The 141,857-nt window shown below is 43.9% G+C and overlaps 7 protein-coding genes across 11 annotated transcripts; all 7 read left to right on the top strand.

Moving 5' to 3' along the window:
* Window positions 1-5,658: 5,658 nt before the first annotated feature.
* Window positions 5,659-27,439, top strand: LOC143823114 (glutathione S-transferase 3-like). The gene is made up of 7 exons (XM_077309068.1): window positions 5,659-5,780; window positions 17,324-17,430; window positions 19,003-19,054; window positions 23,288-23,420; window positions 24,326-24,467; window positions 25,372-25,503; window positions 26,585-27,439. Exons 2-7 carry the CDS (start codon window positions 17,344-17,346, stop codon window positions 26,726-26,728), a joined length of 690 nt encoding a protein of 229 aa, XP_077165183.1. The 5' UTR covers window positions 5,659-5,780; window positions 17,324-17,343; the 3' UTR covers window positions 26,729-27,439.
* Window positions 27,440-36,417: 8,978 nt separating this feature from the next.
* LOC143823190 (glutathione S-transferase A4-like) lies at window positions 36,418-48,578 on the top strand. Of its 2 annotated transcripts, none has more exons than XM_077309240.1 (7): window positions 36,418-36,532; window positions 37,567-37,674; window positions 39,961-40,012; window positions 44,241-44,373; window positions 46,213-46,354; window positions 46,782-46,913; window positions 48,252-48,578. In XM_077309240.1, the coding sequence occupies exons 2-7, from the start codon at window positions 37,588-37,590 to the stop codon at window positions 48,375-48,377; spliced, it is 672 nt and encodes a 223-aa protein (XP_077165355.1). In that variant the 5' UTR covers window positions 36,418-36,532; window positions 37,567-37,587; the 3' UTR covers window positions 48,378-48,578. The 2 variants fall into 2 exon arrangements, with proteins under 2 accessions (XP_077165355.1, XP_077165364.1); XM_077309249.1 differs by lacking the exon at window positions 36,418-36,532 and adding an exon at window positions 37,048-37,193.
* A 3,512-nt stretch (window positions 48,579-52,090) lies between these two features.
* On the top strand, window positions 52,091-77,404 carry LOC143823121 (glutathione S-transferase A4-like). Of its 2 annotated transcripts, none has more exons than XM_077309081.1 (7): window positions 52,091-52,241; window positions 61,471-61,577; window positions 62,136-62,187; window positions 69,518-69,650; window positions 72,496-72,637; window positions 74,354-74,485; window positions 77,077-77,404. In XM_077309081.1, exons 1-7 carry the CDS (start codon window positions 52,205-52,207, stop codon window positions 77,200-77,202), a joined length of 729 nt encoding a protein of 242 aa, XP_077165196.1. In that variant the 5' UTR covers window positions 52,091-52,204; the 3' UTR covers window positions 77,203-77,404. The 2 variants fall into 2 exon arrangements, with proteins under 2 accessions (XP_077165196.1, XP_077165206.1); XM_077309091.1 differs by lacking the exon at window positions 52,091-52,241 and adding an exon at window positions 52,305-52,449.
* Window positions 77,405-81,434: 4,030 nt separating this feature from the next.
* LOC143823147 (glutathione S-transferase-like) lies at window positions 81,435-93,634 on the top strand. Its single transcript, XM_077309136.1, has 7 exons — window positions 81,435-81,579; window positions 82,256-82,362; window positions 84,721-84,772; window positions 89,938-90,070; window positions 90,876-91,017; window positions 91,681-91,812; window positions 93,334-93,634. Exons 2-7 carry the CDS (start codon window positions 82,276-82,278, stop codon window positions 93,451-93,453), a joined length of 666 nt encoding a protein of 221 aa, XP_077165251.1. The 5' UTR covers window positions 81,435-81,579; window positions 82,256-82,275; the 3' UTR covers window positions 93,454-93,634.
* Window positions 93,635-102,185: 8,551 nt separating this feature from the next.
* On the top strand, window positions 102,186-110,628 carry GSTA1 (glutathione S-transferase alpha 1). Of its 2 annotated transcripts, none has more exons than XM_077309103.1 (7): window positions 102,186-102,341; window positions 103,100-103,206; window positions 104,510-104,561; window positions 106,568-106,700; window positions 107,687-107,828; window positions 108,488-108,619; window positions 110,304-110,628. In XM_077309103.1, exons 2-7 carry the CDS (start codon window positions 103,120-103,122, stop codon window positions 110,421-110,423), a joined length of 666 nt encoding a protein of 221 aa, XP_077165218.1. In that variant the 5' UTR covers window positions 102,186-102,341; window positions 103,100-103,119; the 3' UTR covers window positions 110,424-110,628. The 2 variants fall into 2 exon arrangements, with proteins under 2 accessions (XP_077165218.1, XP_077165228.1); XM_077309113.1 differs by having other exon boundaries at window positions 102,203-102,341; window positions 103,082-103,206.
* Window positions 110,629-117,001: 6,373 nt separating this feature from the next.
* Window positions 117,002-124,517, top strand: LOC143823138 (glutathione S-transferase-like). Its single transcript, XM_077309125.1, has 7 exons — window positions 117,002-117,153; window positions 117,565-117,671; window positions 118,337-118,388; window positions 119,626-119,758; window positions 121,184-121,325; window positions 122,089-122,220; window positions 124,195-124,517. The coding sequence occupies exons 2-7, from the start codon at window positions 117,585-117,587 to the stop codon at window positions 124,312-124,314; spliced, it is 666 nt and encodes a 221-aa protein (XP_077165240.1). The 5' UTR covers window positions 117,002-117,153; window positions 117,565-117,584; the 3' UTR covers window positions 124,315-124,517.
* A 4,712-nt stretch (window positions 124,518-129,229) lies between these two features.
* Window positions 129,230-141,348, top strand: LOC143823156 (glutathione S-transferase-like). 2 transcript variants are annotated; one of them, XM_077309145.1, is made up of 7 exons: window positions 129,230-129,395; window positions 133,540-133,646; window positions 134,368-134,419; window positions 135,591-135,723; window positions 138,538-138,679; window positions 139,335-139,466; window positions 141,017-141,348. In XM_077309145.1, exons 2-7 carry the CDS (start codon window positions 133,560-133,562, stop codon window positions 141,134-141,136), a joined length of 666 nt encoding a protein of 221 aa, XP_077165260.1. In that variant the 5' UTR covers window positions 129,230-129,395; window positions 133,540-133,559; the 3' UTR covers window positions 141,137-141,348. The 2 variants fall into 2 exon arrangements, with proteins under 2 accessions (XP_077165260.1, XP_077165270.1); XM_077309155.1 differs by lacking the exon at window positions 129,230-129,395 and adding an exon at window positions 131,507-131,653.
* The last annotated feature ends 509 nt before the right edge of the window (window positions 141,349-141,857 follow it).

A 141,857-nucleotide genomic window follows, 5' to 3' on the forward strand; every position in this document is an offset into this window, starting at 1 on the left:
GCATGGAGATGAAGAAGAAGAGTTGTTTTTTATATGACGCTTTTCTCTACCAGATGGAGTCCCACAGTAGCTTACAATCGCCTTCCCTTTCCTCTCCCCACAACAGACAACCTGTGAGGGACGTGGGGTTGAGAGAGCCCTGATATTACTGCTCAGTCAAAACCACACCATCAGGGTTGTGATGAGCCCAAGAACACCCAGCTTGCCAGATTAGAAGCTGCCGCTCTTAACCACCAAGTTGGCTCTGAGGGCAAAGTTAAGCACCTTTGAAATTAATGGGGCTTTAAAAATGGGTAGCACTCACAATGAGTTCCCATTAAAGAGCTAGTTCACTGAACCCCTCGTGCAGTGGCCAAGTTGTATAGGGGAGAGGGTTTTCACCATCTACATTTTAATACTTGGCATATTCTGGGTGATTAATGGAACAGATTGCTTTGCATTCAATCGTGCTTCCAGGAAGGGTACATATAACCCATTGCTACCTGAGGACAGGCAGCAAATAAATAAGCTCAAAGTAGTTGATAATAAATCTTGGAGAAACAAGAAGGTTTCTGTTGGGAGCAGTTCTTCCTTTCCCTGGGTTTGATAGCATGGAGATAGACAGCTCTGCCTGCCTGCCAAATCCCACTGCGGAGGGAAGGTGTGGGAGTCCATGAGTAGTTTGAGGAACAAATTGGTTTTGGGATGTTAGCGTTATGGAGTGGAAGTAAAAGGGTGACTCCAGAAGAACAATGACCCTAGGTGCTGATGCCAAGTGAGACTGAGCCAGTTAAAGCATGGTACCCATCCTTTATGAAGACATTATCTCAGGGCTGCCCTATGCCTGAGGTGTCCAGCTCCCTTGATAGGAGGGGAAGATCTGACATAAAATATCACTTTGCCGGTTCAAGCTGATGGGCATCATAACATGTAATGCCGCATATGAGAGAGATATAGAATAGTACAGACACACTGGGAAACCGATATCTTTTATTCTTATTTCATGCAAGTCCCGACGCGTTTCGCCTATAGCTTTTTCAAGCTGAAATGCCACAAGCTAAGTTTAGCTATTGTATGACCTTATACTGTCAAGAGATTTCTTAATAAGTTGAAGTTGGTCCTTAAATATAAAAAACGTCCCTTGAAAAAGCTGTAGGTGAAACACGTCGGGACTTGTGTGAAATAAGAATTAAAGAATTACTGAAACTGAAGAGAGACGACTCTATATAAGTCCAATTTGGATATTTTTTTATTGCCATATTGGTTTCCCAGTGCATCTGTACTATTCTATATTTGTCTCTTCACTGGGACCCACCCCTCCCAGTTCATTCATTTTTGCTTCTGCATATGAGAGAGAGCCACTTTGTAAAGGACACAGGCAAACCCAATTCATAATATTATTTTTTTTACTCAAAATATAAACATGCTTAAAACATTAACACTTATAGTATTTCCTTGATGTGTCTCCTTGGTGCCCACCTTCCCACGCCTCCTGTTATACATTAGCACTGGGACAGTAAACAGAGACATAAATGCATGGCCTCTGTCCTCCAGCAATAGAGGCCATGACCAGTTGATCATGGGCTAGATAAGAGCCTGGAGGGGTTTACAGGCCATATATTGAACATCCTGCCTCATGCCAACTTGTGTGTGATTGTGGGATTTATTTCCCAGGGCATACGCTCAGGACTGGGCTGTTTACATCATTTTACATTTTTGCCCCCTTAATGATGAGCTGAGAGCATTTGATCAATAAATGATTATTGGCCCTACTGTCACAATGTACAGGTTCAAGTTTGGTATTAAACTTTTAGTTCATCAGCTGCAGGAGAGCAAAAGCTGATATTTATAAAACACCTCATTTTATGCTTGGTTCTAGAAAAGTCCCTACAACAATTTACTATCAGAAAAGACTTAATTAAAAGTATAATGGGAGGGGAATGTAGTAATAATTGAAACACACCTTTTTTTAGGAGCTCGCAAACAAAGTTTTAGTGTCTTTTGAAACAAGAAAGAATGGTAACTTTTGACAGGGGAAGGGTTCGTAGTTTGGTTTCCCTCTACAAAACTAAAAAATATCCTCACCGTGTCCTAAGTGAAAATGAACACAATACTTTGCTTATTTAAAATCACTCTGCTCACTTAAGATCAGTCCATCTTCCTTCAAGTAGTTTAGCCCCTGTCGTGCTGTCCCAGCAACCCTGCGGGGTAGGAGGGTCAATATTCAGGAGAGCACCCAGTGCCTGCTAATTGCAGAGCGTCTTACAAGAATTGCCCAAACAGGTGAATGAAAAAGGCAGACTGTTTGGGGCCTTAAATTGTGGATTCAACCACAGTTTGTTCGTTCATTCCTTAGATTTTTATGGCGGGGTACAATATACCCCCCCCCCATAAAACATGATCCCCATCCCATAACAAAATAAGACATAGATAAAAGAGGATAAAACAAGATTGGCAGTATAATCCATCCCCCCATCCCTGCTGCCATCCACCCCCCAGGGTGGGATATGATGGATGTTATTGCACAACCTGAGGAGGGCCCTCTGTTGTTCCTGGCTCTGACCTCAACCAAAGTCCTGGCAGAAGAGCTCCATTTTGCAGGCCCTGCGGAATTCTGATAGCTCCGTTAGGGTCCTCAGCTCTCCTGGAAGCTCATTCCACCAGGTATGTCTTTTTTTTTTTAAATATATTTTTATTTTTCATTTATAAAGAAAACAGAGTTTTCACTCTCTGCGAACAGGACATGCATGGATCTTTAACATCTGTTTTCTTTCTGACTGGTAGAGGAAAAACAGATTACAATAACTTGCTTAGTATCTGAAAAAGAAATATCTAATGGCAATAAAATTATTTTTTATTTTTTAAGAAAAAATTAAATCCTCTACTAGTCAGAAAGAAAACAGATGTTAAAGATCCATGCCTGTCCTGTTCGCAGAGAGCTTGCTTAAATACTGTTGCTGTCCTGAAATTTAAACAGCCTGGCCGCATGCTGGAGTGCTAGCCTGTTGTGTGTTCACGTCTGCTCGCTCCTCCCTGGATCCTCAAAAGCCCTGTTTTCCACTCCTGACCAGACTCAGGCTGGCTGTGTCGCCATCTCTTAGCTCTGGAGGGAGGGAAACATTTACTAGGAGCCAAATTTCAATGCTCCCTTTCAACGATGAGCAGAAAAAGCAGCTTTCCTCAGAACCTGCCCTATAGAAAGCAGAGAGAGCTTTAAGAAAATAAATGTGAAAAAGAAGAAAATGTCCTGGAAATAAAAACGGTTCAGCTGGAATGGACCAGAACAGGCATTAAACAAACAAGAGTATCACAAAAAAAAAAAAAAACCTGGGGTAAATTACAGGCACTTGAGAGTGATATTTTAGAAATGAAAAGGCAGAAATCTCGCACATTTCTTAACCCTTACCAGGCCAAAAAAGCCTGCAGGACACACAGAACAGGCAGGAACAGGCATTAAACAAAGAGTACCACAAAAAACAAATTACAGACACTTTGAGAACAATATTCTAGAAATGAAAAGGTGGAACTCCCCCCCCCCTTATTAACTCTTTCCAGGCCAAAATGCCTATGGAACATCTTGGAACAGCTTGGAATGGGCATTAAAAACATAACGGTACCTCAGGACAGTCAGGAAATGCCTCTGCCATGGGAATGAGTAAGTAATGTGAGGTTTGCAATTTGCAATCTGAAAACGGAGGAGTGCAATCTTTCCAAGCTATCACAACAAAGCAAAATTGAGACCAATGGCATGGAAGACGGAGAAAGGGTAGACAGGGCACAGAAGCACCCTGAGGCCATGAAGACATGTGGAGAGGGTGAGACGCTGTTTCCCAGTAGCAACTTCTCAGTAGAAGAGTTGGTTTTCTTATTTGTTTATTATTTTTATACCACCCTTCCATACGGCCCTGGACGGTTTACATACAACATCATGGGCTAATTACATGGAACCCTGCAACAAATATAACAATCATAACATAACATGCGAACCAGAACAGTATTGTAACAGGAACAGTAACTCTGACACAGCTTTGGAATGGTCAGATTCTTTGTTCATGGGAGGGGGTATCTGGGGGAGGGGCGTAGTGGGTGTTTGGGGGCTGGTCAGCCTCAAGCAAATGCTTTTCACTGCCCAAAGGAGTCTGTCTTATAATAGTCTTCCTTCCTAACCCCACAACAGACACCCTGTGAGGTAGGTGAGGCTGAGAGAGCTCTGAGAGAAACTGCTCTGTGAGAACAGTTTCTAACAGGCCTGTGACTAGCTCAAAATCATCCAGCATGTGGAGGAGCAGGGAATCAAATCCAACTCACTGCATTAGAAGCCACTGCTTTTAACCACTACACCAAGCTGTGCACATCGCCATTGCTTTAAAGAGATGTAGCTAGAGACAGAAAGAAGAAGCTGTTGCAGGTGGATGGTGTAAGTCTTTTTGACTTGCTCATTGACTGTGAGGGGATTCTTTTCCTTTCAGTTTTGACCTTCTGGCTAATGGCTTCTCAAAAGAATCCAGAGGGAGACACTCAATTTCCTACATAAAGTGGTGATTGTGTGGTCAATAAGGTTTGCGATTTGAGAAGGGAGGAATGTTTTTGTCTTCTGTGCTCTCTCTTTCTGTGTGTGTGTAGAGGGGAGTCCTACACAGCCCCCCCCCCCAAGCAGCTTTCCTCCAGGGGAACTGGTAAGGGTTAATAAAGGTGTGGGATTTCTACGTTTTCATTTCTGAAATGTTGTCCTTGAGTGTCTGCAATGCAGTCCTCTTGTTTGTTCAACGCCCGTTCTGGGCCGCTCCACTTCTTACCCCATCCCTCCTGGAACTCTGTGCGGCCTTCTGCTATGCACGGCTGCTCTCTCAGTGCTCCCCTTTTCCTCTACATTTCAAAGTCTGGCCTGCTTTCTAAGTACTGACCTTTCTTCTGCCTTGGAAAAACAAGCATTTTGTGCCTGTAATGCAGTCATTTCAAACTTTTAAAAAGCTCTGGTCTGTCCCTCTCCTCCTTGCCCCAGTTGTTGAGCTATGAACTCACTTGACCTAGAAGTGGCTTTAGGAGCCCACAGCCTTCCGCCTGGGGTGTTACTGTGCCAAGCACGAGCCAAGGCAGCTGGAGAGGCAAAAAGAAGGGCATACTGCCACGTGCAGCGCCTCACTTGGATGTGTCTGGAGTCTTGGAAGCTTGACTACCCTACGTTCTCCTACAAATGGACCTTGAGCTTGTTTGGAGGTTCTAGCAGGGGAGCGCAGCTATCGTATACCCTTGACCGAAGAACGGTACACTCCTTCTATCTGGGATGGTCGTCCTCTTCCACCGAGCGCGCAGCTTCGGGAGGGACGCACATGGAGCGGTGAGGGAGGTAGGGGACACCCGCCTAGCCAGCCAGATCAGCCGAATCAACCCTGGCGATCAATGGGGTGACAGATGTCGCAGCCAGATCGCCCTCACATCCAAAGGAAAAGGGTGCCAGTACTTGTATATAAAGCCCTTGACTGGCACAGCAACTAAGTTATGGTGATTTTCTCAACAGGGCTCAAGTCAACCCTTTGGACAGCAAGCGGAAATATCCCACCTGGTGAAACACCGACACGCGAGACATTTGCCAGCGAGCTCCTGAAGCCCCCGGCTCCAGCCTGCTTCCCAAAAGGCCTTGCGCTTGCATGCAGATCTCTCTGGTATTAGTGGCTCCTTCCCGCCTGCTTCCCCACGCCTCCTTCGCTCGGCTGCTTTTTAAAAGGAGGCCGGGCGCTGCTGCCGCCGCTCACTCGCTGCTGCGGTGCATTGCTCAGCTGGCGCTGTCGGTGGCGGCTCAGGTGGGTGCTGGGCAGGGGCGGCGTGCTAGGCGAAGGCGCCGAGCAGCCCCGCTTTCTACGCGCCTTTCTCAGTTTGGGGGGGAGGAAAGGGGGGCTTCCGTCGCCAGGGCTTCTTCCGTCGCGCTGCGCCCGGAGGCGCTCTGGCCAAGGGGGGCGCTTAGTTGCGCGCCGGGTGGGTGGAGCGCGGGCGCCTGGCTGTTCCATGCCTGGTGCCGAGAGGAACTTTGCGCCCGTGGAAGCGCAGAGCCCTGCCTTGGAGCTGCTCGGGCACTTTTGCGCCTCTGCGGATCCAGGTGGTCCCCTTCCCTTGCCACGGGTGGCCTAGCCCCAAGCTGGCCTGGCGAGCGGGGTCCTTGCCTGCCTGCCTGGAGCCCCGAGGGGGCGCGTAGCAGCAGGGAGGCAGCCGCGGTGGGGCCAAAATCGCCCCGCTGCGGGATCCAGCCCGCGGGTTTCTTAGGCGTCTCCCGGCCGCGGCAGGTCCCTTTCTTGCGCTGTCAGGGAGGATTCGGCCGAGAAGATCCCGGTGGACCTCGCTTTCGAAAAGTAGGACTCCCGGAGCTTGGGCAGAGTGCCCTTCCCTGCCATCCGCTGCCTGCTCTGGGAGATCTCTCCAGGCTTGAGTTGGCAGCAGCCTTCCTCAGACAGTAGGAGAAACCATGGAGGGTTTCCTGCAACAGAAGCCGAATTTGGTCCAAGAGATGACTTTGTGCAGCGTTTTGTTTCAATAGCTGCATCCCTGTCAAGTTTTTTCCAAGACCCAACACCAGGGAAAGTTGTTGGGGATTAAACTAATCTGCTTGAGGAATGGATCTGGGTAACAGAGGAAAGTCTGTTAGATCAGCACACTGCGCTGAGCTCTTGTTGCTCCTGTGATTTGCTTGGACAAGCCTCTGACCCACATAGGTTGAGGGGGAAAGTATTGCTGGCTTCAGGGCTGGCTTCCAGTTGTCCACAAGCCCATTGGGTCAGATCTCAGCCACCTCGTCCACAGCTTTTCTGCTCTGCTGCTGAGAGTTCAGCCGTCTTTTGTTCTCTTCTGCTCTCTGTAGTCTATTGACTAGCCTTTGGTTTATCCTTCGTCCAACAGATTTTCCATACCATATAGCCCAGCTTTTATTTGGTAAGGGGGCAATGAAAGCATAACAAGCTAGGTTATTTTAATTGCCATGTTTATTGGCCTCAGGCTAAGCTGAGGTCTGCTGTGGAGGGTCACCTAAGGCAGTGAAAGTAACTTTGGACCTTTTTGCAGAGAAACACACAGCAAGATTTTCAAATACCCAGGAGAAGAACGGGAATGTATGCTGGCAGAGAATTCTGCCCGGCCCACAACTCAAGAAGACTGGAATGTTACCCCAGTCTTCAAAAAAGGGAGGAGAAATGACCATCTGAAAGACAACTTGTTGATCCAGGGAAGTCAGCATGGACTTGTCTCTAGCAGGTTCTGCCAGCCCAAAATCTGTAGATGTTGCTTACCTAGATTTCGGGAAGGCTTTTGATAAGGTTCCCCATGATGTTCTGGTGGGTAAACTGATGGACGGTAGACTGGATTTTTGGATAGTTAGGTGGATAGGGAGCTGGATAGAAAACCACACCCAAGGAGTGGTTGTGAATGGAGTTTCAGCAGATTGAGGGAGGTGAACAGTGGGGGGCCACAGGGCTTGGTACTGGGTCTGGTACTTTTCAACTTTTTTTTACCAGTAATCTGGATGAGGGGGTGGAGTGATTCCTCATTAAATGTGTGGATCTCACCAAATCGGGAGAAGTTGCCGACACCCTAGTAGAAGGAGTTCAACAAGATCTGAACACACTTGAAAAGTGGGCAAATGAGAACAAGATACAATTCAATAAGAAATACAGAGTTCTACATCTGGGTCACAAAAGATAACTCTCCAAGACAGAGGTCCTGTGGCTGGGCAGAAAGGTGGCAGGACAGGAAGTGCGGTTGTCCACCATAGCTGGGGTACAGCTTGACATCTTGTCCTTGGCAAGGAACTAGGGTGTGATTCTGGATGCCTCTCTGTCCATGGAGGTCCGAGTCATGGGAGTAGCCCACCCAGCTTTCTTCCATCCGCACCAGGTGAGGCGACTAGCACCCTACCTGCCCACAGACTGCTTGGCTACTGTGATCCATGCAACCATCACCTCTATGCTGGCCTGCCCTTGTCCTTGACTCACAAACTCCAGCTGGAGGACTCGTAGCTAGCCAGTGCGGAGGCAGCGGCATTGGTTGCCCGGATCAAGTTCAAGGTTTTGGTTTTGATCTTCAAGGCTATCTGAGGGACCGCTTGCCTGCTTATGCCCCCCCTCCCCCGCAGAGCACTTCGCTCTGTGGGTGTGAATCTCTTGGAGGTCCCTGGCCCTAAGGAAGCATTCCTGGCTTCGATCAGGGCCAGGGCCTTCTTGGTCCTGGCCCCAACCTGGTGGCATGATCTCCCAGGAGAGCTGAGAGCCCTGACAGAGCTATCATAGTTCTGCAGGGCATGCAGAACGGATCTCTTCCACCAGATCTTTGGTTGAGGCCTGTGCTAATGCTAGGAATATCATGGCCCTTCCTCAGACTCAGTTGTATTACATCTACCCTGCCCCCTTTCACCTCTAAGGAGTTCTGCTTGAGGGAGGAATTTCTAGGCCGCCAATCTTTTGTGGTTGTAGGGGACTGTGTATAATGGGTTCTATGTGGGGATTTTATGGGGGGCGGGGTTATGTTGTAAGCCACTGCGTGAATTCAAAAAGTGACAGGATATAAGCCTAATAAATAACAACAATAATAATGGGAGATGCACTTCTGGATAGCAGAGTGTGTGAACAAGAATTTGGGGTTCCAGTGCACTCTAAGCTAAATATGAGTAGATGGTGCGATGCATCGGTAAAGAAGGCAAATGCAGTCTTGGGTTGTATCAATAGAGGCATCACATCAATATCGCAAGATGTCATAGTCCCACTCTATACCACATTGGTCAGTATTGGGTGCGGTTCTGGAGGTCTCACTTTAAAATGGACACGGAGAAAATTGAGAGGGTGCAGAGGAAGGCAACAAGGATTATCGGGGGTCTGGGGACAGTCCTATGAGGAAAGGCAGGGGGACTTGGTAATGTTTAGCCAGGAGAAGAGGAGGTTGAGCAGGGACATGATTTCTGTCTTTAAGGATTCGGTTGCCACTTAGAGGAGGGCAGAGAAAGGTTCCTGTGTGCAGCAGAAGGTAGGACCTGCAGTAATGGGTTTAAACTATGTGTAGAACGATAAAGGCTAGATATCAGGACAGAATTCACAATCAATAGTTCAGCAGTGGAATCGACTGCCTATGGAAGTAGTGAACTCCCTTTCACTGGCAATCTTTAAGCAGCAGCTAGGCAGAAACTTATCCTGGATGCATTTGGCTGATCCTGCGTTGAGCAGGGGGTTGGACTAGATGGCCTGTTTGGCTCCTTCCAACTCTATGATTCTATAACAGTGCAAATACATTGCAGGACCAGAACCAGCTAGAACAGATTAATGCAAATTGGGGGGGGGGGATCTTTAAAACTGTATGTATCTGTATATTGACTCTGAGGACAATTAGTATTATTAAAATGCGTTAGTCCTGAACTTGTTGGCATTAGTGATGTACACACTGAGAAGCTTTGTGTGTGCCCAATAGATAAGATATTCTTTTATGGTTTTTAAACACTTTGAGCTCCGATAATAACTTCTTTATATACTGTTTTATCTCTTTGTGGTTTGTGCCTTACAAGACTTTGTGGCACAGATTTTCTGAGTCTGAAGAAGTGAGCGATGAATCACGAAAGCTCATCCCCTACTACAAATGTCCTTAGTCTTCAACGTGCTAGTGGACTTTACTCTTTTCTGCTCCTACAGACAAAAACAGCTACTCATCTTGATCTCTTTTCAACAGAAAGAGACTTCCTCCTATAAAGAGTGGCTTTTCTCCACCACAGGAAGTCTTTCTCCATTGGAGAAAGTCTTCCTTCCTTGAAGGAAAACTTAACAGAAGAGAGTCATAGGACTGAGTGACTGGAGTCCTAGGATCCAGCCCCTGCCTTCCCTGGAGATATTAATATGGCACATTGGATGTTTCATTCGAGATGCCTCTAGATTTAATCCACTTTTTCTTCCTTTCAGCAATGGTTCCTCATCTTTACTTTTTCTTCAGTTAAGCAGGGGCTTTTCGTCTTCCAGATAGTGATCAGAGACAAGCATCAAGGCTCTAGAAAGATAGATCTCTCCGGAACGCCCATCTCTTGCTCTGGGAGCGTGGCCAGTTGCTCTAGCTCAGGGGTAGTCAAACTGTGGCCCTCCAGATGTCCATGGACTACAATTCCCATGAGCCCCTGCCAGCGTTCGTTGGCAGGGGCTCATGGGAGTTGTAGTCCATGGACATCTGGAGGGCCGCAGTTTGACTACCCCTGATCTAGGACAGTAGAACTTGGTAATACTTGGGTGTCTCATAATCCATCCACTTCTACCTTCTGTAACTTAGCAGATTCCACATCTGGCACCTTCTAAATAAAAGGGGAGGAGAATTAGACCTATGCCCCCACAGCATAGCAACACACATTTAACAATGACATATTGCTGCTAACAGCTGGGAATCTTGGCATCCCTAGGTCTTTAGGACAATTTCTTCCTAACTAATGCTCCCATGCGTTGCTTGGCTGGAGTGTTGTGCCTGTTTTAACCATTGATGTCAGCAGCCGGATTTGGGAAATCAGTTGTAAGAAATGTAAAAATTGCTGAGTGCCGCAAAGTTATTTAAGACCATGTACATTTCAGTTGATCGTGGCCCTTTTGACATATCAAATACATGGTGAGTGAGCACTGGGCAGGGTGAAAATAAGATTGTGGCTGCAAGCTCTCTCCATGATGCATGCCCATTCAGGGGACGGTAAATGGAGTGTGTACATGTATAATATGAACATCCATAGAAGATTCCATATGCACAATGCAAGGTTCAAATACAAAGCATATTATCATACAGTTTGTGTATGAATACACAGACACTTGAAGTTCGCATTTCCTTACTTGGCCTTTTTCTTTTTTCTTTTTGCATGATATGATCCTCTCCTGAAACAAAAAAAGTATATTTTAGAAGAATACTGTATCTATGCTATTCCCACTTGGAACGCTGAATGTATTTCTTTATAAAATCAATGGGATTTGTGAGTTCCAAATTGTCTGGGTCAAGTATGTTTAAACTTTGAGGAGATTCACGCTAAGATCTGCTTCAAAGGTTAACTACTCAGTTAGTGCAGCGTTGCTTTCCCAGTACTGCAGAAGGATGCCCAGGAGCCTGATTGCTGACAAGTTTTGGTGCTAAACGCAGGGGCGGGGGGCAGTTTGTGATGGATTGACGCAATAGTTTTAAACTATACAGGGTGCCTCTCACTACCGTCTCTGCCTCGGTTTCCCAGATTTCTTTTATTCCCTTATTTCTTATTATTTCTTATTATTGCCTTACTACAATTACCAGTGTAGGGGACAAGACCGATTAATCCTGTTCTCCAGATGTCACCCCTCACTCCATCTTGGGTTGCTTTTCCACCTGTATGTGTAGGGCCCCTCTCTGTCCACTGGTAGGGTATGGGATGGGAGGGTAGGGTTGCTAGATCCAGGTAGGGAAACTCCTGGAGATATAGGGATGGAGCCTGGGGAGGACAGGGACCTGACCGGGGTACAATGCCGCAGAGTCCATTCTCCAGAGCAGCCACTTTCTCCAGGGAAACTGATTCCTGTACTCTGGACGTGAAATGAAATTCCAGGGGATCCCCAGCCCCCAGCTAGAGGTTGGCATCCACAGTGTGTGTGTGTGGTGGTGGTAGAGGGATTACTTTCTCTGAACTATAATTTTGTTTTGGCCTTGCTTTCTTGCAAGTTTATCTTCTTATTGCCAAGAAAAACCTCAGCCCTTCTGGTAATGCACAATCCATGCCTATCAGGGGACGTTTTGTTGCTGTTGACTTCCTGTTCTAATCAGAAGACTGCGATGTTGAGATAGCTCTCTTGACAGAATTCCCCAGCTAACCCATCTTGCGCACGAGCTCCTTATCCATCCCCTCTCCTCACCCCCACCCCACTCCTCCCCATTGAGAGCTGGTTGTAGGAGCCTGAACAGAGAGGGCCTATGCCAGGTGGCTGGGAAGTGTTTGTCCACATTCCTGGATCCTCTGTGGGCACTTGAACTCGAATGTCTGAGGGGCTTTGTTTGCTGCTCCTGAACTAACAAGCAGGCTTTCTCTCCAACCGGGCATCTGCCTTCCAAGGTTTTTCAGACGTTGTTTTCTCTTGGCTTATTAACTGAAGTCCCTCCACTGCCACACCGGGAACTGAGAGCTGTTGTTTTTGAGCCAGTCTGCAATTTCCTCCAGATTTATTTGTGTGAAGACTAAAGAAACTCACAATACAGTCCTAAGCACAGCTAAAAAGGTAAAGGTATCCCCTGTGCAAGCACCGGGTCATGTCTGACCCTTGGGGTGACGCCCTCTAGCATTTTCATGGCAGACTCAATACGGGGTGGTTTGCCAGTGCCTTCCCCAGTCATTACCGTTTACCCCCCATCAAGCTGGGTACTCATTTTACCAACCTCGGAAGGATGGAAGGCTGAGTCAACCTTGAGCCGGCTGCTGGGATTGAACTCCCGGCCTCATTCCATTTGAAGCCAAGGATATAACTGTTTGGGATTGCTCCGTAACAATGTGACGCCTTCCCCACTTCCAAGGAGATAATTCATTTGGCTTGAATGAACCCCTACTGATGTCTGCCTTGTTTCTTGATTACAGAATGGAATCCACGTCTATCCTGATCTTCTGTAATCCTATTCGGCAAGAAGAACTTTAAAACTTTTGCAATATGCAGATGATCACGTTCCGATGGCAGTGGAGTTTAGGGTTACCGTTTATCAATCCAAAGATTAAAATTTGCTAGGTGTTCTGAATTGATATCCCGTGTGTCAAAAACCAGTGAGTTGAAATACCACTCCCCACCCCCGTTCCATGGTAGGTTGAAGCAGTATTATACCTTAGGCATGTGTGTTTAGATATTAAATAATCAAAACCCAAGTGGGCCCTGTATGTCCCTAGCATAGTTGTTACAACCAATCCTGTTTGAAAAAGATTGACAGCAGTTGGTAATATTCAGAAATCTGTTTCCCATTATTGCAGCTCCTCAATTAAAGTGCAAGGACAGAAGGATTCAGGGCAGCTTACAGCGTATACAATAAAATTCACAACCACAAATGTAAAATAATTAATTCCTGTTATTAAAACTGTATGTTGCGAATTAAAGCTCACAGTTTCAGTGGGGGTTCATTATTTTAGGACTTTGCAGCCCTTCCCAAAGTGGGAAGAGGGGAAGAATAAAGTGCTAAATGAATGTTCCCACAGCAATTAGATGTTATTTTGCTTTTCCATTATTATCTGTGTGTGTAGGGAGGCCTGTTACTTTAATGTTCTGTGGGCCTCAACCAGAAGTCTGGTGGAACAACTCAATCTTGCCGGCCCCGTGGAACTATTTAAAGTCCCGAAGGCCCCTGATTTCATTCAGGTGAGTGTTCTACCAGGCCAGAACCAGGGCCCCTGGGGCCAGGGACCATCAATAGATTTTGCTAGCTGGAGCATAGAAGGGCACAGAAGAGAAGATGGTCCTGTAGATACGAAAGTTCCAGGTCTTTTAGGGCTTTGAAGGTAAGCTGTACACCACACAAATTGAACTGATGTACAAGTTTTCCAGTCAGCAAAGATACATTCAAATCTCCCTACTAAATATGATGGTGCTGATATTGGCAGCTCAGTTTCTGGCTTTGCTGTTCTCTGGTGCTGCTATCCCTGTAAGGAAACAGGGTGAGCATTTTGCTGGTTCACCCTTGACACTTAGGCAGTGCTGAAGATTGGAGTGGGGCTCTCCCTTCTAGCTGCTGCTTGGTGGGTAACCTGGACAGTATTTTGGTGCACCCTTGTGACTAGGATTGTGGGTCTCCAGGCAGAGGGAGTGGACCCCCTGTTTGAAGCCATTCCCCTTACTTCAGGACCATCTGGAAGCAGGGGGAGTTCTCTCCAAAAACCAGGCAAGAAGTGGGAAATAAATGTGACATGCTTATGTCACCTGGAAGTGTCATAGACATGTCAGTGATATTGGGAGAGGAGGGGGCGACGCTCTGGTTTTTGGGCAAAACTCTATGGTAATAAGCTATTTCTACCATAGAGGTTTTGCCAGCACATCGTTTCCCAATGTGCCTGGGTCACTTTCGGGTGACATAGGCACGTTGTGTTTATCCGGCTTCTTCCCTCCCTGCTCCTGGCAAATTCACCCCCATCCCGGTGGGTCCATTGGACTTGGCAACCCTACATGTGTCCAGAACTTGAGATGCAAGCTGGAGGAAGGGAAACAGGGAAAGGCTACACCTGCTCCCCTCAAAGGTAGTTTCCACACTTCATGCATACTTCAGTTAGTAATGTGCAAAGTAGCTATATGTGAATTTGCCTTTCTGCTGAAGTTAGAGGAATGAACTCGCATGTTCCAGAAAGCTGGTTCTGCAAGCTGCACTCTTTGACCTGTGAGCTACGCTAGGTTAGTTCAGAAGGCAGAAGGAAGATCTAACTGGTTTTCCCAGATCCTAGTCCACCCTCTAACCACAGTCTCTGCTGTATTCCTGGTCCAGAGAGGAGTCCATGCAGGACATAACGTTCATGTGTATTATTGGCACAACAGTGTTTTATTTGGTCTTTGTGTAGGATTTCTGTGCCTTTTGATATTTGTTTTCTCTGGTTGCCAAGCGCCTCTCTGGACTTTCTCTGCAAGGGCCTATTTCAGCTTCTTATAAATCAAGGACCTTTTCTTCCCTCTGCCTGGCAGAGAGAATCCCTCCGTGGAGGAGCACAGTCTCTGAAAATGCCATCGCTGTTGGAGTGAAGGGGAAGTCACCGCCATAAAGGTGCACCCCCGCCATGACTAGGGAAACAAATCAGTTTCAATGACTTTTAATAACAAATTTAATGAAGCTGAATGGAGGTTTTCCCAAAGGAAATGATTAGTTCAGTGTTTGCACACCCCTCTGTGTTTTTGGAGAGGGGACAGAGGGCAGTTGTAGAGCTGTAGAAGAAAGCTTCAGGGTCAGTCTCCAAGACCCTCACTGTTTAAAAAAAGGAATCTTAAGTAACTGTTCTGGAAGAGATCTTTTTCTCCCAAAGCCCTAAGAATGAGCAGCTGTCTGTCACTGTTCACAATTGAACAAAGCTCGAGTCCAATGGCACCTTTAAGGCCAATAAGGTTTTATTTTGGGTGTAAGCTTTTTTGTGCATGTGCACTTCTTCAGATACATTGAAACAGCAGTCTTTAAGCCGCGACTGGACAGATACTTTTCAGGGATGCTTTAGGCTGATCCTGGCTTGAGCAGGGGGTTGGGCTAGATGGGCCTATATGGGCCCTTCCAATTCTGTTATTCTAACCACTGCATAAAGGTAGAGAGTGGGGAAGGTGTTGCCACAAAGGGATAATTAGAGCCAAGATGCAGAAGTAATTGAACCATAAATATACTTAAGACTGGATGAAGGCAACTGGTAAGACCTGTGGAGCAATTTAACATATAGCATAATGAGTTAACAGAGGTAAGAACTGAGTGATTTTAGCATGTGTTGTGAGATAAGAAGCTGATATCTCTGTTAAGCCTGAGGTGTTCCTTTGACTTGAATGTTGTGATAACTTCTGACTATTCTAGTCTATTTCTGAAACACTTTTTGCAATAAAACAGGTAATTCGAGGTCCCCCTTTGAATGTCTTGACAGGTTGAAGTCTTCTTTAGATGTATGTCCATTTATCCTTCGGTGTAGGGTCTGACCTGTTTGCATTCACAGTGCCATGGTAGATGGACTAATAACTCAGTTCAGTGTACAGCAATTTCATAAAATCAGGGTTTTAAAAATTTGAACGAGACTGCTCTTTTCGGGGGAGAAAGCCGGGTCCTGTTCTTTTGCATCCATGTGCTAGTTTCAAGCAATTGAGTTTTTCTCATGAATGACTGTCTACACATAAAGATGGTACTGATCAGTTTTCTAGGCCTGCTGCATATTCTCGTGGCTGGTGAAGCCAGTCAGTGGGGAATAGGGATGCCAGCCTCCAGGTGGGACATGGGGATCCCCCAGAATTAGAGCTCATCTCCTGACATCTCTGCCATAGTGAGGGACTGTCAGATTTCTAATATAAGCTGGGATAACTGGGGCAGGAACAATGGCAAAGAACTGGGCACAGCATATTCCCCGAACTCATCTGATTGAGCTGGCATAATCTAGGTCAGGGGTAGTCAAACTGCGGCCCCCCAGATGTCCATGGATTACAATTCCCAGGAGCCCCTGCCAGCAAACGCTGGCAGGGGGCTCATGGGAATTGTAGTTCATGGACATCTGGAGGGCCGCAGCTTGACTACCCCTGATCTAGGTCTTTAATGCATTTCTTAATAACTGAGTTTTCAGTTTCCCCAAGTGTTAATAAATCCTCCTTTGCTAGGCCAAAGCTAAGCAGTTTCTTCTCTAATGCTTGCATCCAGTGTGAGTAAAGCTGGTCTTGTTTGAGCCCATGAAGCGGTCAATAGTTGAAAAGATAATCTATGTTTGCATGCTTGCAGCCGTGCTTTGCCTTCGAGAGCGCCCTTCCCTGATCTTTGTCGTCTGCAGAGGAGCTGTAATTCCCAGGGATCCCCAGGTCTTACCTGGAGGCTGGCAACCCTAGAGAGGGGCATAAAATGCCGGTTCTGAAGGGAAAGAGTGCTTTGACCAGTCATGTTTGTCCTCCCACAGTGGATGGAGCGGCTCATGTAAAAGCAGCTGTCGTAGGAAATGACTACAGTAGTCCTTGTTAGGTGCAACATGGAAAGGAAATAGCTGTGAAATATTTGTCCAAGAAGCATTCTGTTGACCTGCAGCTCTGCTAGGTACCTAATTGGCCTTCAGCCTTTCCAGCTCTAGGACCCAATGAGCCTTAAGCGGGTGACAGGAAGGAGCATGGCAGCACAGTCATGTGACAGGAAAGGGAGCATGTCAGACTCTTCTGCTGTGGAATGACCTTGCCTAGCTGCCCTACTACTCATCTCCACAGGGGTGAAAAGAAAGGCTCCTTTTACACCTCTACAAGGTGCATACCCTTTCACCAGACAGCCAAAAGACATCTCTGTAGGAACTTGTGAACTGGCAGGTGGGGCTCCATATCGTACCTAAGAATTGGACCTGGGTTGGTAGGTGACCCGGGTTGGATCTAAAGGTTCAGTTCTGCTACCAGTGGAACCTCTGGCTAATGCATGCAGCCTGTCTTACTGGGATTGGATGCAATATTTCTTTTTCCTAGGGGGTAGAAGATTCCTTGTTCCACCACGGAAGGCTCCCTGCTCTCTAGGAAGAGAAACTTGGGATGCAACCTCAGAGTAAAACCTTCCCAGCAATCCATTGTGGGGTTTGAGGTGCCCCATCAATCTTGGATAGTAACAGCTGGCAAATGTTTAAGTGATCCACCTGAAAGTTATAATAAAATAGATTGCATCTATCTATCTATCTATCTTTTGCCAGGAAACGAAGATCTTGACATCATGACAGGAAAACCGAAGCTGTACTATTTTGATGGACGGGGCAAGATGGAACCGATAAGATGGCTGCTGGCAGCGGCTGGTGTGGAGGTTGGTTTCCTCATCTGCTCACCCAAAAAAACATGGGGGAGGCGGTTGTGTTTCTTGTTTTTGCTCTTTTCAAGGAAAGAATGTCATCCAAAGCCTGAGTGAATCCGGCACAGCCGAAAACTGGGGGTGGGGAAAGATGCAGTCTGTGGGAATGGTCCCGGAACTTTGTGTTGATCCAGTAAAACTGTAAGTTATGTTTTAAAAAACAGAAAGGGAGTTGGCTCAAATGCTGAATTCTTTATACCTTTTTGCCTCAAGCCTATCAGAACTACTTCATGAAGAGGTTTTCCCAAACAGCTTTGGTAACCTTCTGCCAAATGACACGAAAACAAGTTTCCTGTCCTACCTCAGTCTTATCAGTTCAAAAGAAATTTCAGGCCATGATTTGATATGGCATGTATAAGCCTTGTGTCCATGCCCTCTTCCTCTTGGAATCCAAGGCATACTCTTCCTGGAGAGATTTGTTAGGCTGTTTTACTAATGTGCCAGACATTACTCTTGACTGATTTTTGTGTGTGTGGGAGAGAGCCAGTGTGGTGTAGCGGTTGGAGCGCTGAACCAAATTCAAATCCCCACATCTGCTGTGGGAGCTTGCTGGGTAACCTTGGCCTTGGCACACAGTCTTAGCCTAACTACTTCACAGGATTGTTGAGAGAGTAAATTGGAGGAATGGAGAGCAATGGAAACCACTTTAGGTCCCCATTGGGGAAGAGAGAAGGAGATAAGAGCTAGGGTACTTTTGTACACTACTTTTTACTACTCAGGAGTCTCAAAGTGGCTTCAAATTGCCTACCCTTCCCCTCCCCACAACACGCACCCTGTTCTGTCAGCCCCACCTACCTGACAGGACTGCTCTGGGAGAACAGCTTCTAACAGGATAGTGACTAGCCCAAGGTCACCCAGCTGGCTGCACGTGGAGGAGCGGGGAATCAAACCCAACTGGCCAGGAGGGAATCCGCCACTCTTAAGCATTACACCAAGCTGATGCATGAATTGGGGATTTCTAACATAGCTTCCATGTACTGTCTTGATCACCAAGAATTTCTGTACACTTCAGACAGACAGCAGCCTGAACATCAGAAACATTTTTTAGTAAACAAACCTATTGACTCTTTGCTTTCGAGTAATGATTTTTCAGAACTTTTCAGGGGACTTATTTTTCAAAGATCTGGATCAGGATTTTTTTTTTCAAAACTATGATCCGAAAATCTTACCATTCACTAATTAGTCATGGGCTTTGAAGAAAGGGGTATGTGAGTTTTCAGTGCAAATCAAGTTGTTTTCCTTTTCCACTCCTAGCCTTGTGCAGTTGTTCTGTATGACTCAGTTTAAAAATCCTTCAGTGGCAACATGTGGAGAGAGAGGAACAAAGTCTCCTGGGAAGTGGAGACAGCATTTCACTAGGTGGGGAAATTGGGATTGCATCAGCCCCTGATAAGAAATTGTACAGTGTAACACTGTCTGCTTACATTTGCTGTTGGAAAACGATAAGCATGAGGTCATTATCCTTGGATCCCACTCAACTATGACCATAGGTTCTGAAACAAGCCCTCCAATGTTTCTCTCTTGTAGTTTGAAGAGGAGTTTCTGGAGACACGAGAACAATATGAGAAGCTTCTGCAAGGTAAATCTCGGTGAGAGAAAGGCTGATGTTAGCCCAGGTTGTGCCCCCTCTGATTGTGGGAGGAGTAGGGAAAGCAGGGTAGCTAAGCTGCAGAAGGGCAATCAAGGGTTTGCTGAGCTTTGCTTTTGAAGCAGTTCCGCCAGCCGTTTGGTTGAGGCCAGGCTAGGAAGGTCGGGTCCCTCCCTATATAGGCCCAAGTGCCAGTCAGCCAGGCGGGAGTTAACCCCGAGATGGTGGTGTCAGGGTGTGGGAGGGAGTGGGGGATTCTTCTTCTAGATAATTCTTTTCTGCCAGCTGTATAGGATTGACATCTTGTATGTGGTTCTTCTGTAGTTTTATTACTTTACTGTCAACCACCATGGACCGGCAGGGCCTGGGAGTGGCGGTCAATAAATACAACAATAAATAACTAAATAAATAAAGGAGAGCTGTAATGTACTCTTCTGCAGCTCTGGGGCATCATTACAAGCCACATACCATGGTCCATTACCCCTGCAGCAAGAGGCATCCTTGACTGTGTGGATGGGTGTGGACAGCCACTGTTTGGTGTCTGACCCATCTGGGTTGCCATCTGACAGATGCCAAAACAGTCACTGCTGTGGGAAAGGGCCTATTCTGACTCCCATTTCCTTTCACTGTTGTTTGGCCTTTTCCTCGTTGACTTTTCTTCCCTGCCGCATGCCTGTGTCATCATAGATTTGTAATTGTTTTATTTGTATTTTATGGCTTTTTAAAAATGTATTTTATGGGTTTAAAAATGGTTTTGAGGGTGCACTGCCTCAGGATCCTAAGTGGAGCAGAAAGGTAGCTTCAAAATGTTTGGGATAATAAGCAGGATTTGTGCTGCGATGCGACTGCCTTCCGTATGGCTGCCTGTGCTCTGTTTCGCAATGCATTTGTTAGCTGGCTGCCTTGGCCCCCTGTCCCTTCCCTTTTCGAACTGGGGGCAGCTCCTGTTCCTATCAGGCTTGCAGTGGCCACTTCCAGTCAATGCCAGCCTCTCACCTGTGGCTCACCTGTCATTTGCAGCCACTGGCAAGTGCAGCGTAATCTGGTGAGCTGGGTTCGATTCTGCACTCCCCCACATGCAGCCTACTGGGTGACCTTGGGCTCCCCACAGCACTGATAAAACCGTTCTGACCGAGCAGTGATATCAGGGCTCTCTCAGCCTCACCCACCCCACAGGGTGTCTGTTGTGGGGAGAGGGAAGGGAAAGTAAGCTGCTTTGAGACTCCTTCAGGCAAGAAAAGTGGCATAAAAGAGCCAACTCTCCTCCTCCTCTTCCTCCAGTTCAGAAGGGAGGGCACCAGCCTCTTTCTTGCTGCTGAGCTGCTTTTGAAATGGGGTCCAGTGAGAGGAGTGTGTTCTCATCACTCGGGGGCCTTTGCCAGTTGCCGTCCTGGAAGAATCCCTGGCTTCAGCCCAAGTGCCTTTTGTGGTGCCAGAGACTTGGGATGGGTTTTAATAGAACTAATTAGGGTTGACCGCATGGGAAATGAGCAGCTGTTTGATTTGTATCCTTTCTGGGCACCCTTGGTTCTAAGACCCAGCAGTGCTCATCCTTGAGAGGCCAGCTTGCCGTATCAGTTGGTCTTGGATTTATGTTAGGGGAGTGCCTATCTCCATGCTGAGTGATTAGTGGTTTGGTTTTGGCAAAGAGAGAGGGATGCTCTTTCATTCTGTCCTTTTCAGATAACCCCAGCTTGAATGCTGCCAGCAAGTGGTCTACCGTCATTTGAGGCAAAGCGACCCTGGCCCGCATTGCCATTGCCCTTATTCATCCTAGGCTGCTCATAAAACCATGATAGTACGTGTTATGCCTCCTCCTTCAAAATGCCACTCCAGCAACTGAGGACTTGGTTGATGCTGCTCAGCCCAAGGATGTCCCGTCCTCAACCCCCATTGGGCCACTTGGCAATGGCCTGTCATCCTTAGATGCTTTGGGTCACTTGCCAGCTGGCTCCAACATAACCACCAACCCATATCAAACTCTGCCACCCATCAAACCCAGCCCTAGGGAAGCATGCCTCGCCTCGACCAGGGCCAGGGCCTTTTCTGTCCTGGCCCCCACCTGGTGGAATGAGCTCCCGGGAGAGCTGCAGGCCCTGCGGGACCCTTCAACGTTCCGCAGGGCCTGCAAGACGGAGCTCTTCCACCAGGTTTACGGTTGAGGCTGGGGCTGCTGGGGTACATTGACTGCTCTCCCCCGGGCTTCTTCTTGAACATCGTTGACCTCCTCCTCCACCCCCCCCTTTTTTTAGGAAGGGGGGTAGGAAGGGGATTTTATTATCGTGCCGCCATGCTGTGATGTTTTTAAGTCTTTTAATGGGAGTTTTAATGGGGTTTTTAAGACACTGTAACCTGCCACGAGCCATTTGGGAGTGGCGGGAAATAAATCAAAATAATAATAATAATAATAATAATAATAATAATAATAATAATAATAATAATAATAATAATAATAGTTATAATGTAAGAAAAGCCATGTTGGGTCAGGCCAATGGCCCATCCAGTCCAGCACTCTGTGTCACACCCTGAGCGAAGTGCCATCAGAAGGTTCACCTGTGGGACATCACCAGATCTCCAGAAGCCATCCCCCTGTTATCCCCAAAGCACCAAGAATACAGAGCATTACTGCTTCAAACAGTGTCCCACCTATACTTTGAGGCAAATAGCCACTGATGGGCTTTTGCTCCATATGTTTATCCAATCCCCTCTTGAAGCTGTCTAGGCTTGTAGCCGCCATCACTTCCTGCAGCAGTCTTTGGATGAAGAAGTTAGGCCCTGTTATTTCTTGCCTGACAGCTCTATTGTTAAGATATGTTTAGTATCTCAGCCTGTCTGATCGTGCTAGAAATCTGATGAACCTAGAGTGTGAGTAGTGTCAAGCCATATGTCAGGAATTCTTGACCTTAATTCCCTACCCTGAGTAGTCAGAACAATCCAGCCTTCAATAATAAGGTGGTGGTGGTGGGGAACTGCTTCTTGAGTATAACATGAGATTCACAATAATAAAAGAGCGAGACTGATCTTCTTTTAAAAAGAGAAATAATTACATTTGAGAATACAATGTCCTTTAGAAAGATCAGGGGATGTTTGACACAACTTTCAATTTTAGGATAGAAAAGTCTCATGATAGAATGCATTATACATTTGTTGTTTCTTTGATGCTGTCTTCTCAAATCTGGTTTGCATGTGATAACATTCCAGAAGTACAACTTGAGAAGCCAGAGCAGATCTTTTTTTAAAAAAATTATTTCTTTGTAGGATGTGTATATGCAAATCATACTTTATCCCTTGTTCCTCCCAAGCACTGGTACAGCTAAAAAACCGGCAAGCACTGTGGTTTCAGAGGGCTAGAGATTCTGGAGGCACCATGTTATGGAAGAGGAATAGTGTGTGTGCTTTTATATGGTGTCAGCCATTTATAATGGGTATTAAGGGGGCATGGATTTTATACATGCTTGTGTTAAATGCATCTTCCATGCAACATGCTCCATGAAAGACACACTTTGTACTATGTGGAAATCCAAGGGCCCGTCTTGTCAGTTATGACAAGTGTTCCAATCTAATCCTGAGTGAGCAATTCAAGGGAGCTAAGAGTTCTCTTGAACTGTTTCCAGTTGTCTGAAAACACCTGTTAGATTTCCCTGTAAAAAAATCCCTCTGTGTGCATCTTATCTAAAAGATACCTTTGCTTTGTGTTGTGTGAACTTGTATAGAGTAAGAGATCCTGTGATCTTTTGGAGTACCATTTCCTTATATCTGTCTCCAAAAAATTCTTCTCAACCCACATCAAATAATAATAGTCCCTCTGGCAGACTTCCTGATAGGTTTTGGCTACTGTGTGACACAAAAGTATTGGACTGGATGGGCCCTTGGCCTGAGTGATGGTCTTAATAAGTCAGCATCTTGGTTTCCAGTTCCAGGATAGAACTGGGGAGGGATTGGAATGTTAACTCCACCCTGAGTCAAGCTGTGGCCCAGTGGCCCACTCAAACTACAGTGGCATGACAGTGTGTATAGGCTTGCCAGTGGGTGACCCTACAGTGAGGCCCAAGGCCAAGCAGATCCCCCAGTGCTGCTGGTATCCTAGGCTTAGTCTTGCTAGTGGTCTTCCAGGGTACTGGCCCACCAAGGCGTTTCATGGTCATTTAAAGGGCCACCTGTCCCATGGTAGTAATGCATACCTAGACAGAATGTTTGACTTCTGTTCTCTCTCCTCCTAAAAAGATGGGGACCTCCTGTTCCAGCAAGTGCCCATGGTGGAAATCGATGGGATGAAGATGGTGCAGACTCGAGCCATCCTCCGCTACATTGCAGCCAAGCATAATCTCTATGGAAAGGACCTGAAGGAGCAAGCCCTGTACCGTAACAGCTTACATTTAGCTAGCTTTAAGATTAGGGACCTGTTGGTGGCACCTGTTCCTTGTGCCTGCAAGTCTCCTTTCCAGATGGGAACCTCCCTTGGCTCCACATTAAATGTCAGCACCCTGTGGTACTGGGCACGGCTTGCTGCTGGGAACGTGGCATGGTGGGCAGGCTCACAAGAGGGAGGGGTATGGATGTGTGGTGGTGGTGGTCACAGTCAGAAGTCCTGAGTCCTGACAGCAGTCCCATCTCAGATCATGCAGGAGCCAGCAAAGCACAGTTAGAAGCTTTCTGCTTCCAGCCACTCACTTGATATCTTCCAAAAGAAAATTGCCAGTGTTGGCCCTTGAACATCAACTTTTGTTTCTCATAAACATCAAGGAGAACCCACATTGAGTTTAGAAGTCATAGCCTTGTTCCGAAAGGGATGCAAGGTTTCCTGCACAAGTTAAGAGTTCTGCCGGTGGATGGGAAAGGAAAGGACAGCTTACAGAATTGTCTCAACTACGCTGATGCCCACAGAGGCTAGTTGCATATAGCAATTGAACATTAGGAAACTGTAGTTATCCTGGGTTTGTCTGCATTGCTGTGCCAAGTAGATAAACATAAAACCTTGCTGTGCCAAGTCTGCTGTTCTAATAAAATGTGCCTTTTGATAAGGAACATTCTGAAATTTGATAAGGAACATTCTGCATGACAGTCACATTTCTGATTTGTCATCTCTTCTCCCTCTTCCCCAGACTCTAAAATGTTTTCTCTTCCCAAATACTTATAAAGGAAATCAGCCAGTGCCTACAAGATGCTTGTTCTGTAATTTAAAAGGGTTTCCATGGCTGCATCAATCCTTAGCTGGCTATTTTCTTCATCAGCTGTTAATGACCTGTGTGTATGTCTCTTCAGGATTGACATGTATGTGGAAGGAACAACCGATCTGATGGGTCTCATTTTGATATACCCTTTTCTGTCACCTGAGGATAAGAAGAAACAACTTGCCACCTTCACTGAGAAAGCAACTAAAAGATATTTTCCAGTTTATGAAAAGGTACACGTCAGTAACTTGTTAATTCAGGTTTTAAAGACTTGGGTTATAAGTTACTTGAAAGTTTAAGGTTATGTCTTAACTAAGTTAAGTATTTAAAATGTTAGCATGTAAAGACGATGTATGCACTAATGTGTGAAAATTGTGTGCATGGGAAAATGGGATTAGCCAGGGTTCCCTGCTATGTGCACATGTTTAAAGATGTATCAAGTGAACCCTTAGTTCCAATTGAGTTTAACATTGAAGATGTGGGTTGAAATCCTCACCTGACACAAAGCAGACAAGTGAGTTTCTCCCCCCCCCCATCAACTTAACCCATCTCACAGATTTTGTGAAGACAAAATGGAGGAGGGGGGGCTACGTGAAATAGTACAAGCCATTCTACCACATGGTTCCCACTTCATTTTGCTATGCCTGGGCCTATTTTCTGAATTCTCCGGGTTTTCCACCCTCTCCAGCATGCATTCCTGTTTCCAAATAATTATTGGCAATGATTCGACTTCTTCACTGCTTGCTTCTGCACAAATTGAGCAGGTATCTTAGTTCTTTAAACAATAGGCTTGCCAGCTCTGGTTTGTGAAATCCATGGGGCCTCTGGGGGTGGAGCTGGGAGTGGGTGTGATTTGGGGCAGGGAGGGACCTCAGTGGAGTATAACACTACAGAGTCTGCTGCCTGAAGCAGCCATTTTCTCCAGGGAAACTGATCTCTGTTGCCTAGAGATGAGCTATCATTCCAGGGGATCCCCAGGTCCCACCTGGAGGCTGGCATCCCTATTAAACAGGATCCCAAAACTATACATAGATGTTGGATGAAAAAGCAGTTTTTCTTTGGGAGTTATGAAGGCCTTGAAATACCAGTTGAAGTACCTTCTTTTTTTGAAATAACACTAACATTGGCATATTGCAGGTGCTGAATGATCATGGGCAGGATTTTCTGGTGGGCAACCAGTTAAGCTGGGCAGACATACACCTCCTTGAAGCCATTCTAATGGTAGAGGAAAAGGCCTCTGACGTTCTCCCAGAGTTCCCCCAGTTGCAGGTATGGAAAAAGAGTAACTGGGCCAGCCATGCTGTTGCTTCTTTTGGGGAGTCCCAAATAAATGGTTTTCTGAGGGGAAAGTACTCTAGAACAGTGGTCCCCAACCTTTTTATCATCGGGGACCACTCAACGCCTTTTACTGAGGCCTGGGGGGGGGGGGTAGTTTACTCCTCTACTCTCAACCACTGCCCTAGCGCTCTCTGATCGCTATGGTAATGTTTAAACATCCCTTCAAAATAAGATACAGACACGCCACAACAATGAAGTGTGTTGTAAAGGGCTGGGGGGGATGAAGTAAATGGCGGGGGGGGGGGAGAAGGCGTCCTTCGGGGCCCACCTCCAATTAGTCGAAGGACTACATGTGGTCCGTAGCCCACAGGTTGGGGATTGCTACTCTAGAAAATTGGTGGTGCGATGTCTAATCAACTGACTTTCCAATTTAATACCTTTCAGTTCAATTTAAAAATAATGTGTCTGACTGATATAGTGGTTTGCCAGCTTGGTGTAGGAACTTGAGGATCAAACAGGGGATTGCACCCTCAGGCAGCCAGCTGCTGGTCAGATCTTCAGCCAAAGGATGGGACTGGTGGGACAGAAGAGTGTCCCTTTTCATGTCTCCAACCTTTCATTTGAACTGGATTCGTGGGACACTGTGCATACAATACTAGCATGCCAACAACTTGTGGCTGGGCAGGGAGTATTGCTGGCTGACCTACTAACAGGATGCATAGAACGGAATTGCATTCCTAACAGGACATCTGCAACATTGTCTGGGTGCGTCCTTTTGATCGACCAGTGAGAAGTTTAAATGGGGCCACTGAAGGTGGAGAGGCTGCTGGCCATAACCCCTGTCAGCATAGGGGATGGTCAGATATGCTAGTCAGACGGATGGCTTTTGAAAAAGAACCCAAAGCATCGTCACAGCACTGTGGGTCTCATTGTCTGAACAAAGCACTGGTAGATTCAAGCGCGAAGGAAGGAAAAAAGGCAAACCTTGTGTTGAGAGCAGGCTATGTTATTTCTGATCTAAACTCTGTGTGTGCATGTACGCTTGTTTCTCTCTTCTCATCCCCCCATTTAGGCTTTTAAAGCCAGGATAAGTAACATTCCCACCATTAAGAAGTTTCTGGAGCCGGGAAGCCAGAGGAAGCCCGTGTCGGATGACAAATACGTGGAGACAGTGAGGAGAGTTCTCCAGGCCTATCACGATGTGAAAGCCACTTAAGGGACAGGAGTGCCAATCAACTAGGAGCAACGCTGAATCATGGCGGTCATGAAAGGACCTCTTGTTTCTTCAGACATGTGCTCTGACGCCAGAGATGAGCAATTGCTATTTGACGCTTAGATAGCGGACGAGAGAGCGCCAAAGTAGGCTTAACACGTAGATAGTAGGGGTGGCCTGTAGCAAAGCGAGGGCAGCATATAGAACACGTACTGGATTATAAGCAGGTCTTTCGATCTTGAAACTGAGGCTTAAACCTCTTTAAAGACTGCTTTTTTGTATTCCACTGCACCAGGCAAAGCAACACTTTCCTTTGGATAGGCTGATAAAATGAACTGTGTTAGTAGAGAAGCTCAGATAACTCTTTTCTGCCCAGCAGTATGTTCTGCCAGCAGGAGTGACTGGCTTTAAAACAGACTGACCTTTGTTTCAAGGCTGCGTTCCCTCCCTTCGCTAATGCTTATGAACACAGAATGTGACAGATTTACCAAATGTGTAGAGAGGATGTATCGACTGCAAGGGAATTCCTAGAAATGGATGTTGCGTAGGAATCCAGCGCCCCAGTATCACAGCTGCCGCTTAAAGCATCTACAACCTCTTCTCTTATAATGCTTACCCTGGTTTGTGACATTGAAGAGTGCAGTCCTTTTTCACGCCCTGCAGCCAGGGCTTGGAGTAGTATCTCTCTGTAATAAATAGCTTGCATACTATGAAGTACTTGTCTGCCTTATTGTCATACACGAGTTTACATTCTTTGGGGCTTGATTAAGCAGGCTCATGGGCATGGCAACTGATCATTGTGTGACCCTTGCACACATGGCTGAGAAATATACAAAAACCAAACAAGGGATGTTGCTTTCTTTGATTTGCATTTGACACGATCCTTCAGGATAGACTCTGGGAGAAGCTATGCAGGACATATATACCAGTTAGGCGGCTTTTTTTGGGGGGGGCTAACTCATCTTTAATACTCAGATTATTTTATTTATTTTATTTTTATCTTGCCACTCTTGGCAACGACTCATGGCAGGTTGCAACAGTGTACATAAAGCCCCCATTAAAACTAAATAACCCAGTTAAAGTTCACTGTTGTGTAAATTGCTGCTTATCTGCTGTCATAGAGAGGACAAGATTGTGTCCTTGTTCCTACCTTGTTTAATCTTTACTTTAACAATTTAGTTGAGATCTTTCTTCAGTATTGTCATAGAATCATAGAATCATAGAGTTGGAAGGGGCCATACAGGCCATGGACTACAATTCCCATGAGCCCCTGCCAGCGTTTGCCTCCCAACCCCTACGTGGCAATTGGTATTTCCCTGAACATGCAAGAAAGCGCCACAAGAGCCCACCCACTCAAAATCTGCTTGAATTCAAAGAACCAACATTCTGTTTAAAAGCTTCCAAGGAAGGAGAGCCCATCATCTCCCGAGGAAGCCTGTTCCACCAGGGAAACACTATCAGTCAGGAACTTCTGGATGTTTAGCCGAAAATTGTTTTGAATTAATTTCATCCCACTGGTTCTAGTCCTACCTTCTGGGGCAACAGAAAACAACTCTGCTCCATCCTCTATGTGACAGCCCTTCAAGTACTTGAAGATGTCTATCATATCACTTCTCAGTCATCTTCTCTCCAGGCTAAACAGACCAAACTCCCTTAACATCTTGGTCTCCAAACCCCTCACCTTTTTCTTTGCCCTCCTCTGGGTGCACTCCAGTTTCTTCCCAACAGTATAACTGCAGGTTACAAGAATCAAGTGCTGTAACATTACCGCTGTCCACTAAAATGGCAACAGCCTCTTAATAAATTTAAATCTGGTTTGTGAATTCAGTTGTGAAGTATCCCCCACCTCCATGTAGAGCTTCCTCAGCCTGGCTTTGTAAAAACACATTACAGCACTGCAAAAATATGCCTTTTCAAAGAACATGTTTAGGAACAAAAATGAATGTACAACAACAAAAATTCCCCTGTAGAGGGCATAACTGTGCTTTTGCAAATGAAATGAAAGATTTGGCACAGTTCATAGAGTTGTCCTTGTTTAAACCTAGGGGACAGTGTTCTAAGCAGTGCTAAGCAGCTTAAATTATATGTGGCACAATTCTGAAAGGTAACATTTGGATACTGGAGTAGTAGAACACTGAAATACACAAATCTGACGCCCTGACCTCTTAACATACCTGTTCCTACCACCTAGACCAGCAAGCATATATTTTGAAGTTAAGATTCAGTTATTCTTCATACACTATGTGGACAGCTGAGGGTCTAGCTTTCAGAGTTTTCCTCAAGTCTGTCGGTTCACAGGCAAGACTTTGTAGAAGGGACTTGTCAACATTTTGCTCCCCTCTGGGTTTCAACAACCTGATACACACTCAGATCTCCCTGGTTGTGTTTGCGGTTCGCCCGAGGACCGAGTTTGAGGGTTGAGGCAGGGTCAAACAGGCAATGCACTGCTAGATCCTGTCTGCAGGATCCAGTCAGATTAAACCGAAACTGACCAATAATGTGCTCTGGTCGGAAGATCCATTGTTTGCTATTGTATGGAAGTTGAGGTTTTCAGGGGTTTCTCAGTTCAGTTTTGCCTCTTGTGTCCCACCATGCTGAGATCCTAATAAAGAGCTGATTGAACTGCCAGTGGCCCTAACTTCCTTCAACCTACGGATCTCCCTCCAGGATTTCATTAAGTCTCAGGATCTTACAGTAGGCCAGTTTCTCTTGCCACTTGATTTTTTAAACAGATGATTACTAGTTATCAACATTCTTGCTTCTGGGGGCATATTCTGTACTCATTTGGGCAGTTATGAAATCATGTTTTGCTGGGAAACCCTGTGAGAATATAAGAACCTTTACCTTATCCATGGGTTGGTTGGGTTTAGTATTACATATATTAACACATTTTACTATTTGAAGTAGGAACAACACATTATTGGATACTGAACTATTGTGATGAAGAAAATAAGCTGTACAAGGAAAGGTTGAAGGAATCAGAATGGACATCTGGAAACTCAAAATTTACTTTTATGAGGATGACATATCTGTTCTTTGTGTTTTCACTTTCTTCTTCCTCTTATGCTCTTTTTATTTCTTCATTTTCACTTTTTATCTGTATCGAAACTATTAATAACAATTGTTTAAAAGAAGAAACCAGAAAGGTGAAGATGGAGGCCGCATGCACACAGTGAGGACTCTCTTACAGGTGCTATGAACAAAGAGCCTTGTTCTTTGCTGGTCCAGAAAGTTAGAGCAGATCTAAACAATCTTAATTTACAATGAGAAAATTTGCAAGGGAAAGAACTGGAACTAGTTGTTTGACTCTTGCTAGATGTCTTCAGCCCTTGGTTGGAAATGCTCAACATTTGTATTTCCTGCATTAAGCAGAGGGTTGGGTTGGCTGGTCCCTAAATCTGAGCTCTCTAGGTTTCTTGACAGCCCTGGAAGGGCTTCCCGAATGAATCATAGAATCATAGAATAATAGAGTTGGAAGGGACCTCCTGAGTCATCTAGTCCAACCCCCTGCACTATGCAGGGCACTCACAATCCTATCGCTCATCCACTGTAATCTGCCACCCCCTTGACCCTTCACAGAATCAGCCTCTCCATCAGATGGCTATCCAGCCCCTGTTTAAAAATTTCCAAAGATGGAGAACCCACCACCTCCTGAGGAAGTTTGTGCCACTGAGAAAATGGTCTAACTGTCAGGAATTTCTTCCTGATGTTTAGACGGAATTTCTTTTGAATTAATTTCAAGAATGGGTGGAAATTAATTAATTTTAATATATATTTAAAGTTTGTTGAACATCTATTGGGTGCTATGACCATATACAGTCATGTTGACCTGCTCCCCCTCCCAAAATGGCCAATGATAGGCTTGAAGGGGGTGGGAAGGGGAGCGGCCCCTGGTAGGTGAGTATACCGTTTTGCTTTCCAACCATATTCTGCATGATCATGCCATGTCTGAGGTTGAAGCCTGAAGAATGTCTCAGGGGTTTCTCCATGGTAAAAAAGGTGACAAAGGCTGCTCTAGAACTATAGCTACCTTGATTTTCTTGTCTGTGAAGGGAAAGCATGGAATGATTACAATAGCACCATGTCTTATGATGTGAAGATGCAGTCATGGAAAAGTCTCATTCCATGTGCAGTGCCTTTCGTTTGCCACTGAGTAACCACAGTTTGCCATCACACATTTTGGGTTAAGGAACAGAAGACTTGAAAGTAAGCACTGAGTAGAAGCTTGATCTCTCACAGGACCTTCTAGGAAGAGTGGCTCTATGACAGTGGTCCCCAACCCCTGGTCCAGGGACTGGTACTGGTCCGTGGATCAGTCAGTATCGGGCCGCGGCTCCTCCTTCTCCTCCTCCCGGGCTGCTGCCTCGGGGGCTGCCCTGCCACTCTGCCAATGGCTCACCTTTGGTGCTCTCCAGCAGCCGCCATGGCTGGGGCTCCCCCTCGGCATGGCACTGCGCAGCTGCTGCTGGCAGCACCCCCCCCCCAGCGGGCATGGCGGGAAGTCAGGGGCACTGGCAGGAAAGCAAGTGGAATGGGGCTCAGGTGGCAGTGGTGGCCCTCAGCAAAAGACTACCCCCCCCCTGGTCCTCAGTAAAACTGTCAAGCGCTGACCAGTCTCCAGTGATAAAACAGTTGGGGACCACTGCTCTGTGATATGTTCTTGATAACATATAGTATAGTATAATATTAATAGATAGGGCAAGATGGTTTTAGACAGTAAAGATGCTGGAGCCATGAAATAGATAAGTTGTGGGGAAGAACAGAAGCAAAATAAGTAAACCTGTAGGAAATGTACAATATCATGCCAGATATTGTCTTTGTATTCATTCCCTTTTTGTCCAGTAAATGCAGAGTTGTAACAAAATTGCTACAGGGGATCCAGTCAGTTTTGTTTTTTTTAAGTGTGATGCAGCATCTTCTCAACATCCAAACTGCAATATATTGTGAACAAGAAAAGTCCAGATATACCATCTGCTATCCTTCTGTCATGATTTTAAATCTGATATGGAAAATGCTGGTAGAAGTAGAACAGGGCAGATGCAAAATAATAGAATCCATCCATTTTGTAAATGTAACAGCTGTGCATGGGTGTGGAAGAGATAGTGTGGACTACCCAAAATCAACTCCTTGCTGTAAGAACCCTTCACCAACTGTACGGTGGTCAGGCAATGCTTTCTCAATTGCTGTATCCGCTCACATCCCTGCGGCAGCTGGTGAGGGCCCAGCAACCAACAGAAAAGGCCATTTCCCTAGCTCACCGCCCCTTCCATTATATGGAACATGAGACATAAGAAGCCATGTTGGACCAGGCCAATGGCCCATCCAGTCCAGCACTGTGTGTCACACAGGGGCCAACGCCCAGATGTCATCAGGAGGACCACAAGTGAGGCGAGAACTCCAGAAGCCCTCCCACTGTTGTTTCCCAAGCACCAACAAAACAGAGCATCCCTGCCCCAGACATAACATTCCACCTATACCTTGTGGTATTGGTACTGGACATGTGCTAAAAAGACTTGGAATAAATCTTATTGTATGGAAATTGGACAGCTCAGCTGGGCCTGTTTTTGGCAAACAGGCAAATAACTATCCTGGGTAAATAACATCTAATTAAAACTCTGTTAAATGGGGAAATATTTTTTTTCTTTAGGCGGTTGGCTACTTTGCCTAAAAGAAGGTGGGGTTTTTTTGGTCTTTTGGGGATTTCGTAGGAAGTGGTGGTACGGAATTAGGAAGGATGGAAACTATCTTTAAAATTATCAAGCTCATTTTACTCCTGCCACCTAGTGGCTAAAAGCTTGTTTTGAGGAATGTATGCTAACCTCATTCAACTCTTATATTCACATTCCTTACAATCCCCTCTTCTTTATATTTTGTTTGGGACAATGAGACTGTTATGTGATATAAGTAAGCATGTAATTCTGTTTAGAATCTAACCCTCAGTTCTCAGGACAGGATAACATACTCAACATGGCTGGTCACTCATGGGGATTCCTCCGTGCTTCGGTGGACTGCTTTTCTAGCAAATGATCATACTGCATATTTGGACTCATGATGCTGTTTACTAATTTAATACTAATTTACTTTCTCCTTATATCTGTACTCTTATGATCCCTCTTCCATTGTCTGAGGAAGTGTGCATGCACACAGAAGCTCGCACCTTTAATAAATCCTTGTTGTTCTTAAATGTGCCGTCGGACTCAAATCTTGTTATGCTATTTCAAACCAACATAGCTATCCATTTGACTCTAAGTTAAGGAAAGAGGAAAACAAGACCATTTCCGCACAGAGGGGTAAAATGCAAGTGACTTCCTGTTTACAAACATGGGATGGTAAATCGCGCATGTGCAGCCCTCTTCATGGGGAAACTCTTTTGTATTTTCCCTCTGCCACATCACGGCTTTTTGTCTCCTGATGAGGCTGCAAGGGAAAACAAGCCAAACTTCTCCCTTCACTCCTTGGCTTGTCAATCACATGAAGCCACCAATCACAGCACAGCAGTTCTCTCATAGACTGAAAACCTCTCCCCTCCATCCCCCAAATTAATTTTTAAAAGCATTTCTGCATTGCTATGTGGTGATGCCACAACACAGATCCATTTTTAATAGAAATCAGCACTGCTCCATTGCTATGGGGAAACGGCAGAATGATACAGCATTCTACCCCCCCTTTTGGGGGGAATTCATCTTATTTTGTAGTTTATTTCTGTCTGGGTAGGTTTCTGTGACCTGAACATGATAACTGGAGCCAAAAAGACATTTTGTGCTACTAGTTTGCTTTAAAACAAGGTGCTCAGACCCCTGTATTATCGGGGGAAGGCAGCCCGATCACCAGCCCCCCACTCTTTCCCAGTTCATTCTCCACCTCCAGAAAACAGAAAAGGAGATGCGTTTTGCCTGCCTGATCCCCAAATGACAGTGAACACTTTAAAGAAGACTGCAATATGGACTACACTATTAAAAAATTACTTGGAGCAGGAAATGGAGATGGGAGGGCGGGTGCAAGGGCGGGACAAAGCTGACCAGACTATCACACATTTCCCCTTCCATACAGCCTTATCCCTGGTTGTTCACTGGTGGTTCGCACAATTTAGGGTGAGTTAAAAATGGTCAAATTGTGATGCGACTACTGGACAGCCTTGGGATGTTGACAACATCATGTGGAGGGGCTCTATATGCCGCCAACATGCAAAGGCTGTCCAGGAACATTTTCCTCATGCGGAAATGGTTCAAGTCTCATGGTATGAGAAAACTGTCTGATGAACTGGGTACTGCCACCTCGTGGCTAATTATTTTCTACCATTTTCAATGAAAACCGCTAATTACGAACTTTTGGTGGAACCTGGATGAGAACAGAAAAGAGAAAAGACTACAAGCATGACTTTTCCAGCTTACTGTCACAGTTTGATTTCTAATACTAATTTTCACTTAGTTTAAGCACAGATGTGGGACTGAGAAAGTACTGACACAAAAAACGTATTTATTCAGAGCTATACATGTGTTACTGTGTACAGTCTATAAAATAAAATGAAAGCAAATGCTGGTTTCTAAGGTTACATGAAAAAGTTACTTGAGATTTTTAAAATGTCTAATTAGCAGGGTCTGTGGACAGGGCAATAGCTACATCTGTATTGCATTTTCTAGTATCTCTCAACAAATCCATTTTGCTTTCAAACAACGCTCTCCTTGCAGAAAAAGGCATTGCACTTCTGTTTGTCCTGTGTTAACACGCTCTCTGGGGCTTTCCAGATGCCTTAATGTTCCATTTCCATTCATCTATAGTACCATTTTTTCTTGTGTCAAGATAACTTTGTTAACATCTCCATGCTATCCTAGTTTGACCTTGTTTCTCCCCCTGTTCTTTTCTAAACTAGTTTTTCCTGGGTTGTTTTTTTTTTGGGGGGGGGTCTTTATTGTGGAATGGATTTGCTCAGAATCTGAACATTTTTTCGATGTTGTGGATCGCTGCCCAAACCTGCCCAGAAAGGGTTGAGGCAGCGAGCATTTTAAAAATTATTTCCATGCCAGCATTTCAACGTTTCAGCTCTGGAGGGCGCCTGCACTGAAAGACTGGTCAGTCCTGGTGGGAAGCCTGACAACAGCACTCAATCCTTGCCTTCCTTACCACTCTTTCATTCACGCTCAAGAACATACACTAGCTGGCGTGTCCCAGGGTGCTATTTTCAAATGCATTTTGCAGTGCATGCAGCTAGCTTAAAACCACACAGTCGAAGGAAACAAGCTCTTGTGAGCTGTGTACTGGATGCAAGTCAGGTAAAGGATTTTTTTAAGAATTTAGGGGGAGCCTATGAGAGAACACTCAAACTTGGGGAAAGAAGCAACCAATAAGGGGTGAGGCACACAGACCAGGGACGACTCTCAGTTTTGGTGTGGTGGGCAGGGTTTCGTCACTAGAGGATGTCTCAGTCCCCTTGAGGATGCTGAAGGACTGCAACACTAAAGTGCATTGCAGAAACACCACTGATGAAACTCAGAAGTTGGCTGCCGTCTGAGTAATGCCTCTTTCTCTCTGGCACACAATTGCTGTGGACAAGCAATAGGACCTGCAGACAATTATTATTCCGTGGTATGTGCACATGTAACAAAAATACGTGAATGTGCAATTGTCTTGTGATTATGTGTATTTCGATTTTGTGGTTCATGGCAAAGGATTAATAAAATCACAAATGTAATTCAGTATGCTAAAAAGTAATCACTCTAGAAACCTAATAATGAACTTTATTAATCATGCAGGACCAAGAAGCAAAATAGGCATTGGACAACATGTAAAGCTAACCAACAAATACATCTTGTCATTCACTATCAGGGGACCAAAGTGTTCTCCATACTGTATCCTACGTATATTCAAAAGTCCAAATTCCTTGACACTCAGACTCTTTCTGCTGTAACAGAGACTCACCCTAAACAGGCCTGCTCAGAATCCTATTTAGGGCTGTTCAACTGGGCTGACGCCACCAAAAAATGTTAATAGCATTGCACTGCAACATGGAAACCCATCTAGAATTTACCACACTCTAATTCCTCTACAAAATTAGCCTATGCAGATCTCGGTGAGAGGGTGAAATTTTAGGGGTTTCTGCATATATGGCATAAGACTGCATCTGAACATTCATCTCTAGGATTTCTCCTGGACAAGGAAGTTCCAACCATTGATTTGTTCAGCATTGTCTCCACTATTTTGCAGTGGCTCTCCAAAGTTTTGCATCAACCTGTCTGGTCCTTTCATGCCAATAAAGTTACTCTGAATCTGACTGGAAATGCCAGAGATTGAATCTGGGCCCTTTTGCACATGATTGCCATGAATCCACAATTCTCTTCCCTACAGAAAGTACGATAATGCTGTGTTCGTGTGTGAATGTTTTTAACACAGGCAAGAGAGCAAATGAAGACTTCAGCTAGCCTGGGAACTAACCAATCCAGTGGACCTATTAAGGTCTGATCAGACTGTTCCGCTTGGAACCAATCAGGGGTTTGGTGGGCTTTTTTGAATTTATAAAAGTGCCTGAGCATGCCTGTTTTTCTTTGTTTGATGTTTGTTGTTTGATGTTGGAGTTGCTAAATAAAAAGAGCTGTTTTGAAGAATTGGAGTCTTCTGTGTTTATTGAGCCTGGAGACTTAACAGCCACAACATAGTCATGTGCAAAAAGATGCTTGTTTCTGCCTCTGCTTGAATGAATGTCACATGACTGCAGAGATGGGTGGAGTTCCAGAAGGTGATTGTTCCGGTCAAAGCTTTTTATGCAGCACAAGGAAGGAGTAGCTGGGACCTCAGATCAAAGTCTCACTACAGGTTAGTTGCTGAAAATTCTGTATGCCTTTGATAAATTTGTGCGGGCATCATATCATAATATGTGATGGTATAGTGTTACACTTGTAGAAGTGGGCATCTGCATTTGCATCTGAGAGACCTGTAATCGGCAGTTTCTCCTTACCTGAATAAATTTACCTTTTCTGTCGAGACTGTGTTTATTGGGCAACGTAAGAGACTCTGAACTCCCACAAAAAATGTGGCAACCCAAAGACATACTTGAATTCTATAAGAGGCGGGCCGTTGGTTTAGTGGTTAACTGCCTTCTAGAGTGGGTTAATTAGTAGTTAATTAAATATCTACAAAGTGTCCCTCGATACATTCACAAGACGTTTTAAACTTCTGAGTGGGTTTTTAAAAATGCCTTTCTTGAGACTCAAAAATTACGCTTGAGGCACATACTGGCACTTCAAATGTTTAGAAGAGCAGGTTCACTATCCCCTGGGTGCGCCCTACAGGGGAAAGCCCCAGCATTCTTTAAGAGAGGGCATGATTGGTGGTATCCTCTGTTAGAAAAATAAGAAGCCTGTTTGCTTAGCCTGAAACTTGGACTGCGGAAGTTTGACGCTTTGTTACATGGAAACAAAAGAGCGGGCAGGTGGACGCTGAGAACATTTCAGGCAGCTGAATTTTTTTCCTGAAGGTTTGGTTACTTTTTTTTTTTCTTTCCAGGGTTTGTGTTCACTCCATTAGCATGCCACGATTGTAAGCCTCTCAAGGCACCTGGAGAAGCCAGATGGGACTGCTTGAAACAAAAGCAGCATAGCAAAGCACTATTGAAGATCTGGGTTGAATTCCCAGAGTTTGAAATTTCATTTATTTATTTATAATTTAATTTATACCCCGCCTCTCCTGACTAAGTCATCTCAAGGCGGTTTACAACAATAAAAACAACATACCCAGAAAATCATAAAACAGTAAAAAAACAGTTTAAAAAATTTGGGACCTGCCTGCCCTGACGAATACCTTGCTTGCCTTGCTTTGGTGACTCGCACACCTTTTGCATTATATTTCAGAATTTCTGTCGCTTGAAAACCATGGCTGAGAAACCGAAACTTTACTATTTTAATGCAAGGGGGAGAATGGAGCCTGTCCGATGGCTTTTGGCAGCAGCTGGCGTTGAGGTTTGGCCTCTTTTTGCATAGTGAATGTCATACAGGTGGTTTGCTAGGACAAATGCCAATCTTACAATGTCTTTTTAAAGCTCTAGACAAAGGGAAAACTCAGGAACAAACTAGATACAACTATGGGTGGGGGGAACCAGGTGTATTTAGATAGGTACGCACGGGGTGAGGAGGGCAAAGCCTCGCCCTCTCCTCTCAATCTCACCTTGTGGTCCTTTATTTTCTGAGCATTTCATGGTTTCCATCTCAGAAGAGAGCTTTGCTGGGAGGCAAGCACAAGCAGCGGCAAAGTCAGTAAAATTAGGTAGGGGAGGAAGTAAGGCTTAGCTCCACTCACAAAAATGCTACATTTTGCCTTTAAAAGAAATTTTAAAAATCTGCAATCCACCCACTTCTTGATTTAGAGTAGTGGTTCTCAACCTGGGGGGGTCAAATGACCCTTTCACAGGGGTTGTGGCAGGGGGAGCAGCTTGGCGGCAGTGGAGGCACCACCACTGTTGCTGCTCCTCCTGCAGGCGTCTGAGATTGGCATGGTGAGCCAAGAGGCAGAACAAAACTGAGAAACCCCAGGAAAAAACAATTTATATACCATCATGAACAATGGATCTTCACGCCATTGGCCAGTTTCAGTTTAATTTCTGTGAAAGAACATTTGCATAATTTTTAAAATTCACAATAATAACTGTGGGACCTATAAATCATCCATGGCCATGTGTGTGAGTGTTTTTCAATGCAATACTCTCACTATTTCGAAAGCCAAGTGGTAAATAATGAAGGCAAGAGCAGGGTTCTCATTGTTCAAGAGCATGCTATGGTCTGTCTGGCCATCTTTTAATATTTAACAAAAAAAAAAGAGAAGTCAGACTTTGAGCTCATCTGAAGATCATGCTGCCTGAACTAGAACTTTTCTAGATTCCAGCCCCAAAGATGTGCCTTGGGGCCAGTGGGAACTGATTACTCACTGTTGAGGAGGAAAAAATCTAAGGTCCAGAACCAGCTGTCCAGTTTAGCCAAAAAAGCACCATTGAATAGTCATTTTGGCCCCCTCCATCTCTAGTCTTCCCTTAATTGCTATTTTTATAAATTAAATGGATTATGAAAACTTCAAATGAAGTTTCTGCTCATAGGGATGTCGGATTAGCAGCTCATCTCCAGGTGGCAGAGATCACTTCCCCTGCAGAAAATGGCTGCTTTGGAGGATGGAGTCCATTGGATACTCCACTGAGGTCCCTCCCCACCCCACATCCTGCCCACTCCTAGCTCCACCCCCAAAATCTCCAGATATTTCCCAACCCAGAGCAGGCAGCCCTATCTAGACATGAGCAGGAATACTATTTGCTAAAACAGAAAATCTTATTCTCTCTATCACACACACATGCACATTTGGCTTCTCTGTGACATTGTATACAATATGATAGACATTTTATACAATGTGATAGACACACACTTTCACACAAACCCTAAAAATACCAATTGATATTATTAAGACCTGATTATATTTCCATAGGTTAGATAATACATGGCTCTAGTATATGGTAACCAGGTCATCCGGTGGGCAATAGGGGATAAGGTTGCCAAATCCAAGTTAGGAAACTCCTGGAGACTTGGGGCCAGAACCTGGGAAAGACAGGGGTCTCAATGGGGTACAATGCCATGGAGTCTGCCTTCCAAAGCTTCCATTTTTCTCTATAGTCTGGTGGTGAGTTGTAATTCTGGGAAATTCCCAGGCCCCACCTGGAGGCTGGCATCCCTTCGGTCATAATATTTATATTCTATGCTTATATTGTTAGATACCTACCATGCTGCCCATATCCACAGGCAAAGAAATACACTGAACTGAATATTGGTGGCATGGTGTGCAACTGTTCTGCTTGAGCCAACCAATACGGCTACTAAAACATACATTTATTTATTTAGTGCAATTCCATTGCACCACTCCAGTCTATCAAACTGTTATGCAATCTGTCAGTATTTAGGAGGCATAACACACTGATATTTTAAAAACATTTTCTTAATATAAGAGCAGCATAACTTCAAGGGTTCCAGTGCCACAGGAAAAAAAATCCATCCAGCTCGTACTGCTCTTTGCCCATCTCCTGACTGTAAAGTTCCACAGCAATTGGGTATCTCTACTTAGTCAAAGTTCTGATACAGAGCAAGGCTTCTGTTCTACGTATAGCACAAACACATACCTTCTGTTCTGTGGCCTCACATAGTTGAAACAAATGGCCTGCAAAAGCTTTTGTTTATTTCTGTTATGCATATACAATTTCTCTCCCTCTTCAGTTTGAAGAAGAGTTTTTGGAAACTAGAGAACAGTATGAGAACTTGTTAAAAGGTAAGAATACCAACCTAGATGGAATACAGGAAGGGAGAGATTAGGCTCTCCAAATGGTTAAAAGTGCTCACAATGTGCATGTGTGACTGGAGTAACAGCCAAAATGCTGAATTGGTAATCAACCCTTTCCTCGCAGCTGTTTCCCGTCTAAATCACACCTACCCAAAGGTATATATATTTGTTGTTCCTCTATATATTTCTGAAACAGCCTAGGGGGTGGGACGTATCCGGGTGCAGCCAGCTTTGTCCTGATTGGCCCTGCCCCTGGACTCTAGCCTCTTTGCTCTCAGACGCCTCAGTGCCTGTAGCCAGCAGCAGGTGAGAGGGCTCTGGGCAAAGGGTTGTGGTGGAGGGCTTTGCTAACGAGGGCCTCTTGGCCTGCTAGGCTGGGCTTGCTCATGAAGGCCTCCCAGTCTGCTGACTGCCTGCTAAGGAGCTCTGTCTCGGCCCTGTTAACGAGCTGCCCAGCCCCCGCCCGCCCCACTTGATTTGGCTGCGAGCTGCGGCCCAAAGCCCCCTTATGCTGCCTGGCCAGGGGAGGGGACCTTTTCAAGGCCCGTTCTTAGGAACAGGTTTTGAAGCTAGTATATATATATCATCAAGCATGGAAACAAGAACACCATAACATCCAAATTATGCAGTATGATAATTCTTTGCTAAAAAAGGGTAATCAGTCCTTTAGGTGTAGTTTACAAAAACATCGGAGAAATAAAATGTCAAGGTTAGTAATTAATGGCAGATATTTTTCCAGTTCTGAAAAGAAATATTAAAAGAGACTAGCTGCTTGCCCCATCTGTCTCCACCCAAGCATGGAAGCATTCCCACAAGTGATCAGCTTTGCTAGGTTTGTTATCCTGTCCTTAGACCAGAGAGTTAGATTCTAAATTATATTACATACTACTTACATAAACATTACAGTCACATTGTCCCAAATATAATAAAAAGAAGAGGGGATTGTAAGGAATGTGGATATAAGAGTTGAATGAGAGTTTGGGGGTGGAGCACTACTGAATAATTTGGATGAATTATACTGCATAGTATAGATGTTATGACACAGTTTACTAAATAATTCACATTCACTCACTGGAAAGTATTGCAGCCTAAATCCAAGCATCAGCCTTTAATTGTGCCAATACTGAGCTTGCTGTTTCTTTGATTTTGCCATTATTTGGTTTCTCATTTATTCTGAGCAGCAAATATGGGCATGAACCAGCTCACATACTAAAGTTTGTGATGACTTGTAATCAGTTCATGGTTCATGGCAGGTCAACTGGCATGAACTTCTAAGCAGTTCATAGAGCTTGACGGGAGTTCATGAATGGATACATTTCCAGGCAAATTGTTTCCACTCAAACAAATTGTTTGCCAACCCCCTCCCCCCTCTCTGTCTCTCTCTGTGTGTGAGTGTGTGTGTAATTATCCAGCCTTGGAAACACTATTGTTAGTTTCAAATTAGTCATGTCAGTTTCAAGAAGACCCCTCCCCCTTTGCCAGTGTTCCTTTGTGTTCACTTCCCATTTTGTTGCACAGAGCTTGCAAAAATCTCACTCCCTTGCTTGGATTTGTGACTCTGTGCTTTGAGATCTGTCCTTTTAAGCTTGCAATAGCAGTGACACAGTGGGCACTCTGTACATTGTCCTGGTTCTACTGAACTTGCAAAAATGTCCCCCCTTGTTTGGATGATAGTTGAGATGCCATTGCCAAGATGGCACTGGGGTTTTCTGGGCACTAGTACATTGCACTGGGCTTGCTAAAAGGACCCCCATTCAGTTTCTGCTGCAGAGATTTGCTGATTTGGCCTTAGTCCTGTTGGGTTTCATTGCCACAGTGGCACTGGTTCTGCTGGGCACATTTTGCTGGGCTTGCAAAAATGACAGCCATCTTCAATACCTACTGCAGAGATTCTCTAGGACTTTGATTCCATTCTGCTGGGCTTCTATTGCCCTTGTCTTTTTTTGCTGGCCTCCCCATTAGAAAAAAATAGGGGTCACTTTCTTTGTGGGGGGCATAACTCACTCACCGTAAATCCAATCCTCACCAAACTTTTAGGACAGGCAGAGGAGAGTCAGCCAGAGAACCCCTGCATGTTGGGTGTCTCGGATACACTGTGGGAGGGCTTCTACCACATCATGAACTTCACAAACCGAACTCATTTGTTTAGCTCTTAAAATCTTGTGACACTTCATGGCCCACAAACTAGGCATGCCATGAACCATGAATGAAAATGAACAGTATTTCCCAGTTCATGCCCATCCCTGCCCAGCAGCTTTCACCTCACACTGTTGTATTCCCATGTTTTGGCAATCCCCATCCCTATGCTGATTTATTAAGGAGGCACTGAAAAAATTTCCATTGTAAATGCAGTGCAGTATTTTCATGTATGAGGAAATAGTATCTCTGTTCTCTCAGCCCGGATAGTATAGTCTAATGGCATATGTTTGGGTGTGCTCCAACTGAGATTGTAGAACAGAGGAAAAAAGAAAAAGAATAGCACAAGCAATTATATCTGTTTAAAGTAGCAAGACCATCAGCATAGGAAAAACTTCCTTTTTTTGCATCTCTCTGATGTGAAATAATACCATGCTTGCAACCAAGACTGAGTCATTACATAAAACAACTGATATACTATTTGGGGCCCTAATTAACTGTGTGTAAGCTGAGGCTTGCATGCACCATTCAAAGTATTCAAAGAATATAATACACAATCCTGAATACACATAACCCGAATCAATGTGCACACCTATAATCTACTACAAAACAGAGGGGGGGGGGTTAAGTATGTGCGGCAAGAGGGTGTGTAGCCAAGAGTTTACGTGATTTCATTTAATTTGTTCTTGAAATAGTAACAGGAGAAATACTTTCTGCTCAGCTCTGCAGACATGGAAAAGATAGTAGGGATATGATCACTTTGGTGTAGTGCAAATAGAGAGCAGAAAATAATTTTAGCACTTCTGCTTGTACAAAGCAGATGAGATCCGTCTCCATGTGTTGTGGAAGGGGAATGTTTTAATGAGTTGTCAAATATATTGATACAAGTCTTGCATAGGAGGCATTGTTAATTTTGGACTGAATGATGTCAAACACCTAAGCTTGGGTCCTTCTGACACACTACCCTTTGGGCAAGCAGTCAGTGCTCAGAGATGTGGGTCTTCAAGGTTATCTGCACACAGGTTTCTTAAATACTAGTGAAATAATATATCACTGGTCAACACAATCTCTACAATCCTGCAGCAGGAAAATAAGGAAAGCTAGCTTTTCTATCTAATATTTCAATACCTGGTATTAGATGGCACACCTTTTAGAATATCAAAGCTATAGGCGTAAGTATTATATATGTAGCAGCCCATCACAATGGGGCTTGGCATAGTCAGATCCACTGTCCAGTTGAATCATGAATTTAGCATGGTTCCCTCTTGCCTATAGCTTAATTAAAGGCTTTGGTCATCTGGCCTCAGGTAGTCTCCCAAACCCAAGCACTCTTGATGGAACCTCTAGAACAAGGGTGGCCAAACTGTGGCTCTCCAGATGCCTATGAACTACAATTACCATGGCAGGGGCATATGGTAATTGTAGTCTGTGCGCATCTGGAGAGTCACAGGACACCGCTGCTCTAGAAGATGACCTCTGCTCCAGCTTCCCCTCTCCCACCTAGTTACAGAACTGGACACAGGTTCCCAGGTTTAGACACTCACCACATTCTTGAATTGACCTTGAAGGAGAAAAGGATGGTGTAGGCAGGGAAGCACAATTACAGACACCTGCAAGCCAGAGCAGGGCTATTAATATTTATATTGACCCTTGGTAAGAGGAAATCCGAGTGTTTTGCCTCACAGAAGAACTGGCCCATGAAGGTCTTAACATTATTTTGGTCTAGAGCAGCCTTTCTCAACTTTTTAAAGACATTTCAGAACTAAGTAGCATGATCATGCAGAATATGGTTGGGAAGCATAGCTGTGCACACACCCACCTGGGGCTCCTCCCCCTCCTAACCCCTATAGGCCTATCATTGGCCATTTTGGGAAGGGATTGTCATATCACCCCAAAATATTCAACAGATTTTAAAAAATATTTAAAACTAATTAACTCCCACCCATTTGGGAAACCCTTCCACAGCTGTCATGAAACCCCAGGGTTTCACGAAACGCTAGTTGAGAAATCCTGGTCTAGAGAGATAACTCTGAAAGAGTATGCCGAAATGAAATGGTGTGACACATTCCTCTTTTAACAGATGGATACTTGCTCTTTCAACAAATCCCTATGGTGGAAATTGATGGACTGAGGCTGGTACAAACCCGAGCCATCCTCAACTACATAGCTGCAAAACACAACCTCTATGGGAAGACCTTGAAGGAGAGAGCTATGTACTGTATTAACACCCATATTGCTTTCATATCTAATGAAGGTGCAAGATGCCTTTGTCCAAAGACACTTGCCCCAAGTGCACTTCATGTACTATGGAAAATAGACTTCAGGGTAGGCTCTAAGAAGGCTGCCTTGAAGCAAAATGCAGAATCAACTAATTAATTAGTGCCATTAATGAGCACTGACACGATACTGAGGTAAACTAGGGAGGCTATTCACTCAAGGAATCTTAAAGATCTCAGGGAAGGATTGTTTTTAGTGTTCTGTACTATGGCCAACTGAATCAACATGTCCATTTGAGCATGAGGCATGTCTGTCTGTGCTTGCAGAATATAACATTTCATTCTAATTGAAAACAAAAGACTGGATGAACTGACATGTCGATGCTAAAATCAGTCATCACACTGCTTTTGTCCTCCCCCTCCCCTTATTTAGCCTCCTAAGAAGTAATGATCCAAAGTGATTCATCTGGGTGGTGAGGGTGTTAGCGTTTCTTTGGGAGACAGGCTGAAAAACTCATGTAAATTCAGCTTAAGAGAACAAGCTTAGAAGGGCCAGATCCAGATCTCTCCTCTCCTATGAACTTCCCCAGTAGCCTGTCACTATTCCTCAGCTTCAGTTTTCCATCTGAAATTGGAGGAGAGTCATACTGGCTGACCTTGCAGGTTTGTTCTGAAGATCAGTAGAGGCAATATAACAGGCATCCTGAATTCTATAAGGCAGGGGTAGTCAACCTGTGGCCCTCCAGATGTCAATGGACTACAATTTCCATGCATTTGCTGGCAGGAGCTCATGGGAATTGTAGTCCATGGACATCTGGAGGACCACAGGTTGACTACCCCAGCTATAAGGCACTCCATTCTCCTCTTTGAGTATTTTGATTCCTTTCCTCCTCCTTCATTCAAGTCTGCCCTTGGTTTTCCACTCCATCTGAACAAGCCAACTGTGGTTTGTGCTTCCTTGCAAACAAGAAGACCTGTGCAGACAACCCACTGGTGGGCTGATGCACTGCATGGAGGGAGGTAGGGGGTTTGAGCATGCTGATGCCACCTCCCTGCAAACATAGAGTCTTATGCATAGTGCAAAGTGCGAACTCATGGAGGAAGTACCCACTCCCCATGATCAGCAACACTGCCTCCCAAACATTGCTGATCAAGGGGAGGTGTTGTGAGCACGCTTATTTCCCCTGCATGTTTACACTCTGCAGATGACTCTGTAATCGCACTAAGGTGGGAGGTGTGGCCAGTGTGCTTGTGAAACCCTTCCAGGGTCATAAAGAAACCCCAGGATTTCATGAAACTCTGGCTGAGAAAGCCTGGACTAGGGGAACATGGAGAGTTCTCATGCTAAGACTGGGACTAGTAGGGTTCCCGCAGAGAGAAATAGAAACGAGTGTCATATATACACAAAAAAGGCATTCCATAAGGTAGTGATGCTCACGTTGGTTGGAACCCATGTCGAAGCCAACCCCAATTTTGGAATCCTCTGCTCCAGGGTAAAGGTTGGTTCAAACAGCCATTGGTGGAGGAGGTCTGAGAACTGTGCCCACTGCCTCTCATGATGCTGATGGTTAGGAGCAGTATGGTCTTGGGAATGAAGGGGACCACAGAGAGGAGTAGGGAATGAAGTAACTCAGCCCTCCTTTCTCTTCCTGCCATGGAGGGCCACAGTCTTCTTTTCCAGTTCAGGAGTTTAAGCCTTGTGCGCCACTTGTGAGAGGGTCATGACCTTGTTCTAGGTTACAACCCACAGTTTGAGAATCACAGCCATAAGATGTGGGTGAATAACATTGACCATAGCAAGGGTAACTCATTGTGGCTGGTTGTTTCCCCTCCCAGAATTGACATGTATGTGGAAGGAACAACCGATCTCATGGGACTCATCAGGGCTCACTACAAATTACCACCAGAAGAAAAGGAGAAGAACCTTCATTTGATTGTTGATCAAGCTACGAAGAGATACTTCCCAGTATACGAAAAAGTATGTAACAAATAGGCAACAAACAGTGTATTTCAATAAAAACCTTAGAAATAATGTCATTTGGCATTAGGTGGTAGGGTTCTGACTTAGGGAGAAGCAAACCATCTAATGCACAGGGAGAACCAGTTCTGGCCCATGTGCTGAAAAAACAAGACAGAATCTACCTGGGATCTGCCTCTGGGCACCCAACAGGATAGTCTGGTGTGCACGTCGGGGACAGACCTACCTCTGATGGATCATGACATAGGGCCAACAGAGTCCCTCTTGTACAGGCAAAGTAGATGGATTTGGTGGGTTGAAGGCTGAGGAGTGGGTGGTTAAGTGTATGCACAGAGGCTTCCGTACTTTTGTGCCATAATAATTCTTTAAGAGACGTGCTTATGAGTGAAGGTGATCTCTTTGCATCCATTAAACTTTTATCTCCTAGGTTTTAAAAGACAGCAGCCAGCATTTTCTGGTTGGAACCCAACTCACCTGGGCTGATGTACAACTAATCGAGGCCATACTCATGGTAGAGGAGATGGAGCCCACTGTTCTCTCACAGTTTCCTTCACTGCAGGTAAAAAAGTGACCAAATAATCATATATTTGAGGTAGTTGATAACCTAAGCCCTCACTGTCGCTCAAAAAAATACGTGCTTGGCAACAGGCTGGATCCAGTGATTCCCTTCTGCCAAGTGTGCACCTTCCTCGGACAGGACATATCGTATTCCACTTGAGGAAAATGCTCACTTAGCAGGGGCCCATCCACAGCTTCTCATACCTCCAGCAAACTGATGATGCTGTGTAGCACCTGACACCAGTGAGAACAAGGAAGTTTGCTAAACAAGCTCAGAAAAGTTACAGAGTAAACTTGATTCAGGGAGGTGGCCGGGTTGATCTGAAGCAGCAGAACCAGGTCTGAGTCCAGAGGCACCTTTTCGTCCAACACAGTTTATTTAAGGCATAAGCTTTCGTGTACACCCACACTTCCTCACATACAGACCAATGAAAACTAGAGGTTACGGTTTGCAGAGAGCTAGAGTTTGTGGCTTGAATTACACTGAAAATTGTGGGGTTTTGCAGCACTCTATTCTAGCTTCTGAGTGTCATCCATTTTTTACCGTTGTCCTATGAGCGATGTGTGAGGAACAAGCTAGACGTTAGCATACATGTGTAATAGTTTCCTCTGTATTTTTTTTTAATGAGCTGAGCTCTGTAGGTAAACAAACCGTTTAGGGTAACTTTGATCAACAAGAATGGTTCAGAGGGCTAAGGAGCCCCTCCAGGCCCCCTTTACATACCTTTAGTGCTCCCTCACTCCTCCCAGTTGTAGTCTGCCAGGGCTGGGCTTCATGAGGAAGAATTGTAGGCTCCTGCGTGAGAGGGGATTTGGCATTAGGTTTCACAGGACCTCATTTAAATCCTTGGGGGTGGAGTGGAAGCATTCTGTTCACTTGACTTTTGCTTATTCCTTGTTAAAATATCACTGATGTATTCACTGCTTATCACTAGAGGATTTATTCAAGTCCTCCCCCCATATTTTGGAAGCAGCAGTCATTTCTGCAGAAGCTGACTTCTTCAGAGTGGTACCTTCTCAACCTGGACCTGGATTAAACCACAGCATAGTGTCCCGACCTGTGAAAGACAGACAAAATGTTGTTTATCCCGGTAATTTATTTATTTATTCAGGGACTGGCACTTGTACATAGTGAGGAATAGATGTTTATAGCAAACCAGGAATCCTTAATTGTGTTCTGTGGGACATGGTAATGTGAGAGCACACACAATTGCATTTGTGCACAGTCTCAGTTTAACAGGAGCTTGTTTTAACATGCATGTTTTAAAAAAAGTGTTTATATTTTTAACTCTTAGTGCAGAATTAATTTTCAGGGTGTGACCGCTGTTTTGCATTTTAGGCTTTTAAAATGAGAATGAGCAATGTTCCCACCATTAAGAAGTTCCTGCAGCCGGGCAGTCAGAGGAAGCCCCCTCCTGATGAAATGTTTCTACTGACAGCAAAAAGAGTCTTCAACAGGAAATAAAAGAAACTGGCAATGTCTTGTGAGCTTATTTAAATTGCTTCTTGGGAGAAGCTGTGGATATTTGAGCTTGTATTAATGTTCCTGACCATCGCTGGACTCAAATTAATTATTAGTTGTATGGGAATTGATTTAACTAATAACATCCTAGGACTGATTCATAAACCTAAATCGGAAAAATAAACATCCAAATTTTATTTCAAATTTTGGAATCCATTTACTGCCTGCCTGATGTTATCATATTTTGTAATCTATCATCTGATGGATGGAAAGGGTTTATTGTGGGTATACTAGTAATCTGTGGCTTGGATAATGGGAAAGCTAGGCTATAAATGGAAATAACAAGAAGAAATAAAGTATACCCAGATATTTCATTTCCCTTGATGTATTGTTGAAAATTGCACCTCAGTAATTTTGCACTGCAGTTTTATGCAAAGTGACTCCAGTCTTTATCCACTGAAATCAATTAGATTAGACTAGAGTCAGCCTGCACAGGACTGCAGTGGCAACATGGGAGAAATGCATTCAGTGGCTAAGGAAAACGACAATTCTGTTTTTTTTCCTTTGGATTCCATTCTTGCCTAATAATTCAAGTCCACCCAACCATATCTATAAAGGTAAAAAGTAAAGGTATCCCCTGTGCAAGCACTGAGTCATGTCTGACCCTTGGGGCGACGCCCTCCAGCGTTTTCATGGCAGATTCAATATGGGGTGGTTTGCCAGTGCCTTCCCCAGTCATTACCGTTTAACCCCCAGCAAGCTGGGTACTCATTTTACCGTCTTCGGAAGGATGGAAGGCTGAGTCAACCTTGAGCCGGCTGCTGGGATTGAACTCCCAGTCTCATGGGCAGAGCATCAGACTGCATGTCTGCTGCCTTACCACTCTGAACCACGAGAGGCTCTAACCATATCTATAGCTGCACACAAATGTCCAAATGGACTCATGATGGAGAGAGGGAAACTCGTCCAGTGGTAAAATCCAGACCCTGCTTGTGAAAGACTCCAAGTTACATCTTGTCACACCACAAGAATTAATCCCAGCTTTTTAGGAGACGGGGATAAGGAAAGGCATGAGCGTGGCTCTTAATTGGTGGGGAAAAGGTATTCTTTGTATTCCCAGAGGAGTACATTCTTTCACACAGTCAAGTTGCAAGAAGGGGGCCTGCAAATGCTGATTAACATTATATACAGGCTGCATGAAATTGGACATTTGCAAGTTCCCCACTGCAAACATAAGAGACAACCCACAAACAGTATGAATGCCCCAAAGGTTTTCTGCTCATGGTTCAAGTTAAAGAATAAAGGAAACAAACAAAAACAATTTAAAACGTACAGGAATAGACCAATAGAAGCATGGTCTGTTAAGAGAATTCTCAGGACAAGTTCCCAGAGCTGTGCTGAAGCTCTCCCTATCCTAAAATTATGCAGTGAAAAAATCCTGAATAATTTCCCTTTTATCTTGTAAGAAAAGGGGTGCTTGCTTTTTAATTAACTGGAAGCCAGAAATTTAGGAGAAGGGCATGATGGGGTTTCTAAATGAGCATTGCTACCCATAACCTCTGAAGCTACAACCAGGCTCAGTCCACACGTTGGTTAATGAACTTTCAATGCACTTTAGAAGATTTTCTTCTTTTGCACAGGAAAATCCAGCTGCCGAAGCACACTGAAAGTGCATTATGCAGTGTGCGCATGGGACTGGCTGCTTATTAACACAGAATCCCCAGTCAACAGCAATCTGCCCATTGTCTGTATTAAGATTTCAGCAGTTCTGTTCTGCTCAGGATGTGAACTGCTCTACTCAGGAGTGAACATTGGCTACACCCAATTTTAGCCCAGATCACATATCGCCTGTGTTGAATGAAAGGCTCACGCAAACACAACCTTCCAGAAGTGTTGAGTGATTCACTCAAAAATCATGCATGGTGGAGCTCTCACAGTTGTTCCCCCTCAGGCAAAAGAAGCAGCTGGTTGTGCCTTCCATGGTTGTGTAAATGGAATCACAGGGCTGTTTCACACATGCTGCGGTAATGCGTGGATTTTGCCTACCACCATACATAAATATCTTAGGCGGTCCTGAAGCAAGTGTGGGATAGTAGTTAAAGTGTTGGACTGTGGCAGGCGTGGCCAAACTGTGGCTTTCCCACTGTCCATGGACTACAGTTCCCATGAGCCTCTGCCAGCATGTGCAGTCTTGGACCCATCACACATTCTCACAGGATTGTTGTGGGAGGGGAGGATAATAATATCAGCCCCTTTGACTTCCCACTAGTGGGGAAGAAATGAAGGAAGGAAGGAAATCCTAATGTGCCTACAGTAGCTAATGGTGGGAGTATATAGTCAGTCCTCCTAACTCTCTGGCTTATATATTGCACACTTTTGCCGCTTTATGACATGCATATGAACTGGTTTAGGAGGAGTCTGTGAATGCAGGCTAGAAGGACAGGGAGAGTCTGCTGGGGAGATGTTCACCACCAGCAAGAACCAGTTGTTTAACATATCTCAGGGAGAGTATCAGTTAAATTTCTCTTCACTGCTATGTGTTGGCTGCCTCAGGTTTGTTGCATGTTCTGCATGGTGGAAAGATTTTGAGCTAAAGAATTCTTTTTATTATAAATCAATTTATTGTGTGAATTCTGTTCCTGAATTAGTCCCATAGGACCCACACAGAAAGTGGCTATAAGATGCATTACATTTTGCTTCTCCATGCAGTAGTCTGCACAGGGCTTTTTACCCACTCCCAGATCGACTAAATCCCTTCAGTCTACACTGAATTTGATATCCATTTAGATTTTGGGTGCTTTAAATTTTCCCTCTGCAACATGCATGATTGATTCATGGTGACCCTACCTTTCCCCCATGATATCCTGGAGCTGATATAAACCCCGGTATTTAAAAAAACCACCATGAGTAAATGTGCAGATTTTTGCTTTTTCTTAATTAACTCACTGCTCTGTACCTCAGAGCAAAGCAGTCTTCCCTGATTGGCCAAGATGTCAGTTCAAAGACTTCCTGGTTCCTGGTTGCAAGGGTTCCCTTAAAGTGACTGCGCTCCAGAAGCCCTAACTTAGCTCGGCAGAGATTTGCCTCTTGTTATTTCCCTCTCCTCTGCTGTCTCCAATCCTCTCCCCCCACCCTCACCCCCATTCAAGAAAAGAAAGACAGAGACTCCTGCTGCAACTGGCACCCTTGCCCATTCTGAGCAAGTGCAGAACACTTTCTGTTTCAACTAGGGGTGGGGAGAGATAGAGGAAGACCTGAATTCAAATCAATCTGAATTCAGCAGGATCCAAAACGGAAAAAACAAAGTAACTGTAGAATCAGCCAATATTAAAACAACGTCTCAGCTGAAGTAATTCTGCACATCCAGATCAGTGATAAAACAGCTTTTGTTTATACATAAAGGAAAACAGATTGTGACATACATTATCTGGGACTAGAAATGCAGCTGACTAAATAGTTTGTAGCTTAGAAAAGCTAATGCACCAGTCAGTCTGTTAGATGAGCTGCAAGATTTCTTTGGGGGTCTGCTTTTTCAGATCTGGTACACCAGAGGACTTCACAGTGTATGCTCATATGTGTGTGTATAGCAAAAAGCCAGTATCAAATACAAAGCAAAGTGAATATACTTTTCTTTCCTGTTTGAATGTGCATTGTAGTATATGCAGCTCTTCTGTAAGACAGTAGGTTCAGCAGTTTCTGGTGGAACACCCATTCTTTAAAATTTTTAGTTATGCAACTCTGAGTTTGGAGATCGGAGGAGGAGACTTCCCCAGAGTAGGTGGTACTTCTCTGAAGCATGAGCTTCAACAAAACCTGACGGCACAGTCTCGATGGGAAAGAAAACCACCCCAGGCTGCGAAGAAGAAGGTTAGTACGGGGCAAGGGAACCTCAGGATGCTTTAAATTCACTGCTCATAGGGATAAGGAACAGAATGGCTGCTAGCAGTATCTTGCAGATATTGAAAAGCTTGTGTCATGCCTGCAAGTGTTCAGACCTTTGTGTGCAGACCCTTGAAGTGGATGAGTCGGGAAGGAAACTGGAACTGTTAAAGATGCATGTGGCAGATAAGTGAAAGTACGTAATTTGGCAGGTTTTAATTTGGATTAGATGAAAGACAACAGTGAACTGTATGAGTCTGAATTGCCTTCCTGGATGTTGAATTAACACAGGTGGTCCAAGCCAAATGAGTATTGCCCCCCTGATGTGAAATCCTCTCTCTCAGAGTTGTTCCTTGCATATTATATCCCTGTGGAAGGGATTTTCTCTTTGAACAGAAGAAATTAATTGCTGTAAAAATTTTGGGGAATGAACTACAGTGACAAAGGGTTTGGGATGTTTTTCATTCTCTCCTCAAATGTTTCCATATTACTATGCATCAGTCCCAACACCGGTTGTTGTGTTTTGTTTTTGGTTTTTTTTTAAAATCCTGCATAAACTAGCCTCAAGTTTTTGGTCTGCTTGTGTGTGCAACAACGCCTGGCAATCTGACACTGGTATGACTCATCCAGAGATGAATTCAGGGGAAGACAGTGTTGACAAGGAATGTTTCTCTGGCCCTTCCATGTTGGAAACGGTGCCCACAAATGATCCTCACCACAGCTCTGCACGACAAGCTAAACCACTTCCTTCTGTGTTTCTTGGCTGTACGTCTTCTTGTTGTGCAATGTGTGTTCCAATGATACAAGCACAGAGCATGTGTGAGGGAGCAAGTGAGATAATATATCAGAGAGAACAGTCCTTGAAGGATGGATGGCAAGACCTCGGCAGCCCTGGGGGCAGCATTAGTGTGCGTGGAAATAATGGCTAGCAACAGATGTTTTCAGGCCCTGGCAGAAGGTAGCAGGGATTGTAAAGACCTCTTCTTGCAACCCCCTACAGCCACTACTGGACTGAGTGGGCAATACTGACACTGATGGACCAGTGGTCTGAAGGCAGCTTCATGAGGTTTATTCATTCATTCATTTTATTTATGTACTGTCCTTCACTGTGACACCTTGGGGCAGTGTTCATGATGTTCATGATGAGATACCTGGAAAGGGCAGGAAGAACTACCACTGACCACCCCTCCCCATTTCGGATGCCGTATGTTTCTTCCTACAACTCGGGCAGGTTTTACTGGTGCTGGGCACGATGGAAATGGGTTTCTGTATTAAGCTTGCATGGCAAAAGCACAGACCCTTGGACTTTTTTTTTTAACAAAAAGACCTGTGCACATAACACATATAATACAATCATATTCTTGCACCTTATGTAGATGTTTCATGTAAGGAGCGAGAATCTTTGTCGGTAGATTTTTAAATCTTGGCATGCTGCTCACTGGTCTCTGTTCCTATTGGTTATGCTGTTGGCAAAGTGGATGTTTGACAGTGGACTGTGAAAACGGGGACTCTACCCTACTGGAGATCTGCCAGGACTGAGCTAGGAAAGACATGTGGAAGGAAGTTCTTTAGGGCCAAACTAGATATTCCTTAGAGCCAATTGAGTTTGCCACAGCCATGCTGAGGGGAAAAGGGCTCCTGCTTTCTCCTTCAAGTCCTTTTCCTAAACAGAATCAATAATCTCCCCCTGTTTTACTGCTCCACATGGAGTATTCCAGACATGTGGAGCAGCAAAAATTAGGATTTAACCCCCCCCCCCCAAGCTATTTCCGCATGGGAAAAGGGCTTGGAGGGCCGCAAAACCCCTTCTTCCTTGTGTGGCTCTAGGCTGGATCACTGTAACTTGTTCTATTATTATATTTTTATTTTATTATTTATTTAGAATCATAGAATAACAGAGCTGGAAGGGACCTCATGGGTCTTTGAGTCCAACCCCCTGCACTATGCAGGATACTCTCATCCCAATCGCTCATCTACTGTAACCTGCCACCCCCTTGAACCTTCATCGAATCAGCCTCTCTGTCAGATGGCTATCCAGCCTCTGTTTAAAAATTTCCCAAGATAGAGAACCCACCACCTCCCGAGGAAGCCTGTTCCACTGAGTAACCACTCTGTCAGGAACTTCTTCCTGGTGTTTAGAGTGAATTTCTTTTGAATTAATTTCATCCCATTCGTTCTGGTCTGTCCCTCTGGGGCAAGAGAGAACAATTTTGCTCCATCCTCCATATGGCACCCGTTTACATACTTTACATAACATAACATGTTAACCAGAACATAACATGTTTAACAGGAATGTGGGCCTTTCCAGTTTGGTGCAGTGGTTAGGAGTGCGGACTTCTAATCTGGCATGCTGGGTTCAATTCTGCACACCCCCACATGTAACCAGCTGGGGGACCTTGGGCTCGCCACGGCACTGATATAGCTGTTTTGACCGGGCAGTGATATCAGTGCTCTCTCAGCCTCACCCACCTCACAGGGTGTCTGTTGTGGGGAGAGGAAAGGGAAGGAGACTGTAAGCTGCTTTGAGCCTCCTTCGGGTAGGGAAAAGTGGCATATAAGAACCAATTCTTCTTCTTATCCCTGCTCTGGAAATTTCAACTGTTTCAAATGCACCTACTCACATCCTTACCCAAACAACATGAAGAATCCACTTTACCCCAACTTTGCAATGGTACTACTACTGGTAACCAGAATTAAGGAAACCTAATGCGGGATGTGCCATTGCCATTGCTACTGTGGCAGCGGGTCCCTCAGTCCCTCCCCGACTGGCCTCAAGAAGGGCAGCGGCGGGCCCCCTCCCTCCCGCCTCTCCCCCAACTGGCCTCAAGAAGGGCAATGGCAGTGGCCCGGGAATAGCCCAGAGGACAGATCCATGGAGGAAGGAACGGAAGGCGTGAGCAGATGGCAGCAGAGCAGCAGGCCCCGGCGGGAATGGCGGCACCATGCAAGCCCCACCCCAGAGCCAGGGCCCCTGCGCAGGGGCCTCCTGAGCCCGGCCTGCCTGCTGGGCTGCTGCGCAATGCATGGCAAAATAAATAAACAAATAATTATGTTAAATAATTAAATAAATAAGAAAATTGGAACGCCATGGGACATCTGGAAAACGCGAGGGATGCAGGGAAAATGCCCCCAAATGCGAGCCTGTCCTGCCAAATGCGGGACATCTGGCCACCTTATACCTCATCTGTTTGTCCATATCCTCTGAAGAGTGGTATGTTTCATCCACTATAATAGATTAGAAATTCCTGGCCCCAAAGAACACGCCTGGCCTCTTACAAGAGCGAGGGACTTTTCAACCTTGGCCCCAACCTCCTCAATGAGATCAGTAAAGCAGTTCCATAGGGCCTACAAAATGGAACTCTTCCATCAGGTTTTCAGCTGAAGACAGCACTGGAGGCCTTCTTGCAGCCAGATCCATCCCTGTCAGGCAGTCCCACTATCCCAAGCTCACAATCCCTGCCTTCTCAATTGTTGCAGTTACTCTAAGTTATGTTGCTGTTGCCCATTAATTGAAATGATTATTATGTTCTGTCCCCAATTATTAAAGTACTTTAATATAGTGTTTTTGTTGGTTCTATGTACACCACCCTGAGACATCACAATGAGGGGTGGTATATAAATTTAATAAATAAATAAATATTCTGTTCCCAGTTCAGAATTTCATGCATCTATTTGCTAAAGCATGTGGCCAAATATTGGGAGGGGGGGAGTCAATCCCATGGTTTAGATTATACACACAGGCTCCTGATTTTAAAAACAGAAATAATAAATATATGTAGGCCAAATGCTTCCTCGATCCTAAGGAATGTTGATTTTTATTTCCAATTTGGAAATATCAAATATTGAGAATTTCAAGACATGAACTCTTGGTTTCTTAATTAAATCTGTCCCCCCTATGGGACAGAGAATCTTCCATCTCCCATTTGGGGTACCAGCGGGGGGGGGGGATAGCTATCAGGCCAATAGTATGACACCACTTCCAGAGACAACCCAGAAGTAATGGCATACATTATACCACAGTGTTTCTGACAATTATGAGAGAAGCAGTTTCCCCTGGAAGTGACATCATACCGCTGCTGATAGAGCCCCACATGTCCCAAGACTGCCAGGTCATGGCCACAGATGACAACCCTACTCTGAATCCATCTTGAATTGCTGCAAATTGTTTGGTTTTCCTCCTACTATTTAATTGTAGCCTTGTAAGAAAAAGTTCAGATATGTAGAACTGGTGGTATTATTTTTGAATGGCAGTATGTTTACCATTCAAATAACAATAAAGGCATAGCAACAGTTAATCCACCTATTCTAAAACTCAATGAGAATCTTGATGAATCATGCCAGTTGGTTTTGGATTAAGTGTCTAAATTTCACTAAGCCTTTGAGCTCTAATAACTGTGACTCAACCAGACTCTATTCACTTTCTTCTCAGCAACGCCCAAAGTACTGCTCCTTTATCTCCAGAATCCCCCTTTGAATTAGATATGTTCATTAAAAGCACTATGAACTGAGAGAATGTCACACTGTTCATGAACTGTTTATTATAGGCTAACTGCTGGCACCTAATCTATAAAATTCCAGAGGTTTCTAAATATTCCACCCCAAGTTTTGGCAAGAAAGAGACACTATAGATGAAGTAAATTAATGAAAATATGTCTCAATGCTTGTTGACAACGTAAAGAATAGACACAAAAGTTGCTTTAACCAGAGAATAATTATACTTGAACATGAAGCAGCCTGGTACTAATTAGATCATTGGTCCAAAAAAATTCCACATTCTCTACTCAGAGTGGCAGCAGCTCTCCAGTGTCTCAAGTAGGTGGAGGTCTTTCACATTGCCTTCTGCCAGATCATGTAATTGGAGATGCTGAGAACTGAACCTGGGACCTCCTGTATACCATGCAGGTGCTCTACTACTGTGCCACAGTACTAATACCGTACAAGATGGTGGGGATATTGCAAAATTAAATATTATATCTAATTCAGAATTGAGCCATAGAAACTAAATAAGAAAATCCACACAGTGGGTCCACAGAAAAATGGGGGGAAATGTTGTGCTAGCCTAGGGGAAGTCCTAGGTTTGCATGGTTTGGTGTGAGTTTAGTGCCTCACTTGGAAGCTGGCAACCCTAAGAGTAAGTCTCTCTTTGCTCAGCAGTCTTGACCCTAGTCAGGTTGATGCACATCTAGATAGTGTAGAATTCTAGAACATGAACCTACTCCAATCCAGTAACCTTACCTCCTCTCTGCAATATTTTCTTGACCTGAAATTGGTCAGGGGGTGCTAGGTGGTTGGTTAGGTGGCTGTGGAGGCATTGTACAGTTTTCAGGCCCCACTTCTATACCTCAAGGAATATTTCCAGACCAGGGACAGCCAACCCCCAGGTGGGGCCTGGAAATCTCTTGTAATTGCTGCTCATCTCCAGACTATAAAGATCAGCTCCCCAGGCAAAAATGGCTGCTTTGGCAGGGTGACTCTGTAGCATTGTATCCCACTGAGGTTTAGGGATACCAACCTCCAGGTGGAGTCTGAGGATCCCTTGGAAATACAGCTCATCTCCAGACAGGCTGAAGGGAAAGCTCTCTGTCCTCACATGTGTCCCTTCCAAAGGAATAAACATGGCCACAGACACCCTTGGCTAGCACAGTCTATCACTTGGCTGGTGAAATCTGCCCTTCTGAAGCCTGAGGCCTACTGCTGACAACTGCGGTCCCTGTTGCTGCCCACAAGGCCAAGTCATTGCCTAATAAAAGTGGATCACCTAGTTCCCCCCAAAGTCTCACTGTCTACTTTCCTGTAAAGCTAACTCCACTTGAAATTCTTGGCCACCTATCTCTTTGATTCCATAGGACCTTCCTGGCAAATACTAAGTATTATTTACCAGGTCAAATTTGAGAAAAGTTATGTGAGTTCTATGTTTCTCCATCCATTTATTTGTTCATTTACAGTTTCAAGCTGTAAATGTTCTTTATTTAGACCATCCTGCACTTTCCAGACTCACAGGACTGATGCTGGTCTATCTGTCTGCACCCCAAAATACAAACAGTTGCTGGTAAGAGCTGGCCATAGCCCATAGCCCAGGTGGGACACATCCAAACCACTCCAACCCAACTTCATCCTGTAAGCCTCTACCATCATCTCTACTATCACTGTTCATGTTTAGATTATAATGATCAGGTCTGCAGGCAAAAATGCCTACTTTGGGGGTGGACTCTGAGGCATTATACCATTTTAAGGTCCTCCTCCAAACCTCAAGGAATATTTCCGACTCAGGGGTAGCCAACCTCGAGGTGGGGCCTGGGGAGCTCCTGGAATTACAGCTCATCTCCAGATTATAAAGATCAGCTTCCCAGCAGGTGAAAATGGCTGTTTTGAAGGGTGGATAGGGTTGTTGTGCAGAAGAAACATGTAAGGCCTCCCACGCAGGTTGTTGTAGAGATGAAACACTTGAGGCCAACTGCACAGGGTTATTGTGCTGATGAGACAGGAGGCAAAAGAACCTCTGCAACAGCATCCAGTTTCATGGGCACAACGACTTTGTGTGGTATGCCTCAAATATTCCAGGAGTTGCAGAGAAGAGACATGCATGGCTTGGCTGTATCTGCCCTTGAGCAGTAAGATTGTTGAGGCATCCGTGCCTCAGCATCAATGCAGAGAAGGGGGGGTAGACTAAAAAGGGTTTTAAAAAACAGAAGAGGTAAATAAAGAGGGAAAGGTGCAAAAGGGGGAGGAGTTGAGGTTAGGAATGAGGAACAGGAAAACAACGGGCAAAAGAGAGAGCAAGAGACTGGGCTGGAGGAAAAACTGAAGGTATGTACACGGACAGAAGGAAAGGGAAGGTCCAGCCAGGTAAAGAAAAAGAAGGAAATGAAGAGAGGGAGGGAATGGGAAAAAGATTTCTTGAGTGTCCCCCACTTGCTTGGTTCTAAAAGCCTGGGAGACATGATTAAATTGGGCAGCAGGTAAACTCTGGGCCATTTCGCACGGCTTCAAAATAGCACAATGGTTGCTAATTGGAAACGCTACTAATTTGCCATAACCCACGACGTCGTAGACAATCTGCAACAATCCTGAAACCGACCCGCAAAAAGCGCTTCGTTGTAGCGCTTTCAGGGGAATCCAGAAAAGTGGATTCACCCTCCGGATAGCGATACACTCCTGCAACCAATCTGCAACAGTAGCGCTAAAGACCTGTGCGTTACCATTGTTGCTGGTTCTTCAAAGTCCCTCCCCCTGGCTCTCTCCTCCAAACTTCCGGCGAAGCGATCGCCATTTTTTTTTCTCCGAGCGAGCGGGGATAAACGCACCAGCGAGCCTCTTTCTGTTTAGAGGCTTCCCTGGCTTCAGTCCTTCACCTTTAGTCACTAAGCACAAACCACATAAAAGCCCGTTTGCTGAAATAAAGTCCCTTTATTTTTTACACATAAATTCAGCCGAAAATCGGGCCCGTGAGAGGGGGGGGGGATTTTTTTTTTATCGCTCGAGGCAGCGTGCCAACGATCATACAATCAAACGACAGCTCACATTAGGCAGCTGGATGGGTCTCTCCGTAGCAACGAATCTACCTAGATTCGTTGCTATGGGTCTGTTTTTTTTTTTTTTAAACCTTTCTTAAAGGGAAAGGGGCTGTTTGGGAGCATGCTAACGGCTGCCCATTGGCTGCTTGACGGCCAGGGGCAGGACGAGCTTGGCAATAGCGCTTCCTTTCTAGCGATTTCTGCCGAGACCGGAAGCCTGTGGGAAACGCTAAAAAACGCAACTGATTCCACTACAAAGGCAGGTATGCATAACGACGAAGTCCACTATTTTAAATGGCGATTTTTCATTCCGCAAACAATTTGCAACAAAGATCCCCGTGCGAAAAGGCCCTCTGTCTCTGTGCCGCAGTTTCAGCTCCAACAAAACTTTGCTCAGCCCACTGCAAATTGGATCCACAGAGCATACTGACTAATCAGGGAATGAAGTCAGTTTCTAAGTGGTCATAACTTTATGTCCTCTGATACTCAACATGTATTTAGGGATGGGGATCAGTGAACAGAGTATGCATACCCAACCCTGAATAGTACCTGCACTTTTCAATAAGCACTGCTCCATGAAGAGACACTAAGGTGATCAGATTTTAACATTGGTAAAGCAGGACATCATTGACTGGGGGGGGTCTTGATTAAAACTTGGTCTATATGGAGCAACAAAAATTATCATAGAATGCAAAAATAGTATTGTAATATATATATATTTAAATTTCAGCATATGTACAATTTGCCAGGTACCCCCAGATGTCCCTCCAAAAGTGGGACAATCTGGTCACCTTAAGAGACACCCAATTTTGACAAGCATGTTCCCCTTATCAAAATGCAATGCATGATCTATTCCATCTGTTGTCAGCACTCCATATATTATTATTAAGAAGAAGAATTGGTTCTTATATGCCGCTTTTCTCTACCTGAAGGAGTCTCAAAGTGGCTTACACTCGCCTTCCCTTTCCTCTCTCCACAACAGACACCCTGTGAGGTGGGTGAGGCTGAGAGAGCCCTGATATTACTGCTCGGTCAGAACAGCTTTATCAGTGCTGTGGCGAGCCCAAGGTGGCTGCATGTGGAGGAGTGCAGAATCAAACCCGGCTCTCCGCACTCCTAACCACTACACCAAACTGGCTCACCAGTAATAATATTTATTACTAGCATCCTTTCTGGCAATTTAGGGTAGGTTACAACAATATCACACTCTTACCCTAAAGTAGCCTCAGCAGCAAGGGGATGACTATACATCAGTGCAATCTATTACTTTCTTGCCATGATAGGCTATGATTTCTGCTTTTAAATAGATCTGTGGATCACTTCCTTCAGAGTGACTGTGGTAACTATTCTGAAAGATGAGCTCTCCACAGACTGAGAGTGGTTAGAATGTCACAGTTCCATCCTTTGCAGAATTACTCCCCTTGAAACCCACCGAATCCCTTCGGTTTAAGACTGGAGTCATTTTAAATAGGACTCAGGTGGGCTGCTGTGTTGGTCTGAAGCTCAAACAAAGCTGAGTGGCACCTATAAGACCAACCATGTTTAATTAAGGTATGAGCTCCTAATTGTAGCTAGTTTTGTGGAGGGGCAGATCACCCCGTTTGCATGAATCTACCAGATGGTCAATTTTGCTAGGGTCACGTTCATTGGAAGATGAGGGTTATCAAGGTTATCCTTTTCCCCATTTACATTTTACAAATCAGGAAATCATCAACTCAGAAGCATGTCTGGGAAACCCAGACTTACCTACTTTAATGGAAGAGGGCGAATGGAATCCATCCGATGGCTGTTGGCAGCAGCTGGAGTCAAGGTTAGTTGTGATTTATATAGTTAAATATAGAACAGTGGTCCCCAACCCCCGGTCCGGGGACCGGTACCGGTCCATAGATCAGTCGGTACCGGGCCGTGGCTCCTTCTCGTTGTCCTCCCAGCTGCTGACTAGGGAGCTGTCCTGCCACTCTGCCACTGGCTCACCTTTGGTGCTCTCCAGCAGCTGCCATGGCTGGGGCTCCCCCTTGACGTGGCACTGCGCAGCTGCTGCTGGAAGTGCCCTCCAGTGGGTGGCAGGAAGTCAGGACTGCCAGTAGAAAAGCAATTGGAGTAGGGGCTCAGGTGGCGGTGACTACCCCCCCCCCCCCCCCCGGGCCTCAGTAAAATTGTCAAGCGTTGACCGGTCCCCAGTGATAAAAAGGTTGGGGACCACTGATATAGAAGATATATATCAAATGGTTCTTCTTTGCTCTGAAATGTGAACTATGGATTCCCCATTTCATGGCTCACATTCTTAACCATGCAAAAAGCTTAGCTGTTTAAAGAACTATATGAAATGTAGGTATATATAATTTCTCTCACAATTTTTTTTGTACAGTTTGAAGAAATATTTTTGGAAACAAGAGAACAGTATTTGAAGCTAATCAAAGGTAACTTTTTACCAGCACTGTACCATTCAAAGTGAGGAGGAGGGAAGGTAGAGGGATGGGTTGCTTTCATATAGGGTCAGACTCACACTCATTCTGCACATGTGAGATAATGCACTTTCAATGTGCTTTTGCAGCTGGATTTTCTTGTGTAAAACAGGAAAACCTACTTCTAAAGTGCATGGAAAGTTCATTAGCCAACATGTGCCTTGGTCAATGCACGAACAGGAATTCATCAACTCAGAAGCATGATTGCTCTGTAGAAACTATGAACTTATAAGCCTGAATCCAATGTTAACATTTTGAAATCATGACTGCAATTTCCAGTAATAGAGTTTCTTTAAATTAAATCAAAAACTTCAATGAATGTGGCCTGGTAAAGATAAGGGTATCCCCTGTGCAAGCACTGAGTCATGTCTGACCCTTGGGGTGACGCCCTCTAGCGTTTTCATGGCAGACTCAATACGGGGTGGTTTGCCAGTGCCTTCCCCAGTCATTACCGTTTACCCCCCAGCAAGCTGGGTACGCTCTCACGCTCTCACGCTCGCTCTTGCTCTGATTTATACACTTCATTGTTTAACATCAACAACATAGACCAAGTCAAAGTAATACAGGAAAGATTATCAGGTTACTACAGGTTCCACCATAACATTATATATAATACTATACATTATTAAACTGCTTGTTCACAAAGGCCAAATACAGGTGCCAATGGTTCTGAAATTTTCTGGCAGTCTTGTCTTTACGAAGCTTGTCAATTTTGCCATCTTACTCAGTTCACAAATTTTGGCAAGCCATCCAGTAAATCCCAGTGTGTTTTCTTGCTTCTCTGTTCAGTTCTGCCTCTTGTCCTGCCAAGCTGGAGCACCTGGTGGGAGACTGCGCTGAGCTGGGGGCTCCGCTAGAAGACCATGATGACAGCGAAGACGAAGCGTTGGTTCTTATATTCCGCTTATTTCTACCCGAAGGAGGCTCATAGAGGCTTACAGTCGTCTTTCCTTTCCTCTCCCCACAACAGACACCCTGTGATGTGAGTGAGGCTGAGAGAGCCCTGATATCACTGCTCAGTCAGAACAGATTTATCAGTGCTGTGGCGAGCCCAAGGTCACCCAGCTGGCTTTTCTTAACTTTTTACTATTGAAATATTTTAGCCTGAAATATTCTTCAGGCTTTGACAAATCCCGGACGTGGGATCTCCAGGGATGCCAATCTCTAGGTGGGACCTGGAGAATCCCTAATATGAGAGCTCCTCTCCAAACTACAGAGATGAGTTCCCCTGGATGAAAGGGCTGCTTGGGATGGGGGGGGGGCTGTGTAGCACTCCCTTCTACAGACAAACACACACAGAGAGAATACAGAAGAAAAACCATTCCTTCCTTCTCAAAGAGCAAACCTTATTAACCATAAAATCACCTTTTCATGTAGGAAATACCTGAGTGTCTCCCACCTTGGATTGCTTTGAGAAACCATGGCTTGAAGGTCAATATTTAAAGGGAAAGAATTCCATAGCAGTCAGTGAGCAAGTCAAAAAAGACTTACATCATCCTCCTGCAACAGCTTCTGCTGCTTGCGCTCTAGCTATATCTCTTTCAAGCAATGGGAATTTGTACAGCTTGGTGTAGTGCAGGGGTGATCAAACTGCGGCCCTCCAGATGTCCATGGACTACAATTCCCATGAACCCCTGCCAGCGAACACATGGGAATTGTAGTCCATGGACATATGGAGGGCCGCAGTTTGACTACCCCTGATGTAGTGGTTAAGAGTAGCAGCTTCAAATGTGGTGACCTGGATTTGATTCCCTTCTCCACCACAGGCTGGGTGACCTTGGGCTAGTCACAGTCCTGTTAGAAACTGTTTTTCTCAGAGCTCTCTCAGCCTCACCTACCTTGTGGGAAGAGGATGGGAAGGCTATTCTAAGCCACTCAGACTCCTTTGGCCAAAGAAAAGCAGGGTATAAAAACCAACTCTTCTTCTACTGGGAAGGTACTACTGGAAAACAGTAGTTTTCCATCCACATGACCTCACGGCATTTCTTTGCCCCATTTATTGTTTCCCCATCTTTCATGCCATTGGTCTCAAATTTGCTTTGTTGTGGTGGTCTTAGGAAGACTGCAGCAAGAACAAGGTGGTATCCATATTGAAAGGGAAAGTCTACATCTCCCCAGTCCCACCCACATCAGCATTAATTTCCCTGCTGCAATTGCCTGTGATGGTTACCCCCTTCTCAGACTGCACATTGCAAACCTCACATGACTTACAAACCACCCCATATTGAGTCTGAAAACGCTAGAGGGCGTCACCCCAAGGGTCAGACATGACCCGGTGCTTGCACAGGGGATACCTTTACCTTTTACCTAGCCAAACTCAATCCCTTGGAGTCTAATGAATTTCAGTGGGATAGCTAGCACATTGCCAAATCTTTCCTTTTGAAATTGAAAGTGTTCTCTTTGGTTAGATCTTGAATACAGTCTGCTGCTCTGTGGGCAGTTGGGATAAAGGCAGGCAAGGCAGGCAATAATGCAGTCATGGTTGCCAAAACTAGTAAGCACAAGCTACAAGAGAAGCTTATTAAAGGGAATGGCAGAAATTAGCCTTGCAGTCTGGATGTATTTTGGAATACACTATATAAGTACCATATCTGTTAACTGAAGCATGGATCAGACCTCCTTTTCTCCCCTTCAGTTATGCCATGCTATTGTTTCTCTACCACCACCCTGAACATTCTTGGCAGGAATTCTATTAGAGAACGGGGATTACCTGATAAGGCTGAAATCTGCTCCACATTCTGTGGATGCATGGTGCATAAGAATAAACATTCCCAGGGCAGAGGCTTTTCCTGGGTCCCAGAGGGTCAGCATGGAGCTGTTTCAGAACCTCCCACATCCTCCGCCTCCAGAACACAGCTTGCTTTCCCCCATGCCCTCTGAGTTGAAAGAAACCAGGGCAACTTACCAGCAACATGGCATGCTCTGTTCCGCCTCTTCTACCCATCAAACTTCTGAAACTAGCTAGAAGTTGGCGGCAGAGAGGTGATCCCTCCTGACTGAGGTTATACTACTAGTGTGGGTCAATTCTGGCTGAGGGCCATCTTTTATTGGGGGAATATTTCTGAGGGGACCAATCAGGTAGGGAGTAAATTGTCTGCATGCAATTTGAGCTGATTGGCCCTCAGAGTACAATTTGAACTGACTGCCCCTCATTGGCAGCTTGCAATTTGAACTGATTGTCGATCATTGGCAGAGTACTCTCTCCCTATTAGCAGCTCACTCCCAGGGACAGCTAATCAGGTAGGGGATTGTCTGCATGCAATTTGAGCTGATTGGCCCGCATTGGCGGAGTGCAGTTTGAACTGATTGCCCCTCATTGGCAGAATGCTCTCTCTATATAGGTGGGATGACCTCAGGGAGGGCCAACCAGGTAGGGAGTGAGTTGTCATTATGTTTAATGATGATCTGTGGAGTTCCAGCAATTCTTTTCAAGTTTTACAGATAGAAACCAGGGAAAGGGAAAGAGAACAAGGGCCCAGGCTTCCTACTAAGTGTAGCTTCTCCACTGCTTTATTCAACAACGCCTAAGTGCTGAAATGAACTCTGACTCTTTAGTCCCTAGAGGCAGAGGCCGACACTTTATCTTTATTTTGTTTATTTAGATTTTGTTAATTTAGATTTATTTAGACTATGTACAAATGTAGGCAAAGGCCTCTGTTGTCCTTACTGGATTTATATGCAGCTTTTGATTCAGTAGGGACTTTTAGGGACTTTTAGATAAAGGTCTCCCATCTGTACTGTTCTAAGCTCATGGACTTCAAATGATTTGTAAGAGTGTAAATCTTCTTAGGAAGGCAGTGTTTATGTACCAATATACTAAAAGGAGTAGCTTGGACCACAAACCATTTCAGAGCAGGAACCAAGTCAGACTGTCCTGAGTAAAGCACTCCTAAGAGCTGCCAGATGACACCAGTTCTCAGTCTTTTTATACAGTTGTGGGTTTGTTTTTACATTGGAGTTAACTACTCATATCTAAGTGGATGTTTGATAGTGGACTGTGAAAATGGGGACTCTACCCTACTGGAGACTCTACCCTACCCCTCTCAGTCATCTCCTCTCCAGGCTAAACAGACTTTTCTTCATACATCTTGGTCTCCAAACCCTTCACCATCTTTGTTGCCCTCCTCTGGACATGCTCCAGTTTGTCTACATCCCTCTTTTATATGGCCCTTCCATAAGGCTCTAGGCAGTTTACATAGAATGCCATAGGGTAATTACATAAAACATCATAACAATGCAACAATACTATCAAGAAAACCCATTGCAACCAGGAAATCAGGGCACATTTGCGGTTCGGCAGGGTTCTCTGTCTCTCTATCTCTCTGTCTCTCTCACGCGCTGACTCTGCATCTGAAAGCAAAGTGGCTAGCATCCAGGGATGGAGGGCAAGAGCTGCAGGGGCAGAGCCAATCAGGGCAAAGCTGGCCGCACCCTGATTGGCCCTATTCCAACTCAGACACCCTGGATACGTTCCACCCCCCAAAGTGTTTCACAAATATTAAGAGGAATAATGGATAAGGATAACGATCATAACATGTTAACCAGAACATAACATGTTTAACAGGAATGTGGGCCTTTCCCTTAACCCTGCTCTGGAAATTTCAACTGTGTCAAATGCACCTGCTCACATCCTTACCCAAACACCATGAAGAATCCACTTTACCCCAACTCTTCAGCAGCTGCACTGGTACTACTACTGGTGACCAGAATTAAGGGAACCTAAAGCGGGACGTGCCATTGCCGTACCTAGTGTGGCAGCGGCAACGGGTCCCTCACTCCCTGAATGGCACTAATTAATTAGTTGATTCTGCATTTTGCTTCAAGGCAGCCTTCTTAGAGCCTACCCTGAAGTCTATTTTCCATAGTACATGAAGTGCACTTGGGGCAAGTGTCTTTGGACGAAGGCATCTTGCACCTTCATTAGATATGAAAGCAATATGGGTGTTAATACAGTACATAGCTCTCTCCTTCAAGGACTTCCCATAGAGGTTGTGTTTTGCAGCTATGTAGTTGAGGATGGCTCATGGGCAGAGCTTCAGACTGCATGTCTGCTGCCGTACCACTCTTCGCCACAAGAGGCTCACAAGTGGCCTGGTACAAGGTATTTTATCTTCAAAAAGTCATCACATTTTGTCGTTGGGTATCAAACACACTTTCTCACAACAGAAGTCTTTAGCAGTGCTGGTAACCGTAGGGTTGCCCGGTCTCCTACCATGGTGGGAAATCTGTTAGCAACCCCCATTTCCTGCCACTGTTCCATCAGCTGCCCGAAGGAAAAAAAACAATTAGAAATCACAGCACAACAGTATGAAGTCACTTCTGGGCAAGAGGCCAAAATAACCTCTTGTCAATCTATGAATCACCAATAACTCTGTGAACTTTTGTCAATAGGACCTCTACCCTCTGTCTCTCATGGTCTCACCCAGTGAGCAGACTTCAGAGTAACCCACCATTGCCTATTTCCATTTCATAGGATCTTAAAGTTGGAAGGGACCTCCAGGCTCATCTAGTCCAACCCCTGCTAGAATGCAGGACAACGGCCTGCTTACCCATAGTGACTCCAATTCCATGCCCAGATGATGCCCCCCCCCAAAAAAAAACAATCCCTGGCCAGTCTGGCCTGGAGGAAATTTGCCTCCTCACCCCAAAGTGGTGATTGGCATTTCCCTGGGTGTGCAAGAAAGGGCCAGAAGAGCCAAGCACCGATAGAGTCCCTTCTGCCCACCTACTCACAGTTTTCTAGCCTTGTCCAGGAAACAGATGTTTATGGAATGTGGAATGACAGGCACACAGGACACAACTAGACATTCTATTTTTTATGCGATGGGTTCCCTGCAACCTCACAACAGCTGTGAGGAATTGCTTTTAAAAATAAAGGAGAGCCTCTTTGGGCTTGGAACGCAGCTGGGGAGGGAACCTGGAGCATTCTGCCTCTTCCAGGTAGACTGTGTGTGGCTGATCCCCCACCCCCATTATCGCAAGTGGATTTTAAACGGCCCTGAAAAGATTTGTCTTTCAACGTGGGAAGCAGCAACACATTCTAAACTATTCTGCACTGCACCTGAAGTGTGCAGAAGTGTGCTGAAGGGATTGTGGACTGATAGAAAAGGGCAGACCTTTGCCCATCCATCACATTTGTCCCCATGTGAAAAAACACTTCAGAATATGTAGAAGCCAACAGCTGGCTGTCTCTGAGATGGTAATAGGGATGACCTTGAAGAGAGAAACCAAAGCCATGCTGACTAGACTAGACTGTCCTCCTCAGCTGCGTACATAGCTACAGAAAGGCATAATGAAGAGATCCGGGTGGGAGGCTCTGGGGTGGGCCTGCAATGAAAGCAATTCTCCCTCCCAGAGATTTCTAAAATGGCAGCCAGGAGGATCTATTGTGAGAGGTAGGAGGCAGGAAGCCACAAGCATTCCTGAAATTCAGAAAGCAATCCTAAACAGGATAGCTCAGAATCTGCCTCAGGTCTATCACACTGGAACTTACTTCCAAGAAGGTGTTCTTAGGATTGTAATGTCAAGTACTATAAGTTCAGAAAATTCCAGATAATTATCTGACACAGGAACATTCATTTCTTTACCAGATGCATTGTTAATGCATGAGACATGCTTTAAAGCAGCTCTGTGGAGGGACTGTAGCCGGAGAAGCCTCGCTGGGTGAATGAAGCCTCGCTGGTTCGTTGCTTTCTACTCACTCCAAGAAAAAAAAATGGCGATCACTTTGACAGAAGTTCGGAGGAGAGAGACAGGGGGGAGGGACTTTGTTGGAACCGCAACAATGGGAACACACAGGTCTTTTTCATTAGTGTTGCAGATTGTTTGCAAGAGTGTAGTGCTTTTCGGAGGGTTAATCCACTTTTCCTGATTTCCCTTTAAGCGCTACAACAAATCGCTTTTTGCAGGACTGTTTCAGGAGTGTGGCAGATTGTGTGCGACGTTTTGTGGAACTGCAAATTAGTAGCGTTTACAATTTGCAAGCCTTCTGCTACATTGAAGTCGTGCAGAATGGTCCTTGGTTTCCGCAAGAAGGTAAAGCACACACTCACTTGAAAGTGCCTAGCTAGGGTTATAAAATCAGAGTCCAGTAGCACCTTTAAGACCAACAAACATTTATTCTGTTGGTCTTAAAGGTGCTACTGAACTCTGATTTTATTGTGCTACTTCAGACCTACACGGCTACCCATTTGAATCTAGCTAGGGTTAGATCTTGTTACAGTTCCTGAATTCTATGGAATACTCTTTCACAAAACAAGACTTATCAATATTTTCTTTCCTACAGATGGACATTTGCTGTTTGATCAAGTCCCTTTAGTGGAAATGGATGGGCTGAAGCTGGTCCAGACAAGGGCCATTCTCAATTATATAGCAGGGAAATACAACCTCCATGGGAAAGACCTGAAAGAAAGAGCACGGTATTGTATCATGATTCCTCTTCCTATACTTTACAGCTTTAACATTACAGCATTCATATGTGCTCCTCAGTGTGCATTAAGCTGGAAAGTGAAGCAGCTGTGTTTGCCCGATACGTATTGATGAGGAACATATAGATTTTCCCAACAGGGCAGGTAGAGAATTTCAGTGCTTCATGCAAACAAACTAAAAGGGGAGGGAGTCAGTTTCAACCTTGAATTTTCACCCCATTGCTTTCTGTTCACTTTCATTCAGTGAACTAATGATACATTTCATGCATAAAACCTGAACTGTGAGGAATTAAATGATGCCAGATGCTATAGCTCAGCTGTGATAGGGCAATTGTTTAATTAAAAAAAAAACTTTTGGATGCCACCCCGCACTTGACACAAGTGATGTTCCGACCTGTTTTATAACAGTACATTTTAAAACTAAAGCTGCAAAGGAAAAAGAATGCTGTGTAAGGCAGACACAAATCCAAAGTCAAGATTAAAGTCTTACCGCTTTGAAAATCTGCAGTAAGGTGGGCAAGCGTAATGGCCCTTGGAGTGGCAGTCAGCAACTAGGGGCAGGAGCTCAGGTAGCCCTATTTGTTGTGCAGATTAGAATAATGTTTCAGCTGCAACTGCCACTGCTGTTGAATTCTCTCTCACTCCTCTTTCCCAGTTCATTCTAAAAATTACCTTGCAGCAACCATTTTGTGGTCATTTCCACATCCTGTGGCAGCCATTTTGTGTTTGGGCCAACTACCTTGCATAATAATTCCAAAGGTGCCCACAGGTTCAAATAAGTTGGGGGTTTCATGCCAGACGTTGAAAGAGAACTTCTACATTCAGATGAAGTAAACTTCTGACTCCCAGGCCAGGATGCAACTTCAGGGGAAAGCCTCAGCATCTATGCCCTGTTTTTCGACCTCCAGAAGAACTGGTTGGCCACTGTGAGATAAGACGTTGGACTAGATGGACCACTAGTCTGCTCCATCAAGGCTCTTCTTATATTCCTATTGACTTACCCAAGGCTGTCTAATGGTGATCATTTGAAGCCTTGTTTTGGTGGGGAAGGATGAGAGCAGCAGTGAAGACATCATGTCTTGTGTTTTTGCACCAACACACAATTGTGTTTTTCTTGAAATAGAGCCTAAGGGAGAGAGTAGCAAGGCCAAGATTGTACAGGTTGTTTTTTGAGATTCTCATTCAGCTGTTTTTTATGTAATGTTAACTAATCATTTGTGCAGGCTAGTGAAAAGGAAAATGGATGATCAATCACTGAGAACTGCTGTAATGATGAATAATATACCTCTGTATGGTATAATGTGTAGAGATTTGGATTTGTCATACTGGGAATGGCAGAACAGGTCTTCTCTGGCCTGCAGGTCCTATTCCATCCTGCTCTTCAAGGTTTTCTCAACACCTTAGCTTGGAAAGCTGCAGATCTTTAGAGTTTCCATTACCTTGAAGATTCCATGTCTAGGCCAATACATGGCTAATGGCCACCTTATCCAGACCTTAGTTAAGAGTTCTATCTGCTCTAATGGACTTGGCACAAAAGGACCGTCCTCTTTGCTCCCACTCACAGGTTAGGTGAAATCAGAGTAGCCTTTATCTTAAATCTTTCAAATCTCTATTCCCTGTTTGGAGAAGGTGGGAGGGGGACCATACTCCCCTATTGTCTCATTCAAGATCTATTAGCATCTCTTAAGAGGTAATGAGGTGTACATGGAAAACCATGCACCCACCTGTTCTTTGTATAGAGAGGGGAAAATACTCTTAAAACTCAGAGTGATGGTTTTGCTCAATTCAAACCTCCAAAGGAAAAAATTCATTTCTTCACACTGGGTGATGTTCCATGCAGTTATTCAAGTTCTCTCAGGACTCAGCTAGATGATAGGTCTGATTTGAGTCAGGGCAGGGGGTTCTCTGACTTGACTTCTGGTCACCCTTAACAGTAGGGAACAACATTTCCAAGTTCTATGGGAGCTAATTTGCCTCAAGTGAATGGCATGGGAGGTGGAGCTTCAGCCTTCTCTCATGTGCTGTATCCGTATGCTTGAAGCAGCTACAAGGAGCTCTATGTGTCCCACTGTGAGGTGCCACATGCTGTAGTCAGAACTAGGGATGTGTGGCTTGGCTCGGCCGCCTCAGCGATCACCGAAGCCTGAGGCGGCTTGTATGAGACCAGCACCACGGCGCAGAGAGGAGGGGCAGTGGCTGGCCTATGTGCCGCCTCAGGCTTCAGTGATCGCTGAGGTGGCCGGGCCAAGCTGAGCTGAGGCGCACATCCCTAGTCAGAACTAATCGAGCCCCACAGTGAAGAAAACAAACCCTTCCCCAGCAGCTCAGATGGCTTGGGGAAAATTTAGGAGGGCAGATCCTCCCCCTGTGCTTCTCTTCCAAACTGGATCAAGCCTCAGAGCCCTTGGAAAGAGTAGTTCTGCAATGTTGCATTGACACCTCCCCCTTTTGGCGGGGGGGCAAATATTAGACACTGTATGCTGTCTTGAGACCTTTGGGGTAAAGTATGTAATAAATCATTAAAAAATAAAATTAGAGGTTTATCAATCAGGTGTCCTAGCAAGAACAACTTTTCAAAAGTTAAAGGTCTTGAAAGAAATGAACTGGAATGTAGTTTCCTTGCATGCTATTAACTGACAGTGCAGTCCTAAGCAGAGTGACACCCATCTAAGTCTGTTGACCTCAATGGATTTATAAGGGTGTAATTTCACTTAAAAGACTGTATTATTGGATTATTATTGGATGCTAAAATATATCCTTCTTTGCTAAGGAGGCAAACTGTTTAAAAAGCTGCAATTGGAAATGACTTTATTTTTACCACCTCCTGTCTACTCAGAATTGATATGTTTGTGGAAGGCACTCTGGATCTGACATCAATGCTCTTTATGTATCCGTTCTCACCACCTGAGCAAAGAGAGGCTCAGCTTGCATCCATCATTGAGAAGTCTACAACCAGATACCTTCCAGTATATGAAAAGGTATGTCATGGTGATTTTTGCTATCTACTGCATGTTACTTCAGGCAGATGGCAGAGGCATTAGGACAGGAACAGAAATACAGGAGGTATGTCTGTGGTAGCTTATTTTGAACATCAGGTTTGTTTCCCTGTAGACTGGAACTCAGATGTGATAGGCTGAGCTGAGATCTGACCATGTGACTGGGCAAAGCTGTCAAAATGACATTCTCAACCCTGGTAGTTTGCTGGGTGATAGTCACACACTCTCCGCCTAACTGCCTCACAGGATTGTCGTAAAAATAAGATGGAACAAAAGCAAATGATGTAAGTTATTTGGAGAGAAAGCGGGGCATAAATGAAGTAGAAGAAGAAGAAGAAGAGTTGGTTCTTATATGCCGCTTTTCCCTACCCGAAGGAGGCTCAAAGCGGCTTACAGTCGCCTTCCCATTCCTCTCCCCACAACAGACACCCTGTGAGATGGGTGAGGCTGAGAGAGCCCTGATATCACTGCTTGGTCAGAACAGCTTTATCAGTGCTGTGGCGAGCCCAAGGTCACCCAGCTGGATACATGTTTTTGGCTGGCTTTCTCACTATGAAGAAGGGATCGGAGATGGACAAAAGAATGCCAATGTTGCTTAATGACTGCATAGGTAGACTGAATCCACATATATTTATTTATTTATACGTATTTATTTATAATTAGACTTTTAGCCCGCCATTCCCGTTGCCGGTTCTTGGTGGGTAAAAAAATATGAACCCCACAATAAAACCCCCATAAAACATTAAAAACCCATACATACATGCAGGCAGCAGAATAAAATAGCAAAATAATATACCATATAAAAAGCACTGGGACCTTCTGATGATGTGTTGAACATTCTAAAGCTTCCAGAACAAGCCCTGCCCCTGCCTGGAGGCTTTGGAATGTTCAGGATGCAACCTCACTTCCACCTCTACTGGCAAAGCTTTAAAGGGACTGCACTACCCTGTGACAGCAGATCATGGCAGCCTTCGAAGGCTTTCAGTCAAGGTCAGGAGCCATTAAAGGGACTACCTACTCCAATATTATAGCTGACTCTGACAGCCTCACAGGCTGAGAAACATAGCTGTAACATGTGGGGAGGAGGATCCTGCAACCTTTAAAGGCTCCTAGCCATGGTTGGGAGCCTTTAAGGGGACCACTACTTCCATGTTACAGCTGATCATGACAGCCCTTTCACCTCTGAACATCTCTTGCCATGAAAATCCAACAGGGTTAACATAAATTGACTGCAACTTGATGGCAAAACCCTTAAAACCATTGCTATCGTTATGCTTATAATGGCACTGTAAACTTGAAATGCTGATCCAGGTAGTTCTTATCGTACAGAAGTGGCATGTAGGTAATACTACTTATAATGATTAATCAGGTTTGGCAATTCTCTTTTAGATCTATTAATGAATTCAAATTGCTTGTCTTCAGTCGTTCTGCATGAAATCAGCATTCCAGAAGCGGAATGGTTAGGGAGACTGAAACGGCCCCCCCACTGCATTCTCCAGTCTCAACATCTGCTATGTACTTATGAATTCTCTTATTAAGCCTTTTTGAGATATTCTAGAACAATGAATATAATCCACTCAAGAACAGGACATGGATGGCTGTGGAATGTGATATCTGAAGCTTATCCGAGAGCTGCAATTGTGTTATTTATCCAACTTACCTTTGATCTAAACTCATCACATTTTTGTTCATTTCTAGGCACTGAGACAGCATGGGCAAGAATTTCTTGTTGGTAATCACCTTAGCTTGGCAGATGTACAACTGATTGAAATAATTTTAATGTTAGAAGAGAAAAAATGTGATATTCTTGCAGAGTTCCCTCAACTACAGGTAATCAACATATGTAATTCTCAACATGGCCAATTCTCTCAACATAAATGTTTAAATAACTTTGAACAGCTGAGAAACTCTCATTATCCTCAAGCATAAGAAATAAAATCCATGCATGTTTACCTCAGAGCACATTGAGTTACCTCAGAAATTTCATCTGCTGATTTCCATGTTGAGTAAAATATTTTGTTAATTTTGAATTTCAAAAAATCTCAAGTGCTATTTTCAGCGGTTTAAGTTAAAGGGTGATAGCTGACACTTCCCTCAGATTCCTGAAATATCGCACTGAAATATCACACTGAGACAGGGCAGGAGAGTCATAGTCCTAGCTCAGCAAACAGAGCATGGATCCCCACAGATGAAAAAATGTATCTTTGTGGGGTGTGATTTTCTCACCTTCACCTTCCCCCTGAAGCCCCAAATGCTACTTCTGGGTGACAGCCCCTCACCTCACAGCATTTTGGACTACAGAAGGATGGGGAAGGGAAGAAAGTCATGTTCCATAGAGGGAATTCTGTTTTCCATAGAAATGCTCCATTGGATCCAAGCCAAAGCCTGCATTTCTATTGCTCCTGAGAGGTTATTTTGTGAAACTACTCCCATCTACAGTCTCTCCATACTAAGTTTTAGAGCTGTTGGCTCAGATTTTAACATGGGTGGATGCTCAAAGAGAATCTTCTGGGTGATGATATCCTTAAATGTTTCCCATAAACTCTACAAACACCAACTCAGAGCAGAAAGGCTATGAGATGAAGTGCCCCTCATGCAAGTTGTGGGCACGAGGAACTCAGAATACAGGGGGGTTATTAGAGGGTGAAGTCTCAAAGCACATGGAGAAAAATGTGCCATTTCCTGGATATAGGGCAAATGGATAAAGTCCAGAAAGAAAAGATTATTTTCCTTCTGCTGATATTCTTGAATCCAGAGCTGACTTCAAACAGTACCAAACCTGGAGGTGGCTTAGCCTAGAAACTGTGAGCGTTTCTGTGGGGAAATAATGGTGCCAGGGGATATTTTGTGACAAAAGGCACATTGATGTAATTACCTAGACATCCTTGATTGTAATCTGATCGTTGGTTTCCGGCCAAGTCTTTGCCTCATGTTTTTCTTCATATCTTTCTGGATGAATTGGGTGTATCTCGTGTCTTTCCTTCAACCTCCACTTTTGTCCTGTGTGGGCTGAAGATCTCTTGCATCTCTTGGATGCAGGTTTAAAGCACATCAGGTAGACAGCAGGCCTCAAAACCAAAACCAGGCCTTGGGGCAAGAAGGGGACATAGAACTTCAGCAGGGGCACTTGATTCAAAATTCATCATGTTTAGCACAGATAGGTTACTGGCTGCTGTATTCTGAGTTCAAGAATACTTCGATTAGCTCGGGGTTTAAAAGCCTTGTATCTTAAAAGATTTGTGCAGCATCATGATTTGGTAGGTACATAAACTGAACAGCATAAATATTATTAATGAATGCTTTCAAAAATGGTTTTCCTATAGTATTGGATTGTTCATTACTGCAGGCAAGGGCTTGACATTAGGCCAAACTTCAGCTTGCCTGGTTTAACTGGTTTTCCCGTGGCATGTGTCCAAGTGTTTGATCATGTGTGGTAACACCCTGCTACCATCTGACTATTTTTTGAACCTCACTGTTTCATTGCTACCTTAATTTGTTTTGCTTCCTTCACAGCCCACCTTTCTTGCAAAGACTCGAGGCAGATTACAAAAATTTAAAATAAGTAATACAATACAAATTACAAATACAATCTATCAAACAACCATAGGATTTTGAAAAAAATTATCTTTGTCGCTATCCTTTTGACAAGAAGTTTGCCATTAGCTGTCAGCCAATTGTCGTTTGGAGCTGGTTTGCACCAGCAAGGGTTTTGTGATATGTCCCAACTGAAATTAACACACTCCACCCTTCTCCTGGCTGAATCCAGCCCACAGAAAAGCAGGAACATGAATGGGATGCAAAAAGGCCAGCCTTTCCTCTTGATTCAGAGCAGCTATTGGGATAATAAGCACATGACTGGAAACAGTCATATAGTGAAAGCATATGCATGTTGCTCCACTACCAGGGAGCAACTGTAGAAAAATGAACAGTGAGAACATGCCCTGGAGGATGTGTAGGGGTGGGGGGGGGAGGTTAGTCATGGTGGATTCTTGCTAGATTGGGCAATTGCTGTACATTCAGCTCTAACAGTTGGGAAGATGTAGCACTGATACAGGAATATCCTACATGATCTGCCAGACCCATCTTACAGTGCAATCTTAAACAGAGTTGCACACTTCAAAAACCATTTATTTCAGTGGGCTTAGAAGGGTGTAACTATGCTTTGGATTCCACTGTTAGATGTTCACACTTCAGTGTGGAATCAAAGCAACAACCACGCCATACATGGTCCACACCCAGCTCCGTTCTTTGGCTATATAACAATAAGTTTCTGTTTATGATGGCTCGTTTACTTTCGAAGCTCTGCTGAAGTTCTCTAGAATATGCTTTAAAATGAGCCTGTAAAGGGGTTTTGGACAGACTGAAGGTGCAGTTCTGTTAGTATAACCTCACCTGAGTTTCCTTTTGAATCCTTGCCCTAGGCTTTCAAAGCAAGAACATGCAACATTCCCACCATTAAGAAGTTCCTGCAGCCTGGGAGCCCCAGGAAACCACCTCCCGATGAGCCATATATAGCCACTGTGAAGGAGATCCTCAACCTTGGCTAAGAATTGCATCAAGCATCAAGAATGCCTATCAGCATACCTGCAAGTGCGGAAAACCAGAAGGCAGTGAAACAAAATGATCACCTGCTTAATTAAAAGCAATTAGTGAGAATGTAGAGTGTTGAACAACCGTTCTTTCTTTGAGTGTAGCTTGATTTACATTTTTAATTTTTCAAAGTTGAATATAAAGTAATTCTGGAAAATATCAACTGGATTTTTTTCTCTCTGCTAAATTTCATGGCCAGTGGGAAATTCTTTCTAATCCAAAAATGCATTGGCAACTTTGTCTTTGGGTGCATGGCTGAATGCCATTTACTGCACCAACATTTCACCAGTGAGCACATAAAAGCTCATGCTGATGTGGCAGAGAGGCCATGCCTCGGAGAGAGGCAAATCACACCAGTGTAACCCCAAAGCTGGGATGCAAGAGTGTAATTTTAAATGGAGTAACACCCAAATCCATTTGATTAGGAGAGTGCTATTCTGTTCAGGGTTGTATTGCAAATTATATTTTTGAAAAGAAATATCCTTAACACTATTTCACTCCTATATATATTTGGGAAACAGCCCTCTAGGAGGAGACTGTCCAGGGCCCTGTCCATCTAGGTCCACCCTGATTGGCCTTCCCCCTCCAGCTCCCACCCTCCCTCCTTGCCTGCTAGAAGCCTTGTGGCTGCGGCCTCCATTGTCGCCTACAAGGAGAGAGGCAGCGACAGGGCTTTGTGGCCCACAGTTACGCTCCTGCTGGGGGGGGGGAGATTTAAGCCTCCCTGCAGGCCGCAAAACCCTGTTGCCACCGGTGGGTGGGGGGGCTTTCCACTCCCTTTAGCCTGGGAAGCGCTCTCACCACGGCAAGAGCACTGGCAAAGGGAGCCTCCTGTGGCGAGAGCACCGGCAGAGGGGGGGGCTTTCCACTCCCTTTAGCCTGCTTTGCGGGCCAAAGGGAGATTCAGCCACCCTCTCACACCCTGCCTGCCTGCCACCCCTTTCACAGCCCATTTTTAAAATGGGCTTTGATACTAGTTAAAACATAAAACAAGAAGACTAAAAATAAAGGGCAACCTTTTATATCACCTACTGACTGGACCTTGCACATGCCGAGGTGATGCTCTGCCACTGAGCCACAAATCTTATTTGAGAATATGAGACAATGTTGTAGAATATTGCCTGGGAAGCTAGAAAGCTATGCTATTACATAGAGCATGATTACTACTAGAAGTCACAATGAACATGCATTTCTGACTTTAGCCTTTGAGCAGACAGAATGTAGAGCTGGAATATGGTGTGGGAAATGCCATCAAATCACGGCAGACGTAAGGTGACCCTGTAGGGTTTTCAAGGCAAGAGGCATTTGGAGAGGATTTGCCACTAGCTGCCTCCTTGTCAGAATTCTGGTATCTATTGGAGGTCTCCCATGCAAATACTAGCCAAGGCCAACCCTGCATAGCTTCTGAAATCTGACAAGATCTGGCTGTCCAGGTCAGGACGGAGCAGGAACATACCATATATCAGGGGTAGTCCACCTGTGGTCCTCCAGATGTCCATGGACTACAATTCCCATAAGCCCCTGCCAGAACATCTGGAGGACCACAGGTGGACTACCCCCGCCATATATAATTATCCCAGTGTTCTGCCAAAGGCTTTTTATGCTGGTTAATGTGTACATCTGAATCATTCTGGCTGCTTCCACAAGAGGCTGTGTGAAGAATTCCTACACCACAATCGCAGCAAGCAGGACAGGAATTGGTGGGAACAGTGTCAATATTAATTTTTCCCTCTTGAGCTGTGTAAAAGACGTATGTTCTGTTGCTGAGATGATTAACTGGGTTGTAGATTAACCCAGGCTTCAGTCTCTATGAACTTCCTCTAGATACGTCTGGTTATCAGTTCAGAATGATTCCATAGTCCTCCTGAGCTACCATGAACTGGCAGAAAATGCAGCTTGGCTCAGCAGGTCTCTCAGAATGCCCAGTCTCTTGCCCAATGGGCATTTTCTCTTCCTGTTAGCTGGCACCAGAACTATCTATGCAGCATGGACATATGCAATAGCCTCTTACAGAGGTGGGACAGTTGGACCACAATTGTTGCTCCGACTGGGAAACTGTCCAAGATTTCAGCCCTTTGGTCTGAGAGCCTTTGAACTGAAGGACTTTCTGCATGCAGTGACCTGAGCAACCAGTTTTTTCATTCAGTCATTCCCAGTTCCCCTCCTTACTATAGGATCCATCCAAGATGACTTTTTTACATGCAGGTCCTCCTGTGATCACAGGCATACCCTTGCTGGAGGCCAAAAGGTAACTCCCATTCTTTTCAGCGGTAGAACACCTGGCTAGACCCAGCCCTTTGCTTTCCCTTATGACAACGCTATCCACATCCTTTCCTCAGAGGCAAGATTCCACCCCCCCCCCCATTTTTCTTTCCCGTTACTGACTGAGCCACTCTAGTAATGTAGTAGTAATGGAGCTCCTCCACCAGGCATTTGGTTGAGACTGAGTGACCAGCAACATCTACGGGGCCCCTGCTTCCTCCCTCCCAGAAATCCACCCATGCATTCTGCTCTGGACCTGTTTGCATCGTTATACTCTGTTACCTCTGTTATAGTTTAATGTTATTATTATTATTATTATTATTATTATTATTATGAAAAACTAAGTTCCATGTACTGTCTTCTACATTTTATGTAAACTACCCTGAGCCTCAGAGGAGGCCGGCATAGAAATGCAACAAACAAACAAACAAACAAATAAATAGCACAAGAAGACACCAGAGGAGAGCGAGAGAGCCAGAAGGTGAAGAATGGCCGGAGGCATGATTTTTTATAGCATTTCGGGATTGTCCTGGTGTAACGCTATTTTTTTTCGATATGCAGAATGGCCCTGAATTTTCGTCAGCACCCAATATTAAAGTCTTTCTCTACTCATCTGATGCTAACAGTCAGATTTCTTTGAGCAGCCTGCCATGCATTCTCATTTCTGTGAAGAATTAAAATGTAGCAGTCCTTTAGCTGTTCGTTCAGCACTTCTAAGCTTTAAAGGTAAAGGTATCCCCTGTGCAAGCACCAGGTCATGTCTGACCCTTGGGGTGACGCCCTCTAGCGTTTTCATGGCAGACTCAATACAGGGTGGTTTGCCAGTGCCTTCCCCATCTAAGCTTTAAAAAGTGCAATAAAAGCCAGAATAGGGTGTAAACTGCACGGAGCTTTTATTCCAACCCCAGATCGATTCAGTCCTTGCCCTCTACACAGAATACGATTTCTGTTTGGATTTTGGGCGATTTAAATTTTCCTTCTGCAGCAAGAAGGATTGATCTGGAGTGACCCTACCTTTATTGTGCGATATCTTAAAGTGTTGAAAATCCTGAATAAAGAAAGCTCCGTGGTAGAGAACCACTGATAGGCTACACCTGGTCATGTGACACGCTTGCCTTAAAGGAGAAGCCCCTAATTTCTCTCAACTTTTGTCGGTCCTGGATTTTTCCTCCCTCCTCTGCCTTTTTCGATCCTCTCCCTCCCCCCCCTCCAAGAAAATAAAGAGGCTCCCTGCCTGACTCCTCTCCCCCCCCCTTCAAGAAAAGAAAGAAAGAGGCTTGGCTCCCCCCCACCTTCTGAGCCTTCCTAACCATGTGCAGAAGACTTTCCTGTTTCAATGGGGAGGAGGGGAGAGAGGAAGACCCGAGTTCAAAGCGATCTGAATTCAACAGGATTGACAATGGAATAAAGAAAGTAAGTGCAGACTCTGCCTAGGTCGAACTGCTTCATCCTGAGTTATGACACCGATCCATCAAACTGAGTCCTTGTCACTTTCCCTGAAAGAAGCCCTCCATTATTGTAGCCAGACATCCTTCCCAGTTGTGCCAATTTAAGTATTTTAAACCAGAGATGGCCGGATGGGTTTTCCTGAGGCTGCCTGCTTATACAATGTGGTTGTGTGTGAAAGGAGGGGGGTGGATGTCAAATACTGTTCTACATGCTCTGACAAAAAGGATCCAGCATTTGGCCCAGGACCCAAATCACCTATTTGAGCGGTTATAAGCCAACCATCCTGCTGGTGTATCAATCACTTTTCCATCCTGCCCTTCCTCATACAGTAGTACTGATTAGATCTGAAACATTACTCCATATCTGCATTGTGTCATGTAATGTGCTGTGCAAGACGAAGCCTTTCCCCTTTTTGGATTAATCAGTAGGGTGGCTTTAGTGTAGGTGAAAAGTCATGTAAAAGTCAGACTTCCCTCCTCCCCTTCTGTTTGCACTGGAGAGTTTCTCTTCCCAATCAATTGCTGTCATTTTAGAAGGTGGAGATCTAGAGCTATATAACTCTGACCCATACCCATTCAACCTTTTGCCACACAAGAATTTCTACCTATCCAGGAAATTCTGAGGTAAGTACTCCGGATTAGGAAATGTATTCAACAGTCCATAACGGCTTATCTCATCCTTGAGATAAGGCCAGTGGTAGGGGTCAAGCCCTAAGTCTCAGCTGAGATCGAAGGGGGATATTTCCCTCTCTCCCTTCCTTCCTGAACATTTCAGGGGGGCAAAGTTAGCAGAGTGAATAACACAGTGAGGTTGCACGACCTGATTAAAGAGTAGTTAAAAGTTTATTCAGGAATTAATGTACTGGATAGTGCAGAGGAGAGACAGAGATAGTTGCTAATGACATATCTAGCTGAGAGACTGAACTGTGGCTTCCAAGAGGAGCCAGGAAATCGCTTCTAAGAGTAGCAATCTGGAGACATACAAGGAATGACACTTAACAGGAGAGAAAGTCCTTACCTCAATATCCTATCTAATAGTCTTCTTGCTGCCCCCTGCAGGGTCTTCTTCTTTGTACACTAGTCATTGCCTGTTCCAACACCTTTTACCTACAGAGTCCAAAGCAGGAAATGGTGCAGCAAGTGGGAATCTTGAACAGCTATCATATTTTAAAACCACAACAATAACTTCTTGCTAGCACCACCAAGGAGAAGCATGCCAGAAAAGTCACACAGTGTTACTAGCAGTGAGCTTCTTTGCCTCTATTGTCTTTCTGCATCCAAGTTCTTCTGATCTAAACAGGAATCCAGGAATCTACAGCCATGGCCAGCAAGCCCAGACTCCATTATATTGACGGAAGGGGCCGCATGGAGAGCATCCGGTGGTTATTGGCAGCTGTTGGGGTTGAGGTTGGTGTTGGTTGCTTGGAGAACTGTTGTTAATTGCTTGGAGAACTGTTTCTAGGAGAACTGTGGAAGAAATTTGTCAGATATTCAGAAGCAGTGTCTGGGTGGCTCAAGCAGAACCACCTGAAACTCCATCCCTCCAAGACAGAGGTATTGTGGCTGGGTAGAAGAGGACAGGACCAGGAAGCATGCCTCCCCTCCCTGGATGGGTAACAGTTTGTGGCTGTACTCACTGCCAGGAATTTGTGGGTGATCTTCAATGCCTCCCTGTCTATGGAGGTGCAGATCACCAGAGCAGCACAGGTGGCATTTTCCCATCTACACCAAGCCAGGCTATTAGTGCCCTTCCTGTCCCCAGAACACCTGGCTACAGTGATCCACGCAATGGTCACTTCCAGACTAGACTTCTGTAACTCACTCTACATGGGCCTTCCCTTGTCCTTGACCCAGAAATTACAATTGGTGCAAAATGCAGCTGCTAGGGTCCTTTCTAGGTGATCCTGGAGGGCCAATATCCAGCCAGTGATGAGTCAGCTGCATTGGTTGCCAATTGCATTCTGGACCAAGTTCAAGGTTATGGTATCAACCTTCAATGCCATTCACAGTCTGGGCCCTGCCTGACTCCTTATGCCCCCCACAGTGCTCTTTGCTCTGCAAGTTTGAATCTGTTGATGGCCCACAAGAAGGCCTGGGCCCCAACTTGGTGGAATGAGCTTCCAGAAGAGCTGACGGCCCTGATGAAACTATCACCGTTCTGCAAGGCCTGCAAGATGGGGCTATTCCACCAGGCATTTGGCTGAGGCCAGGCTATGGAGGATATGGGTTCCTACCTCAGGATGCCCTGAACATCCCCATCCCCAAAGCCAGCTGTGTTATGTCTATGGGCATTTGGCCACTGATGCAAATGAGGGCTTCTGCCAGCCAAGGAACTAACCAATCAAGGAAACCTGTTAAGGTCCAACTAGATTGCTCTGCTTAGGGCCAATCATAGGCAGAAGCGGGATGCCTGAAAGATATAAAAGTGCATGAGTGTGCTGTTTTTCTCTGTTCAGTATTTTGAGTTTGTTGCTGGAGTTGCTAAATAAAAAGAGCTGTTTTGAAGAATTGGAGTCTGTGTTCACTGAACCCACAGACTTAATAATAATGTTAGAGAGGAAAAACCCAGGGCCATTCCGCACAAAGGGCAATATGGCTAAATCTGTGCGCTATTGAAAAGTGCTGCAGGCAAAAGCAGCAGATCGCGGTAATGCACACAGCCGTTTCTAGCGAAAAAAGGCTCTCCCACTAGCGCTGTTCTCGTAACGCACAAGTTTCCGATCTCGCTGAAATCGCAATGGGGAGGCGATATTTTTTCCACGTTTCCTCCCGCCCCTTAACAGCCAATTAACTGTTGTGTTCGTCTTTCCGTTTAAGAACTCTTTTTTAAAAACCCGAAAATACCTGTAGCAACGCATATTCGTTCCTTCAATGTATCAGAAAGACCTTTCCGCAGGCGTAGGAGCTGGTGCTTAATCCTTTACAGGCTCCTCAAGTTAAAAAAAAATCCCCCCCCCCATGGGCGAGATTTGGGGCCGAAATTATGGGCAGTATCGAACAAGGGGCTGTATTGTGCTTGGGAACTTTAAAGACACTTGCAGTAGGGAGCTTTGTTTAACTTTTAATCACTTCTGTGGAGGGACTTTAGCTGGAGATGTCTCTGAGAAGCCTCGCTCGTTCGTTGCTTTCCCTGTCTAATGAAAAAAAATGTCGATCACTTCGCCAGAAGTTCGGCGGCGATAGCAGGGGAGGGACTTTCTTTCTATCGCTACATTGAGAACACACATGCCTTTTGCTGATGTGTTGCAGCTTGTGCGCAGAAGTGTAGTGGTTTTCTCAGGGGGAATCCATTTTTCCCGATTTCCTGAAAAGCGCTACAACAAAGCGCTTTTTGCAGGAGTGTTGCAGGAGTGTTACAGATTGTGTGCGACGTTATGCGGAACGCCAAATTTGTAGCGTTTACCAAAGGTAAGACTTCTGCTACATTTAACTTGTGCGGAATGGCCCCAAGTATTTCCCTCTCTGGAAATTAATACATCTAATAAGGTATAAGTGAAGTGAAGGTTCTAGAAGAGTCTGGTCAAAAAACTCCCCTAGTAGATGTGTCTCTCTGCTGGAAAATAATCTTTGGTTGGGATCATTCTTTCCAAAATCATACCCAATATCCTGATAATAATCCTCTCTCATGATTTCCAAAAGTGAACATAAAAGAGGAAACAAATTAGGAACCTACTACAATTTCATTCAGCAGCTTCATCAGTATTAAAATTGGAATTCTCTGACATCCATGAAATTCCTTGCATCTCTTGTGCTTTTGTTTTCCAGTATGAAGAACAATTCATTAAAACAAAAGATGACCTAGAAAAATTAAAGAAAGGTGAGTAAAATAGGTGAATGTCTGTATCTGAAGAAGTGTGCTTGCGTACAAAAGCTTATACTAGTGTCGTCTTAAAGATGCCATTAGAATCAAACTTTGTTCTGTGTATATTTATTTACTATTCAGAATTGATGTTATCTTAGATTATCATTCTTGGACATCAGAATTACCCCAAAGCTCCCCAGTCAAATATAATGGACCATTTTGAAAGTTATAGTCAAAGGTCCTCAAATTAGCTCTTGCTATGCACCAGGTTTTTTCAGATTCCTGATTTAGGTTCAGTTATACTATCATTTTCACAGGTATAAAATTTTCCAAGAATCATATTATCGTAGATTATTCGGAAACAATAGCGCGGCCAGGATTTACTGAGGCTGCGTGTTGATGTGGTGTGGGGGCGGCTGCATGGGAGGCACGGCGGCATGCACACAGGCATGCTGTGAGCCAGGTGGCAGCATGCTACCACAGCTCATCAAGGAGCGGAGCCAGGCGGGCCTTTTTAAGGTGCCACACACTCAGCCCCCATTTCTTTGCCTAGCTCTCTGGCAGACAGGTTCCCTCCCTCCTACCCTGTTAGGTTGATGTGTTGGTTTTGTTGAATTTATTCTCACAGCTGTGGGGGGGGGGTTGCCATGAGAAAGAGCCTGTTGGCAGGGGCCCTGTCTGTTTACATGAGCCCCTGGAGCTTTGGCAGGACCTCCCAAGAAGTGGCGCACAACGGGAAAGCCACTCGGCTGGGTAGGTTTAAACAGACCCATTGGCCGGGGGACCTAGAGGCAGCCAACTGAGGTTGGCGCCCTTTAGCTCCTCCACAAAAGGTCTCCTCCCTGATAGCAGGATTCTGAGCAGCAGCGAGATTTGAGTTCCTGGCTGGTAACGTGTGGGATCTCCAGGGTGCCCCTCAGAGCCTAGGGTTGGGAACCAGTAGGCTGACTGGCAGGTCAGGCTCTTTTTCTCATTGTGCCAACCTTGTTATGTGTTAAATAAAGCTGTGGCCGTTTAAAAGCCGGAAAATGTGTGTCGCGCCTCATTACAGCCAAAAATGCCCCACTGCAAGTCAACTAATCAGCAACAACTTGATTCTGGGAGGAGTGTGGGGCCGGACGTGAAAGCAAAGGTGGTGGCAGCTGGGCATGGCCAGTGCTGAGCCCAAGTCACTGTGGCACCTCCTCATCCACTGCTGCACCTAGTCCTGCACTCCTAGCAGGCCAACCATGGAAGATGGGCAGCAGCAGGAGTGCAGTGAGCCAGGCTCAGCGCTGAGCCCCGCTCACCACACCACCACTGCCACCTGTCTTCATTTGAATCTACTGGCTCCCTGTTACCCTGTCACCTGTGTTTCTATCACAGACGGGGGGGGGGGGTGTGACACAAATGGGCGTCATGTCTTGTAATTTTTGTTACAGGGAGTGCGCTGGTAGATGTGTTTCCACATCAAAAATTGCCTTGAATGCAGAGCTGCCATGCAGTGCCCTGCCACAAAGCTGTTATGTTTTTTTCTTTTTTTTAAGCAATGGAATAACTGGCTTTTATTATTTTTAAAACTGAAATAGAATACAGATGAGACAAAGAAAAAGATACAGAATACAAAATACAAAAATACCATGACAGTGAACCCTCCTATGATTATGACTTACTGTTATTCAACTAGTACAATCGTGTACTATCTATCTATTGAGTCAGTGTAATGATGTCATTGTTCTTTAAATTCTTCTGCTGATCTGCCATTAATTAGACTGGTTAGCTTAGCCATTTTGGAAAGTTCTCTCCAATTTCTCCATGTCCTCGCTGAGCTAAAAAAATCTTTGTATTTAAGGCAACCCAATCTTTATAGTTGAGCTTTTTCGAAATATGCCTCAATTGGAGATTTCAACAGGGATGAATTAGATATTATTCTGTGACTATATTTTTCCATATATTTATTAAATTCAAGGCCTTATGCATAGGCTAAAGAAGACTGTGAAATCCCTTGTCAAGACCAATCTTCTCAAATACAAGGTTTCTTGAAGCTAGATTTATAATCTAATCAGTCAACCAGGATAAAGCTTCATCATGTAAATATAATTTTAAATTTGTCATACCTTGACCACTTCTCATTTTGTCATCTTGTAAGGTTTTAAATGCAATTCTTGCCCTTCGATAATTCCATATAAATTTGTTGATTTCACATTGCCATTTTTGTAAAATGTTATCATTGATTTCCAATGGGATCACTTGAAATAAAAGTTGAACTTGGGTAAAACATTTTTAAAATAGCCATTCGCATTGAGCACGAAAATTTCATTTTGGATCACCTTTGTAAGTCCATCTTTGCCAGAATAATGTAACATAATTATTTTTGTATACAGATCCTTATCTAAGACCACTCCAAGATACTTAATTTTGTCCAAGTTGACTTCACAACTAGAGTTAAGCTTTAGATTTCCAATAGTTTATCTGAAGCTCCAATTACCAATATTTTAATTTTTTCTTGTTTATTTTATAGCCAGAATAATAACCAAAATCTTTCAAGATATCTAATAACAATGGAAGTGTATTCTCAGGGTTTGTTAAAACAAATACCACATCATAAGCATAACTTCTCTTTTTAAATTCCTCTCCTTTAGCCTCTAAACTGGAAAGATCCATTATATATCTAATCTTTATAGCTAAAGTCTCTAAAAGTAAACTAAATAATAAGGGAGACAATGGACATCCCTGCCTAGTTCCCTTCATAATTCAAATTTTGTTACAAGTAAGCATGCTATTGGCCAATATTCTTGCCTCCTGGCTAGAATATATTTGTTGTAATGAATTCAAAAACTTTTCTCCACATCCCATCATTTGTAATGTGTACTATATACATATTCCATTGCATTTAATACAAAATGTATATTATTTTTCATATATCTTTTAGGCATAAAACCAGTTTGATCCACATGAACAACATCACCTATACATTTTAAGCCTTTCATTCAATACATTAACAAAAACTTTGTAATCTCCAATCCAATAGACCAATTAGACCAATTAAATTTCAGCAATGAAATTGGTCTATAGGATTGTGGAGAGAATGAGTCCATAACTTCTTTGTGTATAAGAGTTACTGATGCTTGCTCCTATGATTCTGGAAATGTTCTTTCTATATTATGTGTTCTATATGTTCTTTCTATATTAGCCATTATATTGTTTATTAAATGGAGGAGAACTGGTGTAATAATATGGATCATTTTTTTTAATATTCAGCCAATAATCCATTAGGACCAGGGTTTTTTTGCAATTTCATGGCTAATATTGCATCATGAACTTATTGTGTAGATACCTTTTGAGTTAAAATTCTGCAATGTTCCTCATTGATAGGAATACTGCTCCAAAAACTCAATTCTTTATATTATCATGATTATCCTGTACTTGATATAAGCTTTGAAAATAATTAGTAAAATAATATTGAATGGCCTTATCCAATAAATATTCCACTCTATTATATACCAATTGAAAGATGGACTTTTTCTGTAGGTTTTTTAAAAGTTTATATGCCAGCCATCTGCCCGGTTTGTCAGCGTGCTCAATCCTTTTGTTTCAAAATATCTAATTTTTTACTCATCTCTTCTGTTTCTATGTGATCTCATGTGATCTTAACAGCTTAATTTGTTTCCAGATTTTTTAAATTGTTTAATATGATGTTGTTTCTCCAATTGATATAAGGAATCTTGATAAAGTCTTTCAACGGGAATAATCCAGATATTAAGAGCCTCTTGTGGCGCAGAGTGGTAAGGAAGCAGACATGCAGTCTGAAAGCTCTGCCCATGAGGCTGGGAGTTCAATCCCAGCAGCTGGCTCAAGGTTGACTCAGCCTTCCATCTTTCCGAGGTTGGCAAAATGAGTACCCAGCTTGCTGGGGGGTAAACGGTAATGACCGGGGAAGGCACTGGCAAACCACCCCGTATTGAGTTTGCCATGAAAATGCTAGAGGGCATCACCCCAAGGGTCAGACATGACCCGGTGCTTGCACGGGGGATACCTTTCCCTTTAACCCAGATATTGCAAAAATAAATAAATAAAAAGAGAAACAGAAACAGAAAAAAGAACAAAGAGAAATGGCGGCCGTTGGCGTCTGGACCCCAGACACAGAAGGATTGAGCTGTGGAGGCTGACTCCTCAACAGATCAGTTAAGGACCTCCAGCATTTCCAGAGGGACTACCAGAGGAGAAAATGAGGGAGACTAATGTTTCCCCCTTTGCTTTACTGATCCTAATGACGATCAGCCCCTTCATGGTCTGGGAGTTGGCTATAACCCAGTTGACTATGCCACCATCTTCCCCGTGCCTCCCCCCCAGGGGGGTTTTCTTCTCATTATTAGAGCAAATGAGTAACTTTGAGAGGTCTCAAATCAGGAAATTGGTGCAGGGGGAAAGCTGAAGCCCTTTCTTCCTGTGCTCCACAGTCCCCATCTGAATCAGCCCCTCAAAATTCAAATTTGGAGCCTCAGACATAACCCCATTTCCTAACGGCACTTAAGGGTCAACTGTGCAGAGCAGAACCAAGATAAATAACCTAGGAACAGCAGCATACTGTGAGTCCTCTAAAAATATTGGTTGAACTTTCTGCAGTTTCAGGACTGTAAACATAGTTAAGACTATTAAATTATTTCAGGCTTTCAATAGATTTTTATTTAGATGTTGCTATTCAGGAGAGAAGAGCCACTTGTGGCGCAGAGTGGTAAGGCAGCAGACATGCAGTCTGAAAGCTCTGCCCATGAGGCTGGGAGTTCAGTCCCAAAAGCCGGCTCAAGGTTGACTCAGCCTTCCATCCTTCCGAGGTCGGTAAAATGTGTACCCAGCTTGCGGGGGGGTCAACGGTAATGACTGTGGAAGGCACTGGCAAACCACCCCGTATGCCATGAAAATGCTAGAGGGCGTCACCCCAAGGGTCAGACATTACTCGGTGCTTGCACTGGGATACCTTTACCTTTACCTATTCAGGAGAGAGCTGGTGCTGAGGCAGCAGGCCAACCAACTTTAATTCAATTAGTTTATATATCCAATCTCTTTTTGTTCGCCCTGGAGAGAAAGTTTAAAACGATAAAAAGCAGAATGCAGGAGTGAGGCTTAAATTCCCAAGAAGAGATGTGCTCCTGAAACTTGCTGCTGCCAGATCTCTTAGTGTCTCTTCTTCTGTTCTCAAGATGGATCCCTGCTGTTCCAGCAAGTGCCCATGGTGGAGATCGATGGCATGAAATTGGTGCAGAGCCGAGCGATCCTCAACTACATTGCAGCAAAATACAAGCTCTGTGGGAAAGACCTCAAGGAGAATGCCATGTACCGTAACGTTCTCTACATTCGCTGCTACATTCCTATTTCTGCTGACTGTTTGTACTGTCAGGCAAAGTCTCTAGTCTGCAGATTGATTGGCTGACGAGTTATGAATCAGCAGATTTCAGCCACTATCAGCTGGGACAGAGATAGGAAAAGGGCACTGTGGAGCAATGAGAACTCCATTGACCCCTCCTTCATGACAGGCAAGATGGGAAAACCCTTTCCCTCAGCAAACAGGGTAGTTGAACTCTTTTCCTTCAGGGACACTATTGTTGTTATTATTGTTATTATTGTTATTAGATTTATTCCCTGGTGCTATCAACATAGCCCACACATATAAAGTTCAAAATGAAAATACTATTCAACCCCCAATAGAAAGATAACCTGGCAGCAAAATGTACTCAAGAGACAGGAAGTCTCTAAATGGGTTAATCAGGATACAGAGGAGATTAATAAAAATGTGATAAATTCTATGTATTTATTACATGGCCTTAGGGAATCCACTCTCTTTCCCCTTCTCTCAAATATGGCCTTAACAATAATAACCTATGTGACCCGGTGATGTACTATGCGTACATACTTCATGTGACCATATTGTTTGGCCAGGATCTTGAGCATTTAAGAGTGCTAAGTAATACATTCCAAGTATTATTATTTAACTGTAGTCAGTTTGGTACTCTTCATTCAGACAATGGAATACATTCACTGTTAATGCAATTCGTTTTAGTACTCTGAATTAATTGTATTTAAAATGTAAGTCAATGCTCACCAGCTATCTGATGCTATTTCTATACTCCCTTCTGTTCAGAATGGACATGTACATTGAAAGTATCATGGATTTGGGCGAAATGATCATGCATCATCCTATCAAGCCAGCAGAGGAAAAAGAAAAAAATCTTGCACTGATCATTGAAAGGGCCACCACCAGATACTTTCCAGTCTTTGAAAAGGTATGAAGAAGCTTAGTTGACCACCATAGTTGGGTGGTGGTCCTGTATGGTCCAGTGGGTTTGATAGTGTCAACTCTTCATGGTCCCTGGTTTAAGTCTCATATGTACAGCTTATCAGATACGTAAAATTCACATGTCCCTCTGTAAACACCAGGTGAAATTCTCACTACAGCACATCAGAATTCCTTCCTTAATAGAGAGTATCTGAAAATTCTGATAGTTGAGGCATATTTCTTGATGTGAAAAAACTGAAGGCATACTCCAGTCTTTAAAAAACTTTTTTTGCTTGTCATAATGTGTTTCTATTATATGGGATCCTGATCTACATGTCCACTGACTGGAACAAGGTAAGTATAGTCTATGCAACAGACATCTTCCTCTTTGAGATTATTCTGCATTGCATCTTTCCATTGCTCTATGAGCTCATGCAAGGTCTCTCAATGCAGTGATTTAGCAGAATTATTCTTCTCCTAGAGAAAGCCTGTTGGAAAGACCTATGACATAAAACGGTATCTTATGCAGAAGGTCATCCCATAACATCACTGTTACAAATCCTGACTATGAAATGTTGCTATTGAAGGAACTGAATTTTTTTAAGTAGTTCATAATGTATTTTGTTTATGCTCATAACATGAGCCCCTTAAAATATTTTCTGTTCTGTAGGTCCTCAAAGATCACGGTCAGGATTACCTTGTTGGAAACAAGTTCAGCAGAGCTGATGTTCAGTTGCTTGAAGTCATTTTAATGGCAGAAGAGCTCAAGCCTGACATTCTATCAAAATTCCCTCTTTTAAAGGTAAGCCCTCAATAGCCCTGAAGAAGTTGTGAAAGATGTGGAGAGGCCATTCCTTGACCAATTGGACCCTGCTGAGGCTTTTCCGGTGACCAAAGAGCAATCAGAGCTGAAATCAATAATGTTCCATGTCAGTGGAGATTTCAACTACCTTCATGTAAAGCCACAGGAAGCTGGATGCTACATTTAGATTCTCCAGTTATTACGTGTATCAGTGGAGTTCATTTGTTCCTGTGAGTGCTGTATATTTGGTATCTTTGTAGAACAGAGGACCCCATGTTCAATCCCTTAGGATTTCATACAGGAGCAGCATCTCATCTCAGATATATATAACTCACTTTCCCCAAAGGGCGGCATCATTAATTCAACAGAGGCAGTAGACACTGTTGATGTTCTTTTCTGTGTGCATATCCACTGCTCCTGTTTCAATGAATAAGACACCCTGCATAGAAAGTGCTCTACATATTCTTATGTGGAATCCTGGATCAGGATAACTGTATGCCAAAAGATCTGGTTATTTGGAGTTTTTGTTCTTTGCAAGCTGGTCCCTTTGCCTCAGAGCCCTTGGTGACCTCCAGTTACCTTCCCCAACTCACACACGGTTACTGCCCTTCATTTCCTGTCTGTCCTACTGTAAGTCCAGCTGCTACATAAAATTAATTTGAGAGAATCTAGACTCACTTAGGAAATATTTGTCTTTGATTAATTGCCATTTGTGAATATTAAAATCAAAGACAAGAGGACAGTATACAAATCTAATGAATAATAAATAAATATTGTAGATTTAGTTGTGGTCTGGGTACCATACAATTGTCTCTGAATGCAAAATTTTACAGACACTTAGGTATCCTTGATCCACCTTCACTAAATGGACAAGCCATTAGGGAACAGACTACAGACATGGCCTGCTCTGACAGGGAGCTCATGCCACCCAGATAGCACCAGGACAGAAAAAGTCCTGGCCCTCATTGAGGCCAGACATACTTCCTTTGAGCCGGGGACCACCAATCAGTTGGAATTTGCAAAGCGAAGCACTCTTCGAGTGGCATAGGCAAAGAGGCAGTCCCTCAGGTAAGCTGGACCCAGACCGTGGCTGGCCTTAAAGGTAAACACCAGAATCTTAAATCTGACTCAGAATTCAAGTGGAAACCAATGCAGCTGCCGGAGCACAGGCTGAATGTGAGCCCTCCAGGATATTCCTGTGAGGACCCAGGCAGCTGCATTCTGAACCATTTGCAGTTTCTGGGTTGGGGATAAGGGGCGGCCAGCATACAGTGAGTCACAGAAGTCCAATCTAGAGGTGAATGTTCATCACAAGCAGTGCTGATCCACCTTGGTCCAGCTGTTCTCAGAAATCATCCATCAGGGCAACCAATGTTGTATCCACCCCATGGCCAGGCCAGAAGCCAGGCTGAAATGGATCCAAGACTGAATCATCCTCTAGGTATGCTAATAACTGGTTACCTTTTCTTGATATAAAATGCTTTTTCTTTGAATATATATATATTTTCTCTTTCTATCTAGACTTATAAAGGAAGAATAAGCAACATCCCCACGATCAAGAAGTTCCTGCAGCCTGGTAGTGCGAGAAAACCACCAATGGATGTAAAACAGATTGCAGAAGCCCTCAAGATATTCTACTGAATCAGGACTGTACATAATGTAGCAGCAAGCACCAAATAATTTCAAAAAGCCACAAATATACAGATGCAGCTTCCCAAGTAACTACAAAGTTAAATGACCAACAAATTGGGAGGATTTATGAAGTAGCAATGGTGTCAATCACATGCTGTTATGCTCAGACAATAAAGCATTCTGTTGTGTAGGTGTTTGGCTACATGCTTGTCTTGTGGGCAACTTGTCTTAGCAGGCACGGCCACAGTCACTTAGTCCCAGGGATAACTTGTATGAGTTTGATGAACAAAAAAGTAGATATCTGTTAAAGCAGGGGTAGTCAACCTATGGTCCTCCAGATGTCCATGGACTACAATTCCCATGAGCCCCCACCAGCATTTGTTGGCAGGGGCCCATGGGAAATGTAGTCCATGAAAATCTGAAGGACCACAGGTTGACTACCCCTGTGTTAAAGTGGTCAGGGTTCTGTTGTTGTTGTTGTTGTTAGGTGCGAAGTTGTGTCCGACCCATCGCGACCCCATGGACAATGATCCTCCAGGCCTACCTGTCCTCTACCATTCCCCGGAGCCCATTTAAGTTTGCACCTACTGCTTCAGTGACTCCATCCAACCAACTCATTCTCTGTCGTCCCCTCCTTCTTTTGCCCTCAATCGCTCCCAGCATTAGGATCTTCTCCAGGGAGTCCTTCTTTCTCATGAGGTGGCCAAAGTATTTCAGTTTCATCTTCAGGATCTGGCCTAAGGAGCAGGCAGGGCTGATCTCCTCTAGGACTGACCGGCTTGTTCGCCTTGCAGTCCAAGGGACTCGCAAGAGTCTTCTCCAGCACCAGAGTTCAAAAGCCTCAATTCTTTGATGCTCGGCCTTCCTTATGGTCCAACTTTCACAGCCATACATTGCTGTCCAAGGGACTCGCAAGAGTCTTCTCCAGCACCAGAGTTCAAAAGCCTCAATTCTTTGATGCTCGGCCTTCCTTATGGTCCAACTTTCACAGCCATACATTGCTGTCCAAGGGACTCGCAAGAGTCTTCTCCAGCACCAGAGTTTAAAAGCCTCAATTCTTTGACGCTCGGCCTTCCTTATGGTCCAACTTTCACAGCCATACATTGCAACTGGGAATACCATAGCCTTGACTAAACACACTTTTGTAGGCAGGGTGATGTCTCTGCTTTTTAGGATGCTGTCTAGATTTGCCATAGCTTTCCTCCCCAGGAGCAAGCGTCTTTTAATTTCTTTGCTGCAGTCCCCATCTGCAGTGATAATGGAGCCCAGGAAAATAAAATCTGTCACTATTTCCATTTCTTCCCCATCTATTTGCCAGGAATTGAGAGGGCCGGATGCCATGATCTTTGTTTTCTTGATGTTGAGTTTCAAGCCAACTTTTGCGCTCTCCTCCTTCACCCGCATCAACAGGCTCTTTAGTTCCTCTTCTCTTTCTGCCATTAGAGTGGTATCATCTGCATATCTGAGGTTGTTGATATTTCTCCCTGCAATCTTGATCCCAATTTGTGACTCCTCTAATCCCGCCTTTCTCATGATGTGCTCCGCATACAAGTTAAATAGGCAAGGCAACAGTATACAGCCTTGCCAAACTCCTTTCTCAGTTTTGAACCAATCAGTGATTCCATGTTCAGGGTTAGACATTGTCAAATGAAATCAAAGTCTTCTAATGGACAACTGACAGCCTCTGCAGAGGTACAATTTTGACTTTGCAGAGGGACTTGAGAAAATGCACAACAAAGATAGCCTGCTGCTATCTGGAACCAGTATTTAGCATCAGAATACCTGAGTATAGCATATAGGCCTATTATTCATGGGTATTTTCCCTTGTGTTCACCATGCATGTCTGTTGGATTTTCTTTGTCATTCTGCATTGATTTTCCTTCCTACAGCACTCAGTTGAGTTTCTCAACACTATTTCCCTGGGTTTTCTGAGCATGCTTTTTTTGATGATTTCCCCATTGTTTCACTTCCAAGCTGAAGATAATTCAAAAGCATACAGATTCTCTCAGATTTCCCCACCACCACCACTTTTTTACTGCCTGTGGAAGGTCACTCCCCATGCACATTGAGATTGTTCCTTGTGCTCTACACTTTCTGCCATTCTTCCCCCTTCATAGGCAAAAAAACTCCATTTCCCACTGGTTCTGACATTTTTTTTGTACAAGCAGCATGAGTCTTCTGATATGAGACCATCATTAGTTTCAGAATGTTGTATGAAAATATATCAACTGGGGAGAATTCAAAAAGAGATATGCAAGGTTTAATTCCCTGCTGGTGTTGAGTTGAAAGAGGTATAAGAGATACCTTGAAGGCTATCCTAAATCCTAAGTTTGAGGAACCCTCTAGACACTTCTTCACACTGAAGTAAATTTGTACACATGCAAGTATTTGTGCCCAAAATTTGTACACATGCAAGTATTTGTGCCCAAAATTTATTTGCTTTAGAGCAAGTCCACCACATATGATAAAATGGGCCTGATAAATGCTCACATTTCCAACATTTATTTGGAACATTCTTATACCTTTTACTCAGTCTATTGAGTGTGTCATATGCCACCTATACATTTTTTAAAAATTCTCTTCAAGATGGGAACATAATGTAAATTGAATTCCCTTCAACCACATTCTTTCCCATTTCTCCTCTATGAAAAGCTTCCTGTGTTGAAATCCACAATGGTGTCTTTACATAAAACCTATTATATGTATTCCAACTCCTCCATAAAGGTTTTTAAAATCAATATTAACTTTAGCTTTATCATACCATAACTACCGATGCCAACTGAATCTTAATTCATCCCCTTCCAATTCCAACCATCTTTTATCCCCCAATTTTTTTCAACGTAGTGGCACAAGACCAGAAAAGCTTGCCCATGCGTATGTGTGTTCCTTGTATATCTGCAAACTCAACACAAAAACACAACCATCTGTTAAACTTTGATTTAATCTACACAAGCTCAGGCCAGTACAAACTAGCTTATCTTTAAGGGTGTCCCAAGATGTCGTTCTTATTTTGGCAACCACGGACTTGCCTCTACTCCCTTGGAACTTGAGCCGGCTCTAACCTTTTAACCTTCTGAACTATAGCAGAGAATTCTCTCCTGCCCCCTCCCTGGGGCTGGGGGAAGAGACTATAGAGCAGTGATTCCCAAACTTTTAAAGGCTGCTGCCCCCTTGGCTCCCAAGAAGCATCCCTGGTGTGCCCCCCCCCCCAGTATACAAATACAGACACCTTTCCTTGTGTTAGGCCTACTGCAAATTCAAAACACACTACACTGCCTACACTTCCTTTCTGGTTGTTGTGCAGTGGCCATATTTCAGTCTGGGAAAAAATATATTTGTAAAAGTCATTTGTAAAAACCACTTTGGATCCTCATGGGGGATAAAGAAAGAGAGAGAGAAAGAAGCAATAGGAAATCCTGTGGCCAGCAGCAAGCAGGAGAAGACTTTTCTAGCCTTCCAAAGATGGAGACTTTTGAGGAAGGGTTGCCAACCCTGGGTTCAGAAATCCCTGGAGATCTGGGGTGAAGCCTGGGAAGAACAGAGTCTGAGGAGGGAAGGATCTCAGCAGGAATAGGATTACATACAACCCACTTCTGAAGCTGTCATTTTTAGGAAGCTAAGCAGGCTTGACCCTGATAAACACCGGGATGGGAGACAACCAAGGAGGTTCAGGGTCAATACTACACAAAGGCAGGCCAATGGCAAACCATCTTGGAATGTCTCTTGCTAGGAAAACACAGCTGCAGTAGGAAGAGTCAAGATGGAGGTGGTGGAGGACTCTCCATGCAACACCATGACAGGAATCCTCTCTGTCTCCTTCTCCAGTACCTAATGCTTTGGGGGCTGTGGTCTCCACTTCCCAACCCTGATGGACCTCATCAAGTACATTGAGGACAACCGGGAGAGGGGGAGGGAGGGAAAGGTGTGGGTTGGTAGAGGGAGACCCACTGCTGCACCAAAATTCCTCACCACCACCCCTACTCCCACAAATTTTCTCATTCCCCCCTGGAACTTTCCACTGCTCCCAGAGGGGGGCATACCGCCCACTTTGGGAGCCTCTACTATAGAGCTTCTTTGGAGGCAAAGCAGGGAATCATTTAGCTACAAGGATTATACTTTCTGCTAGTAGGATAGATCCAGAGAGTCCCCAAAGGAAGGTGGACAAGACCTTGACCTCAGATGGAGAGGTTAGTAGGAGGTTTGTTGCTGCCTTAAAGCTTGTAGTATCCAGGAGAGAAGGTGGTGAAGAATTTAAAGAACTGGGAACCTGAATATTAATGGGGAGAAAGTGAATGTCAGAGAATGCGAAGCCAATTGAACACATCATCAGAATACAGAAAGTGGAAAGTAGCAGGTGGGATAACTCACTATGCTCTTGTATGGGAACTCATGGGGAAGAAAGACCATAGCGGAGAAACGGGATCAAAGTCTCCATCCTTTTTCCCTCCCTTGCTTGCATGAGGATTAGGCGGAAGCCAGATATGATTCTGTCAACCACCCCAAGATGGTATGTCCAAGAGGAGCAGTATATAAATCCCTTAATAATAAATAAATTCATTTTATTTATTATATTTTACTACATTTTTATTCAGACCACCATCTCTTGGAGCTCAGGGTGGTTTATAAACTATAATTCATAGTATAATGCAGATAATGGATTATAATTATGGCCTTATAACATTTCTAACATTTCAGCATTATAACTTTAACTGTACAACCAATAAATGACACAACTATAGTATAACTTTTCCCAAGAGTGTGCTGCTGAGTCAGGAGTCGCTCTGTGCTGTTTTCTGATTGGGCACAGTTTGGTGGTGGTAGAAAGTAGGGCTCTTCTGGGGGCTCTTGTTGGTATTGTTTTCACTGGCCTCAACCAAAACCTTGGTGGAAGAGCTCCATTCACCAAGTGTGGGCAAGGACAGAGAAAGTCCTGGCTCTGGTTGAGGCCAGACAAGCCTTCCTGGGGCCGGGGATCAGTTTTTAGTTGTTTGCAAACTGTTAGTGCTTGCAAAGCGTAGTGATTTCTGGGGGGCATGGGCAGAGAGAAGGTCCCTCAGGTATTCAGGGCCCAGACCACATATGGCATTGAAGGTAATTACCAAAACCTTAAATCTGAGGAACCCTCTACACACTTTCTCACACTGAGGTAAATTTTTCCTCTCAAAAATAAAATTCTGTTTTGTCCCTTACTGAGCTGCTCAAATAAGATGGTTTCTTTATTGTGAAATAATAAAGCTGACTGTCCCACCCTGTCAGCAACAGGAGATTTGGTTTTTAACATTGGAACCTTAGGAGAACATGTGAGCCCTCTTTATTAAAATCTTCTCAGAATGGCAGAGGAGATGGTGCTAAAGTCAAATAAAACAAAATATTTTATTTAACATTGAAAGAAAGGTTAGATGAAATTTTTGATGTAAAAATCAGTAGTTAATGAGCGGCCAGCCTGTTAATGAGCAGTTGTCTGAACACCAAACCCCCACCCCAAATCTTTTGCCAGGTGTCTAGAAGCTGTGTGTGGAGTGGCTCCAGCAGAACCTACCTGAAGTTTAACTCCCTGAAGACAGAGGTCCTGTGGCTGGGTAAGAAAGCAACAGATGAAGAAGCACGACTTCCCTGTTGTGATGGGATACAGCTTCATGCTGTACTGACCTTCAGGAATTTGGGGGTTATCCTAGACACCTCCACTCATATGGAGGCACAGGTCACTAGAGTAGCTCACCAGATGTTTTTTTTATCTATGCCAGGCAAAGCTACTAAGCACCCTATCTGGCCTCGGAACACTTAGCCATGGTGATTTACTAAATGTTCACCTCCAGGCTAGATTACTGTAACTGGTTCAACATGATATCAGTTCATAAAGGCAAGGGAGGCTGACCTGGGGGATTCCTTGCAGTACATAACTGAGTACCTTAAGAAGAGTTCTATGGGAATATAGGGGAAATAGGAGAGCCCATTAGAGCTAAGAATAATGGTAACATTACAGAAGACTAGGGTTGCCAGCTCCAGGAAAGGAAATACCTGGAAATTTGGGGGATGGAATGTGAGAAAGATGCATTTTGAGGAGGGGTGAGACTTCAAAGGGGTATAATGCCCAGATTCCACTTTATAAAGCAGCCAGTTTCTCCATATAAATTGATTTCTGTCACCTGAAGATCACCTGTAATGGCAAGATTTCTACATCTGCCACATGAAGGATGTAAACCCTATACAGTACACAGAAGTTTCCCCTTCCTTTTCTTTATTAAACCATGCACATTATCTTAAAACTTTATAATGAGAGGCTTTTGTTTCAGTGTTTCCCCAAATACTTCAGTACATTTTTGTGTATTCTGTAACTTTTTGGGTTTCCAGAAAACTGGCTCACACTTTGCAGGACATAGATCAATTTTTTTAGAACCCCAGTACTCAATTTGAAATTTTAACTCACTCTTAAGATTTCAAAAGGCAGTTTGTAACCACACCAGACCAAAGATGTCTTCATTCTTTTTTTGATTCATTTGAATCAATTCATTCTTTAGAGCCTTTTTTAACTGGGTGGAAAAAATTCTCTCACTACAAGATTTATCCTATTTCTTTGGCCCAAATGAGAATCTCCATCAAACTACCCAATCATCCTTGCCAACTTTCCCCAGTTCTCTTATCTGTATTAAATTGGTCACAGACAGGGCTGAATTCCAGAACTATCAGTACTCAAATCATCACACTAGGGCTGAAAGGTGACTGAATTCTACTCAGCATCCAGATCTAAAGTCTCTCTATACTTAGCTGATGCTAACCAATCAGATTTCTTGGAGCAGCCTGTCACCCAAGGCTGTTAGCTCCTGTGAAGAACGAGCCCTTCACAATGTTCAGCACTTCTAAAGTATTAAAAGTGTAGTCTGTCACACTCCTCTAAAAGTTAGGTTGACCTGTTTCAATCTGAATTATGACATTGATCAATTTACCCCAATTTTTGTTACTTTTCCTGGAAAATGCTCTCTATTATTGTAACCAGACATCTTTCTCAGTTTTGTGAATTCAAATACTTTAAACCAGAGCTGCCAAGATGGGTTTATCTGGCTGTGTGATGAATATTTACACAACAGCAGCAAGCAGGGCAGGAATGGGTGGAAACAGTCTCTATATTCACTTTCCCCTACTGAGCTGCAGAAAAGGTGTGTGTTCTATTGCTGAGGTTATTGACAGAATTGTAGATTAACCCAGGTGTTAGTCCCTATGAACTTACTCTAGATAATTCTAGTTATCAGTTCAGAATGATTCCATAGTATTCCTGGGCTGCTATGAAGTGGCAGTAAGTGCAAGTTTGTTCAGCAAGTCTCTCAGAATACCCAGCCTTTCACCCAGTGTGCATTTTCTCATCCTGTTAGCTGGGACCAGAATATCTATACACCATGAACATATGCAGTAGCCTCTTCCAGAGTTGGAACAGTTTGGCCACTATTTTTGCTCAGACTGGCAACTGTCCAAGATTTCATCCCTTTTGTCTGAGAGACTTTGAACTGAAGGACATTAAGCATGCAATAAACTGAGCAATGGTTTGGATCCAGCCAAATTTTTTGCTCAATCTTTCCCAATTCTCCTCATTACTACACACTCCATCCCACGTGGCTTTTGTGCATGCAGTCTTCCCATGATCATCAGGTGAAAACCTGGCTGGACCCAACCTTTGCTTTCCCTTATGACAACCCCATCCACTTCCCTCCCTTGGAGGCAAGATTTTCCCTTTTTCTTTCTCTTTACTGACTGAGCCACCTTCATGTTTTCTTCTTTGCTGAAGTACTCTGGCTCTCCTGCCCTCTTGCAGTAGGATATTTTGGCTGTTGGCTCAGGCCAGAAACCTGAGAGAAGGATCAGGAGCCTGCTTTAACTTAAACTGCTTTAACTTAAACAACTTAAATGGCACTTTGGCCATTTTGAAATTCAAAAATAATTTTTAAAATTTTAACATGGAGGGAAAGGTCAGCTGAAATCAGGGCCTGAAATCTTTGAGGTAAAATCAGTACATGCACAGATTTTAGTTCTTATGTTTCAAGCTAACTAGGGTTTTTTATGCTGTTCACAGGGATATAAATCTTTATGTTGAGAACATAAATCTTTATGTTTTGTTCCAGTGTTTCCCACAAATACTTCAGTATCCTTTCTTTTATTCTCTAACTCTTTCAGTCAGGAACACTCTTTCCAGTACCCAAACCCCTTCTCTTGAAACACCAACATTCATCTTGAGTTCTTAACTGACATTTAATGTCTCCAAAGGCAGATTGTAGCCACAACAAGACCAGGGAATTCTTCATTCTTCAGAACTATTGCCCCATTTGAATGGGTAGGGAAATTTATCACATTTTGTTTGTCAGAATGGTAGTCTCCATCAAACTAACCAATTATCCTTGCCAACATTCCCCATTTCTCCTGTCTGTATTAAACTGATTTCAGCCCGAGCTGAATTCTGGAACAGTAAGGACTTGACTTTTCTCAGCTAGAGCTGAAATCAGACTGAATTCTCTTTGGCTTCTCCTTATGCTCTTTTAATGCTAATCAATCAAAATTTTTGGAGCAGCTGGTCAGTCAAGGCTCTTACTTTTTCATCCTGCCTTTCCTCATACAGGAGTATGTATAAACTTATCTGAAACATTACCCCATATCTGCACTGTGTTGTGTAATGTCATGTGCAAAAGAAAGCCTTTCCCTTCATGGATTAATCATTAGGACAGCTTTACTATAAGTACAAAGTCATGTAAAAGTTAGACTTTCCCCCTCGCCTCCTGTTTGAACTGGAGAGCTTCCCTCCTTGATCTATTGCCCTCATTTAGAAGGTAGAGATCTGGAGCTATATAAGTCTGAGCCATACCCATTCAGCTTTTTGCCATAGAAGAACTTCTACCTATCCAGGAACTCCTGAGGTAAGTACTCCAGATTAGGAACTGTATTCAGCAGTCCATAGTTGCTTACCTCATCCTTGAGAGAAGATTAATGGTAGGGGGCAAGCTCTAGGTCTCAGCTGAGATCAGGGGAGATATTTCCCTCTCTCCCTTCCTTCCTGAACATTTCAGGGGGATGGAGTTATGCTTGAACAGGCACATGAGACCTCTCATTTTGGACCTTCCTCCAGAGAAGCACACAGTAATATTCTCCAATCTCAAAGGGAAGAATAAGATATATGCCAGGTGATATTCATACTTCGCAGGACCGGAACTAGCCATACCAGACTAAATAGGTTTTCTCAGCCCCCTGTTGAAAATTGTATAACTATGTTATTTACATGTGTGTGCATCTGTATAATTAACGCATTAGGTCTAGGTCCTAACAATTTGGCAATACTGGTGTACTTACCCAGATGTTTTGTGTGCCAACTAATATTTTTTTAGGTTTTGAAATATTTGTATATTTTTAAAAAAAAACAAATTTCATCCCAAACCTTTTTGGTTCTCACATGTTTACACAGCTGCAAGCTTTCCCCCATTTTACCTACAGAATTGAATGGTGCATTAAGTGGGAGTCCTGAACAGCTATGATCTAAAAAAACAACAACCCCACAACAATAATTTCTTGCTAGCACCAGCAAGGAGAAACATGCCAGAAATGTTGCACAGTGTTGCTTGCAGTGAGGTTCCTCACCTCTATTGTCTTTTTTACATCTCAGCTCCTCTTATCTGAACAGGAACCCAAGAATTTACAGTTATGGCCAGTAAGCCCAGACTCCATTACTTCGATGGAAGGGGCCGCATGGAGAGCATCCGGTGGTTATTGGCAGCTGCTGGGGTTGAGGTTGGTTTTGTTTGCTTAGAAAACTGTTGCTTGGATAACTAACTGTATTCTGGAGTCTATGTTGTAGGCCGTGGCTGATCTCAGTGCAAATGGAGGGTGACAGTGTAAACTTAGGGTTGATGGAAATAAGAGAACTGTAGAGTTGGAAGGGACCTTCAGGGTCATCTCGGTGAGCTGGAACTGGGATCTCCACATTGCTGTGAGTCTCACTGGCAACCAAAGAACAGTTATTCTATTTCAGCCTAACCTGTCTCACAATTATTGTGATATCAAATTTGTGGGGCTACATATGCTTCCCTGAACTATTGATAGAAAGAAAAGGATAAAACTGTGATAGTTTCTACATTTCACACTGGGTCAAGGCAGAAGATAGTTCTCCTTTATGTTGCACTACTACTGTGTTGAAATGCAAACCATATTATACCTCAGCTTCCAGATTCAGAAGGCTTTAAAGTAATATGAAACATCTGGTGATGAGGAACATGCTGTATCTTGCCCAATTGTCCTCATGGTAGCCATACATCATCTCTGGGTCACTGTTGTGCTGGGGGTAATAGACTGAGCAATGTCTCTTCATTCTGGTGTACGCCAGGACTTTAGAGGGGCAATACAGCTAGAAAGACAGGACAGCACTCTGAGTATCCTTCCCTTTGTCTACTACAAAGGGAGATGGGGGCATAGGATTGCCTGCTCCAGACTGGAAATACCTGGAGATTTGGGGATACAGTTTGGGGAGGGCAGTGGCCCTCCAGGATTGGCAAGGGTAAGGCCGAGCAGCTTGCTAGCATAAATGCTCTCCTATAATATTTAGCTTCCAAAAAAAAATACTGAGCTGGTGCTTGGATATATGTGGCATTTAGTGGAGCAGAATTGTCAGGGAAGCATAAGAAACCTTTTTGGCATTCTAAGTCAATCTTTTGTTTAATCACTGTTTTTGCCTAGTCTTTTCCCATGCCAAATCATAATAGGGAGGAACAATAAAGTCTATTGATTTCCCTCTCAGGAAATTAATACATCTAATAAGAGGCAAATGGAGTGAACATTCTATAACAGCCTGGTCAAAAATCCCCCCTACTAGATGTATCTCTCTGCTGAAAATTAATCTTTGGTTGGGCCTTTCTCTCCAACATCATGCGTGATAACCCTGATGATAATCCTCTCTCAAGATTTCTAAAAGTGAACATAAAAGAGGAAATAAATTAGGAACCTGCTGCAAGTTTATTCAGAATCCTCAGCAGTACGAGAACTGGAATTCCCTGTCATTCATGAAATTCCTTGTGTCTCTGGTACTTTTATATTCCAGTATGAAGAACAATTCATTAAAGCAAAAGAAGACCTAGAAAAATTAAAGAAAGGTGAGTAAAATAGGTGAATGTCTGCATCTGAAGTAGGGTGCTTGAATACGAAAGCTTATACCAAATTTTTGTCAGTCTTAAAGATGTCACTAGATTCAAATTTGTTCTATGTATACTTATATACTATTCAGAATTGATGTAATCTTAGATTATCATGCTTGGACATCAGAATTATACCAAAGCTCCCCTGTCAAATATAACGGGCCATTTTGAAAGTTATGGTCAAAGGTCCTCAACTTAGCTCTTGCTATGCACCATCCCCCCCCCCCCAGATTTTTAGTTTAGGTTCAGTTATACTGTAATTGTTATAGGTAAAAATATTTCTGAGAATCAGATTGCCTAAGATTATGTGGAAACACAATCTGCAACAACCTGATTCTGGGAGGAGTGTGGGGCCAGGTGTGGGAGACAGGCAGTGGAGGTGGAGGCAGCTGGGCAGGGCCAGAGCTGAGCCCTGATCACTCTGCCACTGACATCACTAGTCTTTGTTTGAATCTTCTGGCACACACCCTGTTTCCAAATCCCCCACCTTTCTGTCACGGATTGCGGGGGGGGGGGGGCAAATGGATGTCATTTCTGTTATTTCCGTTACAGGGAGCACAACAGTAGATATGGTTCCACATCAAAAATGGCTTTGAATGCAGAGTTGCTGTGCAGTCCCCTGTCACAAAATGGTTCAATTTTGAAGGAGAGGAACAGGGTTTTTTGCTCATTGGCTGGTAAAAGGCCATTCCTGGCACGAAGAATATGCAACACACTAGATTTTTGGCTTAAAACTGGCCACAGTGTTTATTAACATAACTCACGACATGAGGTTGGCGCAGCATGGGGATGAGCCTAGCCTAAGCAGCCAGCCGGCTGCCCCCGGAATCCACAACCCCCCAGAGCACATCAAAATTCCCCGCTGGGAATATGTAACTCCTCTTTGGATTCCCTAAGAGGGAGATGACCCATCTGGGGGGGCAAAGGGTGCAAACCTCCTTGGCTGCCCCCAGAGTCATCTGGTCACGAACGAGTTGCGAAAACCTACTCCGCTGAATAGGTCCTAGCTCGTTACCAACCAACCCCATTAAGGAGGCCCCAACCCCATTGGGCAGGCCCATCGCACACCAGCTCCCCTAAACTGGCTCATTCCCATGCGCCTACCCGCTGTGACTAACAACAACAAACAATATAAAACAAACCAACAGGGAGGGAGGGTGGGTCACTTGTCTTCTGGCCAGCAAAATAAGCAGACAACAGGCGGGCAGCATCCTAAACAGCCGGCAGAGCCCCGCCCACACGCAGCTCTCGCTGGCCGCGCACCCCAGCTGAGTGGCAAGCGTCGCTCTCCTCGCGCCTGCCTGCCCTTCCCCCACCAACGTGCGGCTCGGGTAAGTCCCCGCCACCTTTTATTGCAGCAGTGGAGTACCTTTTGGGATGTCTGAGGTCAGGAAACTGTTGCAGGGGGAAAGTTGAAGCCCTTTTGTCCTGTGCTCCACAGTCCCCATCTGAATAAGCCGCTGGTACCTTGTGCTCAAAAACTGGGTTCCCAGAATCTGATGCTGACATGTGAATTACATGATTAAAGTTCAAATTTGGAGCCTTAGACATAACCTTATTTCCTAACAGCCAGGTATAGAGCAGCTCTTAAGGGTCATCTATGCAGAGCAGACCCAACTTAACGTAGGAACTGCAGCATGCTGACTGAACCTACTGCAGTTTCAGGATAGTAACCATGGTTAAGACTATTAAGTTATGTGGGACTTTCTACAGAGTTTTATTTAGTTGTCCTTATCCAGGAGAGATCTGGACTGAGTTTTAGCTGAATAGCTGTCTTAGGCAGCTGACCAACCAACCTTATTTCAATTAGTTTATTTATCCAATCTCTTGTTGTTTGCCCTGGAGAGAAAGTTTAAAACAATAAAAAGCACAATGCAGGAGCGAGGCTTAATTTCCCAAGAAGAGATGTGCTCCTGAAACCTGCTGCTGTCAGATCTCTTAGTGTCTCCTCTTCTGTTCTCGAGATGGATCCCTGATGTTCCAGCAAGTGCCCATGGTGGAGATCGATGGCATGAAAATGGTGCAGAGCCGAGCAATCCTCAACTACATTGCAGCAAAATACAAGCTCTGTGGGAAAGACCTCAAGGAGAATGCCATGTACCGTAACGTTCCCTACATTCACTGCTACATTCCTCTTTCTGCTGACTGTTTGTACTGTCAGGCAAAGTCTCTAGTCTGTAGATTGACTGGCTGACGAGTCATGATTCAGCAGATTTCAGCCACTATCAGCTGGGACAGAGATAGGAAAAGGGCACTGTGGAGCAATGTGAACTCCACTAATCTCCACCAGTCATGCCAGGCGAGACAGAAAAACGCTTTCCCTCAGCAAACAGAGTAGATCAACTTTTCCCCCAGCACTCTTATTTGGGAATGGGTGTCGCTGAAGATAGCGAGAATAAAATATTAATCTTGTTGGCTGAGTTTTAATTAGCAAAGGTGACAGAGCTAAAGAATAAGGGAGACCTAACTCTCTGACTGATGTCTGAAATCATTCTTCTGGAGGCAAGCGGGGAGGAAATATGCTCAAGGAGCAGGAAATCTCTAAATGAGTCAATCAGGACACGGAGGAGATTATTTGAAAAATGTTCAGAAGATCCTGTTGTAAATATGCTAAATATACATCTCCTCCAATGCCTCCTGCAGGACATCCCCCCTTGTTCTATTATCCGCACTACAGATCTTGGGTATTCCAACATATCTATAGGGGCCTTGCTTCAGGTGCCCCCAACCATCTCTGGCTAGGTGCATGTCAACCTGAGAAAAGGTCTTCTGTCAGTTTATTACATGGCCTTAGGGAATCCACTCTGTCTTCTCCTTCTCTCAAATATGGCACTAATAATAATAACCTATGTGACCAGGTGATGTGAAGATATTGTTTGGCCAGGGTTTTGAACATTGAAGAGTGCTAAGAAATACATTCCAAGTATTATTTATCTGTCATCTATTTGGTATACTTTATGCAGGCGAAGGAATACTTTCACAGTGAATGAAATTGACTTTAGTACTTTGAATTCAGTTTATTTAAAATGTAAGTCAATGCTCACCAGCTATCTGATGTTATTTCTGTACTCTTTTCTGTTCAGAATCGATATGTACATTGAAAGTATCATGGATTTGGGCGAAATGATCATGCATCATCCTATCAAGACAGCAGAGGAAAAAGAAAAACATTTTGCACTGATCATCGAAAGGGCCACCACCAGATACTTTCCAGTCTTTGAAAAGGTATGAAGCAGCTTAGTTGACCACCATAACTCTGTGGTCCAGTGGGTTTGATAGTGTCAACTCTTCATGGTCCCTGATTTAAGTCTCATATGTACAGCTTATCAGATACATAAAATTCACATGTCCCTTTATTAACACCAGTTGAAATCCTCACCACAACTCATCAGAATTCCTTTCTTCTGATAACTTTTGATAACTGAGTCATATTATTTCCTGAATAAAACTGAAAGCACACTCCAAACTAATAACAAACTTTTTTACTTGTCATAGTGTGTTTCTATATAGGGTCTGAGCAGCATGTTTGCTGACTGGAACAAGGCAGACATAGTGCCATGCCTCATATAGATATGCAACAGGCAATTTCCTCTATGAGAAAATTATTCTCTGGATCTTTCCAATATTCTATTTACTCATTCAGCCTCTCTCAGCAGAATTATCCTTCCCCTAGAGGAAGTTGGCTGGAAGGACCTAGGATACAAAGACAGTACCTCACACAAAAGGTCAACCCACAGGAACACGCCTACAGATCCTCACCATGAAATGCTGCAATTAGAGGGACTGGGATTTTTTTAAGTGGTCCATAAATTTCTCCTTTATTTTGTATATATGGTTATTTCCTAGCATAACATGAGCCCTCTAACATATTTCCTGTTCTGTAGGTCCTCAAAGATCACGGTCAGGATTACCTTGTTGGAAACAAGTTCAGCAGAGCTGATGTTCAGTTGCTTGAAGTCATTTTAATGGCAGAAGAGCTCAAGCCTGACATTCTATCAAAATTCCCTCTTTTAAAGGTAAGCCCTTAATAGCCCTTAAGAAGTTGTGAAAGATGTGGAGAAGCCCTTTCTTGACCAAGTTCACTGGATCCTGCTGAGGCGCTTCCGGTGACCAAACAGCAACCAGAGCTGAAATCAATAATGCTCCATGTTAGTGGAGATTTCAACTACCTTCATGTAAAGCCAAAGGAAGGGTTGAATTTTGTCAGGCTTGCATTTCAAGCAACTCTGACTGATCCATCCCACCACTGCTCCCAGGCATCTGACAAATTATTCCAGGGGTGAATATGGATGTATATCCATCAGGAGGTAGAGCTGGGTGTCATCAGCGTATTTATTTGTTTGTTTATTTATTTGTATGCTGCTACTTTCAAATGTCTCAAAGCGGTTTACAGAGATCAATAAAAACACAGTAAAATCCCCTAAAATACCCCTTAATGCAAAAATATAAACAAGATGGCGAACAACAGAAAATACTGATAATTCCTCCCAGTTCAGCATGTGGGTCAATAACTCCCTATCACTATCTCACTGGGAGCGAGCATCCTATTTAACCTCAATTTAGAGATCCTCAAATGCTAACACCTGGATGTTGCCCTGGCCTCAACCAAATGCCTGATGGGAGAGCTCCGTCTTGCAGGCCCTGTAGAAAGCTGACAACTCCAACAGGGCCCTTAGCTCTTCCAGGAGCTCATTCCACCAGGCTGAGGCCAGGGCCAAAAAAGCCCTGCCCAGGGTCGAGGCCAGGCGGATGTCCCAGGGGCCCGAACATCCCAGCCCAAACCCTCAGCCGAGCTCAGCAAAAGGGCACATAATGATGCTCAATAAAGTTGGGGAGAGAACTGCACCCTGTGGATCTCCACAAGGGAGTTGACATTGATATGATATGTTCTCCCCAAGCACAGCCATCTGTCCATGACCCTGGAGAAAGGAGATCAACCACTGCAGGGCTGTCTCATGTCACATAGGCAAGTCAGTGCCAAACCTCAAGGTCATCTATGTCTAATGCTGCCATGAAATTTAGCATCATGTGCAGTGATGACCTGCCGTGGTCCAGCAGTCATCAGAGATCATCCATCAGGAAAACCAGTGGCATGTCCACCCCATGACCAGGCCAGAAGCCAGATTCGAATGGATCCAAGACAGAAGCTTCCTCTAGGTATGCTTAATAACTGGTCTTCAGCGGCCCTTTCATCCACCTTACCAAAAAATGCCTAATGTGAAATGGGATGGTAGTTTTTCAGTTCACACAGATCCGCAGATTAAACTGGCCTCAACAAGGGCCAGGGACCTGATAGATCTCAGACAGTTCCACAGGGCTAGCAAGACGGAGTTGTTCCACCAGGCCAGTGGTTGGGATCTGACTTCTGAACACTCTGACTTCTCTTCCTGTACCAGGATATACCCACCAGTGAGGGTTATGCTATTGTGACTCCCTTTCCTCCCATACGATAGACTCATTTCTATGGACAATATTAGTATTTTAATCGTATGACATTTTAAACCATAAGTTAGATTTTTATTTTTGTATTTTCATAATTTTATTTATGTGATTTTACTTGTGTTGTGATCTGTCCTGAGTCACTTGAGATAGGGTGGAATAAAGTAAATCAGCTTCAATGAGAGACAAATGACTCCTAAGAAATGGTATCTTTTCTTGCTAGAAAATGCTTCTTCTTTGAACATCTCTCTCTCTCTCTAGACTTATAAAGTAAGAATAAGCAACATCCCCACAATCAAGAAGTTCCTGCAGCCTGGTAGCGCGAGAAAACCACCAACAGATGAAAAAAAGATTGCAGAAGCCATGAAGATATTCCACTGAATCAGGATGAGGGCTAATGTAGCAGCAAACAACATATGGCAACTGGGACACTGTTCAAGAGGCCAAGAATGTACAGCTGCAGTTTCCCAAGAAACTATGGCGTGAGGTTAAATATACAACAAAACAGGAGGATTTATGATATGGAAATGGTGTCTTTCACATGCTGTTTCACTCAAACACAATAAAACATTCTGTTTGGCCGGCATTCGGCTACATGACTTGTTGACTTGCAGGCAAGATGTCTGAGCACTTCTTCCCAGTGGTAACTTGCATGAGTTTGATGTACAAAAAAACGGATATCTGTTAGAGTGGTCAGAATAAGTCATAGGTGCTGATCCAAGTTTTCTGGCACCATGGAATACAGTCCAGAGGATCTGGTTTTCACTGGTTATAATGCAGGGACTGGTAGCACTGGTGACATTTCAGGGGTGTTGTTGTACAGATTACACCTCTCCCGAGATGGACAGGCAGTGCTTATGGGGTACTGGACTGGGGGGTAGGGAATCAGATGGGTTATGCCACCTGGGAATTTATTATTTTATCAATGTTTGTATTGTAAACTGCCAGGAGCCGTCTTGGACTGGAAGTGGAAGTCAAAAAATATAAATATAAATAAATAAATACTGCTGAAATTAACAATAACTTAGGATCAATCCATTTGGAGGAAGAATGCAACCCATAAAACCTGCCAAAATCACAACTAGACTGCAGAATCAGAGCCAGGTTTGCCCAAAAGCACATTTGTTTTTCTTTTATCTTATCTTTTAGAATTCTACTGAACTCCCCTGGCTTCTTGAAGGTGGTCTCCCTTGGCTACTGCCACCGCTTTCTCCCCTTCTCAAAGTACCAGTAACCCACTGACTGCTGAGGAATCTGAAGCACTTTCCCACTGATGAGTCTGAGGAAATCCTTTTAGCTGAGTTCCTCTTTTAACTGGCCAGGGATTCTCCTTCTCTCCTTAGTGGACTTCTGCTTCTAATTTTGGCTTCAATTGAGAGTATAATCTCACTGCCCAAATCCGCACCGCCAAATATCTGTGGATTAGCTGTCAGTACAATCCAGCTAAAGTTTCTCCTCAGAGTAGAGCACAAAAAGAAAACCATGCAATTTTTTTTTAAAGGCAGGAAATTAGTATCACTATGCAGCTGCACTACAATGAACCCCTTCCATTTTTTCAATTTAGTGACACAAGACCAAAAAACATCACCCATGTGTATGTATGTACCTACAGATCTGCAAACATAAAAACTCATGCATCTGCTAAGCATTGATTTCATCTATACAAACTCAGGCCAGTACAAACTAGCTTACCTTCAGGGGTGCCCCAAGATTGTTTTGGCAGCCACAGACTTGACTAGTGCCTTGGAACCTAACCTTTTAACCTTCTGAACATTACTAAAGCAGAGAATTCCCCCCCCCCATCCCCTCCCCAAGGCTGGATGAAGTGACTATAGAGCTACTATAGAGGCAAAGTAGGATACACTGACTTGATTCATTAAGCAACAAGGATAATACAGCCTGCATTTGTATGGGAACTTATAGGGGTGGTGGTGGTAAAGATCACAGAGGAGGAATGGGATCAAATAAAAATCTCCAAACTTTCTTCCTCCCTGGTTTGCATGGAGATCAGGCCATGGAGATCCCATATTTGACTCATTCTCCAGCAGCTGCACTGTTTGTCAGTTGAGTTCTGGATAAGCTGCCCGGTGTTGGCTCTAACCTTTAAGGCCTTATACCAGGCCTCTTTGTGAAACCCTGGGGTTTCTTTTTTTTTTTTTTGAAACACTATTTTTTTATTTTCATAAAGATAAAGATAAAACAGAACGAATAGTATACATTGTTAATACAGAGAAAGATAGGTTATGCTCTTCATTTGATACACTTAATTCCCCGTTTCATGTCCCCTTTTAGTTTATTTTCTTAAGTAATTCAGATAAGGGCCCCATTGTTCTTGAAACGCCTCTTCTGTTTTTCCATTAACTATCAGTGTCAGTTTGGCCATCTTAGCAAAGTCCACTAGTTTGTCCAACCAGTCTTCTATCGAAGGTAGTTTTTGCGTTTTCCATTTCTTGGCCAGTACTAGTCTTGCTGCCATCGTCACATAGAAGAATAAACTTTGGGTATGAGCAGGGAGGCACTGCAGAGGTATACTTAGTAGCATAGATTCAGCTTTCATAGGAAATCTAAGACCCCACATTTTCTGCATAATGGTGTGTATTTTTGCCCAGAACTTATACACTTTTTCACATTTCCACCACATATGAAAAAAAGAACCTACTTTATCACCACGTTTCTAGCATTTATTATCACAATTTTTAGCAATTTTGGTGATCACTTTTGGTGTCACGTACCACCTGTAAAACATTTATACCAATTTTCTTTAAGTATTTGACTATTAGTATACTTAGGGATTCTAGACCATACTAGTTACCATTGTTCTATTGTCACATTTATCTCAATATTCTGCATCCATTTAATCATACATGGCTTAACTGGTTCCATTTCCATCTCATACCTTAATAACAGTTTATATATTTGACCCTGCAAGTGAGGCTTATCTTGAATTACCAAGTTTTCAAATTCTGGTATTGGAGCCTCTGGATTTAACGGTTGCTGAAAATCTGCTTTAAATCTAGATAATAATTGGTTGTACTCTAACCATTGAATTTCTACTCCTTTCTTTATTGTTTGCATATCCTTAAACTTGCAGGTTTTTAATATTAAGTCTTTGTACTGGAGACAAGTCAGTCTTTTCTGTTGAGCTTTGCCAAAGTATGCTTCAATTGGCGATTTCAATGTTGATGGTGCTGGAGATAGTCTTTTGATGTACCTTGACCATACGTTCAGAAATCCACTAATCCAGGTATTTGATATTGCTTCTTGTTTTTGTTTTCCTGCTGGCCATAATCTTTCATGGAAGCTATTACCTATGGTTTTTCTTTCAAATACCAGTTCTCTTGATTGTGGTTCCCGTATCCAGTCCACTATACATGTAAGTGCTGCTGCATCTTTGTATAATTTTTAATTAGGAACACCTTGACCTCCTCTCTCCTTCACATCTTGAAGTATTTTAAAAGCAACTCTTGGCCTTTTTCCACTCCAGATAAATTTATTAATCACTGATTGCCATTTTCTCAGCGTTTTCTCCTGGATCTCTATTGGTAACATTTGAAATAAAAAGTTAAATTTGGGCAACATGTTCATCTTAACCATGGCCATTTGAGCTGACCAGGACAGTTTCAGGTCATTCCATCTTTTAATATCAAGTTGCATAGTCTTCCATAGTCTTTCATAGTTACCAGTTAAAAGTTCTCGGAAATCTTTGTCTAGGTAAATACCAAGATATTTTACCCATTTTGGGATTTATCTCACAGCCTGTTTTTCCTTTGATATTTTGTTCATCAGGATCTGTGATTCCCTGTAAGACAATTTTTGTTTTGTCCTTATTTATTTTATATCCTGAATAATGACCAAAATCTTTCAATAACTCCAGAAAAGATGGGATCGATGCTGATGGATTCACAATGGTACAAACTACATCGTCTGCATAACATTTCAATTTAAATTCTTGATCTTCGATTTTAATTCCCATAATCTTTGTAGCTCTGATCTTGGTTGTCAGCATTTCTAATACCAAACTGAATAACAATGGAGACAGAGTCCATCCTTGTCTGGTACCTTTGTCTATTTTGATGGATTGTTTTGTAAGCATTCCATTTATTAATATTCTAGCTTCTTATTCCGAGTATATTTGTCTAAGAAGGTCCAAAAAGGTGCCGCCACAATCAGTTGTTTTTAATGTTTCGAACAGAAAGTCCCAACTAACATTATCAAAAGCTTTCTCTGCATCCAGGAATATAAAGACAGCCTGCAGCTTTTCTTTATGCACGTAATCTGCAGCATTCAAAACAAATCATATGTTATTCCTCATTAGCCTTCTTGGCATAAATCCAGTTTGGTCTTGATGTACAATGTCCCCAATACATTTTTTCTGCTAAAATTTTTGCCAGAATTTTATAGTCCACATTTAACAGAGATATTGGTCTGTACGAATTAGGTGAGTTTGTGTCTCCTTCTTCGTGGATGAGTGTTATTGAAGCCTGTTGCCATGATTTTGGAAGAGATTTTTCAGGATTATCTACAACCCCATATAATAGTTGAAGTAAGTGAGGGGAAACAATATGGCTCATCTTCTTATAATATATTGCATGTAGTCCATCTGGCCCTGGGGCTTTTGGGGCTTTTGTTGCCATTATGGCATCATTTATTTCTTGCATTGTGATTCTTTGATTTAGAATTTTCCTGTGATGATCTGTGAATTTGCTCATTGATATTTTTTGGCAAAATGTTCCAGGGTCTATATTTTGTTCCTTTTTTAAATATATGTTCTGAAAAAATTTAATAAGACATAAATGAATTTCTGCTCACCAAAACAAAATTTTGGCCATCAGGAAGCTTGATCTTTAAGACAGAAAAGCGTCCGTATGGGTCCTCAGATATGGTCTTCGCATTTATATTGGAGTTTACAATACAACCAGTACATGTGCAGATTTTAGTTCTTATGTTTCAGGGTAAGTAGAGTTTCTTATGCTATTTACAGGGACTTAAATCTTTATGTTGAGAAGCTTTTGTTCCAATGTTTTCCACAAACAATTCAGTACACTTTCTTTATTCTCTAATGCAGTCTTGAATTTTTAACTGACTCTTAATATCTCCAAAATCAGTCTGTTGCCACACAAAACCAAAGATCTCTCCATTCTTCAGAAATAATGTCCTATTTGTCTAACTACCCATTCATCCTTGCCAACTTTCCACACTGTATTAAATGGCGCTCAGGCAGGGCTGAAACTGTTAGGACTTGACTCTTCTCAGCTAGGGCTGAAATCAGTCTGAACTTTCTTCAGCATTCAGTTTTAAAGTCTCTTTCTGTTCACCTGATGCCAACCAATCAGATTTCTTGGAGCAGCCTGTCACTCAAAACTCTCAGTTGCTGTGAAGAATTAACTTTTAACAGTCCTTTAGCTGTTTATACAGCACTTCTAAGCTTTAAAAAGTGCAATCTGTCACACCCCTCTGAACTCAAAACAGGTTGTACAAGAATATAAGAAGGATGGTCTAATAATTAAACCAAAGAGAGAAAAAGACCTATCCAATGGCAATACAATGGCAATACAATAAATATATTCATAAAAGAAAGAAAAGTGTCATTTTTTGTAATTTTCCTTATCTGTTTATTCTGTAGGGCTTCTATCAAAACAGAATCCAGGTAATATCCATTTTCAGTGAGACTCTTTCATCAGTGACAAGTCCTCTGAGTCTTCAATATTTTTATCAATTTTATAGGTATCAAGAATTTAAACCTTATATATAATAATCTGAACACCGCCCGTGGCGCCACGGGCGCCACGGACTAAATAAAAGAGTAAGGCGTTCTGGGGCGGGATGTGTCCGGGATGAGGAAGGGTCCGGATTGGACCCTTCCTCATGACAGACAATCGGAGGGAACAATCGGCAGGCGCGAAGCGCCTGCCGATTGCTCCCTCTGATTCCCAGCCCCAGCAACTGCGAGCCGCGCGCAGCGCGGCTTGCAGTTGCTCCTGGCCTGACGCCCGAGGGAACCCACGCAGGCCGCAGCCCCCGCGCACCACCCCCTCGCCCCCAACTTACAATGGTCTCCGCCGTCCTCGCAGCCGCTCCCGGCCAACAAGGTTCCAGGAAGAAACAGTCCACCAGCGGCCCTGCCAGCAAGCGGCCCGATGTGCGGGCGCGGCTCGTGGCCCGGGCGCGGCTCGCGGGCGCGGCCCGGGCGCGGCTCGCGGGCGCGGCCCGGGCGCGGCCCGAGCCGGTCCCCAGCAGACAGCAGACTGACGGCGGTCCCCAAGGTCAGTTTCTAGCGCCCGCTGTATTCGGCATACAGCGGGCTTAATTACTAGTAATAATATAATACTGGCCACAGGCTCACATACATATGGGGATACCGGTCTGTAATGACACTTTCCCCAGCTCGAACTGCTTCATCCTGAGTTATGACACTGATCCTTCAAGCCCATTTTTGTCACTTTCCCTGGAAGAAGCTCTCCATTATTGTAGCCAGACATTTAGTGGCCGCGGTTCATACAGCGGGAGGTGGGCCAAAGGAAGGTGTGGGTGAGCGTGGGCACGTCGGCCCAATGTCAGGCACGGGGGGGGGGATAATTTTAAACCAGGGATGGAAAGGTGGGTTTTTCTGGGGTTGCCCACTTGTATAACATAGCTGTGTGTGAAAGCAGGGGGTGGAGATCAAATACTGTTCTTCATGCTCTGACAGGATTTAGCATTTGGCACAGGACCCAAATCACCTGTCAGCACAGGAGTATTTGGGTGGTTGCAAGCCAACCATCCTCCTCGTGAATTAATCACTTTCCATCCTGCCTTTCCTTATACAGGAAAATATAAACTCATTAGATTTAAAACATTACTCCATATCTGCACTGTGTTATGTAATGTCATTTGCAAGAGAAAGCCTTCCCCTTTATGGATTAATCAGTAGGGTGGCTTTACTGTAGGTGAAAAGTCATGTAAAAGTCAGAGTAAAGTCTCTCCCTCTCCCTACTGTTTGCACTGGAGAGTTTCTCTTTCCAATTGATCGCTCTCGTTTTAGAAGGTGGAGCTTTAGAGCTATATAAGTCTGAGCCATACCCATTTGACTTTTTGCCACAGAAGAACTTCTACCGATCCGGGAAATTCTGAGGTAAGTACTCCGGATTAGGAAATGTATTCAAGAGTCCGTAACTGCGGACCTCATCCTTGAGAGAAGGCCAATGGTAGGGGCCAAGCCCTAAGTCTCAGCTGAGATCCAGGGGGGATATTTCCCTCTCTCCCTCCCTTCCTGAACATTTCAGGGGGGCAAAGTTGTGCTTGATCAGGCATATGCTTACACAACTGTAAGCTGTCCCCCTTTTACCTACAGAGTCCAAAGCAGGGAATGTTGCAGAAAGTTGGAGTTCTGAACAGCTATTATTTTTAAAAAGAAAACCGCAACAATAACTTCTTGCTAGCATCACCAAGGAGAAGCATGCCAGAAAAGTCACACAGTGTTACTAGCAGTGAGCTTCTTTGCCTCTATTGTCTTTCTGCATCCAAGTTCTTCTGATCTAAACAGGATCCCAGGAATCTACAGCCATGGCCAGCAAGCCCAGACTCCATTACTTTGACGGAAGGGGCCGCATGGAGAGCATCCGGTGGTTACTGGCAGCTGCCGGGGTTGAGGTGGGTGTTGGTTGCTTGGAGAACTGTTGTTTGTTTCATTGCTTGGAGAACTGTTTCTAGGAGAACTGTGGAAGACAGCTACATTTACTCTGGACTCTATGTTGTAGGTAATAGCTGATCTGAGTTCAAATGGAAGGTGACTGTGGAAGCTTAGGGGTGGAGGGAACTATAACTGGGATCCCCACATTGCCGTGATCTTTACTGGCAACCTAGAGGGTGCATAGATTTCAGCCTACCCTATCTCACAAGGTCAATGTGGGATCAAATTTGTGGGGCTATATATAGTTTCCTGAACTCCCCACAGAAAGAAAAGAATAAAAAGCTAGAAAGACAGGAGAGCACTCTTGTGTAGCCTTCCGTTTGTCTGCTAGGGTCGCTAGGTACCCCTGGCCACCAGCAGGGATTGGAGGGACAGGGTTGCCTAATGCAAACTGGGAAATACCTGGAGATTTGGGTATGGAGCCTGGGGGTGGGGGATGGGGACAGGGGACAGTCCTTTGTCTCCAACACCAAGCCTCTCTCTCAAGATTTCCAACAGTGATCATAAAAGAAGAAGTAAATTGGGAACCTTCTACAAGTTTACTCAGAGTCATCAGCAGCACTGAAATTTAAATTCATTGACATTTATGTGAAACCTCGCATCTTTTGGCGCTTTTATTTTCCAGTATGAAGAACAATTAATTAAAACAAAAGAAGACCTAGAAAAATTAAAGAAAGGTGAGTAAAAAAGACTTGCATGTCTGTGTATACTAATATAGAATTCAGGATTGATTTAATCTTCGATTATGATTGTTGGACATCATAATTATACCCAAGCACCCCTGTCAAATACAATTATGATGTCCAACAATACAATGGGCCATTTTTAAATGTTGATGTCAAATATTCTCAAAGTAGTCTATCCCATCTGTTTTCTCAGAGAGCCAGTTTGGTGTAGTGGTTAGGAGCATGGACTTCTAATCTGGCATGCCGGGTTCGATTCTGCGCTCCCCCACATGCAGCCAGCTGGGTGACCTTGGGCTCGCCACAGCACTGATAAAACTGTTCTGACCGGGCAGTGATATCAGGGCTCTCTCAGCCTCACCCACCTCACAGGGTGTCTGTTTTGGGGAGAGGGAAGGGAAGAGAAAATCAACATATATAAGAACCAACTCTTATTATTATTATTATTACTGGTATAGGCTCAGGTGTACTGTCATTGGAGTAGATAAGAACAACTTTGCATGCCATGTTGTCATGCAGGCCCCTGCCCCAAAATTGTTTCTTTGCCTATTATTGTAACAAATGAGTACCTATGGGTCGTTTGGGGTCAGGAAATTGGTGCAGGGGAATAGCTGAAGCCCTTTCTTCCTGTGTTCCACAGTTCCAATCTGATTCAGTGCCCTACACCCCATGCTTGGAAACTGAAACCCCAGCAGGGAATCATGTGAATGACATGACTGAAATTCAGATTTGGAGACTCAGACTTAACCCAATATCCTAACTGCCACGTGTAGTGCAGAGCAGGCACAGCTATAATGACCTCTAAAAGTGTTGATTCAAACTTCTGAAATTTCAGTAGAGTAACCATAGTTAAAGAGCCTCTTGTGGCGCAGAGTGGTAAGGCAGCCGTCTGACAGCTTTGCCCATGAGGCTGGGAGTTCAATCCCAGCAGCCGGCTCAAGGTTGACTCAGCCTTCCATCCTTCCGAGGTCGGTAAAATGAGGACCCAGCTTGCTGGGGGGTAAACGGTAATGACTGGGGAAGGCACTGGCAAACCACCCCGTATTGAGTCTGCCAAGAAAACGCTAGAGGGCGTCACCCCAAGGGTCAGACATGACTCGGTGCTTGCACAGGGGATACCTTTACCTTTAACCATAGTTAATAAACTTATTTGTGGCTTAAAGTTCAAACAAGAGTTGTGCTCCTGAAACCTGCTGTCAGATCTCTTAGTGTCTCCTCTTCTGTTCTCGAGATGGATCCCTGCTGTTCCAGCAAGTGCCCATGGTGGAGATCGATGGCATGAAAATGGTGCAGAGCCGTGCGATCCTCAACTACATTGCAGCAAAATACAAGCTCTGTGGGAAAGACCTCAAGGAGAATGCCATGTACCGTAACGTTCCCTACATTCACTGCTACATTCCTATTTCTGCTGACTGTTTGTACTGTCAGGCAAAGTCTCTAGTCTGCAGACTGACTGGCTGATGAGTCATGAATCAGCAGATTTCAGCCACTATTAGCTGGGACAGAAATAGGAAAAGGGCACTGTGGAGCAATGTGAACTCCACTAACCTCTCTGTCATGACAGGTGAGAGCAGAAAACCCTTTTCCTTAGCAAACAGGGTAGATCAACCTTTTTCCCACAAGGACCACACGTTCCTATCACACATGCACTCATGTCACACTTTCCTGTTTGCTCATGTGGAATCATTGTAGAGTTCCACAACATGTTTTGTTCTTTGTTTTGTCTTTCCAAAGATCCACAGAGGGTTTTTTTCCCTTTGTATATTAGCACAGGAACAATGGTGCTCGTATGCACCCTATTAACCTTACTTTCAGTACTAATTTCCTAAGCTGAATCTGAACCATGTAATTGCTATTTTCCCCATGGGACAATCATAAAGCAAGCTGTATGTAGCCTGTCCCACTGGGATAAATGCTCATTTGATGTCAAGAAATCTTTGTGTGTATGCAGCTGCAGTTTTCTAAACCCCTTTTTCTGTGCTCCTGGAGGGCTGCTATTAAAAGAAAGATGCTTGGGAGCTTTGAACATGGACCTTGCAGCATGCTTGTCTCATCTGAACCTTTGTCTTCATCCCTCTTTTATTCAATCCAGTTCTGTATTGTATATATTTGTTAGCTTACACACATATTGACTCTACCCTGTCAACAAGCTAGCAACACTCTTTCCTGTTATTTGGGAATGGATATCACTTGCTGAAGTTAGAGAGAATAAAATATTAATTTTGTTGGCAGAGAATAAATTAGCAAAGGGGGCAGAGCAAAAGAACAAGAGAGACCTAACCATCTGACTGATGTTTGCAGTCATTCTTCTGTTCTAGAAGCAAGCAGAGAGGAAATGTGCTCAAGGGATAGAAAGTCTCCAGATGAGCCAATCAGGACACAGAGGAGATTATTTGAAAAATATCAAGAAGTTCCTGACCAAAATCTGCTAACTATACATTTCATCTGATGCTTCCTGCAGCCATTCCTCATATTCCAACAAATCTTACCTCTATTATGATATAATTATGATAATTTTAAGCAATCCGTTCTTTCTTCCCCTTTTCTAAAATATGGCCATAGTATTACTAATCAATTTGTAAGTGTGCCTAGATGTTTCGTGTGAAGATATTGTATGTGTAGGGTTTTGAACTTTCAAGAGAACTACGTAAGACATTCCAAGTATTATTATTAATCTCTAGTCTGGTATACTTAATTCAAAGGAAGGAATATTTCTACTGTTAATGAAATTTGCCTTAGTAATCTCAATGCTCACCAGCTATCTGATGTTATTTCTATACTCTATTCAGAATGGATATGTATGTTGAAAGTATTATGGATTTGGGTGAAATGATCATGCTTCAGCCTTTCAAGCCAGCAGATGAAAAAGAAAAAAATTTTGCACTGATCGTTGAAAGAGCCACCACCAGATACTTTCCAGTCTTTGAAAAGGTATGAAGCAGCTTAGTTTGGTGCCAGTGGTGTAGAGCCAGTTTGGTATAGTGGTTAGGAGGACGGACTTCTAATCTGGCATGCCGGGTTCAATTCTGCGCTCCCCCACATGCAACCAGCTGGGTGACCTTGGGCTCACCACGACACTGATAAAGCTGTTCTGACCGAGCAGTGATATCAGGGCTCTCTCAGCCTCACCTCCCTCACAGGGTGTCTGTTGTGGGGAGAGGAATGTGAAGGCGACTGTAAGCCGCTTTGAGCCTCCTTCAGGTAGGGAAAAGCGGCATATAAGAACCAACTCTTCTTCTTCTAGTGGATTACCATAGTTGGATGATGGAATCACGTATTATCAACTCTTCATGGTCCCTCATTGAAGTCTCATATGTACAGATTCTCAGATACATAAAATTCACTTGTCCTTCGTGAACATATAGTGCTATGCCTCATATAGATATGCTGCAATTTCCTCTGTGAAAAGATTATTTTGCTCTGCATCTTTCCATTGCTCAATGCGCTCATTCAACTTCTCTCAGCAGAATTATCCTTCTAGGGGAAGCCAACTGGAAGGACCTAAGCTATAAAGACAGTACCTTACACAGAAGGTCAACCCATAAGAGCACTGTTACATATCCTCACCATGAAATGTTGCATTTAGAGGGACTGGGATTTTTTTTTTGAAGTGGTTCATAAATGTCTCCATTATTTTGTACATGCAAATTTTCCAGCATAACTTGAACCCCTTAACATATTTCCTGTTCTGTAGGTCCTCAAAGATCACGGTCAGGACTATCTTGTTGGAAACAAGTTCAGCAGAGCTGATGTTCAGTTGCTTGAAGTCATTTTAATGGCAGAAGAGCTCAAGCCTGACATTCTATCAAAATTCCCTCTTTTAAAGGTAAGCCCTTAATAGCCCTTAAGAAGTTGTGAAAGATGTGGAGAAGCCCTTTCTTGACCAAGTTCACTGGACCCTGCTGAGGCTCTTCCGGTGACCAAAGAGCAACCAGAGCTGAAATCAATAATTCTTCATGTCAGTGGAGATTTCAATCACCTTCATGAAACTGGATATTACATTTAGATTCCCCATTTGTTCAGGGTAAATATATTACAGTGTAGATTGATTCCTGACTGATCCTGGAAGGATTTTAAATCTGAGTTGTCTCTGTGGGTGCTGTATATGGAATATGTCTGTAGAACAGAGGACCCCACGTTCACTGTCCCTGAGGATTTCATACTAGAGCACCATCTCATATATATATAGAACTCATTTTCCCACAAGGGCGGCATCATTAATTCAACAGAGGCAGTAGACACTGTTTATGTTCTTTTTTTGTGTGCATATCCGCTGCTCCTGTTTTAATGAATAAGACACCCTGCATAGAAAGTGTTTTCGTGCACGTTCCTATGTGGAGTCCCGGACCTGGACAACTATGTATCAAAAGGTCTGCTTATTCGGAGTTCCTGTTCTTTGCAAGCTGAGTCCTCCCTCTGCCTCAAAGCGCTTGGTGACCTCCAGCCACCTTCTCCAGCTCACACACAGTTTCTGCCCTTCATTTCCTGTCTGTTCTACTGTATGTCCAGCTACTACACTAAATATTTTTGTTTTTAGAATTTAGTCTAATTTAGGAAATATTTGTTTTTGATTAAATGCCATTTGTGAATATTAAAATCCAAGGTGGGTTAAACTCATCTAATAAGTAAATAAATATGATTTTATTTATTGTCATTCAGGTCGTATCTCCGACACTGAAAATAAGGGGTTTTTCTTTTCAAAAACCCACCAAGTTCTCCTTCATGTTGCATCCTCATGCAACAGTAAACACAGATGTGATATAAAATGTAATAAGCAAGCAATGCAATACATAACATGAACTCCCTCTGGACATAACTTTACGAAAAGTATATTTTCCAGTTAGTCTGAATGTCATGACAAGAAACTGCAGTTTGATGATGGTGCAGAGGCTACTCCCTCATGGAGTTGCAAACTCAAAACCTCCAGGGGTTGCCCAGGGAAGGGAAATAGCTATTAAATCACTTTTAGTTTGCAGTGAGTCTATACAACTAGGTATCTCACCCCACACACAATCCACTCTAACTGAAAGAAATATGCATTTATTGCCAAGATTTTGGTTTGTGCAGTCTTGCTTGAGCCTTTATTACAATGGATATTGCATTTTACCAGTACTGAGTGCATGATTCTTTATACCTGGATAGATGAGAAGCTACCTGCACTAGCATAACTGTTGCAGTTCTCATATGAAATTTAATCGGACGTCACCTGTGATGTAGATGGTGATGAGAGACACAACTAAGCCCACTCATGCCTGGACCACTTTGAGTCATTATTTTAGTGGTTTAGAGAAGCTAAGAGTTCCTTTGGTGTATTTTTCCAGCATTGGAAACTGCTCCTTGATTTTTTAATTATATACATTTCTTCAAAGTTAATGCCTTCTGTCTGTACAGCATGCAAGTATACCTGCCCTGTTTTTTTTTACCAGATTGTTGTACACTTCAGATTCCTTATCTGTGGTCCGGGTGATTGTCTCTGAATGAGAAATATAACACAAGCTCTAAAATATATATGTGAACCACCTTCACTATAGGGGTACACCAATAGGGAACAGACTGCAAACATGGCCAAAACATAATTATGATCTTCAATGAGGGAGACATGGTGACCTGAGTTTCCCAAAGACCATCCTTGAAACAAATGGGATTTTAGGTAGACGCCAAAGTTTTTCTCACAAGAAGCTTTGTTACTGATTATCAGGGTATATTGTAACCTTCAGCTCTTCAGGTGACAAATGAATCCTGAGAGATTATGCCTTTTTGTGCTAGAAAATGCTTCTTCCAATATTTTCTCCCTCTGTAGACTTATAAAGTAAGAATAAGCAACATCCCCACAATCAAGAAGTTCCTGCAGCCTGGTAGTGCGAGAAAACCACCAACAGATGAAAAAAAGATTGCAGAAGCCATGAAGATATTCCACTGAATCAGGATCATGGCTAATGTAGCTCCAAGCAATACGACAACTGGGACACTGTTCAAGAGGCCAAGAATGTACAGCTGCAGTTTCTCTAGAAACTATGGCGTGAGGTTAAATATACAACAAAACAGGAGGATTTATGATATAGAAATGGTGTCTTTCACATGCTGTTTCACTCAAACACAATAAAACATTCTGATTGGCTGGCATTCGGCTACATGACTTGTTGACTTGTGGGTAAGATGTCTGAGCAGGCATAACCACATCGACAGGCACTTCTTCCCAGTGGTAACTTGCATGAGTTTGATGTACAAAAAAACAGATATATGTAAGAGTGGTCAGAATAAGTCATTGTCAAATGAAATCAAAGTCTTCCAATGGACAGCTGACAGGTTCTGTAGAGGACACAGCTTTGTCTTTGCAGAGAGACCTGAGAACATGCAAAACAAACATCTGACCCTAGGGATGTGCTGCTATATGAAACCTGTACTTATAGTCAGAATCCTTAGGTATAACATATAGATGCACAGATAGTTTCCTCAGTTTCACTGTGCATGTCTGTCAGGTTTTCTTTGTCGTTCTGCACTATTTTTCCTCTCTCCAGTTCTGAGTTCACTTTCTGGTCCCTGGTCCCCTGGGTTTCCTGGGAGTGCTTTTGTTCCAATTTCACCCTCATTTTGCTTCCAAGTCAAAGGTAATTAAAAATTGTATGAATTCCCTTAGATGTGCTCCCCACCCTTTTGCTGCCCCCCCCAAGGTCATTGAAGGGCATTTTGCTGCTCCACCAACTCTGCATCTCCTGCCATCCTTTCCCCCCTTGTTTTAAAATGCTTGTGTTTTTTTTTTACAAGTGGCATGAGTCTAATAAAAGGAGACTATCACTAGTCTCAGATGGTTGAATAAAATAATTAAGATGATGGGGCAGTTTAAAAGGAGCTGTGCAAGGTTTCATTCTCAGTTGGCATTGACTTGAAAGGGGGTGAGGAGAAGAGGCAAGTGGCAGTACCCCAGTGCAAAAAAAGAAAAAAAAAAGGATTTCAGTGCTGCATGCAAACAAAATAAATGGGGATTGTCAGAGCTGAATGAAATTGACATGAGATATAAAGAGAGGCAGACACTGGGGCCCATTCCGCACAAGGATCAATGTGGCAAATTGCTTGCAGAAAGAAATAACGGAATTTAAAATAGTGGAATTCAGCGTAATGCATACCTGCCTTTGTAGTGGAATCCAGTAGCGTTTCAATCATTTCCCACAGGTTTCCGGTCTCGCCAAAAATCGTTAGAAAGGAAGCAATTTTTTCCGTGCCTTGTCCCGCCCCTGGCCGTCAATCAAATGAACAGCCAATGGGCGATTGTTATCATGCTCCGGAGAAGCCCCTTTCCCTTTAAGAACAGGGTTTTTTTTAAAAAAAGAAAAAGAAAAACACATGTTGCAACGAATATGCCTTGATTCCTTGCTTCCTTGCTTCCTCCTAACGTAGCTGGCAGCTGGTGTGTGAGCTGCCGTTTCATCGTTGCCACGCTCCCCCGAGTGAAAAAAAATCCCCCCCCCGTGCACAGTCGCGATTTTCAGCCAAAAATAAAGGGAACTTGCAAACGGGGCTGTATTGTGCTTGATGACTTAGAGGAGCTTTAAAGCAGCTCTGTGGAGGGACTGCAGCTGGAGAAGCCTCACTGGGTGAATGAAGCCTCGCCGGCTTGTTGCTCTCCGCTTGCTCCGAGAAAAAAAAATGGCGATCGCTTCACCGGAAGTTCAGAGGAGAGAGCCAGGGGGAGGGACTTTGCTGAAACCGCAACAATGTTAACGCACAGGTCTTTTCCCCTAGTGTTGCAGATTGCTTGCAAGAGTGTAGTGCTTTTCGGATGGTGAATCCACTTTTCTGAATTTTCCTTTAAGTGCTACAACGAATCACTTTTTGCGGATTGGTTTCAGGAGTGTGGCAGATTGTGTGTGATGTCGTGCATAACTGCAAATTAGTAGTGTTTACAATTTGCCACACTCCTGCTACATTTTACTTGTGCGGAATGGGCCTGGGATGGGAAGCCTAAAACTTTGAAAACATTTTCCACTTTAATGTTTTAATGAAGACATTTGGGGGGCGGGGACCATTTTGACAGTCTCTGGAATCCTAATAGTAAAATGGTGGCTGATTCTTATGGACCTTCCATAAACCACAAATTAAGAATAGCTTGGGCTAGAACGATTTGAAGGAAAGAGTGCAATCTACACAGGACAGGCTTTTAAAAGCTGCCAAGAATATGACTAGAGTGCAGGATCAAATCAGAGAACTGCAAAGAGAAAACTACACACATTTTACAAGGAATGCCAGGAAAATAGCATCACTATGCAGATGTGCTACTGCATTGACAAAATACGTCTCCAATTTTATTTTTCAGTTTAGTGGCATGGGACTAAAATAGCTTTCCAGAGCTTCTGCCAGACAGCTCCTCCCGCTTATAAATTGTCGCCTGGTGCAAAGTGTGGTGGATTTGTAGCCGACTTTGCACAGGTGTAGACACACAAGTTAACAGTGATCACAGTTTCCTATGTCAATGTTAGTGAGTTCTGCCATGCATTCTGTGCACTCATCATGTTTCCCCATATTATGAGATCATGTAACTCTTTCCCATTTTTGACACTGACTGATAACACAGCAAAGAATAACTTAATGCTCTGTGATATGGAAAACAGGGCTTCATAACTGCTTAGCAGTCTTTATTTTTTTCAAGTATTATCAATTTCAACATTGGGGGCCATTCCACATGACTTAAATGTAGCAGAAGTCTTACCTTTGGTAAACGCTACTAATTCAACGTTCCACATGACGTCGCACACAATCTACAACACTCCTGCAACACTCCCGCAAAAACCGCTTTGTTGTTGCGCTTTTCAGGAAATCGGGAAAAGTGGATTCCCCCTGAAAAAATCGCTACACTTCTGAGCACAAGCTGCCAGTGAAAGACATGTGTGTTCTCAATGTAACGGTAGAAAGAATGTCCTTCCCCTGCTCTCGCCCCTGAACTTCTGGAGAAGCGATCGCCATTTTTTCCCCCTTAGACCAGGGAAAGCAATAAACGAGCGAGGCTAAAGTCTCTCCACAGAAGTGATTAAAAGTTAAACAAAGCCCCTACTGCAAGTGTCTTTGAAGTTCCCAAGCACAACACAGCCCCTGTTCAGCACTGCCTGTAATTTCGGCCGCAAATCGTGCCCATGGGGGGGATTCTTTTTTTTTTTAATTGAGGAGCATGTAAACGATTAATCGCCAGCTCCTACGCCAGCAAAAAAGGTCTTTCTGAGACAATGAATGAACACAGAATCGTTGCTATGAATGAACACATATTCGTTGCTACTGGTGCTTCCAGCTTTTTTTTTTTAAGTTCTTAAAGGGAAAGGGGCTTTTTGGGAGCACGAACACAACAGTTCAGTGGCTGTTCCATTTTATTGATGGCCAGGGGTGGGAAGAAACACAGAAAAATATCGCTTCCTTTGTTGCGATTCCAGCGAGACCGGAAACATGTGGGGAATGAATACAACGTTACTGGGACTTCTATATTCCACTAAAAATAAAGGTATGTGGAATGACGAAATTCCACTATTTAATATAGCATTTCTGCATTCTGAAAACATTTGGCAACATTGGTCCTTGTGCAGAATGGCCCTGGGTTTCCCCTTTTGCCTGCATTGCCTTCCGCTACCTTTCATTCAGTGAATGAATGTTCAGTTTGGTGTAGTGGTTAGGAGTGCGGACTTCTAATCTGGCATGCCGGGTTCGATTCTGCGCTCCCCCACATGCAGCCAGCTGGGTGACCTTGGGCTTGCCACAGCACTGATAAAACTGTTCTGACCGAGCAGTGATATCAAGGCTCTCTCAGCCTCACCCACCTCACAGGGTGTCTGTTGTGGGGAGAGGAAAGGGAAGGCGACTGTAAGCTGCTTTGAGACTCCTTCAGGTAGAGAAAAGCGGCATATAAGAATCAACTCTTCTTAGTCTTCTAAAATGCATGTGCAAAACCAGAACCATGAGAGTATAAGTGGAAGATGCCTGCTGGATGCTACAGTGCAGCTGTGACAGGGCAATTTCATAATTTCCCCCAAAAAAACAAACCCTTTGGACACTACCCCCGACGTGTCACAAGTAACATTCCACTCAGATTTAGAGAAAATGTGCCGCTGTATAATGACAATATCAGAAATAACATACCTATGGGCACTGACAGCTATTTTAATACATTTTCAAGGATTTAATAATTTTAAATTGATTGTTGGTTTTATATTTTAATATGTGTGTGACTGCCACATTGTGATGTCCACTGGCCTCAGATGGCAAATCTGAGAGGGGTGGTATACAAATGGAAAAAGTAAGTAAATAAATCACATTTCCAGAGGAAAAGGAATGTTGAGTTAGGGGGACACTTGATCAAGATTCAAGGCTTACTGCTCTGAATATCTACAGTAACTGATGCATGCGGAATGGGCCCCAGACACCAGATGGAGAGAGAAGGCTATAGAAAAAAAGGCTCTTGGGGCAGATTCCACATGTCTGATGGTTGGCAAACCTTTACACACCTGTGCATGCATGCACATACCTGAAAAATCTGGGAACAGTGGAGCCAAAAGCCTATAGAATAAAGGAGCAGTCTTGTTCTAGTATTTTGTGCATTTTATCTGGGTTTTAACCAGTTGATTTGCTCTCTACTCATGTATATGTGTGCACATAGAGATCTGCAAACTCAACATTAAAACTCCTGCATATGCAGAATGGAGTTGTAATCTAAACAAGCTCAGGACAGTACAAACTAGGTTATCTTCAAGAGTGTCCCAAGCCTCCCTTTTAGTTTTGGCAGCCTCTGACTTGACTATTCCCTTGGAATTTGAGCCGGCTAACTTTCTGATTAATGTTACCATAGCAGAGATTCCCGCCCACCCCTTCCCCGCGGCTGGAGGAAGAGACTACAGTGCTTCTTTGTAAGCAGAGTAGGGAACACCAAATTGTTCCTGAAGCAACAAGGATTATATATTCTGCTAGCAGGATAGATCCAGGGATCCTCCTCCAGAAAGGTGGACAAAACGTTGACTTCAGACAGAGGTTAGTAGTACCAAGTAAACATGTTTATATCCTTTGCTGGCTGAAAGGTTGTCTTAAAAAAAAATAAAGCAGGACAAGTGGATCAAACATGTCCTTTTCTTTTGCTTTGAATATGCTAAATGCAGTTCAGTGGGCAGCTTGCAGTAGCCAGGAGAGAAGGGGATGAAGAACTTAAAGAACTGAGAAACTGAATATTAATAAGAGAGAAAGTGAATGTCAGAGAACGGGAAGCCAACTGAACGCGTCATCGGAATGCAGAAAGTGGGAAGTAGCAGATGGGAGAGCTCAGCTTGCTTCTGTATGGGAACCCATGAGAGGGAGGACTATAGTGGAGGTCCAGGATCAAACAAAATCCCAATTTCCCCCCCTTCCTGGTTTGCACGGGGATCAAGCAAAAGCCACAGTTCCTAGGCTCGGCTTCAGGACCTCTTCACCCAAAATAATCACTCTGTCCATCTCCTGATCGTTGTCCTCCTGAGAAAGGATTTTCGATACCAATATTTTGTCAGAAAGAGTTTTCATTGCACTGAAACTAATTTATTTTTAGATATGTCGGGGAGACTCATTGTTGTTACATTGGAAAGTTGTGGCAAATTAAATGGGGGGGGAGATAAAAATGAAAGAATTATCTTTTTAAAAAGTCTTGTCCAGTGAGCATCTTCTCACAGGAATTCCGACTGCTTTCTAAGTGGAGGATGTGGTTGCCAGCCTCCAAGGAGCCTGGAGATCTAATGGAATTCCCTCCATACTGCCCTGTTCCTAGCCAATATTGGGAGGGAGCCACAACCTTCTTGGCAGCAGTTTACAATGGAGGGGATGGATTAGCCCTCTGAAAAAAATCCTGTGGCAAACTGAGCAGACGGGCTTCTGTGGTGCTGACTGTCCATCACAGTGGATCCAGACAGCTGTGCCAAGCATGATGGGTAATGGCTCACCCATCACCTTCTCCTGAGCTCCCATGGGCCAAATGCCGTGTGGCACTGCCAGTGCTGGCTCCTGGCTGCTGATTGTGGTTCATAGACTTTTCTGCTACGTGAAAGAGCCATCTACCTTGGGATTTGGGGGCCTGGGACTTCTCTCCATTTGAAAAATTGCCTCAGGGTAGAATATACTCATGGCACTATGGCAGGACTCTTGAGGATGGCCCCATGCCCAGGAACCAGAACAGGGAGATGCCTGCTGGTGCCCAGCCTGAGGTTGGCAACTCTAGCAATGCAGTTATGACATTAATCCACGACAATCAAATGTGGGTGGGGTTAGACAGGTCAATTCTGGCGACACAAGAGGAGTGGGGGAGGCCTGGAGACATTCCTTCCTGTGAAGAGGCAGTGGGAGTGGCCTGGTCACATCCAATGGGTGGGAGTGTCTGGGTGACCCTACTTCCGGGGGCATGGCGGGGAAGCACAGTCAGCTGACAGCACTTCTGAGGTTTCCCAAAGCCTGTAGAATCCTGGGGACAGTGGGCATCTTGCAGCGTATCTCCTTGGGTATCAGTCCCAAGCACCTCTTCTGGAGGGCTTTGCTCCCAAGGAGATATGCGTGGGCTCATGCTGCTTATGTTCCAAAAGCCCACACCTCAGCCAAGCCAGCTTCCGATGCCCTTGGAGCATTAGATGTCAGAGCCCAGGCACATCTTGTGGGCTGGATCATGGCTTGTTCATGCATGCAAGCCTAAGAGTTGGCCCCAGCAGCCATATGGGCCCCCTGCTGCTGGAATGGTTTCTCCAGGGAGAGGTTGCTGCCAAGATTCTAGATCCTCCCAAGGCTAGCAAGCAAGCATCCAACTGCAGTTGTCTTTTAAGGTGCCTCTCCATGTAGCTTGCCAAGGCGCTTGCTGGTGAAAGACCCCCAGCTTACCCCTTCCCTCCTGGAGATCCATCCTCTTGCAATAAGCACTCCTAGAAGAAGGCCTGTATCTCTTTAAACTTTAAACAACACCTCCCCCCACCATGTAAAACTTTCTTCAAATGCATAAATGCAGGAGGACGTAGGAAATGATTAGATTAAAAATATTACCCCATATCTGCACTGTGTTGTGTAATGCCAAGAGCAAGCCTTTCCCTTTATGGATTAATCAGTAGGACATCTGTACTACAGGTGAAAGTCTTGTAAAACTCAGAGTAGGGTACCCCCTCCTGTTTGCACTGGAGCTTGTCTCTTCCTGATTGACTGCTTTCATATTGCTGTGGAGCTACATAAACTGAGAGGCATTCAACTTTTTGTGCAGAAGAACTTCCACCTATCCAGGAATTCCTGAGGTTAGTACTCTGGATTAGGAAGCTTATTCCATAGTACACAGCTCCTGTCCTTATCCTCAAGAGAAGACATGTTGTAGGGACAAGGCCATAGGTCCCAGCTGAGATCCAGAGGGGATACTTTCCCTCCTCCCTTCCTTCCTGAACATTTCAGGTGGGCAAAGTTATGCTTGAACAGGTACCTGCTTACACAGCTGTAAGCTTTCCCCTCTTTTACTCCCTTTTACCTACAGAGCCCAAAGCAGGGACTAGTGCAGCAAATGGCAGTTCTGCAAAGCTGTGTTTTAAGGGGGGAAACAACAATATTTGCTTGCCACTATCACCAAAGAGAAGCATGTTTCTTGCACTGAGCTTCTTGACCTGTGGTTCATGGCCTTCTGCATGCACAGCTTTCTTCCAATTAACACTAAATTTGAGTTGGTCTCCCTTTAATTTCAATCCTGTGCCTATATGCTCTGCATACCCATGAGAAAGACTGAATAGTCTCACAGCACTAAAGTTGTTTTGTGTGGGGTTAGTCGCTCCTTATTGGTCAATTTTCACTGGGTATGTTTTTTGAAATTGTAAGAAGAGTTTATTATCCAGTAACCGTTTTAGCAGAAGATTCCCCCGCACACTCTTGAACAATGTGCTAGCTTCAGTATTGCTTGTCATTTTCAGTTTTTTATTAAAGTTGCAGAATAAAACTAGTGGCCAATACTGCAGGACATCCTGGGAGCTGCTCAAGCTGTTGCTGCAAGACTTGAATCTCTAGTCTCTAGAGCAGGGGTAGTCAAACTGCGGCCCTCGAGATGTCCATGGACTACAATTCCCATGAGCCCCTGTCAGCGAAAGCTGGCAGGGGCTCATGGGAATTGTAGTCCATGGACATCTCGAGGGCCGCAGTTTGACTTCCCCTGCTCTAGAGATTCAAATAACACTGTCAGGGTGTCAGGGCTGACGGACTAGCAACGACACTTCTGGATTAATAGAAAGCTTTATTGCTAAGCAGATCAGAACACCTAGACGTCCAAAGTCAAATCTAATCAATACACAAAATGAATTCACTTTTGCAGGTTCAATTTCCCGCCCAAAGCAGACCATTTTCCCAGAGAGCAAAACCCCCTCCTGCAGGTGCCGGTCTGGGATCGCTGCCAAGGATGATAACCAGCTCTTCTTTCTCAGAGATAACACTGTGTAGCTTAATTGTTACAATAACTAAATCACTACATAGACCATTCAGGGTTATACAGCAAGAGAGACAGGAATACAGAGATACAAGATGGAACCGCTCAGGTCAAGCATAAATCATGGTAGCAATCATGTGATTCTGACACAAGGAAAAGCTGTCCCTGACATTGCTTTTTCCACCAGGGATCTTACAAAGCATTGATGTATCGCTAGTCTTATGCTATAACTTTAAAACTTTAAATTGATAAATTGGAAAAAATAAGCACTACTGAAGTTTGTACATCAGTGATGTGGGGGGGGGGGAGAAACTTCTGCTAAGTTGACTACTGGATGGTAAATGCAGCTTTTGGAGACTCTCTTCAATTTAAAAAAGCACACCCTATGCAAAACTGACCAATAAGCAGAGGTCAATTCTATCACACAATGTGGGTGCTGGAGGAGCGACCTCTAAGGATCAGAAAGGGAGGAGGGAATTCAAGGGAATTGTTGTGCTTTTGAATTACCTTTGTCTTGGAAAATGTGGGGAAACAGTGAACAAAAAGCTGAGAGCAGTAGGTGAAAAAATATCCATGCAGATATACATGCACAGGGAAATTGGGGTAAAATGCAAAAAATAACCAAAAAACCTGAAAGGAATGCACAGTGAAAGCGAAGGAAAACACCAGTACCTTAAAGGCCAACATTGTCTTTTTACATATTAGTTCTTTTGATCTGAACAGGAGCCCAAGAATTTATAACCATGGCCAGTAAACCCAGACTCCATTACTACGAAGGAAGAGGTCGCATGGAGAGCATCCGGTGGTTATTGGCAGCTGCTGGGGTTGAGGTTTGTTTTTATTGCTTAGATAACTGTTATTTGGAGAACTGTGAGAGACAACTCCATTTATTCAGGCGTCGATGTTGTAGGCAGTGGCTGATCTGTGTGCAGATTGAAAGTGATACTGTCATCTTAGGGCTGGGGAATTCCAGTGACCATCACTGGTCATCAAAGGACAGTCAATCAATTTCAGCATAAGCTATCTGGTGAGACAAAATTGAGAGGTAGGGATATGTATGCTGTCCAGAACTCCACAGAGAAAGGAAAGGATACTTCAAATTTGGACAAGGTAGAAGTTGACAGTATCTATATCTCAAGTTTCCTATTCGGTATGGCGTTCCTTCATAATAAACGGCTTCTATTTCTTTTCTAAAGCAACACATGTAGTGGAAGAATTACTGCCAAGGATCATCCCCATTCCCCTTACTGTGCAAATCAGTCAACATGTTGCATATTGAATTGAATCTAATAAATGGCAAGTGGAGTGAAGGTTCCAGAAGCATCTGGTCAACCATTCCCCCCTAGCAGATGTGAAAATAATCAGTGGTGGGGTATAGTCCTTTGTCTCTAACATCATACCTCTCTCCCAAGATTCCCAAAAAGTGATCATAAAAGAGGAAATAAATTAGGAACCTGCTACAAGTTTACTCAAAGGCTTCAGCAGTAGTGACATCGGAATTCTCTAGCATTCATGAGATTCCTCACCTCTTTTGGCACTTTTACTTTCTAGTATGAAGAACAGTTAATTAAATCAAAAGAAGACCTAGAAAAGTTAAAGAATGGTGAGTAAAATACAATTGTATATGTCTTGACTCTATGAGCCATTCCGCACAGATTCATTGTAGCAGGAGTGTGGCAAATCGTAATCGCTACTAAATTGCAGTTATGCACAACGTTGTAGACAATCTGCCACACTCCTGAAACCGATCCGCAAAAAGCACTTTGTTGTAGCACTTCCAGGGAAATCCCCAAAAGTGGATTCACGCTCTGGAAAGCGCTACACTCTTGCAACCAATCTGCAACACTAGCAGAAAAGTTCTGTGCGTTAACAGTGTTGCGGTTTCAGCAAAGTCCCTCCCCCTGGCTCTCTCCTCTGATCTTCCAGCAAAGTGATTGCCATTTTTTTTTTCTCGGAGCGAGCGGAGGGCAATGAACCGGCAAGCCTTCATTCACTCAGAGAGGCTTCCCCGGCTGCAGTCCCTCTGTTTTAAGTCACCAAGCACCACACAGCCCCGTTTGCTGGTTCCATTTATTTTTGGCCGAAAATCACGCCCGGGCACGGGGGGGGGGATTTTTTTTCACTCGGTGGAGTGTGGCAACGATGAAACGGCAGCTCACACGCCACCTGCTAGCTAGATGGGTCTCTCCGTTGCAACGAATCAACGCAGATTCGTTGCAACGTGTGTTATTTTTTTTAAACCTGCCTTAAAGGTAAAGGGGCTTTTCTGGAGCATGATAACGGCCGCCCATTGGCTGCTTGTTTGATTGATGGCCAGGGGCGGGACAAAGCTTGGCAAATATCGCTTCCTGGATAGCGATTTTTGCCGAGACCGGAAACCTGTGGGAAACAATTGAAACGCAACTGGATTCCACTACAAAAGAAGGTATGCATAACGACAAATTCCACTATTTAAAATGGCGTTTTTTCGTTCCAAAACCAATTTGCAACATTGATCCTGGTGCGGAATGGGCCTGTGTATTTTAATGTAATATTCAGAATGATATCTTCTTAAATCATAGTAGTTGGACAGCTGAATATCTGTCTTAGGTAGCTGACCAACCAGCCTTATTTCAATTAGTTTATTTATCCAACCTCTTGTTTTTCGCTCTGGAAAGAAGGTACATAACAATAAAAAGCACAATGCAGGAGTGAAGCTTAATTTCCCAAGAAGAGATGTGCTCCTGAAACCTGCTGCTGTCAGATCTCTTAGTGTCTCCTCTTCTGTTCTCGAGATGGATCCCTGCTGTTCCAGCAAGTGCCCATGGTGGAGATCGATGGCATGAAAATGGTGCAGAGCCGAGCGATCCTCAACTACATTGCAGCAAAATACAAGCTCTGTGGGAAAGACCTCAAGGAGAATGCCATGTACCGTAACGTTCCCTACATTCACTGCTACATTCATTATGTTAATACTGTTCATACTGTTAGGGAGTCTCTAGTTTGTGGCATAATCAGCTGATGGGCCATGGATCAGCATATTTCAGCCACTATTAGCTGGGACAAAAATTATGGAACAATGTGAACTTTATTGACCTCTCACACCATTTTTATACTTCAGAGGTGTCTGTTTTTTTCAGCATGTCAGGTGCTAAATTTAGAATCCAAAATTGTGCCTGGCATCCTACATCTATGATTTTCATCCATCATATCTCAGGACTGAATGTGCATTTTGCATTTTCTTCGGAAGAGTGGGCTGTGCCATCTCCTGCACATGCCCAATAAGGCAATCGCATGGTAGCACAATTTAAAATGTCAGCCAAAGATATGCATGCGGACACTTGCAGGTTGAAGTGCAATTGCTTTGCAGGTGTGCAGATGTGTAGTTTGCATAAAAAGACACCACCCAAGATATTTTGGAATAATAAGGCCACAGCTTTTATTACCCTCCTAGCAAAGGAGAGTTGTTGTGGCATGAGGAAGAATCCAGCGATGAAGTGGTCAACAGACCGTGAATACCCCAAAACCTCAGATGGCGCCCTGGAGAACCATCCTAGGCATCAGCCTAAAGGTGGGACTCCTTGCCATCTGAAGACCCACCCCGGGAAGGTGGTTTAATGAGGATCCAATGGGCGTAAGCCTCTGTCTGTCTCTCCAAACCACCTGACAATGCGAGCCTGCCTAGCCAGCTGGGTTGACATTCCACTCGCATACGCGCCGGTCTCTTAATGAGACCCTCAAAGATGGAGGGAAACTGATGCGCAGACCAGTTTCCCCCTCCCAAAGGATTCTCCCCATGCCAACCCACCACTGTGACAATAAACATCAGGAAAAAGAGAGGAAAGAGGCTGAGCACACAGGCTCAGCCCCTTTTAAGGGTGTTGGACACGCCCACTCCTCCCCTGCCCTTCAGAGCCACAGAACAAAGGCTCTTCAGGGTGGCACATCAGAAAGACGCGTCTTTGCTTTTTAAGCTGCCGGGATCACTTCTCCGCAGCAGCAATAGGAGCCTCCGGTAAGTCGCGGCTTCTTATTGTCTGAAGAGCAATTTTGTGTTGCTTTTTGTTCCCTTCCTGCACCAGCCCACACTTCTTGCAACTTCTCCGCATTCCCTAGATTCACATGACACTCAAGTTATGCAAGAAAAAGTGTGTGTGTGTCGTGTCAATATGCACTCAGTCACCACACATGCATGAAGACAAAGCATGTTGGCCACCGTTACATGACTGTTTATCAGCATGGAAGTTAACAATAGGGTGACATGAAATAAACTTTAAAAAAAATCAACATTAGCTTCCTCATTGAAATAACTGCAAATTGCCTTCCATGTAGGAGGAAATTGTATATTTTGAAGATTCACAAACTGTGGTGAAACAGGGACTGCATTCAGATCCACTCCACAAGAGCCAGAGTTTTGTGGAGAGATTTTGTTATTCTCTGGGACTTTAAGAATGCAGAAATGGGATTTTACTCAACTGCGGGAAAGAGGTCAGTCATGACAGACAAGAGGGGGAAATCCTTTCCCTCAGGAAACAGGGTAGTTGGACTCTTTTTCTGCAAGGACCTCAGCATAGCACACCTTCCTATCACACATGCACTCATGTCACACTTTCCTGAGAGTAGCACTGTAGAGTTCCAAAACATGTTTTGTTCTTTGTTTCTGTAAAGATTTCACACAGGGAGTTCTCTTTTCAAAGGTCCATGGAAGTTTGGCTTCTTTGTAAATGGACCGAATTAGCACTGGAACAATCATGCCTGTATGCATAAGGGGGAAGGTTTAACCTTACTCTCAGTACTAATTTCCTAAACTGAATTTGAACCACGTAATTTGTATTTACCCTACTTGGACAATAAATATGTAGCCTCTCCCAACAAGGTAAATACTTTTTTTATGTCAAGAATATTGTGTATTTATGTGGCTGTAGTTTTTTAAACCCCTTTTTCTGTTCACCTAGAGGGCTGCTATTAAAAGAAAGAAGCTTGGGAGCTTTGAACACGAACCTTGAGGCATGCTTGTCTCATTTGAACCATTGTCTTAATTTCTTTTTTTAATGGTTGCTATACAATCCAGTTCTGAAAGTTTTGGTATTGTGTATATTTGTTAAGTTATGGTAAAGTGATCAGAAATCTGGGGCCACAAGGTGGGACATGCTGCCGCGGCGGCAGCAGCAGGCAGGCCCTCCCCTCCTGACTGGCCTCAGAAGGGCAGTAGCAGGGCGACGGCAGCAGGCTGGCCACGGGGCATTTAGAAAACGCCGTGGGACGCAGGGCAAATGCCCCAAATGCAAGACTGTCCCACCAAAGGCGGGACTTCTGGCCACATTAGGTTATGCACATATTGGCTACAGTCTACCAGCAAGCTGGTCACATTCTTTCCCATTCACTTGCTGAAAGTGTCAAGAATAAAACTAATCTTTCCTACACTATGGATTTATTACATGTATTTGGATAATCTACTCTTTCTTCCCTTTCTTGGCAATATGGCCATAATAATTCTAACCTTCCTGACCAGGTGTTGTACTTTGTGTGAAGATATGTTGTGTCAAGGAGTTTGAACATTCAGTAGTGCCAAGTAATACATTCCAAATATTATTTGTCTGTAGTCATATTGGTATACTTTATTCTGAGGAAGGAATACTTCCACTGTTAGTGAAATTGGCTTCATTAAATTCTGTGTATTCAAAATGGCATATTAAATCTCACCAGCTAACTGGTGTTATTTCTGTACTCTTTTCTGTTCAGAATGGACATGTACATTGAAAGTATCATGGATTTGGGTGAAATGATCATGATTCATCCTTTCAAGCCAGCAGGTGAACAAGAGAAAAATCTTGCACTGATCCTCGAAAGGGCCACCACCAGATACTTTCCAGTCTTTGAAAAGGTATGAAGCAGCTTAGTTGACCACCATAGCTCTGTGGTCCAGTGGGTTTGACAGCATCTGTTCTTCAGTGTCCCTCATTTCAATCTCATTTCATATACCGCTTCTCAGATATATAAAATTCATTTTTCTTTTCTAATCACCAGCTGAAATCCTCACTATGGCACATCAGAATGCCTTACTTTAATCTAGGTTTACTGAAACTTCTGATAGCTGAGTCATATTGCTTTTGGGGGGGCGGGGGGACCCTAGAGACACACTTAAATCTGAAAGTAAACCCTTTTTGCTTGCCATAGTGTGTTTCAATATGGGACCCTGATCTGCATGTTCAGCGACTGGAACATAGCAAATGACTCATACACAACAGGCATCCTCTTCTGTAAGAATTTTGTTCTGCACTGGATCTTTCCATTGGCCAATTACTCTTCTCTCAATGCAGCGATTCAGCAGATTTATCCTTCTCCTAGAAGACTGGAAGGATCTATGACATAAAAGTAGTATCTTATGTAGAAGGGCAACCCATAACCACTCTGTTACAAATCCTTACCATGAAATATTACAATTGGGGGGATGCAATTTGTTTGAAGGGGTCCTTTATTTTGTATACGCTAATTTCCTAGCATAACCTGAGCTCCTTAACATATTTCCTGTTCTGTAGGTCCTCAAAGATCACGGTCAGGACTATCTTGTTGGAAACAAGTTCAGCAGAGCTGATGTTCAGTTGCTTGAAGTCATTTTAATGGTAGAAGAGCTCAAACCCTATGTTCTGTCAAAATTCCCTCTTTTAAAGGTAAGCCCTTAATAATCCTTAGCAAATTGTGAAAGATTTGGAGAGGCCCTTCCTTAGCCAAATTCACTGGAACCCGATGAGGCTCTTCCGGTGACCAAACACCAAACAGAGCTGTAATCAATAATGCTCCATGTCAGTGGAGATTTCAACTACCTTCATGTAAAGCCACAGGAAGCTGGATGCTACATTTAGATTCTCCAGTTATTCAGGGTAAACGTGTATCAGTGTAGATTAATTATTGATTAATGCCAGACAGATCCTGGAAGGATTTTAAATTTGAGTTGTTTCTGTGGGTGCTGTACATGGGACATGTCTGTAGAACATGCTCACTGTCCCTTCGGATTTCATACAGGAGCAACATCTCAGACTCAAGATAGGTATAACTCACTTTCCCACAAGGGTGGCTTTATTAATTCAACAAAGGCAGTAGACACTGTTGATATTCTTTTCTGTGTGCATATCCGCTGCTCCTGTTTCAATGAATAAGACACCCTCCATAGAAAGTGCTCTACATATTCCTATGTGGAGTCCTGGATCTGGATAACTGTATACCAGGGGTAGTCAAACTGCGGCCCTCCAGATGTCCATGGACTACAATTCCCACGAGCCCCTGCCAGCTGGCAGGGGCTCGTGGGAATTGTAGTCCATGGACATCTGGAGGGCCGCAGTTTGACTACCCCTGCTGTATACCAAGACATCTGGCTATTTGGAGTTCCTATTCTTTGCAAGCTGGTCCCTTTGCGACTTTCAGTTACCTTTCCCAACCCACACACTGTTACTGCCCTTCATTTCCTGTGTCTCCTCCTGTAAGTCCAGCTGCTACAGTAAATTAAATTTAATAATCTAGTCGCACTTAGGAAATATTTGTCTTTGATTAAGATCAAAGAGGGGTTATAAGCATCTGATAAATAAATATTAGCTGATTGTTATTTAGGTGGTGTCTCTGACACTGAAAATAAGTTCTCTGTAATGTCGTACCCTGGTACAACATCCAATACAGGTGTGATGATAAAATGTAATAAGCAAGCAATGCAATACATAAAGTGTATTCCCTCAGGACATGACTTTACTACAAGTATATATTTCAGTTTCTCTGTCAAAATACCAGCTCAAGAGCAAACAACCAATCCATGCATCCAGTGTAATGCAACTGAGGCTTTTGATGAAAGCTCAAAGGCCGAAGCAGGTTCAGTTTTCGCTTCTTTATTTCAGATTTTCTGAAATTTTTAGATTCCAATAGTAATATTCAAATAAAAAACAATCATTATGTATCTGAATATTAACACTGGAATCTGGAGAAGGCTGCAATTCGAAACAAGGACTACGATCCAGATAACTTGTCAGAAATTGGATATTGGAAATGGAGAACTGAACCTGCTGCCTGCTTGAAAAGGCATTTTAATAGATGCCAATTTTTTTTCACAAGAAGCTTTGTTACTGATTATCAGGGTACATCATAACCTTAAGTTCTTCAGAGGACAAATGAATCTTGAGAAATGGCACCTTCGCTTGCTAGAAAATTCTTGTTTCTTTTTTTTTTCTCTGTCTAGACTTATAAAGAAAGAATAAGCAACATCTCCACAATTAAGAAGTTCCTGCAACCTGGTAGTGCAAGAAAACCACCATTGGATGAAAAAGAGTATGCAGAAGCCATCAAGATATTCTACTGAGTTAAAATCATGGCTAATGTAGCTGCAAGCAACAGACTATAATTGGGACACTTTGAACAATTTCAAGAGCTCAAAAACGTACAGGCGCATATTCCAGAGTAACTATGGTACCAAGTTAAATGTTCAACAAAACAGGAAGAATTATAACGTAGAAACGGTTTCAGTCACTTGCCGTTACACTCAAACACAATAAAACATACTGTTGTATTAGGCTACATGACTTGTTGACTTGTGGGTAAGATGTCTGAGCTGACATAACTGCATTGAACAGACACTTTTTTTCAGTGGTAACTTACAGGAGTTTGATGGGCAAGAAATAGATACCTGTACTGACCTGCTGGGCCACACACCAGCTATCGGTTAATTAAACCCTTGTCTCGGAAGCTGACCAAATTGATAGACAAGCTCAGAGTTAAAGTCCAGTCCAAAGAGTCTAAGCCAAGGGAGAGCCAGACTGGCGTCATTTGTTAGAGGGAGTGCCAAAGCTGTACTGTGGTTGAGTAGCCGGGAACAAAGTCAATAGCCAGACTGGAGTTTAGAGCCAGGAGTGGAGTCAAGGAACAAGCTGAGGTCAGCAACCAGGAATCAATTCAAGCCTTGCTGAGGTCAGGAACCAGGAGTCAGTCAAGCAAAGTTTCACCATAGCAAACCAGACCACTGAGTGTCTAGGAAGGTGGACAGGAAATACACACTTTGCACCCATGGAGAATCTTGCCCCAAG

This window comes from Paroedura picta, chromosome 1 (genome assembly GCF_049243985.1).
Source record: "Paroedura picta isolate Pp20150507F chromosome 1, Ppicta_v3.0, whole genome shotgun sequence".
NCBI classification, from domain to species: domain Eukaryota; kingdom Metazoa; phylum Chordata; class Lepidosauria; order Squamata; family Gekkonidae; genus Paroedura; species Paroedura picta.

Bases quoted from the DNA above. Each gene is read 5' to 3' on its own strand.
- LOC143823138 (XM_077309125.1), top strand. From the start codon at position 117,585: ATGGCCAGCAAGCCCAGACTCCATTACTTTGACGGAAGGGGCCGCATG. The intron at 118,389-119,625 runs GTGAGTAAAAAA...TCTGTTCTCGAG, and splicing joins CCTAGAAAAATTAAAGAAAG to ATGGATCCCTGCTGTTCCAG. The intron at 121,326-122,088 runs GTATGAAGCAGC...CCTGTTCTGTAG, and splicing joins ACTTTCCAGTCTTTGAAAAG to GTCCTCAAAGATCACGGTCA.
- LOC143823121 (XM_077309081.1), top strand. From the start codon at position 52,205: ATGGGAAAGAAAACCACCCCAGGCTGCGAAGAAGAAG. The intron at 52,242-61,470 runs GTTAGTACGGGG...TTTACAAATCAG, and splicing joins CCCAGGCTGCGAAGAAGAAG to GAAATCATCAACTCAGAAGC. The intron at 74,486-77,076 runs GTAATCAACATA...TCCTTGCCCTAG, and splicing joins CAGAGTTCCCTCAACTACAG to GCTTTCAAAGCAAGAACATG.
- LOC143823114 (XM_077309068.1), top strand. From the start codon at position 17,344: ATGACAGGAAAACCGAAGCTGTACTATTTTGATGGACGGGGCAAGATG. The intron at 17,431-19,002 runs GTTGGTTTCCTC...TCTCTCTTGTAG, and splicing joins TGGCAGCGGCTGGTGTGGAG to TTTGAAGAGGAGTTTCTGGA. The intron at 23,421-24,325 runs GTACCGTAACAG...ATGTCTCTTCAG, and splicing joins GACCTGAAGGAGCAAGCCCT to GATTGACATGTATGTGGAAG.
- LOC143823156 (XM_077309145.1), top strand. From the start codon at position 133,560: ATGGCCAGTAAACCCAGACTCCATTACTACGAAGGAAGAGGTCGCATG. The intron at 133,647-134,367 runs GTTTGTTTTTAT...TTTACTTTCTAG, and splicing joins TGGCAGCTGCTGGGGTTGAG to TATGAAGAACAGTTAATTAA. The intron at 135,724-138,537 runs GTACCGTAACGT...TTTTCTGTTCAG, and splicing joins GACCTCAAGGAGAATGCCAT to AATGGACATGTACATTGAAA.
- LOC143823147 (XM_077309136.1), top strand. From the start codon at position 82,276: ATGGCCAGCAAGCCCAGACTCCATTATATTGACGGAAGGGGCCGCATG. The intron at 82,363-84,720 runs GTTGGTGTTGGT...TTTGTTTTCCAG, and splicing joins TGGCAGCTGTTGGGGTTGAG to TATGAAGAACAATTCATTAA. The intron at 91,813-93,333 runs GTAAGCCCTCAA...CTTTCTATCTAG, and splicing joins CAAAATTCCCTCTTTTAAAG to ACTTATAAAGGAAGAATAAG.
- LOC143823190 (XM_077309240.1), top strand. From the start codon at position 37,588: ATGGCTGAGAAACCGAAACTTTACTATTTTAATGCAAGGGGGAGAATG. The intron at 37,675-39,960 runs GTTTGGCCTCTT...CTCCCTCTTCAG, and splicing joins TGGCAGCAGCTGGCGTTGAG to TTTGAAGAAGAGTTTTTGGA. The intron at 44,374-46,212 runs GTACTGTATTAA...TTCCCCTCCCAG, and splicing joins ACCTTGAAGGAGAGAGCTAT to AATTGACATGTATGTGGAAG.
- GSTA1 (XM_077309103.1), top strand. From the start codon at position 103,120: ATGGCCAGTAAGCCCAGACTCCATTACTTCGATGGAAGGGGCCGCATG. The intron at 106,701-107,686 runs GTACCGTAACGT...TTTTCTGTTCAG, and splicing joins GACCTCAAGGAGAATGCCAT to AATCGATATGTACATTGAAA. The intron at 107,829-108,487 runs GTATGAAGCAGC...CCTGTTCTGTAG, and splicing joins ACTTTCCAGTCTTTGAAAAG to GTCCTCAAAGATCACGGTCA.